Below are 119,193 nucleotides of genomic sequence, written 5' to 3' on the forward strand. Positions count from 1 at the left end.
CACAATCTGGTCTTTTCAAAAGACAAGCAGTTGCAGTCGGGCCTTGGAGGTCAAAGGTATTGTTTTTCCAGGAGATATTTTACTTTATTGTCCTTTTGTTTATACTTTAGCGTGCAAGTTAAACCGCATGTGGAGGTAAAATGGAAAAAGACATAAAAACACGACAGAATGATCTGCTATTGCATTGCATTTTTTTAACGTCTGACTGAGATGAGCCTTGATTTGTTCAAGGTCAACAGTGTTGCGTCACATTAGTCTTTGTAGGGGAGATTTACAAGAGCACATGGAAGCAGGGAGAGATTAAGTAAGTGGAAATATAGATAAAGAGAAAAAAAAAATGCTTTTGTTATTCTTACACAGTGACGTAAATGATGTTCTATTGAAAAATGTGAATTGTCTTTCTGTTGTGAATCGGTTCAAAGCTGCGTGGAAGCTACAAAGCTTATAAAATAACCTGCAGGGAGCTGATTAGCTGTGGGACATGAGTGAGTGCCACCAGGGTATTAACTGTGCCACGGGTCCAGCTCAGGCTACTGTGGAGCTCATGTAGAAGCCCAGTGTGTAAGAATAAGTGACATTCTGGGCTCTGTCTTACACCCAGTGCAAAGTGTCATTACCAGTTTCCAACTGGACATAAGTTGTCATTTTCACACCCAATGCCCTTCAGTGCTTTGTGGTTGTGTTGATTGTAGAATGAGATTTGGTCGTTGGTGCGTTGCTATCTCGAGGCAGCAGAAAGCCACTGTGTCATATCAATGGTGCAGTATTTGTAATGCTTATTTAAATGGCGGTCAGATGTCCTTATCTGACCGCCACGTTCACAATGTGTACCAGAAAGTATGTTCGCTTGCTTAATTAGCGTCTGTTTCGACAACACGAAAGGCCTCGCTCTGCCTGCTGCCAGACCCTTCCCTTAAGTACACATTAGAGGCCGGTAAGGCTCTGAAAACATAATCATTTTGAAGCACTTATACAAACGTACTTATGGGTAGTAAGTGTTCAATTTCTGCTAATAAACCCCACTATTATTTTCTGACGTTATGAGAAAGGAAAGAACTTTGCACTGCACCAAAATGGCATTTGCAAAGCTAGAAACAGCCAGGAGAAAAGTCTACACTTGATGTGCTTAGCAGTGTCGATGCTCTGTTTGTGTCATGTGAAGTGTAAACATCTGTGCCAGATCTCCACGGCGTCATAGTTAGACTTTCATTTTATTGTTTGTCTAAAACTTGACTGCCTGCGTCTTTTTCTGGCAGCTTTCTCAGACACGCCTCCGTGAGCTCACCGCCCACAGGACTGCGAGTCCGACTGTGTGCATCTGCGAAAGTATTACTAAGTAAGTAAAGCACATGGAAAACATATATATGGGTTTTATTTTAGGTAAGCTGAGTAGAATAAAACTGCTGGTTGCATAATAGAAAGCAAAACTCTCGTCCTTTACCAGTATTCCTGAAAATGATAATTCCACACTATTCATCAGAATTATAATTGTGCATATTTTCTGCAGTGCCAGCCAGGAAAACAGAAAAAAAAAGCAGCGCAGATGTGCTTATTTCAAGGAAAGTCTTCCACTTTTTCCACATCTGGTGGACCCCGAAGCTTTTTCATTGTGCCCAGTCATCGTTAAGACAACTTTACCAGGTGGAAAAAAAAACAAAAAAAACACCCCATCTGCAATTCACCTCCCTTTTGTCCTGGTGGCAGAGCAAGGCCCTTGTTCCAACCGGGTCACAAACCCGGGTCTGCAAAGGTAAGAGTGCGAAACACTACACCAACCGTGTGTACCGCCCTTAACTTAACCTCTTAATCAGAAATAAGGTTCTGCCTTATTACTGTAGAACCAGGTTTTGGTCTCCATGAGGACTACTGGTCAGTGTTTATACAGAAAAGGTCCTAAAGAGGCGACAAATACAAGTACACACAGACAAAGTAGGTAGATATTGTAGCTATAGGTGAAAGTAAATGGAGGTAAATTACTACCGTCATTAATTACAAGCATCGATCTCATCACATCTGGTGGAGCTCAGTATTAAACACAACCTTCCTTCAAGTGATTGATGTGTTAAAAAGAAACTACAATGTGAGACGTACCAGCATCTGTGAGAAGCAGACATCACATATAGACACATAATGTATGGATTTAATTCAGATTTCTTTCCACAAAAATATACATTTGAAGACAGCACTCGTCAGACAGCTTTGCATTGAAATATGCGGCACATTTGCTCAGGCAGTGGGATTTTCTGTCATTTTTTCACAGCACAAAGCAGTGAAAGATTTGTATTTCCAATAAATGAATCCAATTCATATCAGGCCCGAGAATTAAATGCCAAGTTTGTGACGCTCGCCCAATGCAACGTCGTTTTGTATTCACAGGTGTTCTCAAACACCGACTGAATTGCATAGCTATAATAGCGTTGAATAGCCAAAGCTGTGCTTGCTACACTAAATATTAACTTTTTAGACTTTTAAAAAAAGTCATAGTTTGTTGCACACGATGCGTGAGCCACGTGTTGAGGAAAAAACACACTTGATTGTCCAAAGTTTTCACTGTGCACGGCATGTTGAATAACCAGCAGCAACATTATACAATGACACAGTGCAAAACGTCGCTTTATCTTTCCATCGTCATCATCATTATCAGTTGCTTTCATGATTTGGGCGTGGAGGAGGGCGTGACGGAGGAGGTGCTCTACAGGGAGGTGGCCCCGGAGGTGGAGGCGGCAGGGAGCCAGTTGGAGAAGGGGGTGCAGGGATGGAGCTTGAGTTGCCGGGCGGCAGGGCTCTGTTCGGAGGCGGTGTGTACATGGGAAGGGTAGAGGTGGTGGAGAAGGAGGAGGAGGAGGAGGAGGAGAAGGAGGAAGAGCAAGGAGGAGGGGGAGTGGACGGCAGAGGCGGCAGCATGGAGGTTGGCGAGGGGGGCAAATTGGAGACGTGGCCGCCCTCCAATGGACACTGCTGGAAAGTGTGTGGCAAAGTGTAGACAGGTGTGGAGGGATGGTTGTAGATGGGGTAGCGAGGGGCGGCGTAGGGTTTGCCTCGGGTGAAGTTGATGCACTTGCCCTGTAATTAGGAAAAAAAACGTTCACTCTAGAGAATTTATTCATATGTGAATTATGACAACTTTAGTCAGGATGTTTTTGTGTTTTTATTCATCTTTGGCCATGAAAACATTATGTACTTGCTTTTTTTCATGTGCATGCAGCAGCATGGCATCATCTTTTTTGCATTATTGGCTTTGGTAAGCTGTGGCCAATGGTCGGTAGGTGGCAGTGTAGGGGGGGTGGGGGTTATACATATATATAACAACACCCACATATATGCAAGAATAACTCTTGAATTAGCTGTCCACCATAGTGATGGCTATGCATGAAAGGGTTAAAACCTATAAATAATCAATAATAAACTTTATTTCACACGGTTGGTGTAGTGGTTAGCACACTTGCCTTTGCAAGTTTGGAACAAGGGCATTTCTGCTTGGAGTTTGCATGCTCTGTGTGTGTGTGTGTGGGGGGGGGGGGGGGGTTCTAGGGGTTCTCCGGTTTCATCCCACAGTCCAAAGACATGCAACATGGGGATTAGGCAAATTGAACACTATAAATTGACCATTGGTGTGGGAGTGAATCACCCTATGTCAGCTGAGATTGGCACAGCACCCCCCACGACCCTCATGTGGAGGATAAAGAGGTAGGGGATAGAAGGATGGACTTAACATAACAATAAGTTGTAAAAAAAGTAGTAGTAACACTAAACTATCAAACAAGTAGTTGATTAAAAAAGACACGACCACACTAGAAATCTAATTGCAAAGCCTCATATTCTCCTGTAGACAAGACACTGCCGTGTACCTAATAAAAATGTCTCGACTCGACTTCTGCTGGGAAAGTGATTGCCAGGATCAGAGAAATAAAAAGCTTTCAACACACAGAAAGAGGAAATTCCTGCGTTAGTGAGGAAAATAAGGAAAATAGCATTCCTGCCAGCCCAGCCTTCCTGACGCTGGGAGCTGGGAGAAGCAGGCAGCATCTCCTCTTAATGACTTCTCCAGACTAGAGCATTCTTCCAGACAACACTGCGATTGTTTTTTTTTTACCTTTGTCCGCTCACCACAGCACTTGAGAGTTTCCTTGAAGTGTACATACTTGTGAAATGAAGCAGATTTTTCTTTTTTGAAATAACGCAGATTAGATTGCAGCTCGGTTGTCTGTCGTCGTTCTTTAAAGTGGGGCTGGAGACCTTCCCTTATCCCTCATTTCCAGAGGCCGTGAATTTAAACTGTGCTAAATTGTTAAACATCTGCCTTCCAAAGGTCACATAATTGGTTCACGATGAATGTGTGTTTATCTCACAGCTGTTAAGAAGAAATACGCCGTAGCTGTCGGTTTCGTGTGATTTCTGGTTTGTTAGTGTCTCACCTTGTCTCCAGGAAGAGGACGCATCACAGACACTCGGTCATAGCCTTTTCTCAGGAATACACACAGAGCATCCAGCTTGCCCTGACAAAATTGATCACAAAAAACATAGCTAAAGAAAATGATCATTTAATGTATAGGTCAAGAAATGAGTTTTGATCGTTGTGGCTCTGCAACACTGCATTTACTCCACTTTTTCTCCTCCACGTCTCACACTGGTTTGTGCAGAGGGAAAGGTTTAAATGGGAGGAAGACATTTAGATAAAGAATGTATTTTGTTAGGAATAACACCCACTCAACAGATTCCATATTCAGGGGTGAGTTGAGTTCACGTCTGGTTCATATTACTATCCGTTCAGCTGAATAATATGTGAGGAAGTGGATTTATTAACTGTTTCCTGGTAACACATCACTCCCAGATATACTTTGGACAAGTCGGACCAGTTTTGAAAACATGTGGCTCACACTGTATTTTACATATATTCACAGTGTCATAAGATAGATTCAATGACAGCAGCAGTACAGCTTTGTCATAAATGGTCGAAGGGTGGAATGAAAATGCCACGGCAAAGTGGATGTCGAGTTAATATTTTCGTCATCTGAGCTGATGTGAGTCTGAGGCATATGATACAAATGTCAAAATACGAACAGACGTGTGGTTACAAAATGCTTTTGTGGTAAAGAAACTTTGAGCACCTTGATGGGAGAATACCACTTCTGTGGGCGAGTGGATTTGTGCGCGTTGTAGTACGGCCTCATTGGAAGTGTGTCAAACTCTTCAGGCATCACAACCCGGGCGTTTTTAGCTTTTTCCAGTTTGGCTCCTTCTTCAGTGGAGCCTTTATCTCCCCAGCGTACCTGCACAAAGGCAAACGCTCCGAGTGAAAACAGTGTACAATAATGTTATGGTTCTGCTGCAGTGGGTGCCAGTGTTTCCATCCACACTTGTGGCGTGGCTCTCGTGTTGAATTTATGATTAGGCTGGTCCAGCACCGCTCTGCTCCAGACTTAAATATGTCAACATCTGCTGGATGGATTGTCACTTTGCAACTTTCATGTATTGTTCACACAGACAATTGACCTGGTGATCCACTGACTGTCACTTCTAATGCTGCCATGAGCCTTTTATGTTTTTAGCCAAATGTCTCAACAACAACAAGATGGCTTTCAATCTCCAAACTGTATGAATCTGGCGACCTGGAGGCGGTAAAGACCACAGGTTTGGTTTTTGACAAAAACCTGTAAAAGCAGTAGCATTACCCCGAGCCTGAGCTCTAGCAAACGGTCACATTCTAAATTCACTTTTGAGTCCTCACAAAACCTGCATTCCCACAGACAAAGAATGTCACTAAAACCACCGCAAGCGTTTCCCCAGGTCTCTCCTCCCCGACTTAACTGTCAATAGTGATTAGACACATCGACGGTTGAAGCCTGTACTGTCAAAGAAACCATGGAAGGTCGTTACTCAAATTTGCGACAGACAAAACCATGACGGCTCTGAGTTGGCGGAGGGAGCACTAAAATGAGGCTGCACATATTTTCCACTGCTCTGTTTTGGAAGCGGCACCACTTCAGCTCACACAAAGCAGCACAGGCTCCTCGGTGTGCGCCGCCATAAAGCACTTAACACTAAGTAAGAGTGTAATTACATCTCTGTGACTTTCATTCACTTCGACAACAGACAGTGCGCATGTGGATCTTCTCGACCTGACGACGTGTCGGTCTCCTTTCTGTTGTTCTGTGGATGTCTGAAGACAAACTTCATGAACTTCGGTTACCTTTTTCCTTCCTTTACACAACTAAGAGTTCATTTCTTTTGCCCGAGCAGGCTGCAGAGAATCAAACTCAGCTTTTATCTGAGGAATTTGTTATTGTTATTGTCCGTCTGTCTTTTGCTGTTCGTGGTCTGTGTCTCCTGAGCTGTGTGAGATATCTGAATTTCCCCAAACAGGATTAATAAATGATCTATCTAACACAACAACCACCACACGCAAAACCTTTCATGATTCAGAACTGAGCCTAAGAGTCTTTAAAACCTTGTTGTTTACTGGCCAGATGGTCTCATGTTAACTCTCACTGGCTCCCGGAAAACAAAGCCATAACAACAAAGCGACCCTGTCTTTTTCCCCACATGGACTTGCATACTCATCTCTTTTAAGGTATGAGTCAATTCCTACTTCTCTTTTTAAGCCCACATTATTTCAACAAGATCTAAATCTGATGATTCGCAGATTCAAGCTCGCCACATTTGCCATCTGTGGACCTGATGCCAGTTGAAAAAAAAAAATCAATTTTTTAATAATATTCAAGATGATTTGGATCTCATTTAACCTCCAGTAGAGACATTCTGTTTCACAACCTCAGACATGTATCTTCGTTTACGTCTATATGTTGTGGGCACTGCATAATCAACATTTCAAGTTTGATTTGCTCCTTAAAGCGAGAGTTACCTCCATTCTCTTAATGCCTCCAACTCCTCGTCCTCCATAGTATGAGGCATCAACAGTGGGCCACCTCTTCTTGGGAAAACCATCCTCATCATCCTAAGACAGAAGACCGATTAGTTCCACATGTTTGTTTGGTGAGGTAATGACTATTGTAAATAAATGAAAATAGGTGCCAAGACGTCTTTCTGAGCGACTTACAGAGCTGTCCTCCATGACGGGAGGAGGTGGGTCATGGATGATCTGCAGACAAATAAAGTGTCCTCTTTATTGACATAATATTTGATAAATGATCTCACGTTGAGGGAATGCAAGATGGCGGACGTACCACAGTGCAGCAGAGAGGCCAGAACCACCACAGCAGCATGATGATGAGCAGGAGCAGCAGGATGAGAAGAGCTATGGCCACGAATGTCCCGTCAGACTTAAAAAAGATAAAAAGATAAGGAACATAAACAGTGAGGGTGCTGATAAACATTTCCATGACTGTGGTCAGAATGAGACGTGCTTTAGACAAACTGACACACATTGTCTCTATGTGATCCTATGATGGACTGGTGGCCTGTCACCTTATCACAGCTGGAATTGGCACCAGCACCCCCTTGTAACCCTCATGTGGAGGATAAAGCCGTAGAAGACGAATGAATGAATGAATAAATGAAAATAACGGCATGTGACACAGAGGACATGGAGGTAACTACAGCTCTTATTCACAAGCACAAAAGTCCTCTGAAGACCTGTGAGACCAAAACACAGGTCGTTTAGTATTTCAGATAACTTCAGTCACGTAAAGATGTCTCTCGTGCATTTTTGAAAGACCATTCTGTCACATGGATGCAAAAAGTTGCACAGGACGCTATGGATTACTTTTACTATCAGTGTTAAGGCTACTAAAAATGTCAAGTGTTTGTAACTGTTGAGCAAAATAAGCATCAAGTCATAACCAAAGATATGTTTCCAGTTATATTTTCAGTTAAACAGACACAACAAATGAAGCTGTCTGGTTTGTATATGTAAAATAATATAAAGTGTTACAGAAGTGGCAGTAACATATATGTACTATGCACAAATTTGCAATTATCATCATTTATATTGTGGATTGTCATGTATCAAGTAGGTCCTGTATAAAAGGTTTGGTTAACACTGTTTAACACAAGTTACAAGATGACAAAATACTAGACTTTATTTTGTAATTCCTGTTCCACTTTGCTTTTTGTTTCCCTTTTGTTTACTCACACAAGTGACTGCAGATATTGTGACGGAGCTGGATATGAAGCTCAGGCCGTTGTTCATGCTGACGTGGAGAGTGGCCGACCTGCAGAGATGGTAAGATCAGTACTTTGCCTTGACATCTAAAACTTGTACAAATACACTCAGAAGACCACAGACAGTATTTCCACCAAGGTCAAACTATTTATTTTATCCTAAAAAAAAGACCAACTTATGTGGATCTCAACACCAAAAATATGCCTTAAGTTATAACAAACCAACCAAAAAATTCAGATCTGTTCATGGATCTGCACCAACACAGATCGAGTTCTTCATGGTTCAGTCCTCTTTCCCCCAGAGTTTAGCGCAGAATTAGAGTTCAGTACATTTTACGTAATACTGCTGGCAATCAAACAAACAAACCAACAGATGTGAGTGAGGTAATAAACACTTAAATGATCATCTTACATGATACAGACAGAACATAACCTATAGGCTGAGAGTTTTGGGATGCTGAAATGAAGTTTCCACTTGAGTGAAATGTTTCTGTTCTTTTCAGTGGTAACTTACGTCCCATGTTTTTCCAGAACAGGAGCTGGGCACAAAAGGTAGGTGTCCCTCACCACCAGAGGTCTTTTCACTGTGGAAGAAAGTGTATTTGACACACCATGTATTAATAGAAGTGTAAAAGGCATCATCAGCACGCTCCGTCTGCTCATGGAGCTTAAATCCCTGATTAAGCGTACTGCAAACTCCGCTCTTGTCTCTGTTGTTGTGCAAACGGAGCGGCTGTTATGCAAGTCAAACTTCAGACCTAACTGTCTGACAATAAAGTATATCGTCGTCATCAAATTATTGTGTTACCCAATTTTTTGGACTTCCTCTCTTCTATGGAAAATGAAGTGAGTGTTGTGGTTCGTGCTCGTTCCTGATGAGATTCACAGAGGAGGAGGAGGAGGAGGAGGAGGAGGAGGGTGCTGATGCTGATGGCTTTTTTTTGGGGGGGAGGGCAGGGATTTAAATCATTGTGAGCCGTAACTGTGCCACCTTGTTTCAGGCCTTGGAGTGGAGCTGATCTTCTCATATCATCTGACTCACCAGAAAGATGCATATGTACTGTATTTCCAAATTGTCAAACCAATGATTTAAGTACAGATATGTTCCACTTGCTCCGTGTTTCAGACTGATAAGAGAAGGCTTGACACATTTGGCCTAACATTAGCATTCATCAGACTTCACCTGTTTGGCATGAAGTTCAACATTTCATCTTTATAGCTTCTTTTTGTTATGTCTTATTTTCTGAGAGAAATATCTGACTTTTTAGCTGCTGGTGTGCTATATTCACTCATATATATATATATATATATACATTCATATATACTACTGGAAAAGCAAAACAATGAACTTAAGATGCTAAAATGCTCTGCTGAGCTGATGGGAACCATAGAATTGTGTTGAAAGTAAGCAGCTCCTTTGACATCATGCACAATCTTATGGGAAATATGACTTTAAATTTATAAAAATAGGCCTCCATAACATTTAAATGCTAATATTATTAAGCCGTAAAAGCTGTAAATGTCACAAAACTTAACACTGTGAATAAAAAAGAACTTACTCATCGTGACAGTGTCGTTGATGCGGAAGCTGCACAGCACCTTCTGTTCATCTCTGGCCTGAAGGAAACCGTTTCCTTTGACGACAACCTGAAATGATTCTGAAGAGAACGATGCGGTTGTGTGGGTGGAGTTGAAAATGACCATGATTTATGGATCCTTGAGTTACAATATTGTGTTTAATCTACTCAACGTGTTGGTGTTTGTGGTTTGTTCCTCACCTCCTTCACAGATGCTGGACGGCTCTACGGCCAGGATCTCAATGCACGATTTCTTCAGGATCTACGAGGGAAAACTGTCATTTAAGTATGTGAACTCTTATTCTTAGCAAAGTGCATATTTCCATGATATCAAAGTGTCATGCTTGTGTTGTTTGTACCGAATCAATGACCCCCTGTAGTGCCTCAAATCCATCATTCACAGGGAAGACATGGTCCTGACTGTCGGCTATTGTAGAGAGCTGTCAAGAAATATGAAATCATTCAGTCATCTGTTGTTTTTTTTTAACTCATTCATTCATTCATTCATTCATTAGCCTATTGAATAACTACTTGGTTTACCTGGGTTTCATTGAAGTCTTTCACTCCAACACAGTAAACAGAGGCCCCTAACTGCCGTGCTCTGCTGGCCTGAATTCAAATAAGACAAGAGTGGTTGATGTAGGTTTTGAGAGGATATGAATTAAGTACATTTTAGAGTAAAAACCTTCCAAAGGGTTTTCACATCACCTCTCTTTGTGCCAAGTCAAACGGATTTTCTCTCAGTTCGCCATCTGTTAGAGCGATGATGACACTGGCTGTCCTGTAACCTGAGAGAGTTTAAATAAAAACACAGCAAGAACATTTTTATTATATTTTTCTCAATAAGAATTAAAGAGACCAAAAAATATTAAAAGAGCAGCCGTGTTACCGTCTCTGTGTCAGGTAAACGGATAAAATGATTAAATGCAAAAAAGAAAAAAGGGAAAATGTTCTTCTCACCATCTCCAGTTCCATAGTAGATTTGCTCACTGGCCTGCGAGAGGAGACGTTTTGAAGCATCAGTGGCTATCAATTTAAATTGACTTCATCTAGCTAGTCAGATTATGGCGGGAAAAACAGGATCAGTTTCCCTTTAACTTAACATACGACTCACTCTTTGAAAACCTTTGTGCATGAAGGTGTCTCCGCCAGGCTGCACCATGCGCAGCTGCTCCAGTCCGGCTCGAATCTGCTCTCTAATAATGAACGCATCCCAGAGGACACAGAATGATTTTAGTTGATATGTAACACACTGAGCTAAGATTGCAAAACATATCATTTGGTTGAGTCTGTGTTTGTGCCACCTGTCTTCTGTTAGTGGCATGAGAGTCCTTCCCTCTGTTGAAAATACAATAAAAGACATCCGCAGCTGAGGACTGGGGGGAAAAAAGAAGAAGACACAGCTGTTATGTTTCACTGTCTGTTATTTTCACCTTGTCTCTGTTCATTAACCTCAAAATTCCAGTCGTTTTCAGTGTGAACCCACCTGATGAACTTGTGTGCCAAGTGGTCCACAAAGTAATAAATCTCATTCCAGTAATGTTGCACACTTCCAGACCTTAGGAGGAGAAGATTCAGAGGAAAACAATAACACCCAAAGTTAACCTTGTCAGTTCTCCATGTCCAGATTCCTTTTGTTTACTTCACATATGTTTATTTTTTTTATACCACACTGTATGGTATAGTGATGGCCAAACAGGGAAACTGAGATGATGAATTAATAGATGGCAAGTAAGTAAATATAGGATCTTTTACAGAGTAATCTCCTTCATTCAAATAAACAATAAATCGTCCAACAAAAGGACGTCTTTTAAAAGGTCATCTGCTGTCTTTTAAAAGTGTCAGTTGATAGAGCAGACAGAACACATTAATAATAAAAAATATTCCACAACTTCAAAGACAATCGGATGACTTCAGTGACCTATACTTCATCCTACATTTATTGGGAAGCCAAATTTTATATGGTAACATGGGAGTGATTTGACAGATCTGGCGAATCTTTTGTGAAGAATTGTCCAAAGGAACATGTATAAAAGTTGTGATTCATTTATTGAATTTATACCTCTTGAAAATGGCTGGTTCCATGTTTAAATGACAGTATTATTGTCAGAGAAATTATATCACACATAAATTTGCTCTTGCCATGATTTATATCATGTATTTGGGTCATGGTAGCGGTGTGTTAGTGTGTGTCCAGAGTGATGACACAAAATAATAAATCATCATCATCTGTCACTCTGCTGGTTAAATGGAAGAAACATGTTCGGGTCAAAGACATGAACAATGAGAAAGCGTTGCATTATCAACTGTGCAAAAATATAAAATATCAGTTGTCATGGCAATTAGGGTTATGGTGCTGATTTCCATTGGTTTATAAATGGAACTGTATCTATGGATGAGGGAAAGCAACAGCAACAGTCTCACTAATCTCCATTTATCCAAATCCTGTCTTATTTTAACCTAGTGTTTACTTTAAATGATTACTTAATTGATCATTTGAAGTTTCTATTTGTAGAAAACTTAGTGTATACGGATGCTACATCAAGGTAAAGTGCTTTTGTTAGTTTATTGTAACAGTCAACAAGATCTCAAATATAGTTAAATAGAGTTAAAACTCAGAGAACATGAATACAAGCTGCCTGGAGGTGAAACACTACACTTTCCATGGAGGCTGTGCTTCAAGGGTACTTTAGGGTACACTTAAGGGGTTCTTCTTCCTGCCAGTTATTATAGTGCTGGGACTTGCGAGATAACAGTCTGTGTCGCTTTCTAAGAAAATCTACACGCCTGAGAATATCTGTGAATGAAAAATGACATTATCCACGTCATTCTTTTAGCATCAACAGCTGCAGATTAAACAAAACAAATCAACAGAAGAAAGTAAGTGTTTGAACAGCAGCTCAGTAAATGGAGAGAACTGTTCGACAAATGTGAACAGCCTCCTCTTAATGCCGCGCTCCCTCTCTTCTTCTTCTTCTCCCTTGCTTATGTTTTTATCCATCCTGTGATGTGAGTGCCAGAGACAGCCAAACAACTTGGGATCTCTGGAACATCTGGCTCTAATGGAGAAAGGGTTCTGCAGACTGAAGCGGTGGGACCTTAAACTGAGTGGGCTGCTCCACTCAGTTAAAGTGTGGTCTCAGTTAACAATAAGACTGTGCAACAACAAGAAATCGTGCCGTGCATTAAGTGGCTGCATGAAATTGTCAACAGCACGCGCTCTCTATCAAATCATACAAATTAAAGCTATAAACCACTGATTGAAAGAAGTGACAAGACACAGCTGCAGTGTATTTATGCATGCATGGTTCGACAGAATCGCCTCTTTTGGTCCAGGAAACTATGACTGTATGACCCGGCCAAGTGAACGACTTCACACTGAGACACTGAGTTGATCGGCCCTTTTTGGGCGTTTTACATTAGCTGCGTGACGGATGAACAGACAGTGTAACTCAAACCTCATGTCAGCCCCAGAGAGCAGCCTCATCTGCAGAAATCTGTCTGCTAAAAAAAAACCCCACCAATCTGCAAATTAACTGGCAACAATAATCAATTGATTATTCCAGGCTTATTTTCCAAGAAAGTTTTCCACCCACTCTGATTTATACTCCTCATAAGTGATGGTTTCCTGCTTTTTCTTGTTTTATATAAAACGGGAAACTAACTAGGTTTCAAACTTTCACTTAATACAAACATTTAATGCATAAAACTCTTAATGCACTGACCATTTAATCTAGAGAATCATCAGAGAATGAATAATGACGTAATCATTAGTTGCTGCCATGGCTTGTTGCAAGACTGAATGAGTATTTTTGACGTCAGTAATGCTATCAAATTGTTTGATCAGCTGGAAAATGTAGGCGTTTTAAAAAATCACCAATAATACATACATTTTTTACTTAACAACAAAGAATGAATAGATTTTTAAACTTGAAAAGCAGGAAGAGCCAGACGAGTGATAAAACCCTGCAAAAATAAGCATCAGTTTTGCTTTGTACAGTTAAATTAAATAATCAAAAAAACACTGATGGTCATCATTTAAGGTAACACAATCTGCAGTAAGTTAGGTACTCCATTAATACCCCTGAAGAGCATGAATAGTGTTTGCACCTGTGATGGAAAAAGGAAAAGTTGAAGCACTCACTTGTCCAAAACAAAGTAGAGGTCAAATCCTCCATAGCAGGATGACCCTGCCTCCCTCCTGTCATGGATCTGTCCTGCAGTGCCGGCCACCAGGACGGTCATCAGCATGCCCACCTCCAGACCGAGCAGGACCTGCCTGCACCAGTTGTGGGACATCACTCCAAACTTCAGATGGAGCATGTGCTCGACCTCAGAAAGGAGAAACATAAATACTCTCCTGAGACTGACTTTTCCTTTCACCGTCTCCCTCACCACCCTGAGGCACAGCGAGCCATCCTTCAAGGACTGGATCCTCAAGACAGGAGTTAGAGTTAGAGGGTTTTCTCTCTGGATCAGTGTCCCATCTCCTGAGCTGCAGATGTGTGCTGGCAGAGGAGGAGTGAAGCTGAATGTGCAGCTCCCTCTCTCTCTCACACTCAATCATTTCAGCACATGGTGCCATGAGTTCATGCAACTAAAGAAAACACATGTATTATAGTTTACCGATTCTTTTACTGGAATGAGCCCCGACTTCCACTTTTAGTCCTTTTTCTTTTTTCCTGCTTTGAACAGTTTTTTCCTTTAGATTCTCCTGCAAGTTTGACTAAACTCTACACTCTTAACCGTCAGTGCCACTTAGTGGTAAACAAATGCATCATGCAGTTCACAGCACTTGAGACACAAAATGTTGGATATCTATTATCACCGGCCACTTTATTAGGTACACATGACACCAAGTATTGTGGCAAGAGTGGCACCACCTCTGACCTCTGGCATTAGTAACATATTTTCACCCCAAAGAAGAATTACCACTCACTGAATATTTTCTCTCTTTTATTAGACCAGTATCTGCAAACCCTTAAGATGGTTTGTGTAATAAAATAAAGTAAAAATAAGCAGCCAGTGAGTGGATACCTCATAATGTAAAATGTCTGAAAATGTTGGAGTGCTGAACCCCAAAAAAGGGCAGGGAGTACTCAAAAAGGCAAACATGTTTTGTTGTTTAATCGCTCACAGCAAAGTGAAACCTAATAAGATTTCATAAATACATGTTTTTTTTTTTTGAAAGGACACTACTTATTGGTCATACTTTCTCATTTCCCCACACATAGGTATCTTGTTCCTGTACCTGAACGCCAGGTACAGGAACTCTGTCGGCTCTCCTTTTCCTCAACCACAGGTCATTAGTAATCAGCTGCCGACCAATACGTGTTCGTTTCTGTGGTTGCTTTTGCCAGATTCTGTGTGTTGCTTATAGCTGCCGTGACTTTGAAGCTGTTCATGCTTTCCTGTTTATATTAAAAAATAAGCTGTAGTATGAGCTAGTGTCCTCATCATGGACACATTCTAAACAATTTGTTCTCAGGGAGTCTCAAATAACTCAGTGTTGGTTGCCCTACATGATTTCTGTAAAAGTCAGACAACTAAAATTAGTTGAAATGTCAGATAAGTAACTTTTTCCATTGCACTTGATTAAGCAATACAACTGAACGCACATGCTCTAACAGCAGTACAGGATTTCAGCTCTGTGTTACAAGATTATTATCAGATTATATGGAATGTTTGGCACTTGAGGATATTTAATTTATAGTTAGAGGTAAATGTGAGCAACATAAATAGAGCTTTCAAGGTGAAATGTGGCAGAATTTGTTTACCAGTTGGACTGAGGCAACCTAGCTGTCTTCATGCTATAGCTTTAGCCACCTGGAGTTGCTAGGTTTATGTCGTTCATTTAGCGCAGAAAAAAATTGGCAGAAATTTAATATATAACCCTTAAGTGTGTTTATATAAGTGTATAATCACTTTTTTTCACATTTTGGACGACATACCACAGTACGACTTTTTGGTCACATTTTGCACTAGATACTAACCTATGACATTTTTTTCACATTTTGGTCAACATACTAACCTATGACTTTTTTGTCACATTTTGGTCAACATACTAACCTATGACATTTTTTTCACATTTTGGTCAACATACCAACCTATGACATTTTTTTCACATTTTGGTCAACATACTAACCTATGACATTTTTTTCACATTTTGGTCAACATACTAACCTATGCCATTTTTTTCACATTTTTATTTTACTTTTATTTCAATATGTCGTCCAAAATCTGACAAAAAAGTCATAGGTTCAGGTTAGTACAGTACTTCTCAAATAGTGGGGCGGGGGGGATGTGAGAGGCAGGGCGGGACAACTCATACAGTGGTTTATACAGATAAATATTATCATATTATGATATCACAATCAGATCACACAAAAAATAAACAAAAGACATGCCAACATCCCTGTTTCTCTGAGACTAAATCCTCTGCTTTCACTGTATAAATGATGTCACTGTGCTTTGTGATTCATCACTTTAAGGCTTTGCCTAATTAAAGGGTGTAAACAAAAAGCAGCAGTTTACATTCTTCTGGTTGCAATGTGGCCTCCGTAGAAGAGCTTGTGGGAGCAGCTGAGGGAGAAAGTTTTAATTCTTCACACACACTGAGTGAGCACTCTTCTTTCTTCAAATGAAATTCAAGCATGTGTCTGCTCCTGCACTGATTATTAGTCACCACCAACCTTTATGAGAGACGTGTGTCGAACGGACCCAGCAGTCTGCACACAGATGATGCTTTTCATCTATTTATTATGATCGTTTGAAATGGTTTAAAAATTCAGGTTATTGTGAGTAAACAGTAAATTGAGGATTCTTCTACTCACCCAAAGTAAAGCATTGCAAACTCTAACACTCTGACAATAATAAATCAGTAACTTATAGTTCAAACAAAACACACCTGTGCGTTAAAGTTGATGGCAGTATTTTTCTATTCACCACTCTTAACATCAGGAAATCTGTCAGATAATCATCATAGAAACAAAGCTAAAGCATACAGTACAGGGACAAAATGAATGACAAAAAGACATCAATATCAAAGTTAATTTAAAGAAAATGGCTTCAGTGGCTTCTTTCATTTGCATAGTAAGCTTCTGATTCATTACATGAAATGCACGCTGTGGTTCATTTGTCAATTTCGGGCTGCTGTAGAAACATGGCTGTGAAAGATGGCAGCCTCTGTAAAGCAAGGCCCTTTCCCAAAGTACATATAAAAGGCTTATTCTAAGGCTATAAGAAGCCACTTTTATATTATAAATAACACACTGAATTCACCTTTTTATAGCCATATTACAGTCGGCTCACTGGGCTTTTTCTCTGAGAAGTCAGAAATTAATCAAGCATAAACATTCAACCACTAAAACATGTTCTTCTGTTCAGGAATGCAAATAAATAACTATAACATGGCATCTTAAAATTCATTGATAACAGTAATAATTATATGTTAGCCTTAAAAATATAATTTTTGTAAAACATTGTATATATTATGGATGGATGGATGGATGGATGGATGGATGGATGGATGGATGGATGGATGGATGGATGGATAGATAGATAGATAGATAGATAGATAGATAGATAGATAGATAGATAGATAGATAGATAGATAGATAGATAGATAGATAGATAGATAGATAGATAGATAGATAGATAGATAGATAGATAGATAGATGGATAGTTTTTTACTTCAAACACAGACAACTCTACAACTACAATGTTCTTAGTGTCCTAAGTACAACACAGGGATATGTATGGCTTTAAACATGACCAGTTCCATCACTGTCCTGGATTAAACTGTTGTTCTTCATCCTTATATATATTAAAAAAAACTCTCATGGGCAGTATATTCAATTTGTACCAGTACAACCTTGAAAAAATGCTTCACATTGGACATATATCATCATCACATTAAAACTGAAAAAAGTGTGTGGGCTGCATGGATGTGTGTGTGTGTGTGTGTGTGTGTGAAGCTTTCTCTCTCTCTCCCCCTCTCCCTCTCTCTCTGCTGTATGTCCGTGCATCACTGCAGCAGCAGCAGCAGCAGCAACAGCAGCAGTGCACAGAAAGCCAGGAACTTATTTCTTCTCCTTCTCCTCCTCTGTCTTTAATTGCCACCAACATCTTCACCTCTTTGACATTATTTTGATTCGAAGTGATGGAAGTCCGTGCTCCGTCACTTCTCCTCGTGCTCTCCTCTCTGTGTGTGTCTCTGGCGGCTCAGTGGGAGTTTGTGGACACTAATGTCATGGATTTGGGGGATGACATCGACTACAAGGATCCATGTAAAGCTGGTACAGTACATTTCACCTCCTCTCCACACTTGAGTCATTTATTGGTTATGTTTTATTACTAATTTTAGTATTTTGTTAAATCTGTGTTGATAAAAAATGTATCTTGAATGCAAATATGTAATTATGTTATGTTATTGGTAATCAAGTCAAAAGTTATAGATGACTAAAACTCAAATAGCTAATAATTAAACTCACACCACCAGGTGTTGATAGTGGAAGACAAATATCAGAACTAAGCAGAATCAGAGCAGGTATTCAATTTAATACCATTATCAGAATTGCCTTTATTATTATCTCATAATTATAAAATGAGAGGACTAACAATAAAAACTAGTAACTACTAATCTGTATCTGTACATAAATCATCTGTAACTGTCTATACCTTCTTAGTGCACATTGTTATTTAATGTATATAAACACACAAGTACAAGTGCAGTAGCAGCAAAATGAGACTGTGCATTGTTAAAACAATATTAATACTACTCTACTGTTTGTAAAACATCTTAGTTTGTTTAGATAAAGATGGTTTTAGATTGTTAAACACCTCCATCTCAGCTGTACATCGTTTTACATCAATTTATTTATTAATACTAAACAAGCAAATATTTGTTCCACAAAAGTCTCCATACTGTATTTACAGTAAGTTGATTCACTTAGTCCTATTTCACTGCTGATTAAGAATGTTGTACAAAATGTGTGTCAATTTTAAAGCATTTTTGCAGATAGGTAGGGTTGATATTTAAATAATGCATTATGAAATATTTCAGTGAATGAAAACTTAAAGAAGTCTGATTAGTTGAATCATCCGTCTAGCCTCTGTAACAACTCGTCTTAAGTAAATAGAAAAAGACTTTCTCCCTCCCATCATCAAACATACTGAACGGTAGCTTTGGTTATCACGGGGGCCTCCAGCTGATTGAGGTTCCTCTTCTTTATTTTTTTCACTGGTGACTTCTGAAACTTCCAAAACACACCGTTCTTCTTCACCGAGGCAGTTGCCTGGAGACCGGAGGTCATTGAGTCCGTGCCAGCGAGGGCCGATCCTGGCCGAACGCCATTGACATCCCTTTGGCTTCAGGGCATGGGGTGCACACTGCGAGGGTGACAGTCATTTACAGTCACCCTTTGCATGAGTGAATGCACTTCAAAGACTGACACAGGGCCTGCTATGTCTTTTTATTTTTATTATTTGTACCTTTACAAGTCATTACATCATCAGGCTAAAGGAGATATTTAATAGGAATGAGTCCAGTGAGCAGGTTGGCTTAGCAGATGTTTTTGAGGTCCAGTGTTTAACATTTAGAGGGGGTCAATATGCCCATATGTGTGTTTACATTAGAGTGTCATCATTTATATTTTTTTTGTATTGTTATAATGAGCAATTTACTGTTTTATGAAGGTCGCCATCTTGCACCACAATTTTTCCTGCAGCAAAGTGTGTAATGTGTTGTGAAAGAACAAAGAAAAGCACATCGACTTTGTCATTCAGGAAGGACTGGAGGGTTTCTTTCCTTTCATTTGTGCTTGTGGCATTATTGATTTGACCTGTCACTCAATCAATAACATCATCACTTTTAGACCTGCTCAGGTTTCTTTAGCCTGAAGCCCCTGAAGTCCATTAAAATGTTCCTATTGGCATGAAAGTGTCCTTTTTATGTTGAGTGTTGTGAATGTTGTGCTCAGTCACTGTGTTTGTTAAAAAATCTATCTCTGATTCTGCTGTTATTATCATGTACGTTGCAGTGTATACTTGGCACAAAAACAATTAGGAACTATTGACCTCATACTAAAGGAAAAACGTTATGGACCTCAGTGTGGCTGCACATAAATCAAAACAAAGAAACTAACTGTGTAATGCACAGTGGATGAAGTTCCAGCTGCTTGTTGCAGATCGCTGTATTGATTTAACACTTTAATTGTTTAGTTCTTGCAGTATAGCTGGTTTATTTCATCTCATCAGGCCTGTAAATGTATTTGCTTTGGTCCTATCCAGTAATAACACTGAGCTTATTTGCTGCATAAAAAGATAAAATAGTGTGTCAAATCAACATCATTCAGGGTTCACTGAGAATGAAGCTTGGTAAAGACACGGCACATGTTTTGCAAACATCATCAAAAAAGCCCCCGTGGCAACGAGGCAGCCATTGTGTGTGAAATGCTGATTTGTACAGTATGTCATCATCACTCGGTTTATAGCTGCAACATCACAAAGGCCCCATCAGTGTGATCACCGTCCTGTATCGTATCCACTGCACATCTAGTCTGCGTTCGTGTGGATGCAACACCTGCAGAATAACGGTCTTTCACAGCCACACTGAAACCCTTTGAGTTGGATAACTAATAATCGTTCATTGATTGAAACACTGAACGTGGATACATTTGTGAGAACTGTGTGTTTTAGGGGAAACATCATGCTGTCATTTCTGTGCATTAAATTAAAAATGTACATCCAGTAGACATGGAGCCTAAACTGTAGCATGAAGTCTGGAATCAGGGAAAGAGCTTCTCTGGCTCTGACCTAAGTTGTTTTTGTTTTTTATAAAAATCGACCTGTCAGCACCTTAATAATGGATTTTCCGTCTCAAGCCAAGCTGATATTTCTTAATCATGTATCTACATAACCCTGTAGCTAATAGCCTGTGATTAAAATGAAAAAAAAATAAAAATAGCTTATTGATTCTCTTAGCAATTGAGAAGACAGTAAATAATAGTATTTTTTCATAATATTATTCATATACATTTATTAGACCATGTTTAGAGATGTTTCAAAAACTATTATTTGGCAAAATAACAAACTGAATTCATCTTTTTATACCCACATTTAAGCTGGACTCACTGTGCCTCTTCTCTGAGAAGTTTGAAATTAAGCAGTAGCATAAAATTCTATATTTCTTCAGTTTTTCTTTTGTAAAAGAGTACATTTGAAAACCCACGGATAACAATAGTAATTATATTTTAGCATTAAGAATGTCATTTTGGTTAAAGAGCTTCTACATACTGGTGTATTAACCATTATAGCAACATAAAAAAGTGATTTGCTGTTGACTTAGAGTAGCTATGGTGTCGGTTGGTGGTCTAATGCATTTGTTAAGCTCTGTATATTTAACAAACATTATTGACACTATATTTCAGTTCACAGTTTCTGTGTGTTCATGCCTCAGCTGCCTTTCTGGGAGACATTGCTCTGGATGAAGACGACATCCGCATGTTTAAAGATTTCCACAGCAGTGATGGTGAAGAGCCCAAAGCCCAGAGCAATCAAACAGACTCAGGTATCAAAGCAAGAGTGAGTTTAATTATCAGTGAATATTCTGACTGACTCCTTCTCTTCAAAGTATGCTTTGAACTTCTTTTTTTGTTTGTTTTTACATCAGACAGAAAGAAAAGCTAATCATTCAATAATGTCCCATTGTTACAGTGAGCATTTCCACCTCCAACGAGACTATCAGGAGTAAAAGAGCCGCCAACAAGATTCTTCATCGTCTGAAGAGAGCGGCCACATCCAGACCTGAGCGAGTGTGGCCCGATGGCATCATACCGTACGCAATCAACGGGAATTTCAGTGGTGAGAACTGTGAGCTCTGTTCTTACAGGGGGGAATATTCTGCTGCTGCACTGAACAGCCAGCATGTGTCTGCTATGATGTGTGGTTTCCAGATCCTGGAGCTGTAAGACTTAAATTCAGAGTTTCCTTACAGGCAGTCAGCGAGCCATTTTCCGTCAGGCCATGCGTCACTGGGAGAAACACACTTGTGTAACGTTCACAGAGAGGACGACTGAAGAAAGCTACATTGTGTTCACGTACAGGCCATGTGGGTGAGTTGGAAGCTCCTGACCCACTTTAGAGAAACGGTTTCCATTTATTTATGTTCACTGTAACAAATCACATACTAATGGTCGACATTTATATAGCACTTTGATGGCCACTTTAAGTGCTTTGCACTGCAGTTTTGTTATTCACGTCTATATGCAGCAGCGTTTTCTACCACACGTTATTCAGTTTTGTAGTCACACACTGATGACACTGGTTTCAGGAGTCATTTTGGGTTTTGTGTCCTGCTCAGGGACACGTTGGCACGTAAACTAAAGGATGCAGGGATCTCTGACCTCTGACCTTCTGGTTATAAGATGACCCCTATCCCTAACCCCCCTTTAAGTTGCCTCATATTTACGTTTTATCGAGTAGAATATCTGCTCTAACGTTTGTCATAAGTGGATCAAATCATTATGTTTATTCCAAAGGTTTTTGCTCACAGTGACAAGGCCAAGGTTGGACTTTGTTACATGATACGGAAGCCATTGAAAACACATAATTAACATTCAAATCAATCCTATTTGTTTGAGTCCTAACGAAATTCGGCATTGATCTGGAGTCAATAAGTCGTGTGACAAACAATCTAATGAAATAAGCTCTTTCAAATATTAATTCAAAATGTAATAATCAATTGAATCCAACATGAACAGATGTTTCATGTTTTGCTTTGATTTATTGAATTTATTAATATTCCCTAAGTGATATTCCCTGAAAACACCCAAACATATTAACGACAAGCTAGCTAATCTTTGGTGTTAAATAAGGTATTGTACATCGAATGACCCAAACACCTGTCTATGTATGTATGATAGTGTTTTATAATGTAACATGCAGGAGTAAAATCAGGGTCACTTAACCAGGGATCTCTAACAATCTTGCAAAAAGTAGCTTAGATTTGTAAACACTCCTAATATTCACGAGTCGGAAGGAGTCTGCGTTTGCTCTGCAGGTGCTGCAGGGTGTGGGCCTGAACAGTGTCGCCCCCTGCAGGTGTTGCTCCTACGTGGGCAGGAGGGGTGGTGGCCCTCAGGCCATCTCCATTGGAAAGAACTGTGACAAGTTTGGCATCGTGGTTCACGAACTCGGCCACGTGATCGGTTTCTGGCACGAACACACGCGTCCGGACCGCGACGAGCACGTCAGGATCATCAGAGACAACATCCAGCCAGGTGCTGTGACTGCATGTGTGTTGACATGATAATGTACAGTATGTGTTTGTGTTTATTTACATTTACTCCACTGACTCTGTGTCTGTGAGCAGGACAGGAGTACAACTTCCTGAAGATGGAACCAGGCGAGGTTGACTCACTTGGGGAAGTGTACGACTTTGGGAGCATCATGCATTACGCCAGGAATACATTTTCCAGGTCGGCCCATGACATTTTTGAGTTGGGTTGAAGATTTCATCACTTTTATGTCTTCTAATGTTTTCTTTCTACACTGACTCACACTCATAACCCTTAGAACACAGTGTTTATCTGTTTTTTTACCATTACTATGTTAAAACCTTTATACAGAGGCTATAAGACTGTGCAATATAGAGTGTCTTATATCCTTTTTCAGCACAACCTATAGGCAGTCTGATGAAAAGGTGTTTATTTTTTCAATTTTCACACACCTCACTCACCTGAATTTTTTTTAAATCGGATTAAATTTGTGAAATGCTGTTGACACTTTTTTGAGTTGGAAATATCTATGTAAAAGTTCTTGAAATGTAAGTTACAGTATTTTATAAAGCTAATATCACAGTGCATAAAGCTAAGCCATTGACCCACCGTGTGTCCCTTTACTCAGCTCCGTAGGAAACCTTAGGGCTTTGGTCTTTTATTGCCGCAAAAATTGTTTCACACGTCTCCTTTTCATTACTGTGTCGTGCATGTTGTTGCCCCGTTGTTTCTCTCTGAGCTTTGTTTTTTTTTTTAACCTCTATCACTGCTTTGCTGGTGTGGGTCATGGAGGCAAGCCAAGCTAAATAAAGGCCTGGCAGTTCAGGCTTTGTTGAACAATTTGGGCTGGAGTGGCCTTTTTCTCTGGCATTCAGCTGTGGGCTCCACTAAGCCGGCTGGCACCGGCAAAAGGCCCCATTCAGGGCACTCTGTTTACACATGGCTGTCATTCATGGGTGCATCACCATGGGAACTGTGCAAGAGTCAGCTCCACACTCAGAGAGAGATTATCAGAATCAATAAAGTATCAAGGTGCTCATCAGTCTTTTGGGTTGACCTTTTAAAAACCACGTTTTCCTCCACATCATCGGTGTCAGAGGATGTTGATCCACGTCAGGCTTTGAAAGTCTACTTCTGAGATTGCATTGCATCGTGATCGTGTCTGTCATTTGTCCAAACCAGAGGGATCTTCTTAGACACAATCTTGCCACGTTACGAAGTCAGTGGAGCCAGGCCATCTATTGGACAGAGGACCAGGCTTAGTGAAGGGGACATTGCCCAGGCCCGCAAACTCTATAAATGTGCAAGTAAGATACATATGATTAATACTTTGTAGAAATGATCATACATTGATTAACAAAATTGCAAAAAAATAGTATTAAACCCCAGGATTTCCGTGTATTGTTTCTGGTGGTGCCGCTGTTCTAGCAAATTTTGGTTTTTACGGTGTGATGATTTGACAGAGTGTGGGGACACCCTGCAGGAGAGTGCTGGAAACCTTTCCTCGCCTGGATTCCCCAACGGTTACTCGGCTTACGCTCACTGTGTGTGGAGGATTTCTGTCACTCCGGGAGAGAAGGTGAGCAGAGACTAAGATAAGATAATCCTTTATTTGTCCCACATGGGGACATTTGCAGTGTTACAGCAACCAACAATCACAACACAGTAGAAAAGTAGAAATAAGGTAATAAATACTACTAAATATGTGCAAGAAACAGAAACAAATGAGATTAGCAACCTAAGAGGATATAGCACTGCCTTATAACGGGTGAGCTAAAACATTTGATTGTCCAAACAAATCGAAGCCAAAGTTAAACTCACATCATCAAAAACAACTTTAATTATTATTACTGGTTACTGTCAGACAGTTTATTCATGCAAAACAAATGAACTTTACATGAGATTGGAAGTGTCAGAGTATTTACTGATGTCTTGTGATGTTACTGGTTTTGTTACAACTGTTTCCCTCAGATTGCGCTTAACTTCACGTCCATGGATCTCTTCAGGAGTCACCTGTGCTGGTACGACCACGTGGAGGTGCGAGACGGGTTCTGGAGAAAAGCTCCATTAAAAGGTCTTCAGTAGCCATAGTAACAATGCACCACCTCTCTGTGTCTTTAACCTGTTACAGTCTCATACCTACAGTGTTGTAATGTAAGGAATACTTCGTTACTGTACTTTAGACTTTTCACATATTTGTTCTTTACTTCGTTATTTATATTTCTGACAACTTTTACTTTTTCTCCACTACATTTCCTAAATAAAATGTGTACTTTTACTCCGACACATTTCCCTTATCCATCTTGGTTAATACAAAATAAAAGTTAATTGGTGATGTAATGCCTGTTTGTTGTCGCTAGCCAACTGTTAGCCACTTAGCCGCTCAGCTGTTAGCCGCTCAGCTGTTAGCCGCAGATTTCGTCTCCAAGTTGAATTAAAACACAGTGTGTCTAGAAGCTCCACAAACTCCAAAAGTTTCAAAAAGTTTGCAAAAATACAAGCAGACACAGGGAGGTTGCGAGAGAGAGAGAGAGCTTGTCACCATTTAAGACAGAAGGTGTTATTTGAAGTTGTTTTATTGTTAAGAAGCCACAATAAATGTCATATTCAAAATTGGAATTGCTCACTTTGTTTCAATATTTTTACTTTTACTTCTAATAGTACATTTTATATCAGAAAATTACTTTTCTTTTTTACTTAAGTACAGTAAATGTCAGGTATTTTAAGACTTTTACTCAAGTAATATTCTAAAAGGTGACGGTAACTTCTACCAAAGTAATTTTCTGGTAAGATAGGCCACTTGTACTTTTACTCAAGTATCGCTTTCAAGTACTTTATACATGACTGCATACCTATGTTCATACACTCTATTATTTGTGTATATACGCAGGTCGTTTCTGTGGAGACACACTTCCTGAGTCAGTCGTCTCCACTGACAGTCAACTGTGGATTGAGTTCAGAAGCAGCAGCAGCTGGGTGGGCAAAGGCTTTTCAGCGGTTTATGAAGGTATATACACTAACTACATCATGCATCATTTGCTGCATGTTTTTATTTTTTATCCAGGATTTGTATTTTTTTCCACTGCATAATGTGTATAGAGCAAAGAGAGTGAGTCTGTGGATGAAACAAAACTGACATTTAATGTCACTTCTCACCTTTTGTGAAGCCATATGTGGGGGAGAGGTGAAGCGGGACAGTGGCCAGATCCAGTCTCCCAATTATCCCGATGACTACCAGTCCAACAAAGTGTGTGTGTGGAAAATCACAGTGGAAGAGGGTTTCAATGTTGGCCTCTCATTTCAGTCATTTGAGGTAAAATTATTTTCTTCCTTTTTTTTGCTCGAGTAGTTAAAAAAAAAGAGAAATGCACTTGTATTGACATTATTTCTATGTTTGTATTATGTAACATTTCTGCTTTAAAATATCCAAAAACTATTAAGTCATCCACATTTACCCCGCTTTAACGCCTGGGGCAAACTCTCTATGAAACATAAGAGTGAGCAAGTATTTTGTACTACAGTAATTAGCCAACTAGTGGCTATTATTGCATTCAGTGCCAGTGCAACTGTATGATGATAAATGGTCAAAGTCACGTTCTTCCAATGTCCAATGAGAACTTAAATTCTTCATCAGTCAGCAAATTTCTCAAACTTATAATGTTAGGTGTATTGGGGCTGTGTCTTGACGTTTACTCTTTTAGGGGACAATTTTTGGCCAAGTGTGTTACCTTTTGTTTTTGCTTTTAAGTTTATTGTGGGTATTTTTGTGTATGTATCATAACAAGTCATTCAAGTCAAGCACAAATGCATATAAGAACCAAACAAGACAAAAATGCTGCTTTCCAACCTTGGCAAACTAGGTCTTTTGTTATTCTTTTGATTGAGAGACCCCTAGTTGCAGAAATGACATACTACATGTTGAAATGTCCAGTGTGACTGAATTAATGATGAATTGAAATGGTGAGACTGAACATACTAACAAATGTGCGACTCCTCCACTCACCCCTCCCTTACTGAAGAAAGTCTGGGAGCTACGGTGGCCTACCATTGCCAGAAAGGATGTCATTTGTCATTTGTTTTTATAGTTATAGCTTCAAAAAAGCAAGCTCTACCTGGTTTGTCCATTCAGGCTGCTGTAGAAACATGACCCAAAATGGCGACTGTCGTAAAACAAGGCCTTTGCCTAAAGTACTTACTAGTGACCACAACAGGTCGAGACTGAGACAAGACCAAGACTTTGAGGGGTCGAGACAGAGACAAGTCCAAGACCGAGGCAGTAAAAGTTGGACGTGGTCCCAGCTGTCTCCGTTAGCGTCGCTTTGCAGAATTTACACGTTGCGCTGTGTTTTCTTTTGGAGGTATTTATGCACAAAAAGTCTTTGTGGTTCAGGTAACCACATTTTATTATAGATGAGTTGGCTGACTCACAGGCAAAATCACAATAATGATATTAGCAAGTTAATCCAAAAATGCACAGGCAATTTATCGATATCCCCACAGTGGTGGTCTTGACTGGTCTTGAAATAAAATCCTGAGACAAGACTGAGTAAAAATGCAGTCGATTCCGAGACGTGACCGAGGCCTTCAAAAAGACCGATCTCGAGTACTACAACACTAGTACTTAGTAAGACAATGAAAACCAAGTCAATTGTATTCTAAAGGGAAAATCCAACTTTCATAAACATCATCAAACCATCATTAATGTTTCACACCTGACATTTAATCTTTTATATTTAAATGTCATGACTCAGTTTGACTCCTTCCGTCCTTCGAAGTAAAGTAGGTGTTTGTGAGAACCTGCCAGGCCTCGCTGGTCCAGTACCGGCCCTTTGTAAACATCACTGTGTTCCGTTTCACCTGCAGACCGAGCAGCATGACAGCTGTGCCTACGACTATGTGGAGTTGAGGGACGGGAGTTCAGAGAACAGCCCGCTGCTCGGCCGCTTCTGTGGCTATGACAAGCCGGACGACGTCAAAAGCAGCTCCAACCACCTCTGGCTGAAATTTGTATCTGACAGATCTGTCAATAAAGCCGGGTTTGCGGCCAACTTTTTTAAAGGTGAGTCAGCAGTTTGTGGTCGTCAGCGTGAAAACCATGTTGACTTATTTTATTTTTTTTGACAGAGATGGACGAGTGCTCCAGACCTGACAATGCTCACTGCGAGCAGCGCTGCCTGAACACACTGGGCAGCTACAGGTGTGCATGCGACCCTGGATATGAGCTGGCAGCTGACAGACGCAGCTGTGAGAGTGAGTGCAGAGCACGACTCCACACAACAACATCATACTCTCACATGAAATGAGGGTGAAAATAAAAGAAATTTAAAAGCCCTTTAGAGGAGCAGCATTTGTTCATGTGTTCCCACTTGAGTTCATTCAGCCCTTAGTTCCATTCAACAGCTCAACCAGGCTGAGTCAACAAACCTGAGAACTTCTGCTGGGAAACTTTGACATACACAATTAAGTCCATAAAGTGCCCCTAGTTGAATTACTCAAGTATCATCTGTTTTGCATAGTTGATTATTTTCCTCTTCTACCACAAGAGGGCACTACTCCCCAACCTCCTCCCCACTTTTTATTCTGCAACCTTTTTGAATCATGCACTTTAAGCTCAATTTCAAATAATTTCACGTCATTTCTTTATTACACTGATGTGTTTTGATTTAGGGGCTCGTCTTTTATCTGCAGCGAAAGATTCAACTAAAGCGGCGAAATAAGTCACAACATCACACATGAGCTGCAGTAATTTATGTTATGCAAGTGCTATTCTTTCAAACTCCTACCACTAAAATCACTGCTCTCTCCCACCAGCAGCTGCCTGTGGCGGGTTCATTACCATGCTGAATGGCTCGCTCACCACCCCAGGCTGGCCTAAAGAATACCCACCCAACAAGAACTGCGTGTGGCAGCTGGTGGCGCCCATCCAGTACCACATCACTCTGGTATTTGATTTGTTTGAGACTGAAGGGAATGATGTAAGTTAACAAACTCACTGTATTTTTTTACAATGGGAAATGTTCTGTCTGACAGATTCAGTCCCGGGTAGTAAAAATGTAAAAATCTTCTCGTGTTCATCATCAGGTGTGTAAATATGACTATGTGGAGGTGCGAAGTGGGTTGAGCTCAGACTCAAAGCTTCATGGGAAGTTCTGTGGAGCACAGAAACCGGAAGTCATCACCTCCCTGCAAAACAACATGAGGATTGAGTTCAAGTCAGACAACACAGTGTCCAAGAAGGGCTTCAAGGCTCACTTCTTCTCTGGTAAGTCAAGTATTCAGGGAGAACAGGGGGATTTTTAGGTAGCACAGACTAATATATATAATAGTATAAGAACTGCCTGAGGACAAGACAGCCGTTTGTCTTAATTTTTACCACATCAAAGACACCAGGATGGTAATCAGTATCGGTCCGATACTGGTCGAAATCACTGGATCGGATATTGGACAAATAAAAATCCAATAAAATCCTATATTTTGCATGCTTATCTATGCACAGACTGTAAAACATATAAATAAAAATCGGCAAAAGCATTTTAGCTGAGTCATGTTTGGCCTGTTTAATTCTTCTTTTTAGGATAACAATATTTGTGGATAGATATTCGAGTTTCAGTATCAAACACAAAAAATTGAGGGTTGATGTTGTTTTGTACAGCAGATTTTCTTTCTTTCTTTCTTTCTTTCTTTCTTTCTTTCTTTTGTGTGAAGAATATAGAAAGCCTTTGTGCCTGCCGATGTGACAAATCCACATGCTGTGATGAGAAATTCTGACTTAAAGTTGTTGTAATGTCCCCAGATTTAGACGAGTGCTCCAAAGACAACGGGGGTTGCCAGCATGAGTGTGTGAACACCTTCGGGAGCTACAGCTGTCAGTGCCGCAGCGGCTTCATGCTACACGATAACAAGCACGACTGCAAGGAAGGTACAGTATGTGTCCCTGCTGCCCCTCACCTGTGCAACTTAAGGGCTCAGTTCAACTAGATTTGTGAAGGTGTTGTGATGGGATTTCTCTGGCTTTTGCACAACTTGGAGCTAAACTGAGTTGCTGCATTGAAGTAGTTAAAGCTGTATGAAGACTTACGAATGTAACAAAGGTGATAAACGTGTTTTTAGATCAGCTGCCTGTTTTTGATTTATGTCAAACTTAATAGAAACCAGGGCTGAACAAATACTTGTTTTCAAATTAAAAGGCAATTAGTTTAATATGCAGTGCATACATTTTTAAAACAAGGCATATCTTAAGCTCATTCTTGCATTAAAGTGTATTGTAGTAATCGTAATATTTTACTATATCTAAATTAATCCTCAACTATTTCGATAATTGATTTATCAGTGTTTTTTTCAATAATTAAATTAAGTTTCAGATTCTTAAACACGAATAATTTGTGGGGGTTTTCCTCCATGTAACAAAGAAATCATTAAAACTGAATAATTTTGATTTGTGGGCCAAACAAGACATTAGAGAACATCATCATTTCCAGGTTTGGGGAAACACAAACAACATTTTTCAACCTTTTCTGACATTTTACGAACCGAGCAAGTGCTCGATTAATTGAGAAAAATAATCGATAGATTAATCGGTTATGAATATAATCGTTATTTGCAGCCCTACACTGAAGCTTGACTTTACAAATCAAATTCCAGTCCCAACATAATGCAATTAGATATTTTACCCAAATTGGTGTTAAAAATGACAATGGCCACTCCTTTAAGATAAAACATGGGAATAAATATCCGTCTCTCCACTCTAACTTTACCTGCCTAAGTTTGCCTCAGTGATTCAACAATTGAGCAAAGATCGCCACTTTTTGTTGTCGACAACACTGATTCAAACTTGTTGTTATGGTGACAATAACCTGCTGGTATGTTGGTGACTGTATGAGTGTGTCTTTGTATCGTCCTGTGTATGTGCATCTGTGTGCTAATGTGTGAGTGGCGTCTTACCATCTGACCTGAATCAGACGTGTGTGTGCATGGTCAGCTGTTGTTAACGGTTGCCATAGGGATGATAAGTGATTGTGAGAGACACCTCCTAAATGTTTCCTTATCACTCCATTCATCCATCCATCCATCACCTAAAACTTTGTATAGCAACTCTGCTGAATGCAGTGATGTTAAATGTGTTCACCAAGTGACAAGACATTTTATAACTCCCTCTTGGTTTTCTGATCTTACTGAGTCAGTCCGATGATTCTTCTCCTTGTACTTTTTTCATTAATCCCTGTAGGGAAATTACTTCTCTGCATAAAACTCATCCCCTTCCTAGAATTAGGCAACCACAGAGGAATGGGGGTTGGGTACCTTGCTCAAGGGTACCGCAGCCCTTTTGACCTGGTGGGATTCAAACGGCAACCCTCCGGTTACACTTCAAGTTCCCTTTCCACTTCACCAAGGGCTGCCTTACTCACAAGCTCATTGTTCTGTGCTTTCAGTCACTGAGCTTCAGTAGTTTTCATTTACATTTGTACATAAATCCCACTAATAACATTTTGTTTTCTTTGTCACCGTGAGAGAATCATCTGCAGCTGCGTATAAAAACGTCTCTGGTGGTGCAGAAAGACTCCTCAACCTCCTCAAAAGGCCTTATTCTTACATACATTGTCACCACAGAGACCTCCACAGTGGAAAATCTCCATAGGAACAAACCTCAGTGTGTTTGGATGTGGACAAGTTTGTGTTTTTTGCCTCCGATGACACACAGAGCAACTGGTCTGTAGCTTTCTTTGTTTCGTGCTGATGTCTTCTTGTGTTGCTGTTTGTTTTCAGCTGGATGTGATCATGTTGTAAACAGTGTGTCGGGTGTAATCAGCAGCCCCAACTGGCCTGACAAATATCCCAGTAAGAAGGCCTGCACCTGGTCTCTGTCCACGACCCCGGGCCATCGAATCAAACTTGTATGTCAAACTTTTTTTTTTTTATCCAAATTAAAAGCAGTGAGCGAATAATCATAGTTTTGTCATAATGGTTTTCAGGTTTTCAATGAGGTCGACATGGAGGCTCATCTAGAGTGTGCTTATGATCATCTGGAAATCTACGATGGCCAAGACGCCCGTGCACCGAGCTTTGGACGCTTCTGTGGCTCCAAGAAGCCGGCGCCGGTCATTTCTAGTGGCAACACAATGTTCCTGCGCTTTTTCTCAGATAATTCCGTACAGAAGAGAGGCTTTGAGGTCTCATACAGTGCAGGTGGGAAACGCAGCTGCTCTACTCCTCCTCCCAAAAATGTTGTAATATATATATATATATATATATATATATATATATATATATATATAAAAAGAGGCTTCTTTGAGGAAAGAATAGACGATTGTGCCAAAAAATTTGGCATTCCAAGTATGAGTTTGTATTCTGCTTTGTTTAGAAATCGACATTCTTTCCTCACTTTTATGAGTGCCTTCTTTTTTGACCCTCTAATTTTGTGGTGGTGCCTTCCTAGGATGCGGAGGAAGCCTGAAAGCCGAGGTCAAGACAAAAGATCTCTACTCTCATGCACAGTTTGGAGATAACAACTATCCTGGTGGCTCTGACTGCCTGTGGGTGGTCACTGCTGAGAAAGGGTACGGAGTGGAGATCATCTTCCAAGTGTTCGAGATCGAGGAGGAGGCAGACTGCGGGTACGATTACGTGGAGCTGTATGACGGCGCTGACATCAAGTCTCCGAGGCTGGGACGATACTGTGGCTCTGGGGTAAGGTTAAAAACTATATCAGTCATGTGGACTAAATGTCTTATACACAAAATATATAAACCACCCCTATTCTTTGCGCCCCCAGGTTCCAGAAGAGGTCCACTCAGCCGGAGACGCCATTGTTTTAAAGTTTCACTCAGACGACAGCGTCAATAAGAAGGGCTTTCATGTACGCTACACGAGCACAAAGTTCCAGGACACGTTACATGCAAGCAAGTGACTCGCTCAAACTACCCCCAAAAACCTAAATGGAGACTTCACCCCTAACATTTGGGCGTACACACCCTTCTCCAGACGAGGAGTGAATGCACGGACTGATACCACAAAACCGACACACATACTTCACATTCACATCTGCTAGAGAGCGAGTGAGTGAGTGAGAGAGAGTTTTTTTTTTTACTCTCCCTCATTATGTAGCTTCGCGAGGATGAACACATCCGTTTAAAGAGGTTGTTTTTCGTCCAGTGTAGTCACAGTTGTAACACTGTGCTGAGATACAAAATGTATATATTGTGATATCGTTTGCTTTGTTCGTTAACCACGAGTCCAACCGTGTCTGCGGTTGAGAGAAGTTGATCATTTCTGAAGAGCGGAATGTTCTTTGATACTTTACAAATGTGCAGAATGATAATTATCACAAATGCAAAGTCTAATCTCTTTTAAAAGCTTTACCGGCCTCTCGTGTACTTCTCACTGACTTTTTGCTGCAGATCGTTTTTTTTTATTCCTCTTGCAGAAACATTAACATTCCCTCATTCCCTCCCAACATTTTTTAAAAACCACTATTGTGTGTGTTTTTTTGTTTTTTTTTACTTTTCCATGCAACACATGCTTTACCTCTGACTCTTGTTTCTGTGCTTAAAATTCTCCTGCAGCACACAAAGTAGCAGCAGTTCACCACGATCATTCATCAGCCTGGTCCAATAGTTTTACCTTTACCTTTATCTCTACATTCTAATGCTGATAAAACCTCAAAATCACACGTGTGGTTATATACTTTCGGCAAGAAGTAAAGTAAAAAGTATACTCCAATAGATCACGTTTCTTATCACAGACATGTTCAAAGAAAGTTGCAGATCCCACTGTCATGTTGTTCTTATCATACCCTCAGGTTATAAAACGTATGTCAGATACAAAGTATAACACACACCACTCTTTAGTTGTATTGTACAATGAATGAGTGAATTACTGGTAACACATGATCCTTGTGAACAAAGCTACTGCTGCGTGTCTTTGTCATCAGCTTGAAATGTGTCCTCCTGTGTGTGTGCAGGTGTAGCGTGTCGTCTGATTTAGTTTTCCCCTGAACAAAGAGTCGAGCTTCAATCTGCGCTCTTTATTTTTCTTTTATTATTCTTCATGCCGGAATAATATCAAAAAGCACACAGCAAAAAAAGAACATTTTCATGATTTATTCTTAAAATTCCCAATATTATTCTGTCTTTAATATATGGTATCACTCACATGCATCGGGCTTTGGATCAACAAGGATAAGATGCTGAAAAAACATACATTTACTTGTGCAGACAGTACATCATTATCACAAAAATGTAAAACATCTGTGCACATGAAAGTTACAAATGTCTTGTTACTGTTCCTAATGCACCGAGTCAAATCAAAAAGCCTCATACATTTTCCAAAGCTTCTGAATGTTTGAGATCCGTAGGAGGACATGACACTAGTCAACAATAACACAACATGTACATTTCTGAATAATAACACACAATAATAATTGTATCAAATGATTCATAATGTAAAAGATATGGACTTGTATACGTAACCATACTAACACATTGAATATAACATTACAACAACAGTCAGCTTTCACATTCATCACTGAAGCGTAGCTCCTCTGACGTGAACTGTGAGGCAGTAGATCCAGTCTACGTTCTGAACAATGCATGTGTTTTAATTGAACACATTAGTCGACTCATGCACAAGATCAAACACATTACTGTCTGTATCTGATTCTTTACACTATAAAGTTGGTTTTCTCTTTATTTTCTGCAATTTCATTTGTTGCTTGTTTGGTCTTTTTGAAGTGAATCTCTCCAGGTTTGTTAAATCTTTGGTAAGAAAACTTTAAGTGGCTCATTTTCATGCACTTTGTCCAGGAAGCCCAAATTAAAGTACGGGTACAGCGTCTCCGTGAAGTTCTCCCTGAAGGTGTACAGGTGTGTCATGCTCTCTGCGTTGTAAAAGGACACCAAGCCTCTCTTATAGTCCAGGTAAACCCCGATCCTGGCCAGTGGCTCCTCCAGGGACAGGACGGTGGGAGGGGAGGTGCCGGCCATGTACTGTATCCCGTAAGACAGGGAGAGAGTCCAGAAGCCATTTGCTGGAAGGGCTTTGATGACTCCTTTCCGAGGCACCGACTCCCGAGCCACCCCCACAGTCCACACTGTGCTGCTGTACACTTCAATCTCCCAGTAGTGGCGCCCGTGGGTGAAGCCCTGGCTGCCGAGCAGTGACAGGGCGGCGTTGAACCTGTAAGGGTTGTCTTGCACGGTGTGGTTAAAGGTCTGGTAGCGGACGCAGGTGAGGGACGAGGTCAGGCTGAGCCACGGGTTGGCCGTGCTGGAGTTGAACGTGATGGCTGCGGGAACTACAAACAGGAAAGAGTAATGAGATAACCAAAGATTTAAGGATTTCTATATAAGGGGTGGTGAAGATGGCGCTCCATGGGCCAAGGCCATTGGAGTTTTATGCCTAAATGATGTTTGTGTGTTTTCAGTTTCTGTCATTTACATTTTTAAAGAGACTTTGAGTACCTGGATAGATGCTTCCTTTCATGGATTTCCACACCCTGTACTGCAGAGGTCCTGCAAATCGACCCTCGCACAGACTGGGTGGCGTAAACACGGGCTTCTCAAACTTCAGCGAGGGCCTGCCAACAAAAGCCGAGCCCAAAAATAATGAACAAAGAACAGAAACGAAACCAGCATACAAGATTTTTTTTTTTTTTTTTTTACGACACTCACCTCTGGAGCAGAACTTTGATGCTCTGAAACGAGACACACGAGTAAAGACGGGAAAGGACAGACAGAGAGTGACGTTTAGCTTTGTTGTATCAGAAAGAGGAGAAAGCTTTTTTCCACATTACATCAATGTCTGAGCTCACACTATCCCACCCTGTGGGATCTCCCTGTGGCTGGGGGAAAGTCCCACAGCTGAAGCCAGAGTATGGCCCCGTGCCTGCACGAACCTCCTTATCCTACAGATCAACGGGTGAGCTCACTGGCCTACATCCTGTCTGCACTCACTGCCAGTAAGTCTTTTGTTATTAGAAAAGCTTACAACACTTCAAACATTGCCCTTAAACTACATGGTCAGTGTGTTTATGGCCTACAAGATGGTGTTTAAACCTAAATCTGCACACTTACAGTTAAAATGTTGGCACGAGTCACTTTTCTGTGCCTGTCCGTTTGAAACCAATCAGCTTGAAATAAAAAGCTCAGCATTTTTCGTCTTATTCATTCCCGTATGTGACTCAACATGTTGTGAATAACTTCCAGATGGACTGTATTCATCGTGGATGAGGTTCAGGTTGACTCACACTTACTCGCAGCAGCGTGAATGGGTCCTGCTCACTCAGCTTGTCCTCTATCTCGTGGACGGCCCTCTGCAGGCGTGAGATCTCCACACAGAGCAGGGCCTTGTGCTCGTCCAGGCGGATCAGCTCCCTGCGCTCCTCCGTCTTCAGCTTCACCTGCAGCAGCTTCTCCTCCTGGTACAGGAACTGGTGCAGGTCACTGAACTGGGCCTCGATGCGCTGCTTCAGGTCAGCAGTGTGCTCCTGGGGGAAAAAGCCAGACAGTATGACTTCTCCTCTGTATTCTTCCAGAGTTTGTTTTGTAGATCCACAGACTATTATATACACATACATCTGTGCGTATAGATGTATAAGGTCAATTCCAAAAAGCTCTTGTTTCCACTAACCTTGAGCTTTTTAACCTCGTCCTCAGCTTCTCTGTCGTACTGCAGCGCTGTGTTGAGCTCAGCTTTGAGCGAATCCATGGAGCTGTTCAGAGACGCCTGACAAGACACAAACAAACTTTCAGTTCACTAAAACAGATGCACAATAGCTGGTGTTCCTTTCAAAATAAAGGCTGATATGGCTGACTTTAGAAAAGGCAGTGATTGATTTGTGGCAGACTAATAAAAGTGTAATAAAAGTGCCATGGGTGATGCTTAGCACCATTACCATGATCATCAACAATTGTTGAGGTTAAAAATGCCAATTGTCCATTGTTTTGACTAATCAACAGGCATCTAACTCATGTCAGTAAGTGTTGAAGTACTAAGGAAAAGAAAAGAGAGGAAAAAAAGGAATGGAATGGAATGAAGTTTGCATCTCCACCCCTTCAAAAACCCTGAAGGCAGTACAAGTGATCCACAGATGACTGGTAAAAGAACAGAAAAAACAAAGTGCAACATTATTCTTTTTCACATAAATGTTATTTCTTTATCAAAAGATTTATAACACAGATAAGAAAGATTGTACAACTCGAAAGTTTGTATGTTTGCTTGAAATACTAAGTTAAGTTAAACAACATAACCATCTGTGTTGCAACAATACATATCTTAAGTTGTGTTTATTCACGTTTTTAAGGCAACAGGTGAACTTTTATTTAATTTCTTAGATACGGTGAAGAGACTAATACGATCCTCTGAAGATGCACACAGGTGTTTTCATCTAAATGCAACACAAAAACAAATGTTCAGTGAGTGAAACTCTGATGATGAAATGTTGGTTGCGTCATCCACAGAGTAAACAGTTTCCATTACTACCACCAGAGATCAAGAGAAGGCCACAGTTAATAATGCCCAAAGTTAACTCACCCTGTACTTGAGCTCAGCCTCCTGCACACACAGCATGGTGTGATTCCTGTGCTCCTGTGAGACCCCACAGACCAGACACACCAGCTCCTGGTCATCCTCACAGTACAGCTTCAGCTCCTCTCTGTGTCTGCTGCAGCGAGGCACCGGGGCCGGAGCCCTCTCTGCCACCCCAACATCTGCCAGGCGTGGAGCTGGTTCAGTCTCCTCCAGACCATGACAGTAGCTCTCCACGATGTTGGCAACAATGCGGTTGGGCCTGTAGCTCGCTCCGGGGTACACCTTCCTGCACTGAGGGCAGGATCCCGTGCCCCCCTGCCCAGGGCCACGGGGACCTGTCCAGTATCCCTCGATGCAGCCCTGGCAGAAGGTGTGATCGCAGGGCAAAGACACCGGCTGCTTGAACAGATCCAGGCAGATGGAGCAGGTCAGATCTCTGCTGATTCTGTGAGCCGAGCTTTTATTCACTTTCCCAGCTATGGGAGGCTGCCGCAGCTTTTCCATTGCTGTTTGCACAGCGAATTCTCCTTCCTTTGGCTTCCAACTTTTCTTCTCTGGCTTTAGTCCTTGGTTTAGTTTCTCCAAGTTCTGCAGATAGACTGACTGGATTTTCTTCACTTCTTTCTGATTCTTGCTCATTCCTCTGCCTTGATTGTTTTCCTTTGTTCCAAGAGTACAGCTGGACCTCTACGTCCTTCCTCTCCTGCAGAGTGTGGCCAATGTCTTTGGCCTCCAGTCTTCCTGTTGACTGTGGGGAAATGGAGGGGGTGGTGCAAAAGCAGCCGCAGCCTCTCACATCACTAGAAGATAGTGAGAGGATCTCAGAGGGCCCCCCCTTTTCCCTCCAGAGTGACATCACGTCTTAGTCAGGAAACCGAGGCGGGACGTGGATATTCTATCCTTCGTGTGTTTGTGTTGAGTCTGGTCCTTCAAAACTGCTTCAGATTAAGCAGAGAAAATGTAAATCCATTTAATGTGACTCTGAGTATGTGTGTGTGGGTGTGGGTGTGGGTTAGAAACATGTGAGCAGTCACAAATCCCCTGCTTCTTTTTGTTTGACTCTTTGCTCTCCTCCCCTCGAAATAATCATTGGGAAATGAAAGTAAACAAGATCATTAAGACATTTTCACAAAGGAGGAGGAGAACATCTGACAGGATGAAAGTTCCACCTCAGGGAAACACAAATACTGTACTGCAGGCATCCTGTGATTTCCCTTTGCCTCGCATAGTTATTATTATCATTATTACAGATATTTACAGCTTGTGCTTTGAGGAGTAAAACATCTGTGCAGGAAATTAGACTTCCATTCAAAATTAAAGCTGCGTGTTAGTAGCTATTGTGACTTTCTAACACAAACACACACACACACACATCTATTCTTCTCAGTAAACTGCATTCATCTAAAGAGCCTTAAACAAAGTGTTCTCACTCACCTTAACCATAATGTCTTAGGGTAAGACATTATGGTTAAAGTTAACCTAACCACAGTTCACAGTTCACGGTTTTGATCTCCTCTCGTTCTGGAACTGATAACATCAGTGTTTATGCTAGAAAAGGTCCTTAATAGGGAACCTATACAAGAACACACACACACACACACACAGACAACCAGACAGACAGACAACAGATCCAAGTTTATTTTGGACATTTCAGTGCTCACACATTCTTTAATGCCTACATTTTAAAATACAACCATAGCCATAAAAAGATATATACATACATACATACAATAAATCTACATATTCAAACACAACTTGCAGTACAAAAACACCAAGAATAAACACTTTAAGTTCTCAGCGTCCTATTAGTAGAGTTCTAAAAGAGACAGCACATCGTCCAAGCCACAGGAGGCTTCCGTCTACTGCTGCATTCCATGACCTTAACCCAAAATCTGTTATGAAGAGAATGACCTCGGCCCTCACATGAGCACAGTGATATTCTGTGGTTTTGCCTTATTGGTGAAGTACTGAGATTTCTGTTCGTACAGACAATAGTGACATCTGGTGTGCAGAGTGACATTTGAAACGTCTGTTTGTGATTTGACATTTATTAAATATTAACACAGTAAAATAATAAATAAATCGAACAAGTGCAATGGAAATATATTGTTTCAAAGGAAATCGCCCTGTTAGATTTGCCATTTAATTTTAGAAGGGGTGCTACGGACAACATGAATACTATTTCTTTTTGACATAGGATTGTTTAGGGTATTTATTGCCTTTATTTATTGATAATGTTTATTTATTTATTTATTTTGTTTTTTCTCGAGGTGTTTTTAATTCTTTTTTATTATTATACTGACCATTATTGATATTTAAATTCCCCTGCTTATGGGAATGACCTGAGTCATTCCTGAGTAGCGGTTTACCTGAATACTCTGATGCGAATACTCAATGTATGTACGTATATACCGTATATATATACATATATACATATGTGTATATATATATATATATATATATATATATATATATATATATATATACACATATTTATGTATATATATATGTATGTATACATATATATAATATATGTTTATACATGTTACTTTGTACTTTTGTTGTTTTCTTGAATTTTTAGCTGTTTCCTTTACTTCCTGTTTTATTTTGAAGTTTTTCCTGCCTGTGTACCTTGTGTGCAGTTTTACTTCCTGTCCTGTCTTCCCTGATTGTCTGCCCCGCCCTAATGTGTTTCACCTGTGTCTTGTTTGTCACATGTGTGTTTAGTTGTCCCTGTCCTAGTTAGTCTCTGTTGGTTTGCTTTGCTGTTATAATTCACTCCTGCCTGTCTCGCCATGTTTCTTCCTGCAGGTCAACTCCTCATGTTTGTTTATCCTCTGTTTATTTGACAATCACTGTTATCTTAGCGTGCTGAGTCATGTCTAGTTTGTTTTGTAACTGAATGCCAAAACCACATACTCATCTTACTGCACAACAAGTCTACCAACACGTATAAATAAATTAACCTGAGTCTGAAAAAAAATAAAAAGAAGGTGAGTGATGTTGTCTTGCTGCAGATGAAGGCCAGTTGAGGATCAGATGGCGCCAGGATCTATAACACAACCAAGTGATGGTACATTTAATTTATGTTATCATCGAAACTCTTACCTCTCGAGTAATTCAGTCCACAGAGACTACAGTTAAGTGCACAAGTTGTAAATAATAAAAGGAAAATGTGAAGTGTGATGCTCTCTGTTTGTGAATAGTTTGCTCCTTCTTCATCAGTGCAGTTTGCAGCTGAAACAATAAGCTCTTATGTTCCTTTCAGATGGATATAGGCTGACAAAGCCACAAGGTGCTGATGGAGGCTGTAAGGAAGCAGGTGAGGAAGGAATGTGTGGACACACATGGTGGCTATGAGTATCCACTCCACAACAGCTCACACTCTTCTGATTATGTTTGTATGTGATGCAGCTGTGCGTCAAGTAGCCCAAGAATGTGTGTTTATTTTTACTTCTTTTTTTTTTTTTCCAAGGTCTCTGAACTCTGAGATCTTTGACTCTGTGGTGTGGAACATTTCCAGGTATGTAGCCTTGGACAGCAGCAACATTCCTCAGATTAAACATGTTTCCAAACACAGCAAAGACAATACTACTTCACCTCTGATCAGAAATGACAAGGTTGTATTTCTCATGAAATCTTTTATTGAAGGCTTGATGAATGGAAAGATTACATCTTGAAATTGGTGAAATACCAGACCATATTTACAATAGCAAATAATAAAATAAAAATGAATATGTGATACTTCCTGAAAGACCCTGTATTTTAATGGAGGAGAGGTCATGTTATTATAAAAATAACACCAGTGTATACTGATTTATATGTAGGGACGATACCAATATCACAAACTCGAGATATCGTCATTTTAGACCATTTATGAACGTATGAAACTCTAAACAACACATCTGTGCCGAGTCATTTCAAATACACAATTCTCCAACTGTGTGACAAATGTTATTCTCACAAAAAGAAGAAATAACTGGGCTAAAATGCTTTTGCTGATTTGTATTTACATTTTAACAGTCTGTGCATATTGAAGCATGCGACACATCATATTTTTAGATTGTATCTGAGATTTTGACCAGTAATGGACCGATACTTCCCATCCCTAAATATGTGGAACTAAAATGCTGCACAGACACACTGAACACTATGAACCATTTGTCCGAAAATCTCTATAACTGATGTATTTTTGGTGCAAGTGCATTTGTTACAGCCAGACAAAAGGAGGGAATTAAGGAAGTAAAACTTTAATCTGCCAAATTTCACCTTTTACGGCGATTTGTACAGGAGGGAATGTGATGGCACATGGTTTAATTAACCTGTAGCCTTTTTGTGGTCCCTAATGACAACGACCATAACGGCGTCTTCAGACCTGCTCAGGACCACTTTTACTTATTTCTCATGTGGAACAGATTAGGTTTGTTAAGTTAATTAAAATGTAGCATTAAGATTCCTTAAGTCTCGTGAGTCATGAGGGAAATTTGAATGGAGTGCAGTCGAGGGTGAATTGGTATAATATGCTGTACTTTTAGAAACTGTTTTTTTTTTTTTTTTTTTTTAGCTCTCTGGGTGTGATTAATGGAGGAAGTCAAGAGCGTATGAAATGTTTCCAGCACTTTCTGCTTTTGTGTCACACTGGAGTTGTGATGCTGGTGATAAATTGTTTGCAACAGTGCAGATCGTCAGAGTGATGAAGAGGATGAGAGAAGAAGACTTTGTGCTTATGAAGGCAGATTATTTCCCTCTAGTCTGTGTGGCTGAAAGAAGCAACACTTTTTAATAAAAGCTTTACAGTATTGTGCCGCTTGCCTCTAGAATAAAATAAACATGTTCTGAAGTAGTTTATTGTATAGTTTTGTTTACTGGGACAGATGCACTCATTTTAATCTCGGCTCTTCAATATATATTTTTTTGCTATATTATTTATGTTTGGCCCTTTTGGGAGAAAGAATTCTAACTCTAAACTCATTTTATCTGCCCTAAATCCTGATTTAAAGAATAAACTTGAACTCAAATTAAGTCTATATGTTATAAATAAGGGTTTCAATGTTATTTCTTTTACATGTGGAAGAGTTGGAGGAATGTGTGAAATGTGTTTGTGGCAAAACCTTTAAAAGAGAGCAAGAGATTCAATACACAATGACCAGCATCTATCCTAAGGTTTAAAGCGTTGGTGACCTTTTATTGAATATTATTAAGAAGCAGAAACACTGATCTGACAATAGATGTTTCTGTATTGATGTGTTCTTCACTATTTTGCCTTTGTCTCTGTCTTGTTATGGACTCCCGACCTTTTGACTATAATTGTCATCTTGAATTGGATACACTTCCCTGTGTGTTTGCTTGTCTATTTGTTTTTTAACTTATTGCTGTGATGCTAGTATTTTTGTTTCGATTATAATTAAAGCTGTGTGTCTGTTCAGTTCAAGCCGTTGTCAAACAATGCTGATTAAGTCTTTGTCAGACTATGGTACTATGGTCGCCGCTAAGTCACACCATAAGTAAGGGAATGTAAATATCAATAATGGTTACATTACATGAAAATTTACGAAATTCTAAAAATATACAAAGAAAATCAGCCCTACAAAACTGTGAGACTCAGTGACTACATTTACACTCACAGTTTAATCCAGCTAAGGCAGTGGTCTGACTAAGGAGTATAAATGTGGAGGAGAAAATCGATTTATTGGCCCTGTACGTCTGACTCCGCCTCCATAGGTGGTGCTGTATCTCTCTATAAATTTGTGCGTATTGAATCAGTTTCCTGTTTACCTTTACATCACAGAAAAACAAGCGGTGAACAGCGAGATAGGAGGTGAGTTCGTACCTGCTGTGATTCAAATTAGATGGAGCATGGCTACAATTCTGCAGTTTATAGTTCGTCTCTTTCTACTTCCGGGTCACAGAAGGTCAAGTCTGACTCCAGTCCGACTGAGCATATGCATGCAGGAGCGATCAGACTATGAAAAGCATTACTCCGCTGTGTTAGTCCGATTAAGACTAGCACGATTTTAGTCAGACTAACTTGTTTACATGACGTTAAGAAAACCGAATTATTGTCTTAGTCCGACTAAAATCGGATTTTTAACATGCATGTAAACCCTGAGTATAATTTGATTTCGGTGTCTGTGGCAACACGTTCTACATCGTAACTGACTGCAACTCGATTCTCCGAGTTTCCTGGGTGCAGACTGGACAAGTAAAACATCTGTGAGAGACATGAACAACACAACTTGAATGTCATGCAAACAGACAGCTACATTTCCTGTGTGCGTGCATGTGCGTGAGAGGAGGGGCGTGGGAAAAAAACTAGGTCATAGAGACCGCAGTGTTTTGATAATTACTCGGATGTCCACAGGGGGCGATGGAGGTTCCGCACTAGCGCTTTAAAATGTGTATAAAACATGTAATATTCATCAGAAATTAAAAGAACCGACTGCACAGACACACATCTGCACTGAGCACATATCCTGGATTAAACCCTGTGCGAGGCACCAGGGAAGGAAACTGGAGGCTCTGTGGAACTAAAAATAACTCCAGTGTCTGCAGGAGTGAGACAGAACAGTGGGAAGATCAGAGCCACAAGGACAGACAGCACAGAAATATTGAATTCCTAAGTTTTTATCGATGGCTGATGAAGGAAGAGATATGAATCATTTTCACATCAACTCAGATCAAGCCTATGATGTATAATCTACAATCCATTTTTGATAGTTGTGTTGATGGATGCAGAAATGGCATCATTGGTTTGTCCACCACTTTGTTCCAGACTAAATAACTTAACAAATAGCTGGATTATGTAGTGACATTCAAGTTCATCTGTGTCATTTCCTCCAACATTAACAACGATCCCTTTAGCTATAATCAGCATAATTTCCCTAGATTTCCTAAATAAAAAATGAGCATGAAAAGCATTAATTATTTCTATGCATCGTCCAACCGTTCTTCTCTCTGTCTCCCCCATGCACTTCATCACGGAATTGGAGAGGAGGCTGTTGGGCGATGTCAGAGCGTATTTTGGGCAGCTTCCTGCACTCGTACTCGCTTACCTTTCAACCTTTAAAGTGAAACTGCGAGTGCACTGTACAAAGTGTACCCACACAGGGTGGTCATCTCAAAAGGAAAAGGACTTTTTAACAGCAGCATATCTTTTTTACTCTGTAGTGTCATTGTATTGCAAATGTAGATCTTTTTTCTTAAATGTTTTAATCTATTTGAATTTTTAATGAAAGCAGCACATGATATAACATAAAGCCTGGTCAATTGAAACGTTTGGGGAAAATTAACTGTTTTAGAGATTAGAAACTAAAATTATATCACACACTATTTCAAAGTAAAAGTGTTTGTTTTGAGACATAGTTCCCAATGAAAAAAACAGAATGTTGATACAAAATGAACAAAAACAGACAGAAAATAAAATTGACTCAGCACATTGAATCAAAAATAACATGTAGACAATTGTAATTAAAGCTTATATTTAATTAAATGTTGAATGTATGTTTTAATGTGATAAATATAAACATAATTATTATTATAGTCTATTCATAAAAAAATACATATGACGAATTCATAAAAATAAAAGGATTAAAAGCCAAGTGTGGAGCTCGCAAATGTGCACAGTAAACACATTATTATATAAAGTAAGAGCAGGATCATGCAGGCAGACAGAGATTAAATTAAACAACTCTCAGCTCAAGTGTTTATGAAACACAATTTTCCTCTGAGACTGTGTGAGTTTACACCATCACCACCACCACCATCATCATCATCACCACCACTGCTCTTCATGATCACACCTCTAATAACAGATCAGTCACGATGCAGACGCCTCGCTCCCTCTTCACCTGTGCAGTGTGACTCAGTCATTTCTTCTTCATCTATACTCTCCCTGACTCTGCAGGTGTGCGCTTGTTTTGCTCACAGGCAACACGTGGATGTGATTGTCACGGGTTAATGGTGACTCTCCTCCTCAACTCAGTGGGGACCAGAGATGCTTCAGTGCTCCTCCTTCACTATCAAACAGCTGCTTCAAGTGTCTCTCTCTCTCTCTCTCTCTCTCTCTCTCTGCAGGCATCAGCTGCATAGCTCTCTCTCTCTCTCTCTCTCTCTCTCTCTCTCTCGCTCACTGACTGAGCGTCGTTAAAAGAGCGCGAGCAGGATTGCAACGGATTTTCTCTCCGCCAACAGCAACACAAACCCGGACGCAATGCAGGTGCAGTATACACATTTGTTGTTTTCACGCTTCAATAATTTACTTGTTGCTGGAACAGTTTCTGGTGACATAATCCCAGATTAATCACGGTAAATCTTGCAGTGGAGGAGACAAAAAATCCTGCTTTCAAAATGTCACTATAAACTATAGATTGTTAAAGAACAAAAAAAGTATACAGAACTTGGAAATGTGATATTATATCAATGCTTTTAATTGTATTCATGCATAATGTGTTATATATTTGGCTTTATTTGTTGCAAGTTAATTTAATTAGAATTTTACATTTATTTTACAAAGTCACACTAAGATTAGATGCAAGTGAAACCAAAACAAGTCAATGCAAGTATTTAGATTTAAAGTAACTGAGTGTCAGATAAAAAAAGAAAAACTTCAACACTGACTGAAATAAAAACGGATTATAGAGAGAAGCTCTAGTGAAAACATTATTTTCAAAGATGAAAGGCTGAACAATGATCCAAACTGTGTTCATGATGCTGAGGGAACATCTCACTCTCAGCACACGTGATTTCATCTGACCTGAAATCACCTTCTCTTCACATCCTTTAAAACCCATTTATTTTAATCTCACTGCTGCAGAAATTGTGATGGGGTGATTTTAGAATTGACTTCACTTGTTGTTGTTTTTATAATAAAATAAAATAATGCTTTTTCCTATTAGAACTCATCATGACAGGCGACTGAAGGAACCTCACATATACAGTATGACATGCATATATGAATGAGAAAGCTTCATGCACTTTAAAATGCATCCATGCATATTTATTTCCCATGTGTGATGTCTGCCATGGATGCATACAATATGACTATAGGTGTGCACGTCTGTGTGTGTGTGTGTGTGTGTGTGTGTGTGTGTGTATTTGGTTGTTTATGTCTCTTTTGGATGGTCGAGTCAAGTGTCAGGCTGTTTTACTCGTAGTCATCATTCGCCTCTCAGCTGCGGCCAAACTTTTGAGGCCAGATCTTTTATTGATGCCGTTTTAAAGAGTGTGAATTATTGAGCAACACTCTCTTTGGCATCCTTTCATATTCAAAAAAAGGGGGGGTGTTGGGGTGACGGGGCAAAGGATGCTCCCCCCTCATAGTGCATTGGTTTATTTTTCACGACAACCCTTTACATTGCTTCGTCAGCCTTCCTCTTAAAGAAAGGCTGCTTTATTGTTAGACTGCAGAGACGGAGGAAGGAGACAAGAGCCTTAAGACGGGGAGGAGAAAAGGAAAATAAAGGAAAATACTTTAAACTGGCTCCTGGGAATCAAACACTAAAGGGAGTAAATGAGTCTTTGACTGAACAACATAGCTAGAAAAGCTGAAAATGAAGAATCACTGTGTGTCATGCAAAAGATACTGAGTTGCAAAGTGAGTCGTCACATTGATCATGGTCAAGATTTTCATAGCAGATGCATAATTGTACTATTTTACAGTCAATGTGTTGTATTGGTCACTGAAATATTATAGTATAGAAACACTGAATGTGCGTCTGACGATCAGATGATGGTGAAAATAAATGGAAACACGAGTCGCGTACATGTTTCTATTCTCAGACGAGCTCTCGCTACGATAACAATAGATCATTTACAATCGTATTTCAGACTTCATATTATGTATTTGTTTATTTCTTTTGTTTCTAATGGGACAGGTAAGGGTTAGATTATATTTCCATTCTCAGTCCCTCAGCAGACCAGTGTCAGCTACATAACACAACAATACACAACAATAACGGTAAGAATGTACCACAAATGACCACAATGACCAAGTGCATTAGTGATCATTTGTGCAAATTAGCGCACACAGGGTCACATAGGGTCACAAGTCTGTTTTCAACAAACAGATAAACACACGACGCAGTTTTGATGCAGTTCACATAAGAAACCAGAGAGAATACAGGAGAGAACCTGGTGAGTTTATATTATAAATGAAAAAATACAAACTTTCTTCTGTTTTTTACAGGACTCTCTCACATTAATTGATTTCCTTGTTTTCCTTTAAATGGGAACATAGTGTACAAAATTCACATCATTCACTATTGAGCTAGATCTGAAACTAGCGATCAAGACAACTTGTAAGGAAAGTGTTTACTGACATTATAAATCAAGTATTTTCCCTGCATCCAGTGGAGTCGCCCCCTAGTGACTATTGAATCTATATCTATCTATATCTATTAATAGCGTATTCATACACAGGTGGAAAGTGTCTGAAAGTAACTTTGCATTTCAATAAAGGGTACAAACCACATTTAAATAATAATGTAAAGTTAAATAAACATCACACAATAGAAATGATGTTGCAGTGTAATTCAACAGAGAACAAACTGCCCCCACAGTGAAGTGTGATCTCATTTGGCAGATGGTTCCAGTATCTTGTGTCCATCTCTATTTGTTTTCAACCCCTTGAGTAAATGGATGAACTCGCAGAGCGTATCAGACTGCATCCTGACTCAGAGTGCTATGTATTACACTGGATCACTAAGTTTGTTGTGTGGAAGTGTTTTCAATGTGACCCTCTGATCCCCCTGAACTGGACACAGCTATGGATTATTATTGTCCGTCCTGTATCTCCATCTGTCATCAGACCTGCACACAGGCTAATAAAGCCTCTTCGATTTGATCTGGGTTAGGGTTAAAGTTACCCCATTAAGGTCAAATAACATGGAAGCTAATGAGTGGGTGTTTTTCCAGGTGTGGGTGTGGCGCTTGTTTCCTTCTCCCTGCCTGAGTTCGGTCAGGTCAGGTGATTCGTCTCGTATAAGAGCGAGTGAGGAGGCGCCTTAAAAGGTTTTCACACAATTGTTCCCTCTTGTGTTTCCTTCTCCTCAGGCCAACGAGAAGGTGGTGGACGGCAGTTTGGTGCCTGATGCCAATGGAAAAGATCCAAACCCAGGCGCTCAGACTGAGGGCTCCAAGTGGCAGAAGCCACGTCTCACCCGTAAATCTCTAATGAAGTGCTGTCTCGTCAAGTGGATCATAGCCAGCACCACACAGCAAGGGCCAGGTATTACCACACGCAGAAAATCTATACAAAACAGACTCACAACACAACACACTCTATTGAACGCCTGCTTGAAAGTATATGGCAGCGCGGGGGGAAAGAGGTAGAGTCAGTTGGGACGTACAGACACTACAGAATACATGAATTTTAAAGCAACTGTCCCATTTACGGTATGGACATACATTCAAAATGCAGTGTTCATGCCTCTTCTTCTCCTTATTCAGTATTTACAGCACAGAGCTCTCCATTCCCCAAACGCCAATTCATTTTAGGGTAAGTCAATAAATGGATTTCACAATTGACAAGAATAATGTTACAAAAAGACATTTACAACACTCTTTAACCTTTAACACCTTTTTTTTGGCTTATTTTAACCATAAAAGAGCCAGAAAATGCGCTTTTGCCCATTTTTCCAGAATATCTTTTAATATCTGGCAGTTATTTACAATTTTCTGGATGTTAAAATAGTAATTTAATATGAAATTTGAACAGTATACAACATATTTTTTTGCCAAAAAATGGAAACTTATGTCCAGGCATTTTTCCAGATCTTTCCTCTCCGGTGACAAAGACGCTGATTTGCCGGCTTCCCGCAGCCATGCAAGTGAAACTACCGTAATAACCGCATGTTGGCTTTGACGTGCAACTTCTCAGCTTTCAGAAACCGGTGGAATTATCCCCGATAGCACACACTGTCTGCGATACACTCACTGTTAAAGTGTTAAATCCATAGAAATGTGCATTTCTATTTAAGATAACCATTTAGTTTTTTCTTTTAAAGGCCCTGTCATACTTCTTTGTCTGTGTGTCTGTTAGGGTCAGTTTGACGCCAGCTGTGCTGTGCTGTGCTCCCCGTAGAACATCACTTTCCAGTCCAGTCGGTGTCTCTGACCCTAGTTTTAATCAGAAGTGACAATGAGCTGTGTGAACGCTGCGGGCCTCACCACAAGTCTCATCCAAGAATATCACTTTGTCCGGGCAGCCAGATTGATTTATTGTGAGACTCTATTATCTTTCTTGATGATTAGTACATTGATATGCAGATAAGCTCCACTTGTTTGCAGAGACGAGCCGCTGCAGTCATCAGAGACTCAGTCACTGCCGACTTTATTTCTGTGCCAGCAGACACATGGCTGTGTGCCTTGGACATTGGACATTTCTGAAGACACTAACAGCCAGAGCATAATGCTCTTGTGGCGAACAAACCATTCCCTGTAAATCAGAGACATTATACATCATCATATGTGTCTCAACCCCATTTTAAACATCAGCAAGAACACGGTCTTGTTTCTTTATATTGATTTGATCGTTAGCGATGTCTAGAGTAGATATGAAGTACTATGAAGTAAGTAAGTACCAAAGTCCTGGAGCTGAAAAGACATGGAGCTTTATTCAATACACTTTCCTTTGTTTCATTACTGCATGATTTCATTGCCATCTGCTGGTTTGTGGACATTATAACACCCAAATGTCTCCTGCAGTCAAATCTCTACAGCTGATGGTAGCTTTGCAATGATCCTCAAATTGAGTTGTTTTGGGGTTTTATTTAGCAAATAATGCCATCACCAGAAACATTATTCATAAAGTTGTGAATAACACAGGCCACACCAGAAAATGTCACACTGTGTTTTAAGTCTGCCACATACTCTGTAGGAAGTAATAATTAGTTTACAGCCAAATAAGCTTGTATTCTTCATCAGTAAACAAACTGACTGGTATATTATGACATAATGGTTTTTCCTCTGCCTTTATTAGCATCCTGACTATAGGGATTCTAAGGTTTTTGTGCCTTGTTGCTCTGCTGTTGGCGTGAGTAAAGGTAATAAGCATTTTCCTTTGTAGCAATGTGTGATTTGGTTAAACTAAAGTGAAAATAAATCAAAATGTGAGGTTTGCATTCTGTACAGATAAATAAACCCCTGCAGTATAAGTAGCTGGTAATTCCTGATTTAATTTCAAAGTGTAATTAAACCTGAACAGAAAGTTAATGACGGGCAATGCTAATAGAAAATACTAATAGAGTACAAAGTTAATATTGTTAAGAACGTGAACTGAAGTGTAAGTGATAGTTTTTGCTGAATGGGCTCAGGCTGTGAGCTGTAACGTTGGTGAAACTGACGGCTGCACTGTCGGCATCTCTGGGTGCTTACGCCACCACACTCTTATCTGTGTTTAATAGAAGAACGCAGATAGTTCAGCACTTAAAGTGCATTATGGTGTTGCATTATTTTTATGGCAGGCATCTTGCATGTCCGAGCTTTGGCCGCAAGTGCAATTAACACACCCATTAGAAATATAATGCAAAAAGATCCACAGGGGGGATGTAATTACTTGCAGAACGGTGCTGTGATCTCACAGTTTATTCATATTTATTTATAAGTGGAGACTGATTTACACAAAAGGACCAACGATGAGGCAAAAAAGATATTCTGATAATACCGAAAGAAGACACTGCTGTAACGTTTTATTTTTATACACATTAAACCTATTTGGTTAATTTCAGCATGTCAGCAACAGGCGTAGACTAAGAGCATGTCTGCTTGAGAGCAGCACTGGAGAATGATCACATGATGATAGTCGAGGACAAGGCAACAACAACAACAGACTGTAATCATTTTATATAAGTGAAATAGAGAGAGTAAGAGAAAATCACTGTGTTGTTTCCCTGTTCGTGAGAAAATGATCCACACCATCGTGTCTGTTGTAGTTTGTCATGAACTTCCTCTCCACGTTCACTCTGTATTTGAACGTATCTCCACTGCAGACCCTCGTTTTCCTTCTTATCTGGTCAGAGTGCTTTTTACTGTTACAATGGCTGAAGTACCTTGTGTTGTTTCCCACACTCTCTCATCAGACCCTTGTTTTTCTTCCCCTCTGGTTCAGATGTTTTTGAGGGGATTACTGAGGCTTTTTAGGTCCGATATCAAGTAGTATTTCCAATGCTTAGCCGATACTGTAGCTGCTCTCTACGCACTCTCTACTGCTGGCATCCCGAGCTTGGATATTGGGTGGAAGGTTGAGTGGCACACCAGACCAAAAACACCAAACCAAAACATGAGCACAGTTTACTTTTGAGCAACTTCTTTATTAATTGAAATATCGCTATTTTTCCTGTTGTATCGATCATCGTCTTGGGACGAGGGGGCAAGGATATATCACCAACTCAATTTTGACCCACCGTTATTTGATTGGTCACCAGTGCTTTTGTTTCTATTGTACTGGTGGCAGTTTGATTCTTGACTGTCTGTCATCTGGACTGTCCCATGCACAAGAAGCTGCAATAATCTAAGGGAGTGGAGTTGAAAGCATAACTGTTTCTAGGGCTTTTTCTGTATAAAAATGATTTATAGCTGAAAACAGCCGGCCCTGACAACGCTAGGAACGTGTTTACCTAAAGTGAGAGAGAGAAGAGTCAAAGGACAACACCAAGATTTGTGACTGCAGAGTGAGAGTTAGGGAGGACACCAAGTGCTTGTGATAGACCCTGGACAACCAAATAAGAGAACACTGCTGACAACATTTCTGCTCACTCATAAAAGCGAGGTTAAATCATCATTCAACATATTAATGCATCACTCCAGTAACAGGAACATCACAATGTTATGACCTCAAATATTATACGATACATTGTATCTTACAGTGCTTTGCAGCCATGGATTTTGTTTTTCATAGCCTATGGCATTATCTTATCTCATTAGTTATTTCAGTAGTTGTTTGACTCAGACATTAAGCACAAGCCCATTTAGAGCCTCTAACTTACATAAACCCTCCCCGGCCGTTGAAATGCATTTCTGGAACGGCGTTCTCTGCCTGCTCCAATATTTTATCTCTCAACAATTGATTTGCCCTCCAACTGCACCACCACCACCACCACCACCACCACCCTTTCCTACTTAAACGGAGTCCATTATGTTGTGCAAAGTCATCAGTTGTGAACTATGCTCGCATTCGTCTTTACTCTCATTAATCCTCCACCGCAGCACGATCGTACCGAGGCGCACCACAAGGAACACAAACGCACTCAGGGACCGACGATGCTCGTGTGTGTGTTATGTCCCAGTGAACTGTGCGACACATCAGCTTCACTGTTCTCAACTACAAAGTCATAAACACAGTCACAGTGGCCACGTTGTTTCTGGGCTCTGAGTTATGGAGCCTGCGTGTATCGCTGAACGACCCAGTAGACACAAGCAGCGCCACAAAGGGCAGGGCAGGCTCCTTCACTCTAAGTGCATATACCAAACCATCAGTGGATGTGGATCAATGCTTAGTTTTACAGCTTTGCATACTTGAAATGACTGCGCAAATAAAGACAGCTTAGACTGTCAATCAGAGTCTATTAGTAAAAAAAATTCCTTCAGTAACAATCACACACACACACACACACACACACACACTCACTGCTCAGGACAGAGTGATGGAGGATGTGGAGTAAGTAGGGGTGGAGTTGCAGGAGAGATCCTCAAAATGAACAGGACCAGGACTTAAAATGCAGCCGAGTAGAAACAGAGATGGATCTTTGGCGAGTGGAGATAGATTTGGATCATTTTGGGCAATTAAGACTCTATGAATTTCACTTGTCTTTGCATGAACACATGATGGACCTTGGACCTGTGTGTACAGAAGAGGATGCTCTCCACTCACTCTGAAAGAATGTTTTGGGTTTTTTTCCCCCTCCTGACTGGTCAGTGGTTGAAGTCATGGCTTTCATTTAAGTGAATATAATTGCTGATGCCTGAGCAAAAGCGCTGATAAACAGGAGGCGGCTGGAGGAAAAGGAGATGATTGGCAGCAGGTGACGTCGATGATAGGACGCGAGCTGTTCTATTAAAATTATCTGTTTAGGAACACTTAAGGGGACACAAATCATTCCTTTAAAATTTAAGCTTTTGCACACGTCGTATCTAATGCAAGGCAACGATGGAGCTGGACGGCATGGAAGTACTTGCCATTATTGTTGTGATTGGACTGTTTGTTGTCGTGCTCAAACAGTTTGGGATTTGGGAGCCCTTATCACTGGAAGGTAAGATTGTTGGTGTTCTGTGCAGCAGTGAGATTCCCAAGCATTGTTGTTATGTTAAAAAAAAGTTCATTTTTATTTATTATAAATACATGTACAAATAGCAGCAACTGTAGTGACCAAGATGTTTTTTTTTTTTCAATACTCAGAGCATGATGTGCGTCTGTCCTTTAAAGTCATGTTAACTGTGTTTGGTACATTTTAGTGACACGAGTAAAACATCCTGTGACCTGTGACTTTCTTCTTCCCCTCTGATTCCTTCACTGCTCCTCTTCACTCCCTCCCTTGTCTTTTTCAACGTTCTATTTGAATATAATTCATGTAAAGATGGTGAGTACGTACTGTACACGTATGCCTGCAGTGGAAGTTTCATTTTGATCCTTTCCCTCCATTTATTTAGCTTCTTGTATATATATATTTTAATCATATTTAAACTGAACTTTTATCCCTTTTGGCTGATTTATGAAACTTTTTTATGATGGGTTTTGTTAAATAATTGTTAAATGATCCCAATTTTCTTTCTGCCACTGTGTTTAAATGTCAGTTTTGGTAAAGGTGTTGCTCAGTTTTTGCAAAAAAAAGAATATCTGCCTACTACAAGTTACTCTGGATCATAATTTTCCCTCCTCCTTTTTCCACCTCCACCAAGGATGAAACGTATTTTTAACCAGCATTTGTCTTTTTTGTCTGTCTGTTTGTGAGCAGTAAATCTTTAAAGTTTTGGGAATGTGTAGAGAAATGCTTAGATTGTGTTGGTGATCCACATATGGATCCAATTTCAGGATTTTAAGTGTTGGCCTTGGTGGAGGTTTATACTCTCTGATTTCTTCCTCTTGTTTTATCCTTTTTAATGATTACACCCAGTATTCCTGTCTATTCTTCTTACCATGTTTTATCTCCCTCCCATCTCCTTGTCTCACAATTTCTTCTTCAACCTCTCCTCTATGTATATTTTGGTTTGTTAAGATGGTGAGTTGTTTCACCTCCCTTCTATTTTATTTTCCAATATTTGACTCCTTCCCTGCCCTTCCTTTCTTTTTTTGTATTCCTTCCTTTCTTTCTTGTCTTCTTTCAATTCCTGCCTCTTTTTCTCCCCTTCCTGTATCCCACCCACCCCGTTTTTTGGTTGTTTTTGTTTTTTTTTGTTTCCCAATGACAGATAGCGGTGACAGTGACCTCGAGCTCTCCATGGTGCGTCACCAACCCGAGGGCCTTGATCAGCTCCAAGCCCAGACCCAGTTCACCAGGAAGGAGCTGCAGTCACTTTACAGAGGCTTCAAAAATGTATGATGACAGTCAGGGGAAGGTTTTCTTCGAGCAATATCAACTATGAAAATGTGTTATTCAACTTCTAGGCACAATAATATGATATATATAGAATATGGACAAAAATATGTATTTACTTATACTATTAAATCTCTGAATGTATAACCAGTCATTGTCGCATATTCAGCCACATTAATGTTCAATGAAAACCACTTATTATATAATTTCAGCCCCATCCCATCTATTTAGAGTTCCTAATTCCCCTCATCCGATTGCTAAACCATTCCCCATCCCCTGATTAGCTCTCCTGGTATAGAGGCTGTCTTGTTTTTGGTCATTTGATTTCGTCTTTCAGTTTACTGTTACCTACTTTGCTTGTAATAACTACTGTCGAGGTGTATAAACGTTCAGTCTTTGTTAGTGCTGTGTTAGTTCCACCTGTGTTGTATTTCTTACAACTTAAACTTAAAACTTAAAAGCTTGTTTGCCTCTGTAGGTTCTTTTGGGTGTCATGAAAACCTGGCTCGCATGTGCATATACAGGTTTAAACATCTTCTATTACCGCTTTATCCTCCACATGGAGGTCGCTGGTGCTAATCCCAGTTGACATAGGGCAAAAGGCACAGAGAGACAAACAACCATCCACTCTCACACTCAGGGTCAATTTAGAGCGTCCATTTTGCCTAATAGGTCTGATGAAAGCGTTTTCACGTGACTCAACATTCTGCCCTTTAATGATTGAAGTAAACCAATATGCAGATATCATATAATTACAACTAGAGACATGATAGAGAAGGACTAATCCCAGACTAGCCCAGAAGGACATGAGCAGCAGCCTACTAAACAGTAGATTTAAAATTTCAAATCAGCTTCTCTGTGTCTTATATATTTCTGGGGATTAATGTAAAGCTCACAAAGCTCACAGAGACAAGCATCTCTCAGTTTATGTGGATATCGTGCTCTCCACGCCCTCTACTGTCCACATACTTGCACTGCAGTCAGTGGCTGTGTCTGCATTTTATAAATGTGTCTGTTCTCTATCATCAACAAAAACCTGTCTTTTGTTTTGTTTACTTTTTCATAGGAATGTCCCTGTGGACTTGTGGACGAGGAAACGTTCAAGAACATTTACGCACAGTTCTTCCCTCAAGGAGGTGCAGTATGACTTTTTTCAAAAATCTTGACCATAAACAGTCCAATTCAGTTTATCACCAGGCACACATGGACATGACATCATAAAGATCAACATACGTCTCGTTTTACTTTTGCTGGTCTGACACTATTCCTAACAACCTTCAGTCAAAGATCATTTCCAAACCAATACGTCTCTCGTACAGGAACATTTACAAAGAACACATTTAAGTTTACATTGTGAAGAGTGTAAAGGGAAAAAGAGTTTGAGAAGATTAGAGAATAAGTGTTAATAGAGGTCAAACAGTGCATCATTATAATCTGTGTTATACTATTATTATACTATATTGTATGTATAATATTAGAATTATTCAGTATGTATTATCACTTGGCTCAATATTGTAATCACATGACCCCTTTTAATGTCCATGTCTTGGTTATGAGGGTCATGATGGAGTCACACTGCTATGTTTGTATTCTTAATTCAATAACTAATGAAAAAAAAGATGTAAAGGTTTATATATAAGTGGAATAAAAATGGGATTAGGTATAAAAATATACAGACAAAGATTACAAGATACCATCATTTCATGTTCATTTGGCCTTTTTGTCCATCACTTTGTCCTCAGATGCAACCACGTACGCACATTTCTTGTTCAACGCCTTTGACATGGACAGAAGTGGCTCCATCCGCTTCGAGGTGAGTTCATAAACATCTAATGCGTCACTTCCCTGTAATTCTGACGAGCAGCAGCAGTGACAGAGTCTTTGTTTCACAGGACTTTGTGATCGGGCTGTCCGTGTTGCTCCGAGGCTCCGTGACAGAGAAACTCCGGTGGGCTTTTAATCTGTACGATATCAATAAAGACGGCTACATCACCAAAGAGGTACTGTCATACATCACATACGTCTGTTCCAGTGTGTAGATGCACTTTATTCCTGTCTGTTTATCTTATTTTATTGAACTGCAGGAAATGTTGGCAATAATGACATCCATATACGACATGATGGGCAGGTATACTTCCCCCAGTGTACGAGACGATTCCCCTTTCGAGCATGTGGAGAAATTCTTCAAGGTGTGTTCACTCTATAAAACTATACAGTCTATTTACTGGTGTATATAAGTAAATATTATTATGTACAGATATTTGAATGACACATCGTGCCTATTTATTGTTTTAGTGCTGGATTTGACCTATGACACTGTTGTTTCTTTAGAGAGAGAGAGAGAGATCAAAATGAAGTAAAAAATGCTCAAGACAGCAGATATCCTTTATTACAGTTTACACCAGAAGCAGAAGAAAAAAGCAAGTTCTGCACAAGAATAAAATAAATCATAAGAGAAACACTGCAAATGTCAGTTAGTGTCATATCACTTGCTTTTGTATTCACACACATTCCCTTAGTGGAACTGACCTCCACTGGACGTATGTGTACATATAGACAAAAGTATTCAGGTGCCAACATTACACCATTACAGCAACAGGGACTGTAATGACATATTAAAACACATATACTTTTATTTTTGGAGCTACAACACTTTCCAAACTGCTTGGAATACTTTCCTCAAGATTGTGACGTGTTTCTATTGGAATTTGTGCCCATTCATTATGAGATTCTTGATTCTTCATGAGGTCAGGCACTGACTCACAATCTCTGTTCCATTTCTTCTTCCATTGTTCTGCGCTTAATGGGGGTGAGGTCAGGGCTTTGTGTGCGGGAGTCAGTCAAGTTCTTCCACACCAAAAAAAAGGGACTTCCTGAAACTGTTGCCACAAAGTTGGAACCATAGCATTGTCTAAATTGTCTCGGGAGTGCTTAAGATTGTCCACTCGTGCTTTACCGAAACAACCATAGATGAAGATGTCTTAGTGTTTAGATTAAAAGTCTCTCTCCTGCATAAATGTGATATTCCACAGAAAATGGATCGCAACAGAGATGGAGTGGTGACAATAGATGAATTCATAGAAACTTGCCAAAAGGTAAAAACTCTGATAAAACTGACTGATGTCATGACGTTTTAAACTACGCCGATGGACTAACTTCAATAGCACGTCTGTTTTTTTTCTCACCAGGATGAAAATATAATGGCTTCCATGCAACTCTTTGAGAATGTCATCTAAGAGGTGGCTCAGTGACGCTGCATTGTGCTTCCAGGCCTGAAAGAGTCACGCAACACGTTTTCCTACATTTGAATACAAACACCCCTATTTTTCCAGGCAGAAAAACTCACTCCACTGTTTCTTTGCATGACAAATTTTCCTTTTTTCTACACATGCAAAAAAGAATGATGCCTTATCATTGCTACAAGAGCATGAGTGATTGCCCCACAATTTAAAGCATGTGATGCCAGACCACAGGTGTTGAACAATTTTTGAAATTCGGGCATAAGGGGGATGGAATTGTATTGTTTTGCACCGCAAAGAACGTAGTAATTTATTCAGATGTTTATATCGAGTCGTTATATCATTTTGAGCGTACACCTGCTGAAATGAATGTCGACGTCCATCGACTGTCGAGTATCGTCTTTTTATTAAGTTCCTCACAGACGGTAATAAATCTTAAATGTGCCCAGATGCTCTGACTTGTTTTTATTAAAATGCACAGTATGCAATAAATGCTTAAGTAATATCTAATCCAGGGGTGTTTTTTTAACGAGGGCCAGATTTTATAAAGAGAAGATTTCCGGGGGCCCTTCAGGTCTTTTTTAACAGTAAGCGTTACATACAAATGCTGTTTTCTAAGAGCTGTATTTTCATTGTCACAAAAAATGAAAATAAATCGGCCTTTCTTTCACATCTGGAGTCAAATAACATAATAACAAAGCGCAACTTGTGACTGGGTTAGATGGGATGGGGCTGAAATTAGATTTTCTGTCCTACTCTGTCCCAGGCCATAAATAATACATTATAAAACTGATGCTGTGGGCCGTACAAAATCTGACATGTCAGATCTAATCTATGTACAGTAAATGCCGATATCTAGCACACAGCTGCACTCAATATGTTGAATTCGAACTTGTGAGCCTTCAAAGCCACAAAAACACAGATTGGAGCCGAACAAAACAGCCATTGTCCAAACTGTGCCCCGAGGACGATCCTCTAAACCCCTGACACAAAGAAAGAAATTCACTTATTTGATGTTGCCTCTCAAAATTCTCTGTTAATTCTTTGCATATTCAACCAATCTCATATTCCTGAACAGTCACTCTCTTGTTCGATGTCTTTTGGGCTGTTTTTACTTCTTTGCATCACCGTCTTGAAATCCCACATGAATAGTGCAGTCTCTTGTCGCCTGCTGTTTCATTTTTTTACTCTATCGTCTTTGCTTGGGATGAATCTTTTCACAGAAGAACGCCAGAGATTCCACTTGTTTTTCCTGGGCCAAACGTTGGCGATAAGGCAACAAGAAAAAGACACTGAACCTTTTTTATGAATTACAGTTAACACATTTAATACCTTACATTTAATAAATGAAACCACCAATTTAACCACTACCACAAACAATAATAATGTGAAATAATAAGTCACTGCTTGTAATAATAATGTGTTTGTTTGCGCACACATTTGCTGTGTCATGAGATAAAACCAGGTGTCAGAACTTGCATGTGAAATGCCCCATCATCAGAAATCATTGAACCTGTTCTGTATTATTGATCAATAACCAATAGCAGTGCAGGGTCTGTTTGGGGGGAGGAGCTGTGCTGGCTGTTGATATGGAAATGATATTGAAAACCAACGTGCAGCTCTACTTTACTGTAAGTATTGTGATTTGGGGGGGGAGAAAAAAAGGACCAGCACTGCAACATCACCACATCTCTGCCTCACCTGTCACAAAGGTACGTAAAAAATATTAACACCATATTCATTGCATTATTATATTATAAACACCAAAAGATGTGTTTATGTGATTATTTACCTGTTGGTTTTTAACTTTATGGGTCATTTCATTTCAGTTTCTTAACATGTATTGATGTAATTTAATGTTTTGCTTAAAAAACAAACAAAAACAAAACATATGGTGATGCATTTATCTGAGCCGGAGAAAAACAAAAACACTAGGACAGGGAAGAATATGCATCACACACACACACACACACATAACGTCCAGCTAATCCATGTGTTGACAGAACGTGTGGATTGTTCTGGACGTCTTTTGTGTTCGTGCTCGTGTGCAGTGATCAGAACTGAAAGCTTTTATGCCAGTTTAACATTCAATAGCCTGAAAGGTCCAGAGTGTCGCCCTCCGTTATGGAGGTTAATTGGCGGAAATTGAATATACTACTTATATTTATGTTTGTATAAGTGTATAATTGCTTTAAAATAAAATACAAATTGGTGTTCGCCTTGGAATAATAATTTTAGATCTATTATAACAAATAAAGAGCGAAGAAAATAATACATATCTTCAGTATAATTGTATAAAAGTGACAGAAGAAGGCTTTATTTGATCTGACAGTCAGTTGTTGATTACATGCAGACGTTGATACAACTACTAGGCTACTTCAATATATATCCCACTACTAAATCATAACGCAAGTTAGAATTATGACGTTCCGGACCTCTGCTTGAGGAAACTTTCTCTTACTGGACCTAGACTTTTAGTTGAATACCCCTGCTGTATGAGTAAAGCCATTGGGTGGCAGCAGTTTAAGGTTAACGACAAAGCTGCTGTTGTAGTAAATTGTGTGTAGGAATCAGGATATGATCACACTTCAAAAAAATTGTGTATCACAAACTGTTTCTACATTTCGTGTTAAAGCGGAAGCATATACTGCACTGAAGGGGGGAAATATGGCTCTGCCCACATCAATCCAACATGTAAATCAGCAAAGAAGATAATGGAAATGACAGAGAGTGGAGATGAGTGCTCACATCCTCTTCCACTGTAATTCTCTGCTGTGCTTGCGAACAGGAATGGAGGGGACATTTGTTGCTCTCTGCTGTCAGAGAGCAATGATTCCTAATAATATACCAAAAATAAAAAGGAAAAACAACATCATATTAATATCATTAGCACTAAGAAGAAAACGTTTCAGGATCATGTCTGTCTATTATTGTTGTGCATTGATGTGTTTCTGCAGCGTGTACATTTCCAGTAATGGCTGACCAGCAGAAGCTTGCCTCACTGTGTGTTTGGCTGTTGCTTATGGCCACACTGTGCCCAGGTGCACAGCATGTGTACAGTAAGCAAGGAGGCAGCATCAGAGGGCGAGGAAAAGGTGACGGCAGCAAAGTGTCTCTCCCTCAGAGCAAAGGCCTCCTCCCCAAGCCGGGCCTGAAGTGGGCAGGAGCAGCTGCAGCTGGTATGCTGGGGGGCACGGGCACTGGGTACGGGCTGGGGTTCCTCGGGAAGCCTAAGCACAGCTCTGGGAATCGTCATGGCCACAGGTCCACCTCTGATGGAGGTCAACAGAAAGGCCAAGGATATCACAACCGGTCTCTGTGGAGAGCCTTTGGAAACGCAGCTGCCCCTGCTCCCACAACTAACTTCCTCTGCCTCACATTTGTGGTGTCTTCTCTAGCAGTCTGGGCAAGAGGTTGATTGATCTATGCTCTGATCAAACCAAATAAAAACTCCCTTTAAATTTCCTCCTGTCCTTTCTTGTTTATTTTGGGGCTGATTATGTTTGTCTTAAAGTCTTACGTTCACATTGATATCCTGTTGACTTTATGATTGCGGGACACTGTGGGGATGGTTTATATATAAATATAAACCATTTACCATTATTCTAACAGCTGCTTTCAGTACCTTAATCATTATGCATTCACTCATATATCACTTATATCAGGCTCAACAATTATTAAGCCGATAAGGAACATTGGCTGTTTATCAGTATGAGTGCCAATGCTACATATTCCAGAAACAAATGTTCCACAAAGCAAAATAAGAGATGAACCACAAGTTTCATATGTTCCATTTTTGTCTATTTAAAAATCATGAATGACAATGCGTGACAGTGTCTTTGAAATGACATTAACTAAGTCAAATACATTATTTTATTTATGTTTATTTCACAAGTAAATGTCCATGACAAATATTTGAATCATACTAATCTCAAAATTAGTTGAGTGGAGCTTACACAAATGTAATAACCACACAAAAACAAACACACACAGATGTCTACAATCTCAGTGCAAGCTCTGCAATGCAGTTACAAAATATCCAGTCCGAAAGGGAAATAAGTGCACTTTACAAATTTTACAGCAACGACATAACCAGGATTTCAAATCAACTCAATTTAGCCAAAAATGGAAAAACTGTGGGTGTACAAGAAAACCAACAACAAAAGAAGAATCATCACAACAAAACATGTGTATATGTCACTTTAGATAAACCGCACAATGGCTGGACAGACTCAACTGCTCTTGACTTGACACATTAATATATATCGGTTATTACACACTAAACAATGGAGATTGTTATCCAGATGGAGAGAAAGAAAGAAAATATAATGAAACAAAAAAAATACACAAAAGTGCACCAGACCCACAACTGTGTGTACTGCACAGAGCTGCACATCTTCATTAGCAGGATGAGCTGGAGTGAAACAAACTAAGGTGTTTTTTAAAACTCACTGGAGCTACAGGAGGACAAGAGGAGGGGGGGGGGGGGGGGGGTAATGAAGTGAACTCAACAGCCTGGAATGTTTCACTGAAACATCAATTTCTTTCAAATGAGGCTATATTCATGTCCAATGAAAATCAAACACCCTCTGTAATTTCCAGTGATTCCCGAACATTTTCAAGTCGGCGCCAGTGCCTCCAGTTACGAGTATGCGAGTGTGACAGTTAAGAGGGTGTTGCAAAGTGAAAATTGCTATGGAACAATGAAATCATAAAAGCCTTCTCGGTTTAATTGAGCACTATCAACGAGAGGCATCGACACCGTCGGAGGCATCCTGTTTCCGCTTTCAAGAGTTATCAGATGCACTCTGGGACTTTACCGGCAGCAAAACAACAAACACAACCAACAAAAGGGCAACACACACCTGAGAGAGAAATGACACACCTACTCTGCATAAATTCAAACATGTAAAACCAGGAGTGGCTGGACCGTATGACCTGGATAAATGAGAATCTCCACAGTTGCTCTTCATGTTATCCTCTTATTTTTATTTCATTATGTGATTATTATTTTATTTTTTTTAAATAATCAAACAAACGTGTACATGGGAAAAATCTTCCGTTGTGCAAAACATATGCTTCCAATGTTTCCCAGGTTAATAAATGTTGTTTATAAATGTTGGGGCCTTAATGACGATGTCTAGGGAATCCATAAGGCTTTTATCATCTCACAATATCATTGTGGTAACTCTTGGGCATCACAAAACATGAGTAGTAGTAGGTTCCAACCCACTATCACAATCAGGCTGTGGACACCACTGGAAAACTGTAATGTAAAGCTATCCCGTTAATAAATGTATGAATGATATACAGTGATACAAAGTTTTGAAAAGTTAACTATCTTTGAAAACTGAAAACGCACTGGCAACTGTGCAAATATTCATTATTCAGACCTTGATTTTAACTTGCATTAAACTCATTTGCCCATATTTTGTTACTGGTGAAAGGGTGAATACATGGTCTATGTATATATACAGTGTATAAAAGTCGGATACATTCCCATTGTATACAGTAGCAGGTATAACTATAATCGTAATTAATTGTCACAAAAACACAAACCCTGAATCTGTTCTCTGTGTTTGCGGCGCAAAATAAGAGAGGAGATGCAAAATGCACAGCACAAAACTAACCCATTTAAAACTGACTGTTGCGTCTTAAAATGTTTTTTTTATGATTCACACATAAACATTTCCATTCCGTTTGTTAGTCTGCAGTGACACAAAGTGCTTCACTAAATATGACAAAACGAGCTCCTACAGGATGTACACGGTTTAGTGGAGAAAAATATTCATAAGTAGATTGCGGTCATGCACATACAGTATAATGGAGGAAATAGAAACCCATATGGGGTTTGGTGAAAGAGAGGCTAATTGTTCTCACTGGAGAAGGAGCATGCTGGACAGGAGCATGGCAAGGGAGGCGAGCAGCTCGACCAGCCCACAGCTCAGTAGGCTGCTACGATTCCTGGGATTCATTTGTTGCTCGGCTTTTCGTTCCACCAGAAATTGCTCTGAATAAACCATGAAGTTCTCCACACAGCGACGCATCTTCATTTGCTCAATCAGAGCCGGGTATCCAATTTCTTCAATGCCGACGGTGTCGTCGTCCCCGCCGGAAGAGCTGTTGCCCTGATTTTTCAGCAGGTCAGACCTTTTCATGCAGCGCTCTATGAAGCTGTCGTACGACTCTGCCCGTGGTGGAATTTTGTACTCAAAATCACGGCCATAATCCTTTTCATCTGTGGAGCGGGAGCCATAGCGGCGGTACATGTAGTTGTTGTAGTACTGCTCCTCTTCCGGGCTGCGGAAATTGAAATGTGGTCGAGGAAAGCGGCCTAGACCGTAACCAACGGCCATTCCGGCCACGGCACCGACACCTGCTGCGACAATGGCTTTTTTGGCAAAACCTGATGACTTTGGCTTGTATCCCATGTCCTGCACAGATCGAGAGAACGGCGACCCTCCCCTCCCATAACCGCCATGTCCATAGCCTCCTCCCCCACCACCATAATGTGGGCTGTGGATCTTATTATTTGGGTTCCAGTTGGGATAACCACCTGGGTAGCCACCACCGGCTGCTGGGTACCCACCACCGGCTGGGTACTGGTTAGGATATCCTCTGCCTGGATATTGGTTGGGATAGCCACCTGCTGGGTACCCACCACCTGCCGGGTACTGGTTAGGATATCCTCTGCCTGGATTTTGGTTGGGATAGCCACCTGCTGGGTACCCCCCACCTGCCGGGTTAGGGTTAGGATATCCTCCACCTGGATTTTGGTTAGGATATCCTCTACCTGGATTTTGGTTGGGATAGCCACCGGCTGGGTACCCACCCCCTGCCGGGTTAGGGTTAGGATATCCTCCACCTGGATTTTGGTTAGGATTTCCTCTGCCTGGATTTTGGTTGGGATATCCTCCCTGATTGGGGTAACTACCAGCTCCTGGATTACTTCCGGGGTTTTGCCTGGGATTCCCCCCTGGGTTGGTGTTGCCTGCTCCAGGGTAACTTCCACCAGCAGGGTAGGGGTTGGGGTTTCGATTGGGAGTCTGCGGCTGTCGAGGATAGTTTCCTGGCTGAGAGCTGGATGGTTTCGAATGTGACCCACCCCTGTTGGTGGACGACGGCTTTGCTTTGCTGCCGCTGCTGCTGAACCCTCCACTCTTTTTAGCCCATGTGGATTCAGTGTTCAGGAAAACCATAATAAGGAGGGCGACAACTGCAACCTCACACAGCTTCCCCATTGTGGCTCTGCAGATAAAAGCATTTGAATGTAATTACAACAAACACGATACATGATGAAAACAAGCATGACATGCAAAAAAGTGCACAGCGCTACATTTCAAAATGATCCAACATGAACAATAATGTATTATTATAGATTACAATAATTATTCATCTGTTAATCCACACTGCCCTTTTCAATCCTTCAGAATGAATTACCATCAGGTCAATCTAACAACAGATTAATAAATTAAATCAACATGTCAGCCATAACCACAACACATGGAAAGGCACAATGTACCAGGCCTGTTTTTATCTTTAGAGCAGTGAGTAAGAGGCAACGCTTCACCACCATCATCATCGTCATCATCATCCGGCCGTTCCGTTATATTTATCACTAACGCTGACTTGTTTTGTTGTTGAGATTTACGTAAAATAATCGACATGTATATAATTAGAATTGCTCCTGATTCTTACCGTGAAAATGAAGGTCTCTCGCTCTCTCTCTCTCTGCGTGTCTCTGACTCGATGCAACTGAGCTGTTGTGCTCTCTTTAGCCTCGGCTCCGTTATGGCATCGATCTGGGGTGAGCCTGGGTGTGCTCGTTTTGTTGCACAGGAAGTGCTCTGTAGGAAAAACACGTCACTGGTTTAAAAACTACCACAAAAATAATTTGATGTTTTGCACGATAGCTGTTCTCGCCGGTGTAAGATAACAAGAAACAAATGTTAATATATAAATAAAATAAATCATGATGAAATAAATAAAGTATTGTATATAGATTTGAGTACGGTTGCAAAACATTATTAAAATATGAATATAAATAAAATGTAATTGTTTAGATTGTATTAAAAATATTTCTTCTTAAATCCTTAAGGAATAATTTAACTTGTAAATTCAATAAAAAAAATTGCTTTTGAAAACAAGAAATTATACAACACAGTTGATTAATTCATAGCAAACATAGGCCGTTCCTCAATATCCATACTTGTGCGTACTTGTGCGTACTTGTGTAACCGGTGTAGTTTTGCGGTCTGCGTTGTGAAAAATTCGCCGTACGCTGGATATCTTTTGGAGGCAGTCTCCGTTTATTTCTGACACAAGGCAAGTGAAAGAGAACTCCCATCAGCATGTGAAACACACGGAAACGTGCCCTCTATAAAATAAACATGTACAGCTTGTCAAATTTAGCATGATAATCTCCATATTAGCATAATGACAATGCTAAACAATACAGAAATCACACCTGCGCACATCACGTACCTCTCCCACAACATGCAACAGCAGAAGGGGAGAGGTGAGGGCAGACACACCTGCCGTTTCTCGTGCGTACTTGTGCGTACTTGGCAAGTATATACTCCCAGCGTACTTCTCAAGTATATACTTCCCAAGTAAGCAAGTATGTACTTGCTTACTTGTATGTACAAGTATGTACTTGCTTACTTGAGTATTGAGAAACGGCCACTCTTTAAGAGGATAAGTTCTGACCGTTACACCGCGGTATATAGAACAAGCGCACCCCTAAAACCTGCGCAGTACCGCGGGGCCGTGAGCTCCTCAGCAGTTTCAGTGGCAGCAGATCTGGGATCAGCGCAGCTGTCATTGGTTAACACGGGGAAGGGTGTGACGTGCTTGTAAATCGTCAAACACCCGTATGTTATCGCGGCTTTCACAGTCCGGTGTCCACGGATGGAATCATGTTGGGAAGGAGAGACCTCCGCGGAAGAACTGCGTCCACGAGAGTAACACCGGGCACTTAATCAGTTGTGGTTAGCACGGTAGCGTTTTATGCCCGGTTGGATGAGAGATACTACCCGAGGACTGTGTTAGTATTTCACGGAAGTGAGACTGTCGGTGTCGAATGGACGGATAGAGAGAGGCAGCCAGCTGGGGCTTGACACGAAGTAGTAGCCGAACAGGGCAGAGGAGGAGGAGGAGGAGGAAGAAGAAACGCGTGCAGGGCTCACATCTTTAGCTGGGGGATGTTATCGGTACTGTCTTATGGCAGACTCGTAGCCAGGGCGGTCCTGGGCGGACTCTCTCAAACGGACGGTCGGGACTACAGCCTGGTCACCGCCAGTTATGGCTTCGGCAAAGACTTTCGCAAGGGGATCCTGAAGAAAGGGATGTGCTACGGAGACGACGCCTGCTTCATAGCGCGGCACAAAAGCGCGGATGTGTTGGGTAAGCTTCACCGACACTGGCCTGTGGGTGTGAGTTACACACCCTCTGTGTGTGACCTTCAGTGAGCTGGAGCCTCTACACGTGCAATGACCCCTCGGATGAAAACACACCACCCACCACCACCTCTGCCACCACCCTCCTGCAAAACACTGCTACAATCTCCCAGTCCTTTTTAAGGATTATTTAAGTCACACTATATAGTTTCCTTACATATGACACATAACATATCGGCCTGTGCTTCATGTCTCAAAGTCGTGCTGCTTGTTTTTATAGCACGTCCTCTTTGATTATGTTTTTGTTTTGAGGAGAAACACCGAATGACCTTTCACCTAGATTAGCCCAAACTGCAGAGTACATCGCGGCAACGCGACACATTGAACACATTTAATCAGCATGTCCAGTGCTCCACAGTTCCGCGTGGATGAAGCTGAAACAACACGTCACGACAGCGTTTAAGACTGAAAAATACAATGTCTTGCAAAGGTCAGAATGGTTGAGCATGGAGGCGGCCATATTGCAAACACCCTCGTTAGCATCCTAGCTTAGCCTAGCTTCGTTTGTAATTGCTTTGTCCTCATTGCACACAGTCACTTGAGGACAAACAACGCGAAATACTCGATTAACCACGCTGCTTATTGACTCTTACGAAACTGGTCTAATAATAGTTTAACGTCCAAGACACACACATGTGTTTAGTTTGTTTATATGACGTTAAATAGGCAGGAACAGAGTCTTGTGGGTTTACACACGGTATACCATCAAAACGAAACAAACCTGTTTGTATGGATCATGTGTTATTTCTCCAACAGCACACGGGGAGATTCACCAAGCTTCCCAGGGTTATTTTCACTTATTTGAGGATCTTATCTAGGGCTGCAACGATCAAATTCAGGGCCGTTTCGGCTTTGGGGGTCCCTTTAAGGCACCCTACTTTGCCAAACTACAACGGAGATTCCTAACCCTTTAGGTGATCCATGGAGATGCCACTATCTGTTCCACTTAACAAGCAAAACAGGCTACATTCACGACAACCTCAATTCTCAAAAACCCAAAATACATAAATTAGGCTATTACTTAAACCATAATAAGCCAGCATCCATATCAATGTACAAACAATAAAAACATAACTTAAGAACATAAGAATTCTCCTCACATGAGTCTGAACATGCATCTTAGGGAGCCCTATGTAGGAGGTTGGTCCACATACTTTAGCTTCTTAAATGTATATTTCTTGTTTCTTTGCTTCATATAACAAGAAGAACTGGTTAATGTTGGTATGTGGACAAAACAAGACATTTGAGAACAACCTTTTCAGCTTTTTGTGACATTTTATGGACCATAAAAGTACTTGGTTAATCGAGACAGTAATCGCAAGCTTGATCGATTATGAAAATAATTGTTAATCTCTTCCTCATTAACTGATCATGAATAATGCTGATCATGGCATGGAGACACTTACATCCTCAATGTTGTATAATAATGACTCAAATAATTAAATGATTACATAAACAGTAAATGTTGCATGTATTTTTAACAGTAATCAGAACTGTTTTGTTATAGGATGTTGAATGGAGCAGAACTACATATCAATTAAGGCTGCAACAAGTATTCAATTGTTAAATTGTCACCATCTTCTTTCACAATTGGTTTTGTTGTTTTTGTGAAAATAAGTTCACTTATTTCAGCTTCTTCAATGTGAATATTGCTCCTCCATGACACATATTTGATGGGTGAATGTACTTACAGTAGATTCAATGAAATGATTGACACATTTTTGGCAATGAAAATAATTGTTAATATTAAATAGGTTTCTCTTGCCATCTAGATTGATATAGTGCACTTAACAGTTGTACAGTAAGGTCTTGCAGTATCATAATGGTACATTGTGGTCTGTTGGCTTGCTTTTTCAATCAATCCCTGTAAAGCTGTGTGTTTGTAAGTGTGTGTGAGAGAGAGATGTGGAGTAATCCGGGGCGTTGTCATATTTTCAGTCTGGCATAACTTAAAAATGAATTTCTTAAGCAGATAATTAATAATTGACATTGCAGCTGAGAGGAGTTTTTCAGTTTCACTTCATTGTAAAATGCAGTTACATTTCTCCTTAAAATATGATACGATAAAACTCGCTTAACCATTGCCACAACAATAGCGATCTATTGAAATGGTTGTTGAGTCGGGGATTTGAATGTTTTCAGTTATGCATGTTTTCAGTTATGCATGCATGTTGAAGAGTATTTCACTGGTGTTTTGCGTTTTTAATGGTCTGCAGACTGATGCACAACAGTGCATTATCTCAATACTAATCTTTTATTTTTAGCATTGGTTTGAGATATGTCTGAGCACAAAAATAACCCTTTGTCCATTTTTACCCATCAGGTGTAGCAGATGGCGTAGGTGGTTGGCGAGATTATGGTGTTGACCCTTCTCAGTTCTCTGCAACCTTAATGAAAACCTGCGAGCGACTGGTGAAGGAGGGACGATTCACTCCCAGTTATCCAGTGGGTATCCTGACCTCAGGCTACTATGAGCTTCTACAAAATAAAGTTCCCTTGCTTGGTGAGTCAATTCTTTATGGTGTACAGACAGCCCGTGGTTGAGTGAGTCACGCTTGCCATAGCTAAAGTATGAGTCAGTCGGGACAGAAATTTTAATGTGGGTAATTAAAATGAATAACAGATGGCGAAATACAGAAATGCAAAAAAAAAGATACTCTTTGTACAATCATAGTTATTTACATATTTATTAAGGACTGATGGTATTAATTCAAGCTCAGCCATGCGTCCACCAAGTGAAGTTATACCCACAAGGTAACTAGCAAGATAGGCCTGTGTTTTGTTATGCCGCCACTTGAAAGTTGAAACTCAGTGACCTTATGGGGTTCAACAATTTCCCCTTTGCACACAGTGAACATTTTGCCTCCAGAATGGTTGGGAGTGCACCTGTGACATTGCTGTTGAAGGCCTGAATAGATTTTAAAGCCTGACTGTGTCCAACGTGTGACCAAGGTCACATTTCTCCTGAAACTCAGTATCTCTGACCCACAGCCAGTGCCGACACCAAATGTTACCCGCCCCCCGTCATGTTTACCAAAGGGCCTACTTTCATTTTGGGAGCCGTGGCAATGACTAAATCTGTTTTGGACCTTCCCTGCTCAAGGTCAATAGGACTGTTTGCTCCTAAAGCTGCAGTCTCTTGGGATCTTTGGATCTGCACTTTCACGGGGAACATGCTCACATAAGCAGTACATGAGTACTCTTAAGGCAGCATTTTATGTCCACTGCCTCTGGCAATATTTGCATGTTTGTATTTTCACTCTGGAGCTACCATTTCCTCAGAGTGACCCGCTCTTCTTTCGTTCACAGGGAGCAGCACAGCCTGCATTGTGGTTCTGGATCGACAAAGTCACCGGCTACACACATGCAACCTTGGTGACTCAGGTTTTCTGGTAGTCCGGGGAGGAGAGGTGGTCCATCGCTCAGATGAGCAACAGCACTACTTTAACACGCCCTTCCAGCTGTCCATCGCTCCTCCTGGAGCTGAGGGTGTGGTGCTCAGTGACAGGTCAGTCGCTCAGTGTTGGAAACATTTTTCAAATCACGGTAACTAAAGGACAAAAAAACAAAAACAAGCTATGACAACTGAGCAAATGTCTCTGCTGTAGGAACTGTCCCACCTTGTTTAAAGACCAAACAAGAACTTTGCAGCTTTGCGTCATACTCCAGTGTGTGCTGGTGTCAACATGTTTGCTGCCAAACTAAGCTATGCATCTATAAAATACCAAGAACTACTTTTGGAGTACTTTGTATCCTCCATTTTTTTTTTTTTTTCCTGATTAGGTCCATAATCATCATGTAATCATAACGTACCGTTTACATGCATGTGTTCTCCACACAGTCTTTTATTAGCTGGCTTTTCAAGTCGTTCTTTGTGTATTTTATCTCAAGAATATATTTCTTGCTGCCTGCAGATAACCACCTCAACTAAAAATGCATTAGCAGTATCGATTCAAGGTCTTTTCCCCTCATTTTCTGCATGGGTTTGAGATAAAGTACAACAAATAAGTTTTCCCTTTTTTTGGTTTGTAATGTGTCGTCTAGAAATAAAAGCCCTCCTTACCAAGCAAGAACATAATGTTAAAGGTTCCCAGTAAATACAACTAAAGTATTGGGATATGTGCCAGTAAACAGGAGGAAGTTTCGGAGTCTGCAAAGGACACACGGGACAGGCAGCTTCCAAGTCATCTGTCAGATTACCACCCATTGCTGTGTCCTTAGGATTTGGCAGAGTGACGTGCTTAATGCTGACCTGTTTGATTACACACCAGAAACTGCCAACAGCAGCTCATGCATCACGTGCTTGTGTCATTTCTGAGACTGACCTCGCCTGCTGCCCTTTTGTCTTCTAGTCCTGAAGCAGCCGATAACGCCTCTTTCGACGTGCAGCTCGGGGACATCATCCTCACGGCAACCGATGGCCTCTTTGACAACATGCCAGACTACATGATTCTTCAGGAACTCAAAAAACTGAAGGTGCCACATCTGAACGTATTTCACTCACACCATCATGAGCTGTATCCAGGTTAACATTACACATTATGTGCAGAAACATTTAAGATTCTGTCACATTTCAGCGTTTTCTTTGTTTTTCCATTCCAGAATACCAACTATGACAGCATCATGCAGACAGCACAGAGCATAGCAAAGCAAGCACATGATCTTGCCTACGACCCAAACTATATGTCACCTTTTGCACAGTTTGCCTGTGACAATGGCCTGAATGTAAGAGGTAAGTGTACTGTGCTGTTTTTTGTCTAAAGAAATTGTAATTATAATATAATAAAAAAAATGTTACTTATAGTGCACACCTTTTTTTTCTTGAAGATGCACTGCAATTCCTGGTGTTTTTGGTTGTATTATTTGAATTGCTTGTGTAATATTATTGATATGTAGAATATAGTATGGCCTCAGCTCCTCACACTCTTTGGTCTTTTTCTGCAGGAGGGAAACCAGACGATATCACGGTGCTGCTGTCTATTGTGGCTGAATATACAGACTAAAAGTGTGTGTGTATGTGTGCTTCTCTGGGGCTGATCCTTTCTTCCTTCCCAATCTGCCTGAGTCTTCCATCTGCAGCCCTCCCAAAGTGCGTCTTGAGGGCTGTTCAGAGAGGCCCTAACGACATGACACGACACACTCTTTGCTTTGGGAATCGCATCCATCCATGTAACAGTTGGGGTATTTTATTGTTTCTGAGCTTGGAACGGTTTAGAGGATGCAGGCAAAGAAGACCGTTTGACGTGGTCCAGATGCAATAGGAGCCGAATACAGTGGGTTGAAGGATGCTGGTCAGTGATCCCGACTGTCATGGTGTGACATTAAGACGTTTTAGATGATTTGATGGAGACACAGTAATCCGCAGCAATTTGGATTTACTATGGGTTTTAAAATGGTAGACCTTGTGTATAAAAAGTGATAAGAGGAGTAAGCCATGGTTTTTGGATTTTTGAAGACGTAAATAATCCTGTGTTTTTTTTGTTTTTTTCCATGGTCCATGTTGTGAACATGCTTGAACAAACCGCATCGACGGATCGAGTAAGATGATGTTGGGAGGTTTATGGAGAATAAAATAGTAGGCGTTGGTAATGTTGAATTATAGAGGGTTGATTCCATCAGATCAATGAAATCGCATGTAAGGTTAATAAGTTTGGTTGCTTGACCAAGGGATCCATCAGTGCGCACATCTTGATAAGTTGTACATATTTTTTTGTTTTTCGGGGGGCAAAGTTCTGGCCTTTTCTGTTGTCTTCGTTTGTTCAGGCAAAGAGATATTTTGTTACTGTTGTAGATGAGGTACACATGCATTCATACATTTATTTTCCTGTATGTATAGACGTTAATTTGAAGTGAGCTTTATCAATCCCACACTTCCATTTGCTGAAACGAACAAGACATTTTGTTGAGATCGATTGCTGCAGTTTGTGTGGTCGGAGGGATGTTAGTTGTGTGTGTGTGTGTGTGTGTGTGGTGTGTGGTGTGTGTGTGTGTGTGTATATGATTATAGATGTGAGGGATTGTTAAATGGAATATGTGATGTATTTGATGTTGATATTTGTTATCTGACAAAGCTAAAGCTAGCATCTGGGAATGCTTATGATTGCGATGATAGGTCAGGCAAATAAAGGAAAATATGTATTTTTTTATGTTGTATAGTTTTAAAAGAAATGAGTTTGAAAACGTCTAACATTTATGTGATGAGTGAGTTTTTTATGCCCCTCTTCCTTTCTCCCTTCTTTGTTTGCTGCTTCTGTTTAGTCATTGAGATGTCTATTGACAAGATTCATTGCGTGTTTTTCTGCTGGCTTTCATCCAATTACGTTTATCAAAGACACAGACAACAATACTGTACTGCTCATGATATTCCGTCCCCTTGTCCAACAGCTAGACCTATTTGTTCAGACAACGTCTATACCTTTTTTTAAAAGCAGGTGCACCAAAGACTTGTTTTCTTTTGTTTGTCATTTTGCTTTGTTGCTGTTTACATCATACAGCAATACTGTAAATCCCCTGTGCTCCTCCTGAGTGTGTTTGATGGAAAGAAGTGTCAGTGGTAATGTTGAGACGCACATAAATATATTTAGTATGCCTGAAGTAGTGTGAAAGACAGATGTACCGTTTTCTTGGTTTAAGTTATCTTAAAGAACGTATTCCACAGGTTTACAAACCAAAGAAGGAAAGCCATTTATATGTGATGAGGGCAACACTGTATGGCCTGCTGTAAAGATAAGATTGTGATGATGGAGACCAGTATTGTCACTGTGTTGTTCTCATGGTAGACAATTCAAAATTTCTGCCATATTTTAATCCACTTGCATTAGAAATTTGGGATTCTACCAACAAATCATCCATGTGATGGCTCAGCAGTGCAACACATGACCACATTTAACATAAATTTAACACAGTAGCGAGTTGTTGAAAGATTATCTGTCCTGTCCTTTTTTTGTTTTCTTTGTTTGCCCCAGTTTCCACAATTGTATCGTGTTCTCATCTTTTGCAAGTTTATGTACAAATGTTCTGAACTTGTGTTTTTAGTCTCATGATAAAGCTATATTTGACAGAGGGGTGTAACTATACGCAGAGGGAGGGATGGGGGAATGAGTAATGGTGCTGTGTACTTTTAAAATGTGTGAGTGAGCACAGTTTCAGCCTTAATGAATAGCTAGACCTGTAATCAAGAGGCCTTTCCTGTCATTGCAAGCTTGTCTCGTCTCCCTCACTTTGCCCAGTGTTTGATGTACGGTAAATGCCCCCACTTGTTCTGTCCTTCAAAGTTGTTCTCAAAGGTGCTTCTGCAGTCTCTATGGTGTGATTGTCCTCCAGCAAGCAATGTCTGTGCGTATGAAAGACACACCTATGACGGTGTATACAATGTGTAACAATACAGGTCTAATTTATGTAAATATGTTTTCAAATATGTACAATATTTAAATAAAGAATCTAGTATTTATACTAAATTTATTTGCTTTTGTGATTTCATGCTATTTTTCATCTTCAAATAAAGAGGTTCTATATATAGACGATTATATAATATTAAAACATGTAAAGAGAAGAATCAGTATTAAAAAGACATGACATGAAAGCTATTAATGTTAATACAAGAGGAAGGGAATTGGGCTTATAATCAGAGGTCACCAGTTCAATCCCCCATTGCGCCTTGGGCACATGTAAGTGCAGCCCACTGCTCCTGTGCCTAGATTGTGTGTAATAAGGATGGGTTAAATACAGAGGTCAAACTCATTATGCCTAATTGGTGTGTGTGCAAAAATAGCTAATTCTAATTCTAAACATTATGTAATTGAAAATATTTACATAAAATATAACGTGCATTAAATTCCTCCAATACATAAAGGTGTTTACTGTTCATCCAAATACTGAGTCACTATTTTGATTGGTTTGGAGCCAAATTTTCTTCCATTAAAACTGGACAGTTTTGACGGTCCTCCACATCCAAAAAACGAACTTCACCCCTCAGTCACAAACTTGTGAACCTGCGTGTGATTCGTGTGTTATTTTCAGCAGTAGGTGGCGGTGGAGAGTCATATAGGACGTCATGGATGTTTTGTTTACTAATCTACTCCACCTTCCTTGTAGCCCACACACAGCTAACTTCACATTCCTGCTGACAGCAGTGATTCCTACGTGTGTGTGTGTGTGTGTATCAGCTGACACTAGTATGATGCTAGCATGTTAGCTTCGGAGTTAACAGCTCCATTTTCTGTAATAGTTCGTCGAGATAGCAGCGCTCAACTCTTTGACGACTTGAATTGAAATCGTTTCTCCTTGTCGCAAACACTAATTACCGTGTTCAGAGGGAGGTGTTTTACTTTCTTTAAAAAATAGACTACCTGTTTGGAACATTAGCAGGCTAGCAGCTAGGAAGCAAATCCTAGCACGGAGCAACAGTGGCTAGCTATGACTTCAGGTTAGCTAACCTGCGGGCGTCTTCATGGAGAGCTTTAAAGTCAAAGCTTTTCAGTCTAGTGCGAAGTTGTGAGAACCGACTGTGAGGTAAATGTTAATTAAATGGCAAAAACTAAGCAGGGTAATGGACTGTACTTTCGGGGCAGCACAGACAAGCTGACAGATAATGGGAAAGACGGGTTGTATGGACGTGAGGCAGAGGTAAATGGCAATGCCATCCCTCAGGAGGAGCGGGTGGATAAGTACGGATTCATCGGTGGAGCCCAGCAGTCCGGTGGAGAAGCGTAAGTGGAGTTTCATAAAGCTTTGCTGCCGCTCACATAAACTGAAACGTGTATGTTGTTGACAGCAACATAGCCGAATAGTCTCTGTCACTCTTCACACACTTGTGTCTCTCTGTAGTTGTGAGGACACTCACAGATACAGTACAATCTGGTATTCTCGGTATTGGCCCAATACTTGCCAAAAGAAATCAGTAAATTCCGACAGTACGCATCAACCCTTAACATGACGTAAATACTTCAGTAAACTCAAGCAACATGGTGGAGTGAGGGCTGCAAATGGTGCATTTGGAGTATGGTGTTTAAATGGTTGATTAAAAAAAAAAAAAAAGGCTTATTAACAGCTAATATGCTGTTTTAAATAAGTAAATAACCGTATTGGCGTAATATCGGTAGAACTTTAATTAGCTATAGAAGGCACAATCACATACTTGTTTTAGCCGACCGTGTATCCCTACTAAAACTTGGTGTGAAACCAATGTAGGGGACATTACTTACTCCCCTATCCTCACCTTGACCACTTTATCCAAATCTTCAGCCAAGGTCTACCTGTAACCCTAAAAGCAAGTCTTTTCACTCAGAAAGCCCTTTGAAAATGACCTCACAAGGGTTTGGACCAAAATCTGTTTAATCATAACCAAAACCATTTAATGCCTAACCTTAATCTTAACCTGCCCACAGTCCTTATCTTAATCCAAACTTTATCTTGAGGCTGCAAAATGAGTTTTTTTTTCGTCAGGACTTGGCTTTTGAACGACTACTGCTACTGAAAAATTCAGTGTTGGTAATAGAAACTGTGATATAACAAAACAGGTATGTGAACAAACACACACACACTAGAAAAAAGCACATTGTAAGTGTTGGGATCATCAGTCTGCTCCGTGTAGAATCTGTCATTTCATTTGTGTGTGGATTTTTGTTACCATTTGAATATGGTTTGATTTTAGAGAGCATTTCTAACCCTAACCTGATTTAAAACCTTTTAGTCATGCCACATGAATCAGCAGTTCCCAACCCTTCTTTAAAGAAATGTGTCTACATGTCACATGTTTTTTATAACTTTATGAGTTACAGTATAAGCACAGGAAGAGGGGTGTTTTCTTCCTCAAAGTTCCATTCGTTTTCAAAGGAATGCAGAAAGAAAAATAGCTACTGTCAAACCTTTTTAAATAATAAAATAAATACAATATGCCTGGTTTTAGGCGGTGTTCTTTGAGCAACCTTCTTTGCTCAACCTTCCTCTTGCAACATTCTTTCTGTGCATGACTCTTTATATACAAAGAGTAAGTACAGCATTCATTTGTGTTGTTAAGGTCCCCATTCTTGCCACAAATGTCCCTCATTGAGTTATTCTGGCCTAAATCTTGTGGATGATCCACAATCTAGGTTGTTACATTGACCATGCAACCTACACTGCACTGTTTGTCTTGTGTTGGCAGATAAGTCCATATTTATACACATTAGCTCTGCTAAATCCCTTTGATAGCTTTAGAAGTGTCTGACAAATTGTGATCTTTTGAAAAGGCATGCAAATGTTTTATTCGTTTGCCAAGAGAAACAGGCTTGTGTTCAGGAGTCAAAATGACCGCTGTGATCTTCAGTCGGGCTCTAGTGAGGTGAGGTGGCTTGTGTTTTGTGTAGGTGGTTGAAGGGAACTGAAGTAGGGGAAAGTTCTCCCAATGCTTCCTGTTTTCCTCGTTCGTCGCTGCTGGCAAGTGGTCCACTGTATGGTCTGAGAGTAGGTTTCCTGTTTGGACAAGGAAGAGATGAGCCACTGCACACACACTCTCACACTCACATACCCCTGTGCATATGATGGGGAAATCCCTGTCATAAAAATACTTTGGCTCTTATCATAATCTTTTCTCCTGCTGCCACAGGACAGAAGAAATTCCCATTGAGGTCCTGAGACTACGAGAGTCAAAATGGCTGGAGATGCTCAACAACTGGGACAAGTGGATGGCCAAAAAACACAAGAAGGTCTGCACTGCACTGTTTACTTATATCGTCACTACTTCATTAAGGACATGTTGTTAATTACTAATTATGGTAAAGGGCATTTTCCAGGTTATTTAGTAAGTAATGGAGTATATTTGAGTATTTTTTGATCAAAAGGCATTTGTGCCAGGTTTCAGTTTTACTTGGAAGTATTAAAGAACATAAACGTGTTCTAACGTGTTCCAGCTGCTAAAAGAAACAGGAAATCTAAAGACATTCTTTTTAAAGCTCTCTAACTAAGCATGTGTTAAATACCAGGTGAAAGAGCGCTGTCAGAAGGGGGTCCCCCCATCGCTGCGTGGCCGAGCCTGGCTCTACCTCACTGGGGGGAAAGTGAAGAGGGAGCAAAACCAAGGCAGATTCGAGGTCAGTTAAATTTTTATGGTATATTTTTATATATGTATGTGTATATATATATATATGTGTATATATATATGTGTATGTGTATATATATACATACATACATAAGGTTGTGAGTATTTTTCAAAATAAAATAATATATCTTCATAATGAAAGTACATACTGTACTGTATATGTATGAGTTATACATGAATGGCACAATGTGTCATTTCCACTGAGGCTTTAAGTGTTAGATGTGCTTTGCTCATGAAATTGTTCGTTAAAAACTAATCAGTTTCTCTTTTGTGTTGCAAAAATGATTGTTTTTCAGGAACTGGATGACCAACCAGGAACTTCAAATTGGGTAGATATAATTGAGAGAGATCTTCATCGGCAGTTTCCCTTTCACGAGATGTTTTCAGCAAGAGGAGGTCATGGGTAAGCGCTGTTGTGGTTGTTTGAATTTTTTACTGATGCTACTAGTGGTTAATAAATACACTGATCATATATATATATATATCCATACATGTAGGCAGCAGGACCTGTTCCGTGTTCTGAAGGCTTATACGCTGTATCGTCCCGAAGAAGGTTATTGTCAGGCTCAGGCTCCTATTGCTGCTGTTCTCCTGATGCATATGCCAGCTGAGGTGAGCACATAGTAGACATTTTAACCTCAACAGATGTATTTTTCTCTCTAATATATAAATAATATTTAACATGTTGTTACTAATAGATAATCACTGTTCAATTGGCCCCCTAAAAGAAATTCCCATTCTGAAAGAATGTTATCTGATGACATAACCTTCATAGGTTACCTTCATACCTAGCTTGTTGTTCCAAAACCGGGGTCATTTCTCCCCTAGATCGGGTCTAATGGGCTTGTGTGAACATAGCAATCGCACGCCATTTTGGCACAAATCAACCGGGCTGAGACCGTCTGGAGAGCGCAGTCTCAGCTCGGTCACACTCGCTCCACGGAGCGGTTCATTTGCAGTTTGTACACAATTTAGTTTAGTATCCAGCTACATTTACCCACAAACCGGTACGACCAAGCTGTTGCAACAGTGCCACTTCCACTGCCAGAAAGGACTTTGGTAAACAGATTTCAAGCTACACTTTGAAAAGAGTCTAGACTTATATCAATAAGCCTAGACTCTATATAACTAAGCAGTGAGTAGGTCATTATGCATGTCTTCTCCTTCTTCTGTGTCTAGATGCAGCAACATCTTCTTATCATCACAAGATATATGGCATTGTTTTCTCAGCGTAGCCCAGTTGCTCGCTGAAATTGGAAATATTCATATACTGAATACTGGTATATCACCAATTCTGGCCGATCACAAAAATGTTTTTAAGCATGTAGCATTGAAGGCATGTCGAGTGTAGACTGCAGTGTGAAAATGAATCGAATTAAGGTTAAGAGCATCATTTGAATATATTACTCCATGAATCTGAATGAAAATACAGGTAGGAAAGCACCCTGAAGTAACGATTTTACTAAAATAAATACCTTCTCTCATTCTTTTCATTGTTGCAGGATGCTTTCTGGGTTCTTGTCCAGATTTGTGAAAAATACCTTCCTGGATACTACAGCACAGGACTGGTATGTCACATGAAAAAACATCTAAACTTTGCATGTTTGTTTCAAAAACAAAGTTTCCAGTTCACCTCAGTTTATTAAATCAGTTGTCATAATATGTTTGTCATGAGGTGGTGAGTGACTAGGCCGCAGGGACGAGATAATGACACAATCTGATTAGACGACGAGAAAGGAATGTGCTCCTGGTCACCCTTCACTGACTGCTGTTCCACTGTGTGTCCACAGGAGGCGATCCAGCTGGACGGTGAGATCCTGAACGCTCTGCTGAAGAAGGTTTCCCCTGTGGCCCATGGTCACCTGAAGAAGCACAAGCTGGAGCCAATCCTGTACATGACCGAGTGGTTCATGTGCGCCTTCTCTCGCACTCTGCCGTGGGCTTCGGTGCTGCGTGTTTGGGACATGTTCCTTTGTGAGGGTGAGATCACACGTGCACACACACACACACACACACACACATGCTTATCTATTACTAAAACTGATTTCTCAGCAAAAATGACATCATGATGTACATGCTCTTAAGTATGTAGTTCTAGTTTTACCAGTAAGACACCAGCCCTTTCCTGCAGATCCTTGTTATCATACCATTTTTATCTTACTTGTAAAATATTAGAGCAGTGGTTTCCGGACTTTTTATACCAAGTATCACCTGAGAAAATATTGAACACTCAGAGTAACTCCGACGTTAAAGTACAGTGGTGTAAACAGGCCGAGCAAAGTCAGCTACAGACTTTACAGTGTCTTGGAGACATTCTTTGAAGGTTGAAATCTTTGAAATGGATTTTTCTTTCATAATGTACCTTGAAGAGAAATGAACAACTTCAGCAGTTAGGTGAAGCTTTTGGGCTGACACTTGTCTCGCTGCTTTTGTCTGCTACTCTCAGGAGTGAAGATCCTGTTCAAGGTTGGCCTGGTTCTCCTAAAATACATGTTGGGATCTCAAGAAAAAGTGAAGGCCTGCCAAGGTCTCTATGAAACAATGGAGCTACTCCGAGCTATAAAGCCTCAGTACATGCAAGAGCGGTTCCTGGTCCACGAGGTACGGTTAAACTCACTGTGTTTTCCATTGTATTGTTCTGACTCAGCACCTGCTGCACACTCAGCGAGCTGGAGTTTAAACTCACATATGCTATCACCATCTCTCAGATTGTAGCATTACCAGTGTCTGAGAGAGACATCGAGAAGGAACATCATACTCAGCAGCGCCGCTGGAAGGAGACTCGCGGGGATCTACACTGCAAGTCCCCTCCCAGAATGCACGGCGCCAAGGCCATCATGGCCGCCGAGCCACCCAGCCGGCAGGACCTGAGACAGCGGCCCACCATCATCGTGGAGTCTCCCCTGGCGACCAAGACGGGCGTGCTGCAAGCAGAGGATGCAAAGAGAGGCAAGAATGCTAAGGATTGGCCGAAGACGACAATCCTGCCACCGGTGGAGACGGTGAATCCTTATCCTTCTTCCAGTGACCCGTCGCCTCTCCTCAAACACTTGACTTTGCAAGAGTCCAAAGAAAGTCTGAGCAGTGCAGAGCATGACACTTACCTGTAGCAGGGTAAGTATCACACCAGTTTACTGATAAGAAACAAATCATTACATACAGCCTTTACTACTTTAGCGGATTCTAGAGCCGTCTGTGAGCCTGTCCTTCACCTCTGTCTGTAGGAGATGCGACAGGTTTCAGCTTCAAATGAATATTTTTGCTGTCGAGACACTCCAACAAAAGTTTTGAAATTTAAAAAAAAAAAAAAAGGTAATTATGAAGTCTTTGTGAAAGTAATCGAATGTTTTTATCTGACAAAAATCAACGTTTGCAGTGTGAATCATGTGTCAATGCCAGGGAGCAACAGCAGGTGGCGACTGTGTGCACTTTTCTACTCCTTTTGTAAAGTTGAATATGACGCTCTGAGCTTCGTATGACTGAACATGTAGGGATTACAGACTCACTATATCACTGTTAACAGCTTCTGCTGCTATTTATGTCTTAAAGGAATGCTCTGGTTCTGTGCTCTGTTTATAAATGAAGTCTTTTTATTATTCTTAATTTTCTTGAGCACTTTCTAGGTGACATCAGCCGACACAGAGATTTGCATTCTTCCTGCTTTTGTCGTTTTTGGTCATTTGCAGACATAACACTTACTGTGTCTGTTGATGGTTTTTTTGTGCTGCATTTGCTATTGTTTGACACTAGAGGGCGCTTTGAGATTATCTCTCTCTGCCTCAGTAGAAACCAGCAGAGGTGGATTAGGAGCAGAAACAGAAGCTGGGTGTGTGACTCTCAAATGAAGGAAGAAGTGTGCAGGGATAGTCTTTTTTTATTTTTTAACGCCACTAAGCCAAAGATTTATATAACGCATATTTGTTTGAAAAGTATGTTTTCCAGACAATTATTTTTGTCGTTTAGTTAATGGGGAAAATGTAGGGTTTATATTGATGTAAAAGATAAAAAAAAATAAAAATGCTGTATTGAAGAACGCTAATATGAAGCTGTTTTGTACAATCATGTCGAAAATTTATACTAAAATATATTTGATGCTAGTTAAAAAAAAAAGGAGAATATGGCATTGGGAGATGTTTTTGTTGTTTTGTTGAAATGCTTAAATAGTTGTATATTTTCAGATTACTTCAGGGTTTTTTAATCCTAATAAAAGACACAGAGAAGTATATGTTGAAGCATTGTTAAAACTGCATAAGCTTATCAATCAAACATGAATATGAAGGTCAAATCAATTTAAATGGCACCATTAGTTACTCTGTTTGTTTGAAATTTCAGGATTTTGTGCACTTTAAATCAAAGGACCTTTGTTAGAATTCTACATGTCAAAAGTCAAGAGTCGTAAACCTTTGATTGAGCGTTCTGTGCAGATGTTCAGCTTGTGTCAGGTTATGGTGCAAATGAGGAAACGGGTTGAAGTGGAATCATAAGCAATCAATATTTAACATCACCAGTTCTTGAGATCAAGTTATGAAAGTCATGGAAAAATTGTTTATTTTACAAACTGTGGGTATTTCTTAGTGCATGCTACGGGTTGATTTTTCACACACCGCACATTTGACCAACTGAGCTTCATTTAGCGATTAGAAAGAGTGGCTGTCCAGTTATTCTTGAGGATGAAGGACACACAGGATGTTGTTTGTCACACAAAAATGTCTATTCCCTGTCTGTAAGATTCTCATTATTCCTCAATTATGTTAAAACGTAACACTGATTTAGTCTGCGGGCCATGCACATGTGCGACTTCTACTGTTTGAACCAGTATAAATTACATCAAGTCGATTTTAAAAAAATCAGTTTATCGAGACGTGTAAACCGTTTTTGTACCAAATTACAACAAAATCAATAAAATTTGAATCTCTTGCATTATGCTTATCTGTCCTTTTTTGTTTTGTTTTTTTACTACATTTTCTTTGTAATTTACCACGAAACAACGAAAAGGAGACAAGTGGGGGAAAAGTTGCCACACAGAGTGGAGCGAAGGAGCAGGATTTGAATACACCCTGTGTTATCATTCAGCGCTCCCTCGCTCGCACACACAGCAGCACACTTCCTTGGGCACCTGTTTCTCCGGCTCTTTCAGCTCTTTGTGGAATTTGCATCTCAAATAGGTCGAATTCCCACAGCGTCTCACCCAGCCATTTGCCTTTGGTCTCTGAAAGGACTGCGTACAGAGCAGACCCCTGTCCTTCCCCTTCTTCTTCTTTTTCCTCAACAAGGTTCAGCTTCAGTCCAAAAACATGACAGCCAAGAATGCTCTGCTCGATGTTTTAATTTGGCCTCAACACTGTTTAAAATGTATTTAAGGAGAATTACGGGTGGCTTTGGACACAATTGTCGTCCCACAGCAGGCTGAGTTCTCGTTGTCCTCAGCGGCTCAACACTTCCTGGTCTTTTGAGAGTACGCTCGAGGACAAAGATGATTTTGATGCCCATCTATCAAATGACGGGCATCACATTCTCGAGACGCGCTCACAGTGGCTTTTCCTATTTCTGCGCTTCCTGCGATGTTGCCTGTTATTAGGGCATTTTTGTATTTCTGTGTCCTCTCATCGTCCCCCTTTGTGCTTTTCGCCGTCTGTAAACAATGACAGCTTCTCCACCCATTTCCAACCCTACTCCACCCTCTCCCCTCAATCCAACCACACCCCAACACTTACCCCGCCCTCCACCTGGCTGTCAGTCACTCTCAGTGCTGGCATACGAGGGGGACATTGGCTAAACCCCAGTTGAGACAATGGAGGGTGTAAGACTGGTTTCATGGCTAATCAGAGAGGAGGAGGAGGAGGAGGAGGAGGAGAAGTGACCCAGACGTGCCCTCGTATCCTCATTCTCAGATAAGACCAGAGCTGATGAGACCGTTTTCTGCCCCTCATTTTGTATTTTTGTACTGTATGTGTACTTCAAATCATCATCGTTGTTGTCATCATTGTGTACATTTCTTTTTTTAGCTGTTCTGCTCTGGACAGGTTACATTTTTGTGGATCAATTTGTAGATCAATTCTCCAAAAAACACAGCATCGCCATCTTTTATGCTGACAACATTAAATTTTGTGTGCCACTGAAACAGGAAAATGCAAATAAAAAGACTGAGGTCGTGTTGTTTGGGCCTAGTGATACCTCCAAAGATCCTGTTCACGTGGATTCTTCATGTCTGGGTGTAAGACTGGACGACGATCTTAAACGCTGGTCAAGTCCAGCTTTTTTTTTAATTGAGACAACTCGCCAAAGCTAATTTAAATCATGCTTTTAACACGACTCGCTTAGGCTACTGTGATGTTGTTCTCTATGTCGGGCTTAGCCGTACGTCACGTTCTTCAAAGCTCGGCTTTTTCACTGGTACTAAATCACGAGATTGGGTTTTAAAATTAGTTCATTTATTTTTAAATGTCTTTGTGGTTTTCCCCCCCACAGCTTCTGTCCAGTAAGACAAAGAGGAAGCTTAGTGGTAACCACACATTTTCTCTTGCTATCCCGAAACTTTACTTTTCAGGCAGGCCGACTCATTTCCTGTTTTTAAGTCCTCTCTTAAAACACATTTTTAACTCCCTTAGATATTACCATTTACTGTTTGTGTTGTCTTATTGTTTTCACTGATCTGTCCTCGTGTGTGTGTGCACAGCACTTTGACCAACTGTGTTGTCTTCAAAGTGCTTCAATGAAGTTGGATTGGTTTGGACGTTAAGGACAAGATTTTGCATTATATGGGGACATTTTCCAGCTGGAAACTGAAGTTTGTAAACAGCTCACTCTCCTGCACCAAAGTCTATACAGAAAATCAACCTTTTTAGCTTCTGGGGAGTTTGATTTCAAACAAAAAAAAAAACGACATAAGATACTGATGGAGGCAACAGTGTGTGTCGCTCAATCAGTTTTTCCTTGTGTTTTGAGACCGGGGTCAAACTCAGTGCTGATTAATGTGTTAATGTCTAATCCAACCAACCTCTTCACTATCAGAACACTTTATCGCACACTTCCAGAGGCCGAAGAAGGTACGATCGCACTCTTTACAATGCCACGTATCACGACAGACGTGTCTCTCATCAGCCTGTGTTATGAAAATCATGTGTGTGCAGTATAATATCCCTCACATGTGATGTCTGTTTATACACCGTGGCTGTTTATGGTGGTTGGCAGAGCGTAGTAAAGTGGATGATCTCATGAGACCATATGTGTGTAGCGTCTGGGAGATTATAGTCTGGCTTTATGAGTTGTAAAGCTTCTCTAAAGCTTTTTGGTAACGAGGATTGATGATCTGCACTTTTATCCCTCCTCCTCCTCCTCCTTCACCACCAACCCCATGCCCTCTGCGTTAAGGAGTGGATTACAAGAGGTGGAGGTCGGGGGGCACAAAAGAGCAACAGAAAAAACAGTAGCTTGACTAGTTACATTTGGTTACAGCTGTTTTTCCTGTTTGTTTGCAGCATGTGATTGTACATATGTGTCATATTTCAGGTTCTCCCACGTTTTTTGGGGGGAAAAGCTTGGATGTAAAGCTAGAAGTGGTAGATTTGCACGTGTGGGACAGGAAGCAGTGTTGGAGTGGAAGGTGTCAGGGGTCAAACAGATGTCCATTGAATGTACGGTGGACAGGAAGTGTGTGTGCGCGTCCTTTCATGGCTCTTGCTCAGGATCAACGGTAGCCGCACATGCGGCCCTAATGACCTGAGATCCATCAACTTTGTTGTTTTTTTTCTGATTCTGATTTGTTTCAAGGAAATGAGACAAACACCTGCTTGATTCCAGCTGGGGGATCCCCCCGCGCCCCCCGCCCTGGACTCCTTCAGAGCAGCTGAAGGAGTCTCATGAATCAGAAAGTCTCATTTATTCTCATCAGTGCATCACAACGTCAGGTCAGTGTCCAGGCTATTGTTCCCAATCTCACCTCCCCCCACTGCTCACACTGCATCGCGTCCGCTCATGACGACCAAACAGAGGCAGAGATGTAACATAAACATTAACAAAACTCACCCAAAAAAAGGCACAACTTTCAAGCCTCTTTTTTGTATTCCTGTGACCTCTGTGTGACCTCCGGGCTGTTGAACAGATTTCTCCTCTCTCTCTCTCTCCCTCACTGTCCCTCTCTGTTGACTGTTTCAACTTCCTGCTTACATCTTGATTTGATTGTTTTTAAAAAAACAAGTCTTTGCGTCTCAGTGAATCGTTTAGTTTGAATTTAATAAAAAATCACTTCATTCTTTTCCTACTTGCTGCCGGTTACAGATACATGTGTCAAGGAGGTGGACGACCTGATTGGATTTTGCAGTTGTCCAATCATTAAATATTATTACTTCGGAAAAATGCTCTTCAGCAGCACTTTTCAGTTGAATAGTGTGTAACCATAGATGGTTTCAATATGATTACAGAACATAGAAAAGAACTGGTGCATTCCAAATTGATATTTAGTGGTGTATTTACCCTACAATGCATTTTTAGATTGCAGCATATACAGTACACTATTTAGGAATATTAAGCAGCTGATGCAGTATTTTTAAAGTCATCTCAGACAACTGTTGTTTTGTTGCTCTGTGTTTATTTGGGACTGTTTGTGTCGCTGCATGTTTATCTCTTCACTGGGGATGTTTGTTACCGCCGCAGTGCTGTGTTAGTGTCTTTTCCACTAATCTCAATTGATCTGAAGTCACTTCCTGCCATTATTGTGTCACATCCACGCTGTCTCCTCTTTTCCCGTCCATCTAGTCCTCTCTTTGCCCCGCAAGGAAGCCGGGTGCTCAGAGAGGATACACAGGAGGGAGGGAGGGGTGCTGTTGGTGTGTGTGTGTGTGTGTGTGTGCGCGCTCGTGTGTGTGTGTGTGTGTGTGTGTGTGTGTGTGTGTGTGTGTGTGTGTGTGTGTGTGTGTGTGTGTGTGTGTGTGTGTGTGTGTGTGTGTGTGTGTGTGTGTGTGTGTTCATGCCAAGCCAAGAGAGAGAGAGAGAGAGAGAGAGCGAGAGAGAGAGACATGCTCTGCTCCTGCAAACCTGAGCCAGACTCAACCGAGACAAGCAGATGGTGAGCCTGTGATAAGAGAAATATCAGCTAACTCAATTAAAAGAAAAAAAAAAACAGGTTCACATCACGTAACAGCAAAAGAGACATTTTTAACAATGTTTACGTTGGAATCAGACAGTGACCTTGTGCACGTCCTCAGGATAATAACACAGATACTGGCCTTCAGTGTTCTAACATAAACTCAATATCTATCACGACCTAGTGTTTGACCTAATGCAACTTATTTAAATAGGGTTTTTTTTATGCTTGCACATGAAGTGAGTTTGTGTGTGTGTGTGTGTGTGTGTGTGTGTGTGTGTGTGTCAACAGTGAGTGACCTCACAGCCTGTTATAACTGAGACTAATGACAATAGCACATGGACATCAAGACCTTTGGTTTGGTGTTACAATAGCTTATTGTATTGCACCCAGTGTAGTCATGGGTGTTACATAGTGTGTGTGTGTGTGTGTGTATCTTTCAACCTTGAAACTTTAGAGTGGAGGCTTGTGTTTCAGAGCTCTGTGAAGTTTTAACAGCCATTAAAATCAATAAAAGTGATTCCTGAAAGACAAATACTTGCGCTCTTTCTGAAGCCAGCAGTGCTTTTAAAGAAAGTCTCACATTTCAGACCTTTTGAGTACACACTGGTCTCTGACCATCAAATGTTTCATAAATGTCATTGGTCATATATTCAGGAGAATTTCTGCACAATAATCTTTTTTTATCTGATGGACAAAGAGGAAGAGAAAAAGTGCTTTATTGCTTTGTGTTCCCCATATCTCTATTTTTAACACGTTGTGGGTGTGTTTGTTCAGTGCTTTTAAAAAACAGTGTTGACACTGAATTCCAGGAGTGCACTTTTGTAGTTTCAATAGAAATGAGTGAAGACAAACATAGTTACGTGGTTGCCTCATAGAAAATCCAGTGTGTGTAATATTAAGCGAGGGTTTTATTGGCAGTATGTGAGCAGCCCGTTTGGAAAAACAGCCAGAGCAAATGCAAGTGAATAAACCTGAATAAACCTAATTTCAAAGAAATTAAAAAAGGAAGTGGAAACTGCATAAGGAGCAGAAGAGTGGAGAATGTTTCCATCATTACTGGTATGTGGAGAACACCACAGCTCCCTGACACGCTTGGGAAAAGTGGAATCCACTCAGCAGTTTCACCATGCACTCAAAATTCTTACACACTGGACCTTTAAAGCATGCAATGATAAATAACACGATATTTAACTCTAAGCTACACATTGCACCATTAATGTAACTTTCAGACTGAAAATCTGTTTGTCTTATGTGATGAAGACATGTTTTTTTTTTGTTTGTTTGTTATTCACAAATGACTCAAATCTTATTTAAAAATTAATAAATAAGATTCTATGTGACAGTGGCTGTTTATACAGTCCTGGAGAAAAACGGCTAAGTCACATATGAGACGAAAAAGTATTCATAAATGTGAGCCTGCAGCATGAAAGTAGCCTATATTTTCTTCGTACTCGTACTTGAAATTGACTCACACATACAAATATAAAGAAAACAAAACTAGGGCTAAGGACATGCAAGCATGAGCACGCTCACTGTGACCACATAGATGTTGTACAGTATAGTTTTGCATGTTCATGTTTCTTGTCTGAGCATGTTTCTCCATCTGCAGCAAAAGACCACACTCCCTATCTATCTATCTATCTATCTATCTATCTATCTATCTATCTATCTATCTATCTATCTATCTATCTATCTATCTATCTATCTATCTATCTATCTATCTATCTATCTATCTATCTATCTAGATTACTGCTCCTGTAAATAATAAATGACCGTCTCCCCTTTTGTCCCTTCTGTTTTTAACAATAATGTCATTTGTCAGCTGTGGTAGAGACAGGGCGTCGACCCCCCCCGCGTCTCTAATGGTTATATTTTCACTGGTGACCTTGGATACAGGTCTGAGCTATTTATATGACTGTTTGGGGTTTCCCTCTCCTGTCCTCACGCATCCATATTTGATAAATATTTTGTGTCCATGTTAAAAGCAGGAAGATTTCTACAGCAACAGTGTCTCCTGAGCGACTGAGCCACACACACAGAAACAAGAACCTCTGAAATCCCCTGACTCTGAATCACCTATAAGGATAATTACTGTAAGGGACTTTGTTATTTTCCCATATGAATCTAGAATATGAAAAAAACAATATTTTTTTTAAATTAGAATTTAGGAGGAAGCACATTAGGATTAATAAAATAGTCTACTTACAATTTAATAACAAAAATCAGGATGTACTGGTTGTGTGGTGTCATTAAATTTAGGCCTATATTCTGGTTTTTATAGATAGTTTTATAGATAAAACTGCGTTGAGGATAAATGAAATGAATTAATATAAAATAACTTATTTCCAGTGTGCTAACATATTTTTACTTGCAGAATGTAGTAAATGGAAGACCCCTCCCCTCACGTCTCTCCATTCAAGTGTATCCAGGAACTATGCATTATTCTACTATTACATACATTAAAACAAACATACAATGCCAAAAATTCCTCCTAAATGTCATGCACTGGATCATTTACTGATGTACTGAAGACACTTTGTAACAAGACTTTAACTTTTTTGGAAAAAATCAATTATTCAGCAATAGGTGGGCAATTAAGATACTTGTGTTGATAGATATTTCATAGAATTTCACAATAAAGGTGCCTGACTTGATATGGAATAATGCATTCATGATCCAGAATTAGTCTATTAAAAAACATACAGAAATCAATCTATTATAACTTGATATTAAGTGGCGGCGGGCCACATGAAATCAATTGGAGGACCGCATGTGGCCCCGTGGGCTGCGAGTTTGAGACCTCTGCTGCAAAGTGTGTATCAGTCTGGTATTGTATCGTGAAGTCTCTCAGATTCAGATTGGTCCTGCTTCTTCACTCGTCACAAAACTGGTACAAAGTTCACCCTCGGAGCAGATTTAAATCCTCTAATGTTTCCAGCGAGTGACTGCAAGAATCTACAAACCTGGTAAATCACATCTTGTCATATCCTTCCTTTTCTTTCCTGTCCTCCACCGTCTCCTAGTCCTGACATGCCTTCTTTACATCGTTTTTCTTCTTACATTTCCCATGTATCAACCACAGTTTATGTTTTTCTCATCCATCCATCATAAGACAGCTGGTCGCCTGCAGTCATGGCGTAAGTTACAGCTCTATAATATCAAGCATTGTCATGTTACCGTGGCACAAATTTCTCCCAGTAAAGAAGTCTATAAGTTGTATTGTCTCACCACTTTAACAATGCCCTGGTCTGGATTTCACCATGTTTTACTCGCTGTTGTCTTCTTTTATTTGCAGGTCAAAGCCCATGCGTAGGAACTGTGCAGGAACATATGCAGAGCTCCAAGGCCAGACTGGGTCCAGAAGAACACGCACTAGCAATTTAACTATTTAACTAACTTATGAACATGTTATTTCAAGGTCCAGTTTTTATTCAGACTAATACAATTAGCTTTTCTTTTAGTTTGCACATGAGTGAAGGTGTAAACCTCTCCCAACCCTGGTGGCCTTTGTGTCTAACAAGCTGGTGTCAATCACCCCGTCGTCCCTGCTGAAAGGAGAAAAGGGGGGATAATGAAGTGGAGCGGGCGGCAACAACAACAACCAAATGTGGAGCTCTCCAGCTGTGTGCAGAGTGTTAGTTCTGGCAGCTCTCAGATAATGAGAACCTTAGATCCGACTATTATTGCCACCGGTTATGTAACCAGTGCGGATGACGGGGCACATATTTTTTGCCCGAGAAACTGTTAATCATCGCAGCTGTCAAGCAGGTATCGGGTGATTTGATTTGGAACGTGTGATATCACGAACTGTGCGGAGAACTCAAGTCTGACTCCGAGTTGGTCCGATTGCAAATAAAGGAACCAGCTGTCTCAGCACGGGGGGGGTGGGGGCTGTGACAGCTTAACACACACATCAAACAACTGTCAGACCCCAACCAACCCACACACACACACACACCATCAACAACAACACACACTTCTCATGCACATTTGTTGCTTAAACAATCAGGCTAATAAACAGTCACGATAAAAGATGAAAGGTGTTCCCTGTGGCCAGATCTGTCACTGTAGTGTGTGCTTTTGTCTCCTGTTTTTTCTAACGTCAGTCGTTGCTGATGGATGACACCGGCAAGGATGAAAAACCTCGGGTGGGGTTGAAAAAGTGTGCAACACCACCAGAAAGCTCCTGGTGTGTGGTTTACAGCACAGGGCCACACACGAGAGGACAACAACAACAACAACAACAACAACAATCAATTTGAGACACAGGTGGGGAAACAGAAGACAAACATGAGATACAACTTGTGGAAACAGGGTCTCTGGAATGCTGAGGGGAAGAGACTGATGCTCTGCGAGGAGCGTTCAAGCTCAGTCGTATTGGAACCTGTCACTCACGTAGGCTTAAAATAGAGAGACGTGACGTGTGGAGAAAATGAGGGGTCACTCAGAATTGATATCATGAAGAGTCTTATGTAAGGGTCTGTACGAACGATTATTCATGCATTCATTGTTTTTTTGATGCCAATGAATGAAGAGAACATAGCGCAATAAAAAACACAGACCTTCTGCAACCTTAGACTGACTTATGGCACTTTTCCACGACTCGGCTCAGCTCGACTGTACTCGGGGGGGCGGGGGGTTTTGGCATAGTACTTGGTGTTTTTTTTTAGTACCTGATCTAGCGATGTTCAAAGCGAGCTGAGCCGATACTAAAATGTGACGTGGACAGACTGCCGGCCACCGATTGGTCAGAGAGTGTCGTCACTGGAAGAGTCACGAGCGCGACGTCCGACACAGGAATCAAAGTGAACAACGCTGAACTGATTAGTTAGAAAAGAACGAAACACGCTCAGCTGTATTTTAATTCAGTGCTCCGGTCATGAAGGAAGTACTGAACTACACCGAAAACAACTGCTTTGCTCGTCACTAATTTGTGACGTCATGGCTGAGTTTCGTGCAGCCATGCTATGACGACTCTGCCCACAATGAGAAGGTACCATAGTAATGGAAAACAATGCGCCTGATACCAAACCAAGTAGAGTAGAGCTGAGCCGTGCTAGAGCTGTATCATGAAAAAGCGCCATTAGTAGTAGCTCGACTCACAATGGCATTATCTGGGTGTGTTTGTCCAACTTTAAGAAATTTGATTGAGTAGAATTTCAGTTTAAATTAGGGATGGGAATCGGTATCGGTCAGTGTCGGTATCCGTCTGATATTGGTCAAAACTGCAACGCTGATTCCGCACTTTTTAGACCCACTCGTAGGGGGACGGGACCTCATTCCCACAATGTAAACAGTGTCCGCCATCTTTGCTAACAGTTATGCTAACAGGACCGAGTGTCACTGGTGGGCACGTAACAAAGAAAAGAAGGAAGATAGCTTATAACTCAGGGGAAACTGAGGTTGGGAAGCACATTTTTTCAAAAATACTACCCCTATTCTCGTAATACAAAGCCTAATGTATAAATAAAGTATTCCTCTAAGTATTTAGATGCTTTCATCCACAGCGACTTACAAAATAGGAATAAGCTACATGCTACAGTCTTCTCTGTCGGACATGAGCCCCACATGTGTGAGCATCGTGAGGCTGCAGTTCAGATTCGACCACATGAGTCACTATAGAGAGCTGTTGTTGGAACTTTAGCCCCTTTACCAAATGAAAAAAAGTTGCAAACAGAACAAACATCTCTTGTATTTTAAAATTAAAGTATTCATGTTTCACACCACAGCTCTCATAATGAAAGGATGGAGTGGGTGGACTGATGTATTTATCGAAGCCTGCTGTTTTACTTAGTTGTACACTCACGTTCCTGTCAGCAAACGTAGCTAAAAACAGACCACAACTTTACTACAGAGCAGATAGGAAGCTCGCTTGATTCACTCCACTTTGCCCTTTTCCTGTCCTGCAGAGGACGGCCACACGGACAAAGAGCTGGACGGACAATCAAACAGGGCACGAGAGGATGGAGCTCGGGGTGGAGGAACACAAACACAATCACGCCAGTTTGATTATCAACCACCGCACGTGTGCATCACCATATCTGGCAACAACAAACATTTTGTCTCTGAGTGAAAATGACGCTGGTAAAAGCAGAGGAGACGGGAATCAAACCTCGTCCTCATAATCAGAGGAAGGCGGAGAAGGGGGTTGGAGGAGGATGGAGGGCCGGAGGAAGGGATCAGTGGAGGAAAAAGATTGTTGAGTGATACAGTAGTTGTGTCTAAAATGTTGGTGCTCCGGCGCCACTGCTGCCACTTTGCTGAGAGACAGAGCGGAGTGGAGAGTGAGAGGTTCCACCTGGGACAACAAACACACCCACAAGATGGGAAAGAACAGAAGGAGAAGAGGAAGAGTGGGACTTATTTAGTCAACCGTTCAATGCATACTTCCCACTCTTTGTTTTCCGAAGTTGGGAAAATCATTACGCTACATATTAACAGTTATACAGTCATTTAAAAAAAAAAAAATGTTACCCTTTAACACCAAGCAAATCACTGACGGCACGTTTGCGCACTTTGCATCACCGTAGTTACGCAACAGTTTGTGTAGTTTCTATTTTTTGGCCTGTTTTTGCACATTGAGACAAAGACTCAAACAAACTTTACTGTAAATATGTTGGATAATGTTCAAATTTCAAATTAAAAATCTGTTGTTCGTGTACAACTGTAGTGTTTTTCTAAATAACATTGTTGGTTTTCTTCATTTTAAATTGTTAAAACATTATTTTAACATGCAGTAAATTGTAAATAACTGCCAGATATTAGAAGTTATTCTGGAAAAATGGGCAAAAGCACTTACTCACTGGACATTCTATGAAGCAAAAAAGAAATCCAGAAGGACATTTTGAGGACAAAGTTCAGTGAGTAACAACATAGTGTGTGATTTAAACCACTTTCAACCTATGAGTTAGTAAAGTTCAACGGGTAAATGTTTTATTTTTTAACATCATTCAAGAGCTTCGACTACTTCCCACTCCCTTTTGAACATGGAGACTCTGGATTAAGTTATTGTTTGGTCTTTTGTTTTATCTTTGTTTACAATTGTTTGTATATCTTTCATGTTCAAATAAAATCATCATCATATAACTGAGTTTTTTGTTTTTGTTTAAATCAACAAAACATACACGAACAATACTGATCTTTAATTTTTATAATCTTTAAATATTTAGATTTTACATTCCCCCACTTCTGCCTTGTATTAATGTCATATTTTATCCATCAAAGCTATGTTGATGATTGTAATGATGATTGTCTATAGAGTGAGAAAAAAATCCTATTTGATGTCTGTCTGTAAAATTAAACTACTTTTTTCTTTTCTTTTTTTTTTTAAAGCTTCAATCTTCTCTATTTTATTGGTTATTTTTACCTAAAGGTCTAAGGTCAAAGGTTTCTTCCTCTAAGCTGTGTTTCTCTGTGTGTGGACATGTAAAGGCATGAAAACCAAAAACAACCGCATGCTAATGTGAGTGCTCTAACTCCCAAACGACTCTCAATTGCCATTTTAATTGACAACTTCGTGAAACTTGTCAGGCCCAGGCATAGACTCCTGGGCTTCCGTCCAAACATGTCTCGCTTAATGAACCTTCATTCCCCTGAGGAACGTGTTGCATTCATATTTAAAATGTTGTGGTTTTCTTGTTAACCATAATTTATAAAAAAATTAGATCCTTAAAAAAACAAAAGCATTACATGTATTATATTGGGTTTCCAAAGCAGTAGAAAGTGAGATTCAATTACTGTGAATGAATGGGAGAGGAGGTGTGAGCATGTTTGGGCAGCAGCATGTTGCTCCGGGCCAGAGGAGGAGGTTCAGTAGGAGGGGGAGGAGGCGGAATCCTGGGGTGGAGGGCGTATATAAAGGACAGCGGATTTCACATGAGGTTCAAACCCCAGTGTGCTGTCAACTGCTGTGGAACTGCCTCCTCTTTTACCATTGTTTCAAATAAGAAAGAAAAGAAGGAAATAGAAAATGGAGCCAACTGAAGGTCCTTATGCGTACTATGATTACGACGAGACAGAAAACTCCACCATGTGTGACTACTCTGAGTGGACTCCGTCGTACTCCGTCATCCCCGTGCTCTACATGCTCATCTTCATCCTCGGCCTCTCTGGAAACGGTGTGGTCATCTTCACGGTATGGAGGGCCCAGGGCAAGCGGCGCACTGCTGACGTCTACATCGGCAACCTGGCTTTGGCTGACCTCACCTTCGTGGTCACGCTGCCCCTGTGGGCTGTCTACACCGCTCTGGGCTACCACTGGCCCTTTGGAGTGGCCCTGTGCAAGATGAGCAGCTACGTTGTCCTGCTCAACATGTACGCCAGCGTCTTCTGCCTCACCTGCATGAGCTTCGACCGCTACCTGGCCATCGTCCACTCGCTGTCCAGCACCCAGCTGCGCTCCCGTGGCCACATGCGTGGCTCCCTGATTGCTATCTGGCTCCTGTCCGGTGTCCTGGCTGCTCCAACTCTGGTCTTCCGCACCACGAAGTACGACGCAAGCATCAACCGCACCTCCTGCGCCATGGACTTCAGCCTGGTAGTGACGGACAAAGAGCAGGAGACCCTGTTGATCGCTGGCCTCAGCATCTCCTCCACGGCCCTGGGCTTCCTCCTGCCTTTCCTGGCTATGATGGTGTGCTACGGCTTCATCGGCTGCACCGTCACCCGCCACTTCAACACGCTCCGCAAAGAGGACCAGCGCAAGAAGAGGCTACTGAAGATCATCACCACCCTGGTCGTGGTGTTCGCCGCCAGCTGGATGCCCTTCCATGTCGTGAAGAGCGCGGATGCCCTCTCCTACCTGGACCTGTTTCCCGACACCTGTACCTTTCTGCGCTTCCTGCTGGTTGCTCACCCCTACGCCACCTGTCTGGCCTACATCAACAGCTGCCTCAACCCGTTCCTCTACGCCTTCTTTGACCTGCGCTTCCGATCCCAGTGCCTGTGTCTGCTCAACCTGAAGAAGTCCTTGCATGCGAGTCCCGCCAGCTCCCTGTCATCCCAGAAGACAGAGGCCCAGTCTCTGGCCACAAAGGTGTGACGTCAGCTAAAGGCCCAGAGGCATCCTGGGAAACAGGTGAACATTGCAGAACAATGCAGGTAAATGAACCAGACGTCCACATTGCTGCAGCGCGTCTTCCTCACAGTTTGTTTGTGGCCAGTGTCCTCTGCTGCCCTCTGACCTCGTGGACGGCCGCAGGCATCTGTGTGACAGTGATGGTCAGGCTTGTGGATTTTTGGTTCTCACCACCACACTTAAACTCCAGCCTCACCGTCATTGCCAGGGGCGCAAAACTCAACCTCTTTACACAAGGGACCAAGCATGAAGCAGACTTTATTTTTGATCAAAAAAGAAAAAGTGGAATGTATTTTAAAATGGACAATACACGCACAAGTCTGTCTTCTCCTGTGGACTTTACAGTATATTATGCAAAGTGCTGAGCTTTGAACTCCACCCTCAAGTCTGTTAGTCCAACATTTGCCCCCGCCGTTCATGTTTTCATTTCTAAGCACTTGGGGTGTGAGATCTACAAAATGACCCCCACTCTGCCCGCTCAGTATCTGCCTCACAGCCTGCAAAGTGTAAAGTGTGCGTATGTGTCTGCATGTGTGCGTAACAACAGTTTGCCAGTCGCCGAGGGGTGTTGCAGCCTGATAAGGGTGTTGTAAGAGGAGACGGGGATAGTGTGAGCCAGGGTGGGAGTCCCAGACAGACTGACAGACAGATGGCAGCTGACAAATGTTTTCAGGCTGGTGGCCAGCCCAATTAAAAGGTGACTGCTTTGGCAGTCTGCGTGTGAGTGTGTGTTTGTGTGTGTGTGTGTGTGTATGTCTATTCATGAAGGAATGAGACTGCGTGTGTTTGTTGATTGTCACAAGAACAATGAAATGACTCCCGACGAAATACATGAATAGCATTTTGTAAATACAACGTTATTTTGAATTTGTGTCTATGGTTTTGTAATAAAAGAGGAGAAAAAAAAAGTTGCTCCAAAAAAAGAAAAACACACAAAACTTCTCTCTGGTGTCTCTCTGTCAATTGTTTTTAAGCTTGTCACGTCTTGCTGGAATGTATTTTCTCCCATCCAGTGAATGTGCTTCTTCCTGTTGGTGCATTGCTGAGGGGAGGGAGTCAAACAGCCATTGTGTTTTTGCAGGGGCCAAAATCAAAGCATGTGTCTTACAGGAAATGCACGTTGGATTTCTATTTCCTTCTCCCAGCGTATTTGCTTCTCCTCTTTGCGTCTCCCTGCACAAACAATCAGTGAATACAAACGTTCCCTAAAGTGGATCAAGCACAAGAACATTAAGCTTTGTCCCAGAGATACTAACGTTAATTATCAGGAATCCTTATAGTTAATTCCATGCATTAAATGTGTTACAGTCAAACGTATTGTTATCAGAAAACAACAGGTTGTTGAGCTTTAAATGAGAATTCAGGGATTAATCATTTGTGACTGTAATGAGCTTTTCACGGGACATAAGCATCAGCAACAGCAGGGAGACGGAGGGAGTGGATTTATCCTGGGTTACTGCTTTGTAGTGGGAGTGGGACAATCTGAGCCTTCTGTAATACCTGTTAATGAGAGTGGCTTAAGTCTAAATCAGCTCCAATAACAGAATACTACAGAGGGCCAGTTTGGGTTAATGTGACCAAAGCTGAACTCCTCATCATTTCATTTGTATGTTTCATCTCAGAGATGTGAAAAAAGTCCATGAAAGACACATGAAAGGGGAGGAAAAAATGCAACAGCTGCAACATTCACTCTGCCTCTGTCACCACCAGGGTCTTTTTTTAAATGCGTCTTTGAGCTCAGTCTCTCGTACAAAAGCCTGAGCATTTTAATGAAAGAGAACATTGAATATTAAGACGTCTAACAGTGAGTAGAATAGGCTGCATGTTTTATTGTGGGGGGGGGGGGGGGGGGACAACATACAGTAAATTTCAAAATTCCACGCTTCAGCTATTTCGTACAAGTTGACTCGTCACATTATCCTCCACCTGTCGGCATCAAAGTCCAATCCTCCTGTGAAAGTTAATACCGACTGATTGTTTTTCATCGCTTCCCAAGTTTTTACGAAAGCGAACGCGATCGCGTTACCGAGATTTCACGGCGCAAGCTTTTGCCGCAGCCGGGAACAAAGTTTGCTGTAAGAGAAACGAGCGCCGTGACCTTTGGCCCCCTGTGAAAGGCCTGGTGCAGCATGTCTGAGAGGACTGTTTCCAAACGCTCACACAAAGGTTTTCATTCTTCTGTAATAACACAGTGTGGAAATTAAGTGTGTCCACACCTGCAGCATGGCTCGCCAAAGGGAACCGTGGGAGTATAAACAGAACTTATTCTCTATTTCAACCACAGCGTGCACAGAAAATGAATTCACAAACGTAATTATCATGTGCCCAGTAACTGCCACTCATTAAGTAACAGATCTCTGTACTGACGATGTGAGAGATATTGTCAGGAGGAAACAGTTGCTCTGAAAACACACCTGACGGAATAGTACAATAACACCTCCATTTAATAAAAGATTTAAAAAATACTTATGAAAACCAGACTTTTATATTATTTAACATCTGATTAAATCACTTCAAAAGACACAAAAGACACAAAAGACACAAAAGACACATTCCTGTTGACTTTTCCACTGATGGAAAGTACATTAACTATTGTACTAGTACTAGAATGTTTGCATACATACTTTATTGCAGGAGGAAATATAGCATTAACCATTGCACTACATATATGTATATGATGTCTGTTGTGGCTGCTTTGTATTTAATCAACTTAAAAAATAAAATGAAAAAAAAAAATATGCAGAGAAATCAAAGATAAGACCATATCTTTGGTCACAAAAACTGCAATTCCAGTTTGGGATTTAATGGTTTTCAAGGCAGTAAAAGAGAACCGTGGAGGTCAAGGAAACAGCTGAGAGACGAAGAAAACTCTCAGAAAATGTGAGAAATGACGACAAAAAACACAAAAATGACCTGCAAGAACAGTTAACACAGAGGTGTTGGTGTTTTATACAAACAGAACATGTTGATTCTGTTTATATAAATTCATTTAATAATAAAAAAAACAAAGACAGGTTTATCTCTTTGCAACGCAGGGTTCAAAGTTCAACAAAATGGAATTGACCCCGTGTTGCCCAATTGTCTTTGCTTAGACGATAAATAGTAGTGTAACAAAGTGTGATAAATGAATAAATGATTTTATTCCCTTAATTGGCACTAAAAACTCTCAGTGCCTGCCCAGAAACTACAGTCTAGGGCGAGAAAGCAGAGTTTCAATGGGGTGATTTCCTTAACTCATTCATTGTCATGTCAATGGGTGGCAAGTTTCTTTGTTATTTTAAATCAGGCCTGCAGCCAGGCACACTGCTGCTCAAGTCCAGCTGTAATAAATTGGAACCCAATAAACCAGGTCAAGCAGAAAATAGACAGAGGAAGTTTGCACACATTTTTCCCCCCGTCTTAACAATGGAGCCTGCTCTGACCACGGCACAGTAGAATGAGACGTTGACCCCTGGAGCGTCTTGAAGGACCTTTCAGCTTCCTGCTGCCTGGTCCTTCGGTGCTCCTCCCTGCACCGTCCCCCGGAGGATGACAGTCTTTACGGACAGGATAGGAGTCAGCAGGCCAACGCTGCAGGAAAAGCGAATTGAGGGTGGGCAAGGTAGAGGTTCCTGGTCAGGGATATCCTGTCATTCAGAAGCATCTCTGTGCGTTTAGGGCCCCGTTGCAAGAGGTGCAGGCTTCCCCTGAGGTCTTGAGGACACATTTCGGACACTTCATTAAGAATGCCCACATTACATGTGGAGAGTTTCAACCAAGAACCCCTAACTTTTGAGCACTCTCCACTGCACTTTCCCTGCACTTTCCCTCGTATGAACCAGTCAAAACAGCTAAGCAGAAACAGCTATTTTGACCGTCTAGACTTTTAACTTACACCAACAAAAGAGCACACATCTCTATTTTAGCACCCCTTCACTGGTCACCGGTTTGTTTTAGAATACATTCTACTTTTACAGCTTTGAATGGTCAGGCTCCTTCTTACATTGCTGATCTACTGCACCTTTACTATGTAATCTCAGGTCAGCAGATCAGAGGCTACTAGTAGTTCCCCAATCAAAGTAGAAAACTAGAGGAGACCGTTCCTTTCAGATAGTAGCACCTTTGGAACGCTTTACCACTTACATTGCACTGCGTAACCCTCAACTTCAACATTTCGTGTTTGTACTTTGGCTGTTTTTAGTATTTTATTTTTATTGTGAAGCACTATGTGATTTTACATCTGTGTTATTTACTTATGATTTCTTTTCTACCTGTGGTTTCTCAATGTGCCATTGTAGTTTTTGAACAAACATTTTCTATGAACATAGAATGTTTCCTGTCCCTATAACTATTCTGATTCTGATAATGTTAATCTCTTGTAAGTCACTTTGAATAAAATGCGTCTGCCAAGTGAAAAAAAAAAAAAAAGAGAGAATACAGGTTGAAATAGTGGTTGACGTATGACTCAAACACCTGAGAGATGACAAATGCGATGTCTCTCCTTCACGCCCTCCAGTCTCGCTCTTCTTCATCTGTCACTGCTGAGATGGCAGACATTTCAAAGGCATTCACAGGAGAAGACGGCCATCGTTAGTGGGGACACGTCGTTTCCGACAGCAAAAGAGAAAAGAAAGGGCAGCGGATGAGCCCAAGCTTTGGGTGACTCCGGATCTTGGTTTATGTGAGACTCAGGGTTGATCATCCTCTTCACAGTGCACAAAGTGTCCCTTCATTCCCTCGTCTATCCTCTCTATTGTGCACCCCTTTTGCTTCTTTGGCTCTAAATGGGACCCCCTGTCTTCTGCAACAGGACCAGACCAGTTTAGAGGCTCAGCTGCACTGGTGTAGGCGTTGCAGGTAAAGAAGATATGCAGTAACTGCATGCACAGGCGAGCACACATGCAAGCAAAAAAAGGGCTGTGTGCAAAAGTGTCACCTGTTTGTTATGAGGCACAGTTTTCACTGATATATTTAGTAGCTGTGAGGGAACAGATGATAAGACACTGGTGAACTGTAAACACAATCAGCTGCCAATGTTTTTTTTACTACTCTATAAGTCTCAAATACCATAGGAAGCGAGGATATTTGGGTAAAGTGAGGACATTTTGTCAGGGTTAGGTTAAGAGTTAGACATTTAGATGGGATGGTTGAGGTAAGGGTAAGGGGATGCATTCAGGGATGCATTATGTCTGAGTGTCCTCACTAAGATAATGTACTCCAAAAATGCAGTGTTCTAAGAAGAAGAGGTGTGCAAACCCGTGTGTGCAAGTGCATGTGCGTTCTTGTATTTATGGCTTTGTGAGCACTGAACATTGTATAGACCATACAGGAAGCGAGGAAATTTTGTCTGGTCCTTATGTCTTTAAATGGCATTTTGGGGGTTAAGGCCTGGTTTTAGTTTAGGGGTTAGAATTGGGTTTTAACCATTTTTTATTATAATGGGTCCTTTTTATTTTTTATTTAATTTGGCAAACAATGAAAAGGAGGGCAGTGTAGATCAAATCAAATCATAGGCTAATTATATCTTAACTTCTTTAAGATCATATGATTGTGTTTAATTAGGGTTTTTCCACCTCAATTTTTTTAATTACCAAGGTAAAATATTTTTTTAAACATATCACGCTACAAAATCTAGTATTTAATGGATATAAAATATTTGCAGTCATTCAAATCGTGCCGCAGTGAGATGTCGCCTACTGAGGAGTCATTTCTCAAATCATGTGCACAGAAGTGAAAACATGAACACACAAAATGACACTCATTTCCTCTTCTATGATTAAATGTGAAACATTCAAATTCAAGATATCCACAACGACAATGTAGATATCCTCAAATGAGGATAATTATACATTCATAATTCATCATATTTGCTATGCCATATCTGCACTAGTCCAGTCAAAGTTTGTACAAACTCAAACTGCAAGTCTTACAGTGTTTTATAGAGAAAAAAAAACTGGCCAATACTGACCCCTAGTGGCGGCACCGATACACCACAGAGGCCGAGCTTTGAAAGGGCGACCCGGAAGAAGTTTACAAGCTAACATACTAGCTTGGAAACAACGCGTATCCTACATATGTGTCCATGGTGTCTAAAAAGCAGGAGCGAGTGTGGAGGTACGTGGAGGAGGGCAGTTTACCCAAGCTCAAGTCGTACCTGAGCAAACACCCGGACCTGAATGTGAGTTTCAGCCTGGGCTCGAAGCAGAGGAGCCCGCTGCATCTCGCCTGCCGCCGAGGAGACGACGCCGCGCTGCGGCTGCTGCTGAAGCACGGAGCCGACGTCCTCCAGAAGGACCGTAAAGGAGACACGGCGCTGCACACAGCGGCCAACAGGGCTCTCAAACGCGGGTGGACAGGTGACGAGGACCCGAAGACCAACTGATGCTTAATTAATAAGATTTCCCTGTTTGTTTTATTTAACATTTAAAATTATTGTTGATTGTATTTCAGCGTATGAAGACCTGGTCGTCCCCCTCAAGACGAGCTGTCCAGAGGCCATGGCTGTCCCCAACAGTGCAGGTGTCACACCTGAAGATCTGCTGGATTTCATGAAACGTACTAAGGTAAACAGCTTTGGGACCTGTGCATAAAATGAAGGGCTGTTAGTTTATCTTTTGGTAATTTTTGTCTTACTATTGTATTGTATTGTATTGTATTTTTATTTTATCTTATTTTTATTTTTATTCTATATTTTTATTCTTATTTTTACCTTTATTCTATTCTCACCTTTCTTAACTGAGCTGTTGTGAATGTGTGTTTCCCCCCTGGGGGAGGAATAAAGTCATTCAATTCAATTCAAACATCACATCCATAAAGAAAATCCATCACCACTTACAGCCTCCATTTATTTATTTACAGTAGTACAAGTCAACACATCATGACCATAATGTTGCACCTCTCTGTGACAGTTTTGTCAAAACAACTGGATATCAGTGGGACAGCCTTCACATCCCCCTTTCTCTGACCAAAAACATCCCATACAGCCACAACAACAGCCACAACAAAACACTGGCTCAAGGAAAAACTATCCCTCTGCTAACTGCTTTGTTTATATTGTTTTAACAGTTAAACTCGATAAACGATCCCGTGACCTCTTTTGTGTGTGTCTTTTGTTAATTTTCTAACTCATTGTGCTTTATGTTTATGGCCCTTGTTATTCAAAATTGTAATAAAAAGTAAGACATTACATTCACAGTGGTTAAGTTGGTTTAAGGTTTTCCAATGACATTTAACATTTAATCCAAAACTTAATTTACGAAAATATAAAATGGGAACAATGCACAAATTCTAAAATAAAAGCAACAGCTCCAGGTTTTCACTGAAATGTAATTGAAAAATCCAATTAAATTTAATTAATTAAATTCAAAGACTTTGTTGGCTGTCGGTGTTAGATCATACTGTATGTCATTTTCCTTTTAGTCTTCACAGATGGCAGAAAACCAGAGTCGTCCACGTGAAAAAGATCCAGAGAAGGAGTGGCTTGATAAGCTGTTTGGTGAATGTGAAGATGAATTCAACGAAACCTTTGGAGTATATGATGGTAAAGACTAATTTCCTTCTTTGGCTCTGTTTTTATTTTTAATTTTCTCCACTTGTTGATAACACTGCTGCTGTATTTGCTTCACAGCTGATGATTTCCTTCCTGTTGATGACGATGAGGAGGATTTTGGAGACTGGTCCGATCGCATCAGGAGAGAATATTTTGATAAAAAGAATGCTGAAGCTCAGAGACTGGCGTCAATGGCATCCAAAGGAAGGAAAAAAGGGAAGAGTAAGCAAGAGAGAGAACAGGAACAACAAAGCCACAAGGATTTGCATGAAAAGCTACAGAAGGAACATGAGGAGTATTTGGCTCGAGCAGCACGTAAAGCGGAAGAGACCCGACTGGGTAAGAAGCGCAGATACGACGAGAGGTGTGCAGCTACTTTCCACGGCGAAAGTTCAGCTGGCAGCTCAAAGCTGAGCTACAGTGACATCCCGTGGCCAGCTCCCAAAGGTACAGTGCAGGAGATGGTGGATGTGATGCTGCACGGCGTGGACCGCAAGGACGTGCCTGTGTTTCGAAAAATGCTCCTTAAGCAGCAAAGGCTGTGGCATCCGGATAAGTTCGCCCAGAGGTGTGAGACCCGGTTAGAGGAGAAGGATAAACGGAGGATCCTGGATACAGTCACAGCTCTGTCTCAGGAGCTCAACAGACTGGTGCAGAGTCTGCGGACTTGAAACTCTGAGCATAATTTTAACTTGAACTTAAAACCCTATTTAAGTTTTTGTCTGGAAATGTGTCAATTTTAAGAACTCTATACAAACTATACATAAATGATTTACACCAACAGCAATGTGTCTGCTACGTTTGTGTGGTGGAAGCATCAGCTGCTTCACCGCAGTGTTAATAATCATTTTATTTTGCATTTTTACCCCTGATAGTTTTCCACAGATGTGTCTGGGTTTCGATGTAGCATTTACCCACATTGTTCTTTAATTTGCAGTTAAATATGGAATCCAAATTTCTCCCAGTGTGCGGGAATGTGGGGTAAAAATAATAAATGTATAGTATGGTGAAAAAACGGCAATTTCCCTGCAGTGTTGAAATAGTGTGTTTTATGACCAACAGTTTTATTGAGTGTCATAATTTCTTCAAAGGGCAGTCTGTTGTCGGAATTCAAAAAAATAAATAAAAAGTCAAATGACCACAAAAACCCTCCACAAATAAAGGATTTCTCACACAAAGAAAAGCAGATGGTCGGGCTGTTTTCAGTGATGGAACGGAATACGCTGGTTGCCAGGCTTGTGAGGTAAACCCCTTTTAGAGTGTCAGGGACCGTATCAGTCATGTTTACAATATAAATATACGGTGTCTAATTCTCACTCATTTTCTACCGCTTTATTCTATACGTGATGGTCGTCGGGAATATTTAATCAATGTAAAGTAAATGAGGATTCCGTTCTTTAGATATCTAATTGTATTATTACAATTAACTATTATATTGTAATATAACTATTGACCAAGCGTGTTTTGGGTCATTTTGTAGTATCGTTAAGCAACAAGAACACGGTTGCTTCAACAAAAAACACTTTATCCTGATTTGAAGAGGGGGCACAAACTGGAAATTCATCCAGAGTAGCTATACATATAATTTAGTCTTTATATTATTTTGCGGTGCCATGGTTTTGAACGACTAATTTCCTTATTGTCATTACTATTGTTGTGAAGGTAAGATAGAAAAAATTTACAAATGTAGTCAAAAGTAAATGTAATGAATAGCATTTTAACATCTGTGAATATACAATATAGACAATGTTAACATATGCAATGTAGACGGTGAGTAAACAGCGGGAACGTACACATTATAGTTATAAATATAAAAATCATTATAATAATTATTATTAGTAGTAGTAGTAGTATAAGTAGTAGTATTTCACACATTTACTTTGTTCATATTCATTGTGTCTAAAAATGCGATTCTCCTCAGGATGCGACAAACCTGGCAACCCGGAGACGCAATCCGTGTCAATGCCGGTGGACGTAGCGCGCGCTGAGGCCGTACAGCCTGTGTGTGTGTGTGTGCGTGTGCGCGACTGTGTCTCGTCTTAAAACGTGTCTTTTGTCTCCATGTCAGGTTGATGGTGATTGTCTCTCAGTCTGCGTGTTATTGCCTGTTGCCCGCCGCCTCTTCATGAAGATGACGAAGAAGATGATGATGGCGGTGATGAAGATGATGAGGATGGCAGGTGCTGAAGGAAGAGAACATCAGGAAGACGCCTGACGCTGCGATCTCTCGGTGCAGGAGTCGCATAAGGGAGGATTGTCTCTTTGTTTTCGCCGTATTTGTCCAGTAGACGTAAAGGGGCCGAGGAGAAACACAGCGGCGGAACATCCACACACAAAATGAGGATTTGTTCGCTCGTGAGAACCGTTTGTAATAATACAAATAACAGTAACAACAACGGACAATAATTAAAAGCCTAAGGAGCAGGTTAATTGGTTTAAAGCGGCGCGCCGACTCGGTGATGTTCTATTTTGGTGAACGGCTCGTTGATTAGTGTCAGTGGGCCACAGCAGGCAGATTATCGGGCACTGTGTGTGTGTGTGTGTGTGTGGGTCAGAGAAATAAAGATGGTGTTCAGGAGCGAGGAGATGTGCTTGGCGCAATTGTTCCTGCAGTCTGGCTCTGAATACGACTGCATCAGTGAGCTGGGAGAGCTGGGGCTGGTCGAGTTTCGAGATGTGAGTACACACACACACACACACACACACGCGCGCGCAACCCTAAAACCAAGTCTAGACCCTCCTAATGACAACTGAAGTTGTAAAGACCTGCTAAAAATGTCCAATAACCAAAATATACAAAGACACTATTTAAAGACACACAACCTTAACCCTAAAACCAAGTCTAAACCTAAAACTTAAACCTAAACCTAAAACTTGTTTTTATTCTTAGTGAGGACCCGCATAGACATACTGCGTCCCGTAGCCCCTTACCCTAACCACAACTAAGTTCCTAACCCTAACTCTAAAACCAGGTCCTAACCCTGAAAAATCCCTTAAAACTTGTGAGACTTGTGAGGACCAGACAAAATGTCCCCACTAAAATAGTTTTTTTTGTTGGACCTCACAAAGATATAAAAACAAGTACACGCTCACAGTTCTAAATGTGTCACCTGATTATGTGGAGGCTCTTAATTCTAACAAGGTCAGAAGAAACTGTCTCAACCCTGACTTTCTTTACTCTTCTCCTTTTTACCATCTTTTCTTTCTTTCTACATTCGAGTCAAGAACAGATCAGACAACACATGAACAGTAAATGAGTAAACCGAAAAAGCAAACCTCCACCAAAAATCAACCAACATAAGAAGAACTCTATCGTTTAATCTGTTTTCTTTGCAAGTTTTCTCATATTTTGAGTTTTAATCTTGTGAAACATTTAAATTCAGTAGATTTATTATTTCTCTGCCTTTTTGGCAGTATAGCTGACTCCTGCTCTCCATCTGTCCTGAGCAGGGAAGTATCTATATTCCTGAATTGTAACCAGTGTAACACCATATAACAGTAATGAATGGACATGCTTTGACTGATGCAGTATCTTGCCACCTCCTGACCTGTGATTCTCTTCTGGTTGCAGCTAAACCCAAGTGTCAGCTCATTTCAGCGGCGCTTCGTCAGCGAAATCAAGAGGTGTGAGGAGATGGAGAGAATTCTGGGTAAGAGAGAGCGGAGCACCTGGGTTTGTGTGTGTGTGTGTGTGTGTGTGTGTGGGGGGGGGGGGGAGATGCAGCCTTAGCACAAACAACGGTCCCTCTGAGATTAGGATTCCACAGCTGGCTTTTGGACATTTCAGTGGTTCAGTAAATACCTTGAAACAAACTATCAGCGTTTCTCCGTTGACAGGTTTCCTACTGAGGGAAATCCAGAAAGCTCACATAGCCGTTCCCGAGGAGGATGAGAGTCCTCTTGCTCCTCCCCCCAGACAAGTCCTGGAGATAATGGTAGGTTTTCTGTTATGTTTTGTTATGTTTTAAACTGGATTTTATAATCAAAGTTCCCGCTTTTCATACTGTAGTTATGTCAATATTTTTACACAAGAATATCCCAGTTTCCACATTTTGAAAAATATCAGTATACAAGAGCCTTAAGTTCCACACATTTTCTTTATAAAACCGTTGGATATTCATTGTTAAGTTTCGAGGGACTCAACAAAATAGTCTCAAGACAAAAGAGTCTAATAACAGGGACATGACGTGACACTCTGGCGACTCTGGATCCAGAAACCAGAGTATAAATAGCAGAAGCTAATGAGGAGATGCGTTGCAGGTGAGTGCCTCAGAAGCTCCGCCCTGCCAACCAGCCCAGCCCCCTGAAACAAAAAGTACGACACAGTACACAGGAAACCAAGAACTTTAACAAAAATAAAGGACAGGAACTGACCCCATGACAGGGTACCTCACGATATAATATACGGTGCGCGATACATGATCCACGATACCAATAATGTCGATATATTGCAAGACTATTATTGTATTATATCGTATATTTTGACCCAGCCCTACAACAAACTTTAAAAAAGCATGGATAATGCAGGAGATCGTCACCTCACATAATAGAGGGAGACCTAAATATAGATGAGTTGTCTACATTCCACAATATCAATATCCTGGTTTCATTTCTCCATTAGGTTTCTTGCACGTGGCATAAGCGTTTATCCAAGTTTGTAAAACTAAGATATGGTTTATGGGGGGGGGGGGTTATTAAGCAAAACTATGTAATCTTACCTCTAACACGTTGTTTATTTGACAAATGAAGGTGAATTGATTATCAGTCAAACTCACAGTGGCTCACATGGATATTTCAGCAGGAAAAGCACCGGCTGATAGCTTTGAGTTCAGCCTTCGTTTATTTGAGCGTTTATTACTTCTGCTGTTGTGACCTGTCAAAGTGTCTGCCATGAAAATGTCAAAATGCCATGAAAAGGTTCCACAGCAAACATTAGCGAGTCTTTTAGATGGCATTAATGACTAACTCCTATGGAGAAATAGGAGGAAAAGCATTTTCCCATAATTGTCATTTGTAACCACAGTGGCCACTGTGAACCACAGGCCTCTCTTTGTACTTTTAAAGTATTACAACCAAGGCCATATTCTCCTGTCAGTCACACGTCATGCCGTCGATTCTTGGCTTGTGCGAGAAATGGAACAGATTGTCCATCTGCCGAATGATTGCGCTGGTGTTTGATGTCGTGTTCAGGAGCAGCTCCAGAGGCTGGAGATGGAGCTCAGCGAGGTGGCGAAGAACAAAGAGAAGCTGCAGCGGAACCTGCTGGAGCTCACCGAGTACACCCACATGCTGAGGATCACGCGCACCTTCATACACAGCCGCTCTAGAGTGAGTGTGTGTTTCTACACAGCTGCTCATTTACCACAAAACATAAGGTTCCCGTCTTGTTCTTGTGGCTGTCAGCGGTAGAAGAGGTAGAAGAAGTGCTGATCATTCCAGTGTGGGAACATTTATGTAGAACCATGTTACTGTAAGCTGCCATGAATGAATCCTGTTCCCCTTTCATACTTAGCATGAGGCTCTCGGTCCCCAGTACGAAGAATTCCCCACTATGGAGACAGACTCGGTGACAGGGTGCACTGGGATGCAAAGACTTGGAGCCAAGCTGGGGTGAGCTGCAGGATGATATTCTGTGTCATTATCATACAGAGAGACAAAGAGGCGACGTCTAAACCTGATCTGATCTCTTCTGGCTGAAGGTTTGTGTCGGGTCTTATCCAGCGAGTGAAGGTCGAGGCCTTTGAGCGCATGCTGTGGAGAGTGTGTAAAGGTTACACCATCCTCAGCTACGCAGAGGTGGACGAGAACCTGACTGATCTTGACACGGTGAGTTTGCAACAACATAGATTAGAAGGAAAGCTAAATCAAACAGGACATACCTTCTTTTTTTCTTCTGTAGTGACTATATATTATTAAGTTAATGGATCGTGTCTCTTCTGGTCTGTGTTGTTTCAGGGTGAGATCAGCAAAAGTGTCGTGTTTCTCATCTCTTTTTGGGGCGACCAGATTGGACAGAAAGTTCAAAAGATCTGTGACTGGTAAGGAGAAAGCATCATCGTACCACTTTACCACTTAACCTAGCTAAAATAAAAGATCCTTAATTTATACGCATAGGGAAATATAATATTAAAACTCAAGTAACAACAAGTAAGTGATAACAATTTAGAATGGGCCTGTATTATATACAATATATAATAATAATTACGTAATTAAAGACAATGAGTACATACACACAAATATGGCATATACACATAGTATAAATACAGTATAGATAGTAGTAATTTATATAAATGACTAAATAAAGTACAGTTGACAACAATAATATGGTAATGCATACATAGTGAAAATATTATCATTATAGTATTATCATGTATGCTATAAGATGTATTCTGATGTATTAAAACCCCTCAGTTATCACTGCCACCTTTACCCACACCCTGAGAATGACGAGGAAAGGGCAGACATGGTGGACAGACTGAAGACACGCATCCAGGACCTCAATAATGTAGGCTTTTCATCCAAAATGGGAGTCAGTAACACTTTCAGATAAGGTACTGTTATGTTAAAAAAACACCCTGGCGTTTCCTTCCAGGTGCTGCACCGCACTGAGGATTACTTGAGGCAGGTTCTGCAGAAAGCCTCAGAGTCGGCCTACGCCTGGGTCGTGCAGGTGAAAAAGATGAAGGCCATTTATCACATCCTCAACCTGTGCAGCTTCGACGTCACCAACAAGTGTCTGATTGCCGAAGTGTGGTGTCCCGTCAGTGACCTGGCAAACCTGCGGGGGGCGCTAGAAGAGGGCTCGGTAAGTGAGGGATGTATAATAACCAGAGGCCCTAACCGTCCATGGTTCTCCCTGAAGCCCAAAAATTAAAATATATTGAATAGCCACTAGGGGGCAAATACGGAAAATACGGTGGCCTGGAAGTGCAAAGCATTATTATAAAAACATGGAACACTTCTACAAATCCTTTTACAAATTAACAAAAGTAAATTAAATAAATATAAATTTGTCTTGAGCTTTATGAAAGTGTTTCATGTTCTGTAATAATGCTTTCCACTTCCAGGCCAAGTAGAAAAAAAGCCTACTTCTCACTGGATTTACATTGTCCGTAAAACATTTTCCCAAGGATTTAATGATTTCAATCCCTAGTTTCAGGTCTTCTTCAATGAAACATGATGTCACCTTTGTAAATTATATTCCTATTTAGAGGAAATAGTTTATAAAAACACATCACACAGTGGAGTGGACACCAGTGTGATTGACAGCTGGTATCACCGATGAGGTGCCTTGCAATGGCAAGACTGTGTCCACTTGTTGAAATCAAACCAAAATTGTATGAACTCCTGTAACGCATGTACTTTTGACTCAGTCTTTGTGTTTATTCAATCATCAGAGAAAAGGCGATGCCACTGTACCGTCCTTCGTGAACCGCATCCCGAGCACTGACACGCCACCTACTCTGCTAAGAACCAACAAGTTCACGTCTGGCTTTCAGAGCATCGTGGAGGCGTATGGGGTGGGGGATTACCGTGAGGTAAGCCCAGGTAAGAACTCACACCACATCCTGTAAAAAAAAACAAACAATTTAAAATAACAACAACTGTGTTTCACTAAACATAATTTGTTTCTCTCCCTGGCAGCTCCTTACACCATCATCACGTTCCCCTTTCTGTTCGCTGTGATGTTCGGTGACTTCGGGCACGGCCTCATAATGAGTCTCTTTGCCTTGTGGATGGTGCTGATGGAGAAAAAGCAGCAGCAGAAGAAGAAGTGCTCCAGTAACGAGGTAGGGAACATGTTCTTCTTTCATCCATAATGCCAAGTCATACTTTTGTGTATATGTTTTATTTTTTGCTGACGCCTCCGCTTGCTGCTGCCAGATATGGGCGACGTTTTTCAACGGGCGCTACATCATCCTGATGATGGGCCTCTTCTCCGTGTACACCGGGCTCATTTACAACGACTGTTTCTCCAAGAGTATCAACATATTTGGCTCTCACTGGAGTGTGAAGGCTATGTTCGCCAGTCAGCACTGGACGTGAGTTTTTAATACACACGAAGTCAGTTCATGTGGTGTTTCACAGTCATGAATCTCTGTATTTGTGCACTTTTTTCTCTTCTTAACACTGCAGAAACAAAACGCTCCAAACTAACGCTTTGCTCACGTTAGACCCGAACATCAGCGGCGTGTTCAGAGGGCCGTACCCATTTGGCATTGATCCCGTGAGTAAATGTAATAACAGTTAGAATATCACATCACTCATTGTAATTTCTTTTTTTATCACTGAAATTGTTGGTTTTTTTCATCAGATATGGAACCTGGCGGTGAACCGACTGTCCTTCCTCAACTCCTACAAGATGAAGATGTCGGTTATAATTGGGGTCATCCACATGACCTTCGGAGTGGTGCTGAGCGTCTTCAATCACTTGTGAGTCCACGTCATCAGCCGCACACCATCCTCCTCCATCGCCCACAATGACTCACTGGAGAGACGGGAGGATGGGTTTTATATTTAAAAGAACAAAGGAAACACCAGTCGTCTTACCACTTTCTTTAAACCCTCCTCTGTTCTCCTTTGTTCTATCTCTCTCTCTCTCTCTCTGCAGGCACTTCCGACAGAAATTAAATGTACACCTGCTATTTGTTCCCGAGCTCCTCTTCCTGCTTTGTCTCTTTGGCTACCTGGTTTTCATGATTTTCTACAAGTGGTTGGCATTCGGTGCACAAGACTCCAGCCGGGCCCCCAGCATACTCATCCACTTCATCAGCATGTTCGGCATGCAGGGGAAGGACATCACTCCTCTGTACCCGGGACAGGCACGTGTGCCAACTGTATCATCTTAACTTGTCAATGTCCGTCGCGCTCAGACTGTTATCAACTGAGTTCATGCGATGCTGACTGAGCCTGTCGGGTCCACACGACCGTGTGCCTGTTGGTGACATCGCCGCTCTGCACACAGCATTATTAGAATTATTTGTTTTATGGCAAGGTGGAGCCCAGGTAGGGTGATGGTGGGAAATATTTAGACCGAACTTTGCGTTTCCTCACAATAGCTTTCTCCCCCGTGCCCAAGGTCAGCACTCATCCTCCAGCCACAGCTGCACGGCTCCACTAAATGGAGCTACAAATAAATGAAATGGCTGCAATAAACGGAGTACAGTTCCCCTGAAATACGAAGCCTGGGCTCCATATATTGTAGCCAGTTTATTTCTTGCAGGAGTATGAGTGAGTGAAGGAGAAAAGGTCGACTCAGGCATGGGGAGAGGGGAGCAGGTGCCATGCACGGCTGGGCAGGACATGAAGGGAGAACCCGCAAAGGAAATAAAAGTGATAAAAAATATTTCCCACCATGACACCTAGACAATGGCTGAAAATACAAAGAAGCACCCACAAGACGTTAGTTTCAGAGGTGAATTCTACAACCTGGGTGTTCAGCAGGTTCCAGATAGTATTGCGTGACACAGCGTACAAAGAACGTCACATCAATTCTGTTCATAAACACCAAACCGAGGCAAAATAATCACATCTACCACAACTAAAAATATTTACCAAAAGTTACACACTGCAGCTTTAACTGTGAGCGCAAACCTTCTTTCCCAGCGTCAATATACTCCTCAATCTAGCAAGGTTCAAAAATTTCAAATGTTTTAAATCCCTACATTTTGAATTATGCTGCGTTGTTGATGAAGGAATACTTAAAAATTGTGCTTCCAAAGCTCAGTTTCCCCTGAACCGAGAAATATCTTCATTCTTTTTTTTTGTTACGTGCCCACCAGTGACACTTGGTCCAAGGCTTGAAACTGCAACGCTAATTCCGGTCTTTTTAGACCCACTTGTAGAGGGACGGGACCTCTTTACCAGAATGTAAACAGTGTCCGCCATCTTCGTAACAAAGAAAAGAATAAAGATATTCAACTAAGGGGAAACTGAGGTTGGGAAGCACAATACAATACAAAGCTAAATGCTAATCAGTGAAGTATTTACTTTATTTAATGGCTGTGTTTGTTTCCATGATTCCACAGACTGGCATTCAGATCTTCTTAGTCGTAATAGCCATGCTCTCAGTTCCGGTGATGCTGCTGGGAAAACCTCTGTACTTGTACTGGTTGTATCGCGGAGGCAAAGGTCTGCGCGGATGTGCGGTAAGTCCAGATGAGCATATACTGTATCTGTATCATAAAACTGTCTCCTAACTAAGCAGTTTTGTTTTGGAGGGGGAAACATGTCACGGAACATTATTGTCACATCGCAGGGTTACGAGAGGGTCAGGCACGCGAGCGAGGACGATAACTCTGCAGCACCGTCGTACGACGATGATGAAGAGGATGGCCTTGATGAGATGACCAGCAGAGAAGCTCTTTCCAAAGAGGTCAGAGACCAAACCTCATCCTAGTCTTTATAAAAAATAAATGATGCAGCAACCTTCAGTGAGTTCACATCACACACACACGGCACACTCAGTGTCAGGAAAAGTAGGTTGTGGCCGTTCACATATCTAATATCTAATACGATCCAATCCACTTGTATTTATAAAGCACATTTTTAAACCACAACAATAAGAGGGCCAGACGACACACATAAAAGCCAATAAAAGAAGCATTTAAAAGTGAAATAAATAAGAAAATAAGCTAAAACACACATAAGAAACGACATACGACCATAGACGGTATATAAAAATGGTCGTCTTCACCTTGCAAGGAGGCTCCTACTGGACGATGCCAGCTGTCGCCTTGTTGTCTATTTAATTAAAAATGGGAACATAACTCACAAAAGTGACTTTTAGTTCTTTTGTAGAAGATCTGAAACTTGCACTTGAGAACATTACCACCTCAGGGAAAATGTTTACGGGTGTTATAAATCAAGCAAGAAGCAGGCTCTGTTTCCCATCACCCCCTGGTAGCTCACTGCTACTTCCTAGACTTTACTTTTCAAATCGGACGACGACTATGTCCATTTTTTTTTTAATAAATATGATGATTCTTAACTAGAGGTGGGACACTTGCCCACTCATTTGCTGTGAATTATCCAGAGATTTTCCTTTTGTATTCACACACACAGCAGGCTCATGTTGGACGTTGTCCACAAACATGAATAGGGAGCTGACGTTCCAGAAAATATCTCAACATACAGTATATCAACTTTTGCAGTTATTTGCTGTCTCATACACAACAAGAAAAACGTGAGTGTTTCTGTTTAGATGTGCTGTGGTTATCGTGCTGAGGTTGGTGGTCACTGAAGAGGAAAACAACCATCAAAAATGTGTTTTTAAAATGTATTATTCATACGATCATTATTTTTTTTATTTTTTTTACAGTTTGACTTTGCAGATGTGTTGCTGTGCCAGTCCATTCACACCATAGAGTACTGCCTGGGCTGCATTTCCAACACTGCGTCCTACCTGCGTCTTTGGGCCCTCAGCTTGGCTCATGCCCGTAAGTGCATTTCTTTACCTTTAATGTACACATGTGTGTGTGTGTGTGTGTGTGTGTGTCTAATGGACTTGAATCAATCGGTTTCAGAGCTGTCTGAGGTGTTGTGGGCCATGGTGATGCGTCTTGGTCTGAGGATCACGACACGATTCGGGGTCATGTTTTTGGTCCCTGTGTTCGGCCTGTTTGCCATGCTCACCGTGTCCATCTTACTCGTCATGGAAGGCTTGTCGGCCTTCCTCCATGCTCTCCGCCTCCACTGGTGAGTCACTGTAGTAGTAGTAGTCGATCTCAGCCATGCAATGAAAACACTGTAAAATCCTAATTGTCCTATGTTTCTTTTATTTGCATATTTATTTAAAGGTCCTCTGTGTAAGTATTAGTAAAAACAAGGCTAAATGTAATTCTTTTTTGACAGAACTTGCACTTGCAAAAGTGAGGAAGTAAAATCATTTTCCCCAGAAAACTACGTAAATATGATAAAATGAATCATGTTCACTCTGTTTTTGCATGTAATTGCGCTGGTGGCCTGCTTACCCATGCTGATTTGAGTGTGTATATATCTTTTAGAGCTGCAGCTAACACTTATTGTCATATATAATTGATGAATCTGTGGATTATTCTCTCGATTAATCTCATAAAAATCTCGAGGAAATGTTGATCATTGTTTTGATGATGTTCTCAAATGTCTTGTTTTGTCCACGAGGCAAAAAAATCCTGTTGTCATGATTTCTTTGTTATTTTGAGCAAAGAAACCAGAAAATATTCACAGAAGCTGAAAAATCAGAAAACGTGTTTAAAAAAAAAAAAAAGAAAAAATCAAATTGATAAATTGATAAATTGATTATCGAAATAGTTGACGATTAATTCAGTTATCAATTAATAATCATTTATTTCAGCCATTATATTTATTATGTGATGAGGTTAGAGTGGGCTGGGCTCGACTGTACGATAATCTATAACAAAGTACCTTAAAGGGATACTAGTTGAAGTCACTTTTTATTATATTACTTAAGTAAAAGTCTTCAAGGTCTGATATAAAATGTACTTAGGTTTTAGAATAAAAGTATTAAAAAGGTAAGGAGTAAGGATTGCACCATGGTGCCTCAATGGTAGTGTGAGTTGTCTTTCAACTGGAAGGTTGTGGGTTAAATTCCTGGCTCTGCTAGTCTATATATGTCCTTGAGTGAGACACTTAACCCCATGTTGCAGTGTGTGAATGAGTATGAAAGATCATCAGGACTAGAAAAGCGCTTTATAAATACAGACCATTACCAACTCTTCTTCTGATTTTATTTGTAACAAGTCACAAAGATAGTCAGAGGAATTGTTGTGGAGTAAAAGTTGCTAGAAATACAAATAAAAGAGTAAAGTACAGATATGTGAACTTTGTACTTCAGTACTGTAAAAAAGTGTTTGTACTTTTACAATACTCTAACCTTAGAACTAAGGTGAAATGTAACTGAAACAAGCAACACATTTTGAGTGCTTTTTACAGCCGAGCCCCAAATCTACAGCCACTTTAACAAAAAAAACAATTATTATTTTAAAGCAAATACACAGTTAAATGTACTGATTGGTAGTATATTTGATTTCTGTTACTAAACCCTCACCCCCACTAAATACCACACACTGGACCTTTAAGAGGGTGGTAATCGTCACCCACTGTATCCTCACATTCCCACTTTCAAGTTTATATTTGCTTCATCTTTGATTTCAGGGTGGAGTTTCAGAACAAGTTCTACCACGGGACTGGTGTCAAGTTTGTACCCTTTGACTTCTCCCTGCTTCCGTCCGTTTTTGAGCAAGACGGCTTGCTTTGAGTCGAACGCGGAGCGCGAAGTGCTGGATATGAGTTGGATGCTGGAAGCTGAGACAATTCACACTGTGATAGCAAACCTTTTGGGGAGACAGTGGATTGAAAACTCACTCTTGTAGCAACATTTTTCACCGTGATGATTTTTAAAAAGACAAACATATATATATATATATCTCCGGCTGTGCTGACTGCCTTACTACTATACCCAGCAAACCTTTAAATATACAGAGGTTCAAAACGTTTGTTCTTATGTTGAATTTTTAGGGTGAGATAGTCACACCGGTTAGGGGTTGATTTGAACGTTTTAATTTGCATCGTGCTATGTAACATGGTATTTAAAGATGATCTACTCATGACCACGCCAAGCATCCTGTTATAGTGCCATAGAGTTATATTTCTGATGATGATGAGGGTGATGCCTTAGGGTTTTTCAAAAAAAAAAAAGAAGGAAACACATTTAACTGTAGGTATTAAAAAAAAACAAAAAAAAACATTACAACCCTTTTTGAGGCACATTGTCACAAAGCACTTTGCAGAAAATGATTGTACATTTTACAGTTCTCATGAATGACTGTGACGATGCCAAATGAATAATAATCAACTGTTTGCTCTTTGCTTGTTTACCTACCGCGTTTGTTCCCCCCCGTAACGGATATAAATGATCGAATACCGCAGACAAAGTCTTTCTTTGGTAATGTTGCTTAATCATAATTGTTAAAGGTTATATATACGAGACTTTAAATGTTAATGTGGCAACGCGGCAACCTCCATCGTGCGGGGTAACGGCGTCATGTTGGGCTCTTCTCTGGGTGACTACTGTACTCAGTTGTGCTTCTGGTTGTGTGTGTTTTTTACGTGACATCCATTGGCAACAAACACATAATATGTATATATGTATAACCTTTAATGATCATTGTGTTTATTTAAAATGTCATCCGTACAAGAGTACTTATTATAATATTTTATCATTTTAATGTTGTTGTTTTGAGAAATGCAAGCAAATAAAGGACTCATGCCCAAATCTTGTTTTATCAGCTCTTGCATTCATTTGTTTTAGTGTCAAGTGGTTCATTGATAGAGAGAAATAACTTTCTAACTAAAGTTAATGAGAAGTAATGAGAAGCTGCCTCTGGGTTAGGGGCAGGTCAAAATATCGATTTTGGTGATTTATCGTCATCCTTCCTCGTGTTCAACTACATCCTCCAAAATCATCATGTCATTGCAGTAACCCCTCTTTAAACATTATAATCCTCAAAGAAAGAATTCACTGAATTAGATGACGGTAGATGTAAACCATAGTATGTGTATATCTTGTGCATATAAAAGCAGATCCAGTATGTTTTGCGTTGAATATAATAAACTGTGTGTGGTATGGGTTATATTGCACTGCTGATTATGGTCTAAAAATAAATGTAATCAATTTTTTTTTCCCTCCTCTAACAGATTCCTATAA

At 40.8% G+C, this 119,193-nt stretch overlaps 10 protein-coding genes across 14 annotated transcripts; 7 read left to right on the top strand and 3 right to left on the bottom strand.

Annotated features, from left to right (window-relative positions):
- Positions 1-2,120: 2,120 nt before the first annotated feature.
- On the bottom strand, positions 2,121-14,272 carry LOC131446731 (anthrax toxin receptor 1-like). The gene is made up of 18 exons (XM_058618142.1): positions 13,843-14,272; positions 11,185-11,256; positions 11,003-11,074; positions 10,813-10,894; positions 10,659-10,692; positions 10,407-10,486; positions 10,239-10,307; positions 10,058-10,138; positions 9,900-9,960; positions 9,681-9,779; positions 8,636-8,705; positions 8,093-8,171; positions 7,185-7,280; positions 7,058-7,099; positions 6,863-6,955; positions 5,109-5,270; positions 4,416-4,496; positions 2,121-3,063 (listed from the first exon to the last, which is right to left on the bottom strand). The coding sequence occupies exons 1-18, from the start codon at positions 14,046-14,048 to the stop codon at positions 2,641-2,643; spliced, it is 1,902 nt and encodes a 633-aa protein (XP_058474125.1). The 5' UTR covers positions 14,049-14,272; the 3' UTR covers positions 2,121-2,640.
- Positions 14,273-17,553: 3,281 nt separating this feature from the next.
- Positions 17,554-33,669, top strand: LOC131445836 (bone morphogenetic protein 1-like). Of its 2 annotated transcripts, none has more exons than XM_058616527.1 (20): positions 17,554-17,995; positions 21,157-21,267; positions 21,414-21,560; positions 21,694-21,811; positions 22,800-22,978; positions 23,071-23,176; positions 24,158-24,282; positions 24,439-24,554; positions 24,947-25,049; positions 25,866-25,982; positions 26,143-26,288; positions 27,839-28,034; positions 28,100-28,225; positions 28,787-28,950; positions 29,057-29,237; positions 29,769-29,894; positions 31,739-31,866; positions 31,945-32,158; positions 32,409-32,659; positions 32,745-33,669. In XM_058616527.1, the coding sequence occupies exons 1-20, from the start codon at positions 17,860-17,862 to the stop codon at positions 32,877-32,879; spliced, it is 2,925 nt and encodes a 974-aa protein (XP_058472510.1). In that variant the 5' UTR covers positions 17,554-17,859; the 3' UTR covers positions 32,880-33,669. The 2 variants fall into 2 exon arrangements, with proteins under 2 accessions (XP_058472510.1, XP_058472512.1); XM_058616529.1 differs by having other exon boundaries at positions 28,790-28,950.
- A 390-nt stretch (positions 33,670-34,059) lies between these two features.
- On the bottom strand, positions 34,060-38,306 carry trim69 (tripartite motif containing 69). 2 transcript variants are annotated; one of them, XM_058616452.1, is made up of 6 exons: positions 37,502-38,306; positions 36,599-36,694; positions 36,222-36,455; positions 35,641-35,663; positions 35,431-35,546; positions 34,060-35,264 (listed from the first exon to the last, which is right to left on the bottom strand). In XM_058616452.1, exons 1-6 carry the CDS (start codon positions 38,135-38,137, stop codon positions 34,720-34,722), a joined length of 1,650 nt encoding a protein of 549 aa, XP_058472435.1. In that variant the 5' UTR covers positions 38,138-38,306; the 3' UTR covers positions 34,060-34,719. The 2 variants fall into 2 exon arrangements, with proteins under 2 accessions (XP_058472435.1, XP_058472434.1); XM_058616451.1 differs by having other exon boundaries at positions 36,216-36,455.
- A 2,024-nt stretch (positions 38,307-40,330) lies between these two features.
- Positions 40,331-58,710, top strand: LOC131446743 (calsenilin-like). 3 transcript variants are annotated; one of them, XM_058618165.1, is made up of 12 exons: positions 40,331-40,571; positions 40,767-40,820; positions 40,974-41,021; positions 45,572-45,713; positions 48,548-48,722; positions 54,899-55,023; positions 56,090-56,159; positions 56,766-56,836; positions 56,916-57,023; positions 57,108-57,212; positions 58,056-58,118; positions 58,212-58,710. In XM_058618165.1, exons 4-12 carry the CDS (start codon positions 45,708-45,710, stop codon positions 58,257-58,259), a joined length of 771 nt encoding a protein of 256 aa, XP_058474148.1. In that variant the 5' UTR covers positions 40,331-40,571; positions 40,767-40,820; positions 40,974-41,021; positions 45,572-45,707; the 3' UTR covers positions 58,260-58,710. The 3 variants fall into 3 exon arrangements, with proteins under 3 accessions (XP_058474148.1, XP_058474149.1, XP_058474150.1); XM_058618166.1 differs by lacking the exons at positions 40,331-40,571; positions 40,767-40,820; positions 40,974-41,021 and adding an exon at positions 45,164-45,231; XM_058618167.1 differs by lacking the exons at positions 40,331-40,571; positions 40,767-40,820; positions 40,974-41,021; positions 45,572-45,713; positions 48,548-48,722 and adding an exon at positions 50,740-53,742.
- A 3,420-nt stretch (positions 58,711-62,130) lies between these two features.
- prnpb (prion protein b) lies at positions 62,131-68,598 on the bottom strand. Its single transcript, XM_058617036.1, has 3 exons — positions 68,442-68,598; positions 65,961-66,109; positions 62,131-65,510 (listed from the first exon to the last, which is right to left on the bottom strand). The coding sequence occupies exon 3, from the start codon at positions 65,501-65,503 to the stop codon at positions 64,139-64,141; it is 1,365 nt and encodes a 454-aa protein (XP_058473019.1). The 5' UTR covers positions 65,504-65,510; positions 65,961-66,109; positions 68,442-68,598; the 3' UTR covers positions 62,131-64,138.
- LOC131446070 (protein phosphatase PTC7 homolog) lies at positions 67,137-75,177 on the top strand. Its single transcript, XM_058617037.1, has 6 exons — positions 67,137-67,667; positions 70,044-70,223; positions 71,030-71,228; positions 72,073-72,196; positions 72,323-72,452; positions 72,665-75,177. The coding sequence occupies exons 1-6, from the start codon at positions 67,466-67,468 to the stop codon at positions 72,721-72,723; spliced, it is 894 nt and encodes a 297-aa protein (XP_058473020.1). The 5' UTR covers positions 67,137-67,465; the 3' UTR covers positions 72,724-75,177.
- Positions 75,178-75,790: 613 nt separating this feature from the next.
- Positions 75,791-83,717, top strand: LOC131446568 (TBC1 domain family member 10A-like). The gene is made up of 9 exons (XM_058617886.1): positions 75,791-76,428; positions 78,306-78,405; positions 78,682-78,789; positions 79,094-79,200; positions 79,295-79,409; positions 80,300-80,365; positions 80,588-80,777; positions 81,244-81,398; positions 81,506-83,717. The coding sequence occupies exons 1-9, from the start codon at positions 76,247-76,249 to the stop codon at positions 81,905-81,907; spliced, it is 1,425 nt and encodes a 474-aa protein (XP_058473869.1). The 5' UTR covers positions 75,791-76,246; the 3' UTR covers positions 81,908-83,717.
- A 12,063-nt stretch (positions 83,718-95,780) lies between these two features.
- LOC131446233 (apelin receptor B-like) lies at positions 95,781-97,714 on the top strand. The gene has a single exon (XM_058617352.1). The coding sequence runs from the start codon at positions 95,852-95,854 to the stop codon at positions 96,920-96,922; it is 1,071 nt and encodes a 356-aa protein (XP_058473335.1). The 5' UTR covers positions 95,781-95,851; the 3' UTR covers positions 96,923-97,714.
- Positions 97,715-102,956: 5,242 nt separating this feature from the next.
- On the top strand, positions 102,957-105,269 carry nfkbil1 (nuclear factor of kappa light polypeptide gene enhancer in B-cells inhibitor-like 1). Its single transcript, XM_058617454.1, has 4 exons — positions 102,957-103,293; positions 103,388-103,500; positions 104,357-104,477; positions 104,565-105,269. The coding sequence occupies exons 1-4, from the start codon at positions 103,020-103,022 to the stop codon at positions 105,155-105,157; spliced, it is 1,101 nt and encodes a 366-aa protein (XP_058473437.1). The 5' UTR covers positions 102,957-103,019; the 3' UTR covers positions 105,158-105,269.
- A 1,166-nt stretch (positions 105,270-106,435) lies between these two features.
- atp6v0a2a (ATPase H+ transporting V0 subunit a2a) lies at positions 106,436-118,761 on the top strand. Its single transcript, XM_058617867.1, has 20 exons — positions 106,436-107,162; positions 108,058-108,136; positions 108,324-108,421; positions 109,677-109,814; positions 109,999-110,096; positions 110,186-110,312; positions 110,442-110,524; positions 110,898-110,991; positions 111,079-111,291; positions 111,884-112,034; positions 112,131-112,276; positions 112,371-112,528; positions 112,623-112,713; positions 112,801-112,919; positions 113,098-113,308; positions 114,515-114,634; positions 114,745-114,861; positions 115,807-115,924; positions 116,012-116,183; positions 117,642-118,761. Exons 1-20 carry the CDS (start codon positions 107,052-107,054, stop codon positions 117,742-117,744), a joined length of 2,547 nt encoding a protein of 848 aa, XP_058473850.1. The 5' UTR covers positions 106,436-107,051; the 3' UTR covers positions 117,745-118,761.
- Positions 118,762-119,193: the final 432 nt, after the last annotated feature.

This window comes from Solea solea, chromosome 19 (genome assembly GCF_958295425.1).
Source record: "Solea solea chromosome 19, fSolSol10.1, whole genome shotgun sequence".
Lineage (NCBI taxonomy): Eukaryota > Metazoa > Chordata > Actinopteri > Pleuronectiformes > Soleidae > Solea > Solea solea.

What these genes read in the sequence shown, in the direction of transcription:
- LOC131446731 (XM_058618142.1), bottom strand. Translation starts at nt 14,048, where the DNA reads ATGTTTCTCCTTTCTGAGGTCGAGCACATGCTCCATCTGAAGTTTGGA. An exon ending in TTGGCACACAAGTTCATCAG is followed by an intron (nt 11,075 to 11,184) that starts GTGGGTTCACAC and finishes TTTTCCCCCCAG; the next exon opens with TCCTCAGCTGCGGATGTCTT. An exon ending in TTGACTTGGCACAAAGAGAG is followed by an intron (nt 10,308 to 10,406) that starts GTGATGTGAAAA and finishes ATTTGAATTCAG; the next exon opens with GCCAGCAGAGCACGGCAGTT.
- LOC131445836 (XM_058616527.1), top strand. Translation starts at nt 17,860, where the DNA reads ATGGAAGTCCGTGCTCCGTCACTTCTCCTCGTGCTCTCCTCTCTGTGT. An exon ending in CTTTTCAGCGGTTTATGAAG is followed by an intron (nt 25,983 to 26,142) that starts GTATATACACTA and finishes CCTTTTGTGAAG; the next exon opens with CCATATGTGGGGGAGAGGTG. An exon ending in TGACAGACGCAGCTGTGAGA is followed by an intron (nt 28,226 to 28,786) that starts GTGAGTGCAGAG and finishes CTCTCCCACCAG; the next exon opens with CAGCTGCCTGTGGCGGGTTC.
- trim69 (XM_058616451.1), bottom strand. Translation starts at nt 38,137, where the DNA reads ATGAGCAAGAATCAGAAAGAAGTGAAGAAAATCCAGTCAGTCTATCTG. An exon ending in TCACGCTGCTGCGAGTAAGT is followed by an intron (nt 35,664 to 36,215) that starts GTGAGTCAACCT and finishes GTCTCGTTTCAG; the next exon opens with AGCATCAAAGTTCTGCTCCA. An exon ending in GAAAGGAAGCATCTATCCAG is followed by an intron (nt 35,265 to 35,430) that starts GTACTCAAAGTC and finishes TCCTGTTTGTAG; the next exon opens with TTCCCGCAGCCATCACGTTC.
- LOC131446743 (XM_058618165.1), top strand. An exon ending in CACCACACAGCAAGGGCCAG is followed by an intron (nt 48,723 to 54,898) that starts GTATTACCACAC and finishes TCCCAATGACAG; the next exon opens with ATAGCGGTGACAGTGACCTC. An exon ending in GTGGCTCCATCCGCTTCGAG is followed by an intron (nt 56,837 to 56,915) that starts GTGAGTTCATAA and finishes TTTGTTTCACAG; the next exon opens with GACTTTGTGATCGGGCTGTC.
- prnpb (XM_058617036.1), bottom strand. Translation starts at nt 65,503, where the DNA reads ATGGGGAAGCTGTGTGAGGTTGCAGTTGTCGCCCTCCTTATTATGGTT.
- LOC131446070 (XM_058617037.1), top strand. Translation starts at nt 67,466, where the DNA reads ATGTTATCGGTACTGTCTTATGGCAGACTCGTAGCCAGGGCGGTCCTG. An exon ending in AAATAAAGTTCCCTTGCTTG is followed by an intron (nt 70,224 to 71,029) that starts GTGAGTCAATTC and finishes TTTCGTTCACAG; the next exon opens with GGAGCAGCACAGCCTGCATT. An exon ending in GGTGTGGTGCTCAGTGACAG is followed by an intron (nt 71,229 to 72,072) that starts GTCAGTCGCTCA and finishes TTTGTCTTCTAG; the next exon opens with TCCTGAAGCAGCCGATAACG.
- LOC131446568 (XM_058617886.1), top strand. Translation starts at nt 76,247, where the DNA reads ATGGCAAAAACTAAGCAGGGTAATGGACTGTACTTTCGGGGCAGCACA. An exon ending in TCAGCAAGAGGAGGTCATGG is followed by an intron (nt 79,201 to 79,294) that starts GTAAGCGCTGTT and finishes CCATACATGTAG; the next exon opens with GCAGCAGGACCTGTTCCGTG. An exon ending in AGCGGTTCCTGGTCCACGAG is followed by an intron (nt 81,399 to 81,505) that starts GTACGGTTAAAC and finishes ACCATCTCTCAG; the next exon opens with ATTGTAGCATTACCAGTGTC.
- LOC131446233 (XM_058617352.1), top strand. Translation starts at nt 95,852, where the DNA reads ATGGAGCCAACTGAAGGTCCTTATGCGTACTATGATTACGACGAGACA.
- nfkbil1 (XM_058617454.1), top strand. Translation starts at nt 103,020, where the DNA reads ATGGTGTCTAAAAAGCAGGAGCGAGTGTGGAGGTACGTGGAGGAGGGC. An exon ending in ATTTCATGAAACGTACTAAG is followed by an intron (nt 103,501 to 104,356) that starts GTAAACAGCTTT and finishes TTTTCCTTTTAG; the next exon opens with TCTTCACAGATGGCAGAAAA. An exon ending in AACCTTTGGAGTATATGATG is followed by an intron (nt 104,478 to 104,564) that starts GTAAAGACTAAT and finishes TTTGCTTCACAG; the next exon opens with CTGATGATTTCCTTCCTGTT.
- atp6v0a2a (XM_058617867.1), top strand. Translation starts at nt 107,052, where the DNA reads ATGGTGTTCAGGAGCGAGGAGATGTGCTTGGCGCAATTGTTCCTGCAG. An exon ending in ACCTGACTGATCTTGACACG is followed by an intron (nt 110,313 to 110,441) that starts GTGAGTTTGCAA and finishes GTGTTGTTTCAG; the next exon opens with GGTGAGATCAGCAAAAGTGT. An exon ending in CCTCAGCTTGGCTCATGCCC is followed by an intron (nt 115,925 to 116,011) that starts GTAAGTGCATTT and finishes AATCGGTTTCAG; the next exon opens with AGCTGTCTGAGGTGTTGTGG.